Here is a 121896-nt window from a genome sequence, read left to right as displayed (position 1 = left end):
TTTTTTTTTTTTTTAAAGCCCATGTATTATGTACCTTACCATGGCAACCGCGGTGTCCATGTGCTACCCAAGAGAACAAAAAGCTTTGCCGTGTAGGAAGCACACACACACACACACACACACACACACACACACACACACACACACACAAATCGATTTTTGTTTTGGAACACCTTGTTTACTAAGTTTTTAAAATATACCTTCTCTTCTTACGAATCAACACCCCTTTATTGATCTCTCCTGGCTGGCTGTGGCAAACCTTTCATCCTCTTAAATCTCTTGTTCGTTTCTCCAACCCACTCACCCACTCCAAAAAATAAAAAATAAAAAAAGTAAAATGATCAGAAAAAGAATCTGGAACTGTTGCTTTGATGTTGCGATGAAGTGGCTTAAGAGCTGTAGGTGTGGGATGTTCTCTTTCGCTACACAATCTTCCCTGTTCCGACCTCTTTTTTTTTTTTTTCCCTCCACGTTTCTCTTTTTTTTCCGTGCACGAAACAGGGGCTGAGAGAGTTGAACGCTACCATCATCATCAGAGAACTAAACTTTTTTTTTTTCCTTATAAAAAGGTAAAGGCAAAGGTTCCCCTTTGCACGTATGTGCTAGTCGTTTCCGGCTCTAGTTGCAAAGCCGAAGAGCCGGCGCTGTCCAAAGACGTCTCCGTGGTCACTTGGCCGGCAGGACTAAATGCCTTCGAAGGTGCATGGATCGCTGTTCCCTTCCCACCAATGGTGGCCCCTATTTTTCTACTTGCATTTTTTTTTACATGCTTTCAAATTGCTAGGTTGGCAGACAAGTAAGGGGAGCTCACTCCGTGATGCAGTGCTAGGGATTCGAACCGCCGAATTGCTGACCTTTCTGATTGACCAGCTCAGCGTCTTAGCCGCTGAGCCACCACGTCCCTTTTCCCCTATAGCAATCCCTTACATCAGGGTTAAGATGAGGAGGAGGAGCAAACCCCTTGGGCTAGTCGACACTAAGACCATCTTCATTAGGGTGTCAGGCTATTCTCCAAGACACCCGAAGGCCAGACAAGGAAGAATGGGTGGAAACTGAACAAGGAGAGATTCAACTATGGAAATAAGGAGAATTTTTCAGACAATAAGAACAATCAACCAACGGAACAGAAGTTGCCTTTGAAAGTTGTGGGAGCGCCATCGCTTGAGGCTTTCAAGAAGAGATTGGGCTGCCCTTTGTCAGAAATGGTGTAGGGTCTCCCGCTTGGGCGGGGAGGGGGGTTTGGACTAGATGACCTACAAGGTCCCTTCCAGCTTTGATTATCTGTTATCTGTAGGGTGTGACATAGTCAAGAAGACCTGAATGAACTGTTTTAAGTCAAGGACTACCTGTATTCGTAAAACACTCGAGCAAAACCTGTCAGGTGAAACCTCCCTCATTTCAACAGCCTCTGCCATTGTACTACGCAACAACAGATTGTAGTGGGGCCGAGTTTAAATTTTAAATAAAAAAAACAAAAAATCGAACACGATTGAGCGATTAAGACTTGCTTTCCTGGGGGAGGGACGGAAATAACAACGTTTAGGAAATTACCTCCTGCATTTTTCACAAAAATGAACCGACACCGCAGCTGTCTCCTCTGATGTACTCAAGAAAAAGTTACAGACTCTAGGACATGGCCCAGATCTCTTTTTTTTGGGGGGGATAGTCTCCCCCCATGTTTTGTCACCATATTTCACCTAGTAGTCATGGGGGGTAAAGTTCCCTCCCTTTAAAAATAAAAAGATCCATTGTTTCCAACGAGTCATGCGTGACAACCGAAAAACCACCCCAACCTGGTTGCCAGGAGAATCCGAAAAACACGTACAACTAACTACCAAGGCAATATCGTAGGTGTTCCTTTCGCCCCAAACACCCTCGCAAATAACTCACGAGGGAGCGGGGTGGGGGGGGGTGTGGACCACAAAAGAATAGCCCACCTGTTAAGGCTCACAGCCTACAGGTTGCCACACGCCATTACGAGAGGTGGGATCAACTCCATCTCTTGCCAAATAATGTTTTGCCAAAGCTGTTTTATCGGCTCTTCTTTTGTGGCTCCGAAGGGCGTGAATGGATTTGGCTTCCCTTCGGCGTTCCTGAAATCCTGCAGAAGTCTTGTAAAACTGACAAATCTTGTCTTCTCGTTTGGGTTTTGAAGGCGGCCCCGGCACGAAAAGAAATATGAAGGGTTGGGGATTGCTAAAGGGGAGGGAGGGAAGGGAAGGGAGGAAGGGAGAGAGACATCAAGAGAGAGAGAGAGAGAGAGAGGGGAGGGAGGGAGGGAAAGAAAGAGACTTCAGGAGAGAGAAAAGGAAGGAAGGAAGGAAAGAGAAAAACTGGGAGGAAGGAAGGGAAAGAGACATCAAGAGAGAGAGGAGGCAGGGGAAGGAGGGAGGGAAGGAAAGAAGGAAGGAAACAGACTTCAAGAGAGAGAGAAGGAAGAAAGGAAAGAAAGAGTGAGAAAATCTGGGAGGGAGGGAGGGAGGGAGGAAGGGAGAGTGACATCGAGAGAAAAGGAAGGAAGGAAAGAGAAAAAACTGGGAGGAAGGAAAGAGAGACATCAAGAGAGAGAGGAGGGAAGGGAAGGAGGGAGGGAAGGAAGGAAAGAAGGAAGGAAACAGACTTCAAGAGAGAGAGAAGGAAGAAAGGAAAGAAAGGGTGAGAAAAACTGGGTATCTGACTCATGAAGGAGGCAGGGCTTCCAGGACAACGCTACCCTTCGAAGAGATTTCCCAGAATCCTCCTAGTCAGCGACGGCTGAAAGGCATTGTGGGGGAAAGTAAGCCCACCTCAGGGGGAATCTTTGCCACTGGGGCAGTTTAAGATGCTCAACCCACAGGGTGGATCAGGCTACAATCCCAGTTTGCCACCAGCCAGAATTGTCTTTCCTCCCCTTTCCTCCTCCTTTCCCCCTTCCAGCGTTGCTGGCCTGACGTGCCACTCAAGCTTTTATTTGCAAATAATCAAGGGAGATGCTTTTCAAAGGCGGCAGGCCGTTTTCCTGCTTGCGGTGGGTGAATGTTTTTAAATGCGTTCTCTTTGATTTCTTAATGTACTGGATGGAGAAGCGTTGGCTTTCGACGAAAGCCAAGCCAAGTGGCCCGATCGTAAACGGACCATCCGGCCAACGAGCTCTGCAGTTATAAATATAATTTTGCAATGTGCGTTTTCGGTCATTAGATGACCCCGGCTGATTCATCAGCTTTCTCGGCGAAACTATTGCACAAACTCCCTCGCTTCCATCGGTGGGGTTTTTATTTTATTTTTATTTTTTATTTTTTTAGCTGCTGTTGTTGTTGAAGGCGCAAAATCCATTTTGATTTAGAGAGAGAGAGAGAGAGAGAAAAGAGAGAGAGAGGGTGCCTCGATGCCAGCAGGATCGAAAGCTTGGCCTCCGTCAAGGGAATAATTACATTTTTATCTAGAGTTCATTGGGATTGAGGTGGGCTGGAAGAAATGACAAAAGCAGATGCTTGCCTTTCGTTTCTTTGCTGTTTGGTTCCCAGGCTGTGTAGATCCTCTTTGAGAGGATGAAGAGAGACGTTATGGGGAGGTGAAATTAGATGAATAATTCCCAGGTCAGCAAAGGGCATATATATCTATATCTCACCAGAGTTCTGGGAGGGGAGGGGGGGGGAAAGAGCTTGGTTGCGGCCCATCAATTTCCCCTCCCTTTAACTGCCAAGATCTTTCTGGATTTCTTTACTGGAACCCGTAACTATCTCTTTCCTTGGCAGGACTCTTAAAAGCTTGAAAACAGGTGGGAGAAGTTGGCCTAGAAACGGAGGTGATGTCACTTCACGAACCGTAATTACATATTCGCCTGAAAGATAGAAAGGAAAGCGGGGAATTAGCCGAGGGGGGTCTGGATTAACGGTTAACCCTAAAAGCAGGCTAGGGGATGGGGCCCAGGAGTGACGCCTCTCTGGCAAGCCACGGAGGTTTTAGACCGTGGACTGCAGGGGTAGGGTTCAACCGGTGTTACTACCGGTTCGTTAATTATGTTTTGCGCGTGCAATGCACACAATCAGCTGTGCACGGGTGCGCAGCATTTGAAAAGCCACCTTTCCCCCCTGCTTTTTCAACCTCAGCTGTGCTGCGCAAACCGGTTCTGGGTCTGCTGCTCTTCAGAGCTACCGGTTCTATAGAGCCAGGCAGAACCGGTGGCATCCCACCCCTGGTGGACTGACCACGCCGGTCCTGTGGTAAGCAAGCACGGATCACATCTCTCCATGACGCATTCTGGTGTCTGGAAGGCGCTGGGTTAAAATCTACACCCAACTCTGCCTGCTAATTGAGAATCCAGGTCGTTTAAGGGAGGCCCCTCTCGCTTAAGCTGCCCCATCGCTTTCAAATGCCACGGGGCCAAGGAGATGCGGTGTTTTGCGCCAACGGAGCATGGCCAACGCCCAGGTGCCTGGCATGTAGCTCTCCAAGCCGCCAACGGGCACCGAAGGAACCAGTCACTTCAGAGAGAGATCAATGGCCGCTGTTACGACGAAGGTGCACAACCTTTTTTGACAAGAGGTTTAAGCGCAGGGTGAAACGTCAGTGCAAGAAGCAACGTTACAGAAGGTTCTCAACCTTCTGTGAAGCCAAGGCAAGACAGCACGCCATCAATATGTCGGCGGGATTAACATGATGAACGGGTTGTTACGGAGCTGGACTGGGGCCAGGACACCTGGATTTAAAAGGGAATCATTCAAGGAGATGATTCTTCTTCTTCTTCTTCTTCTTCTTCTTCTTCTTCTTCTTCTTCTTCTTCTTCTTCTTCTTCTTCTTCTTCTTCTTCTTCTTCTTCTTCTTCTTCTTCTTCTTCTTCTTCTCCTCCTCCTCCTCCTCCTATTTCTTTTTCTTCATTGTCTTCTTCTTGTTCCTCTATTTCTTCTTTTTCTATTTCTCCTTCTTCTTCTCCTCCTCCTCCTTCTGTCTAGGGTGAAATTGCAAAGAGGGGTCGCTCTGTCAAGTTTGGGAAGATCCTGCCATTGTTCTGCGCATGAAGGCCCAGCCTGACACAAGGCCCCGATCGAACAGAGAGAAAAGCCTACATGAAGTTGCTCGATAGAGATTAGCCTTTCGTGGGGAGGAACTACATTTGGCCCTGGAAGCTCTGGTTTTCAGAGGAAGGTCTCTTGTTTCCAGGGAATGTGAGGTGTGGGCAGTTCCTTGTGTCTTGGGAAGGTAAACACCCGGGCCAGAAGACCCACTTGGGAACTGATGCCACAGTCCCACCTGGAGGTGGAGATGGATTCGCTGTGCGGTATAGTCAGTAGATGCACTTTTGAACTGGAAAACTGAGAAGACCGTGGAGAGATGAGATAGCAAACTCATGGATCATCAGATAAATCCACCCAGAGTTCTTATTTGAAGCGCAAGCGATCGTGCTCAAATGATCCTACACAGTGTTGTGAAGACTCTGGAGAAAGCCCCTGGAACAAGACCCGGAGTGGAGCTACGGTGCCTTCCAATCACACTATGTCTGTCTGTCTGTCTTTCTTATCAACTGTTTCACCTCCCATTCTGCAGTAAGCCTTCCTCTCCCTCATTTCCCCACCCATCTGTTCCCAAAAAACAGACTGACATTTAGAAAACAGGGAGAGGAAAACGTTAAGTCACAGCTATCTATACGCAGCCAGGAAGTGAGGGAGGGAGGAAGAAAGGAAGGAAGGAAGTTTTTTTATACACTTGCATGTACTGCATGTTGCCTTGAACATTTAGAAGTTGGGATTTCAGAACCAGCAGTCCGGCTTCACTCAGGAATTTGCATCGTCAGAGGAGCCACGTACATATTTCTTACCATTGCTTGTCACCCGCTTGCTCATCACATTCTCCCCACTCAAGGCTGCGGTGTTAAAATCCTTTTGCAGTCCCCAACTTTGTTGTCTCTGCAGATATTGGTGGTTAAATTTCCTTTTCCTTGTTACCTTCTGGGAAGAGGCTTCGTGGCATCCAGATTCAGTCACTGTTTTCGTCCATATAGTATCAAGCTTGTGAACTCTCGTGTTTCCCCTTTCCGCTATGCATTTCCACAACATTGTGCACTTTTTAACCAAATTTATACACTAACACATGAATAACACAGGATTCCTTAATGTGGCCCCCTCCCCTTTTCTTTTACATATTCCTGTCCTTAATATCTTCATTCCGGGAACTGCCCCGAAGATATACAGTGTTTAGTAACATAAACTACTTTAAACACGATTACCCCTCAAATGCACTCTTTTAATGCAAATGTCTGTGCATGGCTTTCTTTGACATGCTCCATTTTGTACAAGACTTGTTGAACCCAGAACACCAGGGGCTACAAAAAAAACCCCACCCCAAACCCTCAGGATTGGCAGATTCCCATGCAGAAAAACTCTTGATAAGGAGGACTTTAAAATGACCTACAGATTCTACATCCAGTGCCCATTTCTCTCTTCTTCTTCTTCTACCCTCCCCTATAAGGGACACCACTAGATAATTAATAGGCTATCGGCACCATCAACAGGAAAAATGGCTGTGATGAAAAGGGAGGCAGGGGGAGAAACATTTATGAAAATTGCTATACCGCTGAGAATCTGAAGGGCGGAGAATGAGTGTGGAATATGGGTCCTCTTTTCCTGATGACATTTTGAGGGATGCTGGAATCCTCAAAGGGCATTTCCAGAGAAGGGATGGGACAAGAGATTATCAGGTGTCCTGAGTAGATTCCGTTACAGCTACGAGATTGGCTTAATAATCATAGCAACCGTTGAAACGTCAGATCTGATCATGCAGTGCCTCAACTTATGACCACCGTGGCTTACAACTGGAATTCCAGTCCCAGTTGTGGTCTTAAGCCGAGGACTACCCTGTGACTTCCCGTTCTTATGAGCCCCCACAAACCCTTCATTCAGGCCTTTCCCACATGGCAGCCCCTCATGTGTGGACTTCGATTCCCAGAATTCCACCCGTCTTAAAGACAACCGAGTTGCAGAACACAGCCCTAGAGCTTCCTTGTATTGATAAAAAACAAAGTTTTTTTTAACCGAGGAAGATTCGGTCCTTTGTGACTTTGGGCCCAACACCTGCAGCTACCTAAGGTGAGGTAAAACCAATCTTACCTGGCGGAGGTGAGGTGACGTTCGGGGAGCTTTCATTCACCCTAGATTTCCATCCTTCAGTGGCCATTCCTGATCTAGAATAGAATAGAATAGAATTCTTTTTATTGACCAAATGTGATTGGACACACAAGGAATTTGTCTTGGTGCAAACGCTCTCAGTGTCCATAAAAGATACATTTGTCAAGAGTCAAGAATCATCAGGTACAACACTTAATAATAGTCATGGAGTACAATAAGCCATCAAATCATACTAGGAAACAGCCAATATAAATCGTAAGGATGTAAGCGACAAAATTAGTCATACAGTCACAGGTGGGAGCGGGTGGGCGATAAGGAGTGATGAGAAGGTTAATCGTAAGAGTAATGCAGACTTAGTAAATAGTTGGACAGTGTTGAGGGAATTATTTGTTTAGCAGAGGGATGGCGTTCGGGAAAAAAATTGTCCCTGTGTCTAGTTGTTCTGGTGTGCAGTGCTCTAGAGTGTCGTTTTGAGGGTGGGAGTTGAAACAGTTTATGTCCGGGATGTGTGAGGGGTCTGTAGATATTTTCCCAGCCCTCTTTTTGACTCGTGCAGGATACAGGTCCTCCATGGGAGGCAGGCTGGTAGCCATTGCTATTTTCCGCAGTCCTAATTCCTCTCTGGAGTCTGTGTCTGTCCTGTTGGGCTGCAGAACCAAACCGGACAGTTATAGAGGTGCAGGTGACAGACTCCATCATTCCTCTGTAGAACTGGATCGGCAGCTCCTTGGGCAGTTTAGAAGAGACAAAGGTAAGTGAGGGAATGAGATCAACCTGTTGCATCGGTTTTGTGGTGTTGCTGCTTTGGAAATCATTGTAGGAATACAGATAATCCTTGACTTACAACAGTTCAACTTAGTGACAGTTCAAAGTTGCGACGATGCTGAAAAAAAGTGACCGCTTATGGCCATTTTTCACACTTGCAACCTTTCCCGTGATCAAAATTCAGACGCTTGGCCCCTGACTCCGGGTTCACTTAGCAACTGTGGCAATATTGAACATTTATTTGGACTTTCTCAGCACAGGCCCTTAGCCTGTGACTAGAGAAACCAGGAGGTAAGGAATAGGCTTTCCTGGTCTCCTGGGGGGACAGATAAAAGAATCAGAAATCCTGCCTAGGAAAGGAACACAGATAAATAATTTAGCACTAAAGAATAACCCGGGCTTCATACTTTGCCAACCTTAGGAAAAATAAAAGTTATGCAAAAGTGCTTTTTTTTTTTTTTTTAACAAACAGAACCTCTGGGGATCAAAAAATAATAAATACAAAACAAGGAGGGTTCAAAAGCGACGTGAATTAGTGGACTATAAAGGATTGAAAATAAATAAGATCCTTAGGTTTCCCCTAAATTGCTTCTATTTATCTACCTCATAGCGATTCAAGGTTGTTGTTTTTTTAAATTATTATTATTATTATTTTTAAACTTCCATCCAACTTTAATCCTGGGAAGGAGCATCGCTGAAAGAAATTGGTTTCAAACACGTTCACTCGGGTAAGGGAAGAATCAGAAATGTTGGCTTCGTCGTTCCTTATCGGTTTACGAACGTGAGAAAACTGGATCTCAGATTGTAGTGGCTCTGGAATTATATCCCCCGCACCTCTTCAAACAGTGGCTGAGGTCTTCCACATTCTGCTCCGTACGTCAAATGAGAATGAGGCTTTCAAGGGTCCTTATTTATGAACAGCTATACAATTCGAACAATTAAGCAAAGCACCTACTTCTTTCCCTAAGAGCGTAAGCAGGAACCCACCTTTTACAATGCAGCATGGCTTGCGTGTTTCATCAAATGTTCTATGTCAACTTTTGAGAACATAAATGACTTCACAGGGGGGGGATTACTGGATGCGCTGGCGGACACGCTCCTAGAAACTAACCAAGCTGATTTTGGACAGCGTGTGGCACAAAGCCAGCCGTTCTACTCAGCAAGTATTCATCCTAAGGGATGGCTTGAGGGGAGTTCCTTTGATGGCTACCTTAATCGCGTCCAGCTTTGATCATCACATTATACAAGAGAGTTTGGAGAGGATGCAGAGAAGAGCAGTGAAGATGATTCGAGGCCTGGAGGCTAAAATGTACGAAGAGCGGTTGCGGGAATGGGATATGTCTAGTCTAGCGAAAAGGAGGATCGGGGCTGACCTGATTGATGTCTTCCATCATTTGAGGGGCTGCCCCAAAGAAGAGGGAGGGGTCAAGCTATTCTCCAAAGCACCTGAGAAGGCAGGACAAGAAGCAACGGATGGAAACTGATCAAGGAGGGAACCAACTTAGAACTAAGGAGGAATTTCCTAACAGGGAGAACAATTGATCAGTGGAACAGAAGTTGTGGGTGCTCCATCACTGGGGGGGACAGTCACCTGCCTGAAATGGTACAGGATCCCCTGCCTAAGCAGGGGGTTGGGCTAGATGACCTCCAAGGTCCCTTGCAACTCTGTTATCTGCTCTGTTCCTTTGGATAAAGGACTTTATCTCAGCCATGTTCCATGCTCTGATCATAGCACTCTACTGTTGCTTCCCATCCAGGGAAAACCCATCCATAATTAAAACGAGAAACCAGGGAAAACCTGCCATCTCTCGATTTCGTGACCAGGAGCCTTCCTCCCTCACTTCTTCAGCTTGTGCATCCCCGAGGATTTGGGAGACCGAAGCCAGAGGTACGACAGGGAAATGACCGTGTGGATGAGGGGAAGTGAGCAGCTGGTCAACTGAGACCGATTCCCCCCAACCACCCGCCCCTCACCAAATAATCCCTGCCCCTCGACCAGCTACCATTAAGGGAACCCCACTCCTTGAGAGTCGCTCCATTTATTATTTCTGCATTGCGTCAGGAGGGAAGTATTTGCACTAAGCCACAGGGATTAAAGACCGAAGCTGTGCAGGGGACACAGATCATATCCGTCATATCCATCTGTTTTCGATTCCAACCTTTCACACCTGCTTGTATTTATTATTCCTTGCTTAGACAAGACACGGCTCATTTTCCAACCTTTCCCCTCCCTCCCTTCCTGAAGAAAAGCATATAAAGGCAAGAGTTTCTTTGAGAGAGAGAGAGAGAGAGAGAGAGAGAGAGAGAGAGAGAGAGAGGATCATTATCATCTATTCTTCCAAGTTCTCTTCAGCCTCGCTCTGAAGACGAAACTCCCAAGAAGAGATTTTGAGAATGATTGACACGACGGGTGATCGGATCCAGCGAGCGGTGGAATAAATTGGAGTGGGTTGGGTCAGGGCAACTCCGCTGAAGTGAGGGGTCCTTGGTGCTACCTCAAAGCTTACTCGTTTCCTTGCAGATGTTTCACAACCCCAAAACATCCTTAGCAAACCAAAAGACCCAGCAGAAAAAAAAAACCCAGAAGAAAAAAAAAAACATGACTCGTCTATTCTACAACACACAATGTAAGAACTGCAGCAACCGCAGCGTAGGACGAACTAGACAGAAGATTGGCAGAAGGCATCCATGACCGCCAAGTGGCAGTCACAAGACGTGAAGAAAAAAGTCTTTCATTTCACAACTTATAGATAGATTTAACCAAAGTTTCAATTGGGAGTATGTGACCAGACCAGGCCAAGTCCAAGAACACTAGGGAATTTCTAGAAGCCTGATATGGCACAAGAAAAAGAAGAGGCAATACAAGAACGATAGTGACAAGAAGCAATGGATGGACCCTGATCAAGGAGAGAAGCAACCTAGAACTATGGAAAAATTTCCTAACAGGGAGAACAATTGATCAGCGGAATGACTTGTCTCCGCATATTGTGGATGCTCGATCACTGGAGGTTTTTAAGAGGGGATTTGCCTGAAACGCTGCTTGAGAAGGGTTAGAGTCACTAGAAAGCCTTTTCCAACTCTGTTATTCTGAGAAGGTAACTGGATATCCTCTTCATCATCATCCTCTGTTAACCACCCCATAATTCCTTGGGGGGGGTGGAATCTGGGCAATTGAATGGAGATGAATGTTTACTGGCCGGATGCCCTTCCCTGTCACCAGTGTGGAGTCTTTTCCCAGCAGATATATTCCCAGAGAGAGAAATATCTGCCTCTGCCTAGGATCGAACTCACTGCCTCCTGACTGTGAGGCGAGAGCTCCACCTCTAGGCCGCCACCCCTGCCCAAGTTGGATTTGTTCCTCCTAAAAAACGGAGAAAGGAAAAGGGATGCTGCATTTGAAGATCCCAAACAATTGGTTAAAAAAATAAATAAAAAAAAATCCAAATTTTTATTTTTAAAAAAAGTATTATTTTCTGTTCAGAAACAAGAACACAGCAGATGGGTATCCGCAAACAACATGCGTTGCTCATGGGTGAACAAATGGAGAGAAAGAATGACTGGCTACTTTCTTGTACACATCCGTTGAGGCAACTGGCAATGTCCACAGTCGTACCGATCACTTTTTTTTTTTTTCAGCGTTTCCCCATCCGCCTCCTGACATTTCCAGTTCTTTATCCCAATAAGGAAGATGAGAAGTACACTCACAGACCACGCTTTCCTTCTGGAAGGTTCCTTCGGCCCTGTTAAGACCAGGGTGGGTGTGTTTTACCTCAGTCCTACCACAAGAGGATTGCTCCAGGTGGTGGTCTCGGAAAAGGCCAAAAACGGAATTATCTTTATCGTGGTCGAAATGAAGATATAACGGTTATATCTATATAAGAGAGAAAAGTCTTTTGTCCCCATTGACTTTGCTGGCCAGAAGGTCGCAAAAGGGGGTCATGTGACCTCGGGGGACATTGAAACTATCGTAGATATGCTGCAATGGTTGTAAGTGTGAAAAACGTTCATAAATCACATTTTTTTCTCAGTGCCGATGTAAACCTTTTAACAGTCGTGAAGTGAACTGCGGTAAGTTGAGGACCAGCTGTAATCGATGGAACAGCTGGCCTCTAGAAGTTGTGGGCGCTCCGTCCCTGGAGGTTTTCAAAAATAGATTAGACCACCTTTGGACCAGGATGGTCTAGGGTCTCCCGCTTGAGTAGGGGGTTGGACTAGAAGACCTCCAAGGTCCCTTCCAACTCGTATTATTCTATTTCTGAAAGAAAGACCAGGCTAATAAGTACAGGGAATGTGGATCAAAGCTTGTTAGGGTGAGACTGTGAATACAAACACATCAACTCTTCCGGTCTCAGATGGAAGATTACAGATTGACAGGCTTGGAAGGGACCTTCTGGAGGTCAACTAGTCCAACCCCCCCGCTCAAACAGGAGACCCTACACCATTCCTGACAGAGGGCAGTCCAGCCTCTCCTTGAAAGCCTCCAGGGATGAAGCTCCCACGACTTCCGAGGGCAACTCCTGTTCCATGGGTTGATCGTTCTCCCTGTCATTAAATATCTCCTTATTTCCAGGTTGAATCTCTCCTGGATCAGTTTCCGCCCATTATAGAGAATGGAAGATGGCTCTACCACAAGACTTCGGTTGAGCAATTCGGAGCAGAAACAAGCCTTGTTCCGTTCCTTCCAGCCTAGGAGCTGAGAGTTAAGCAGAACGAACGAGGAGAAGAAAAGAAAAAATAACAGGGGTGGGGGGAAAATGGAGTGGGGGGAAAGAAATGCATCATTTCACGGTAGCATCGAGTATCTATTCAAATGTTCAAAAGAGGAAGGCGGAAAAAGAAAAACCCACCACCCAACTAATTGACTCCATCTGTATTGATTTAAGGACTGATTAAATGCCTAATCAAGAAAGTCTTAATTAATTTCTTCTTCTTCTTCTTCGTCCCCCTGAGCAAGAAAGAGCCTGAGGAAGGGGTGAAAGGGAGAAGGGAGAAGAAAAAAGCCCTTATTAATAACACCTTACGCCGCGGGGTCAGGTTTCTTTCGTGCGCAGCAGTCGTCCCGTGAGGTCGTTTTCCCTGGATTTTGTTTCGGGGCTGCGAAGGGACGTGGGTCAGCAGGCTGGATGAGACCCTGGGGATGCTGCAAAAGGCTCCCTCCCCCCCCCCCCACCTCCCCCCAAAGTAAAAGGAGGTAATCGGAGTCTGCCAAGGACGAGCAGATCTTCCGTGGCTGTCAAGAGCCAGCTGGCCCCGCAGCCTTGGGAAAGACAGCTGTCCTTGCCAAGAGGGTTTGACGTTGAAGCGAGCGGGAGAAAAGACAGGAGGTGCCCTTGGGTGAGCTCTCTTCAAAAGCCCCCCGCCCTCCCACTCCCACTCCCTGGCGGTGTTCACACAACACACAGGTCAGGATTAGGGAATTAAGCCCTTGGAAGGACCAGCGTAAGCTTTGTGAGGGTGGATCTTGGCTGGAGGGAGGACGAGAGGCCTGGGGCTTGGCAGGTCAAGGGAATCTGGTAAATGCCTCGGTAAAAACGGACAAATCCTTCGAGAAAGGGGCGGATGAGTCGGGCGGGTTAAAATGCGTCATCGGGATACGGGCAGTCGTTGTCTGACGGCCACCAGGGAGCCCAAGGGGTTCTGGGGCTGAGCGAGGCAGTTGTTAAAGGGAGTCTGGCCCCCAGTTTTTCTTGCCACGGCTGTTTAAGGGAATCGCTGCAGCTGTTGAGTTAGTTAGTTAGTTAGTTAGTTAGCCTCCAGAAGTTGCGAACGCGCCAACACTGAAAGTATCCAAGAAGAGATTGGGCAAGCTTTTGCCTGAAATGGTATAGGGTTTCCTGCCTAAACAGGGGGTTGAATTAGAAGACCTCTAAGGACTCCTCCAACTCGGCTATTCTATTCTATTCTATTCTATTCTGTTCTGTTCTGTTCTATCTTATTCTATTCTTTCCTTATTCTACTCTATTCATTCCTATTCTATTCTATTCTGCATTTTATTCTGCATTCTATTCTAATTCTATTCTGCATTCTATTCTATTTTATTTTATTCTATTATTTCCTTATTCTATTCTATTCTATTCTAATTCTATTCTATATTCTATTCTGCATTTTATTTTATTTTATTCTATTCTATTCCTTCCTTATTCTATTCTATTCTGCATTTTATTCTGCATTCTATTCTAATTCTTTTCTATTCTGCATTCTATTGTATTTTATTCTATTCTATTCTTTCCTCTTCTATTCTGCATTCTATTCTGCATTCTATTCTATTCTATTCAGCATTCTATTGTATTCATTCCTATTCTAGTCTATTCTGCATTTTATTCTGCATTCTTTTCTACAGAGAGGGAGGGAGGGAAGGAGAGAGGATGAGAGGCAGAAGGAGAGAGAGGGTGAAAGGGAGGCAAGGAGAGAGGGACGGGGAGAGGGAGGGAGGGAGGGAGGGAGAGAGAGAGAGAGATCGCATTTTCAGGCAAAACAAGATGTCAGGGTAAAGCCGAGAGCCACGGCTCGGTGGGGCGGAGGGGTTTATTGGCTCCACGTTTTGCAACGCCGATGCTTAGCGATCGTTGTGATGGAAAAAACAACAAATGCCCTCAGCTGCCACAGCTGCATCCAATTTTCTTAAAACAATATATGGAGGGGTGGGGATTGGCGGGGGGAGGGGGAATTCCCCAACCTTCTTCCCATCCAGAAATACATATATAAGGGGAAAAGCGGGGAGGGTGAAGAGACGTCTTGGGGGAAATCGTTCGGTGCCAAATGGCCCAGTCCGTCTGGGACCGACGTCAGAACCGTGCCTGCTTTCCCAAATGGGGACTGGAAAACAATGGGACGGTGAGGGCTGAGAGCGAGCCTGTTTTGGGAAGCGGGGCCGCTTTCAAAGGCTGTGTCTTCTTCCTCCTCCTCCTTTTCCTCCTCCTTCCTCTTCTTATTTTTCTCTTTCTTCTTCTTCCTCCTCTTCCTTTTCTTCTTTTCCTCCTCCTTCCTTCTTATTTTTCCCTTTCTTCTTCTTCCTCCTTTTCTTCTTTTCCTCCTCCTTCCTCCTCTTATTTTTCCCTTTCTTCTTCTTCCTCCTTTTCTTCTTTTCCTCCTCCTTCCTCTTTTTATTTTTCCCTTTCTTCTTCTTCCTCCTTTTCTTCTTTTCCTCCTCCTTCCTCCTCTTATTTTTCCCTTTCTTCTTCTTCTTCCTCCTCCTCCCTCTTATTTTTCCTCCTCCTCCTCTCCTTCCTCTTCCTCTGGCTGGAGTATTCTGGGAGTTGAAGTCCACAAGTCTTAAAGCTGCCACCTTTGGGGACCTCTGATCTAAAGGGATAAAATAAAAAAAATAAAAAAATCCATCTCTCTCTCTCTTGAGAGAGAAGAAGGTTGACTTAAGCCTGTCTAAAATTCCCAATGTTTGACATTCCTTTAAAAAAAAAAAGGTTTAAACAACATTCTTGCTCTGAGTGATGCTTCTGCTTTTTCTGAGTTATTTATGCTCTCCCTAGTCATCTTCTCCCCTGTGTTTGTGATGCATGTTTTATGCTTTTAAACCATTGTGGGATAATCTGCATGTGACTTTTTTTTTTTTAAAAAAAAAGCCCGGGGATCACTCTTCCAGTGATTTTTAATCTTCTTGGCCAGATTCCCTTCCAACTTGGTTTCTTCCTCTCTTTTATGGTCTGGAGAGCTCACGGATTTGGTCATTTCCTCTATTCTAGGCCTTCTCCATTTCTTCCCCAGCTGTTGAGCATTATCTCAACTTAAGCAGATTTAAAGGCTCAAATCAGGGCTTATTCCTCATAGTTTGTTTAATGTATTACGAAGCCGGATGGACATTTATTTCGGCAGCCCCTCCACCCTTCGAAACGCAACGCGGAGTGATGTTCTACGGATCCTCCCCTCCGTCAAGCTCTTGGGAGAAGCTTGCCCAAGGACTCCATGTGTCAAACACAAGCAACGAGGGGTAGTAAGCCACAAGTGGCTTGATCCACCCAAGGTCAGTGGAATAGAGCTGCGAGGGACCTTGGAGGTCTTCTAGTCCAGCCCACTGCTCAAGCAGGAGATCTGGCCGTCCCCAAGTCCTCCCGCCGTTCTTCGTATGGTTTAATCATCCAGGCCTTTAATCATCTCAGTTGCTCTTCTTTTGCACTGTCACGGACATCTAGACTGTATTGGGTTCTAGTCAACCTAGTTGAAAGGCTAATTGATATTGCTAGTCCAGGTATGATAGGTGGTACCACGGGTTCTATGGGAGTGGTTTGGGGAGGGCACGCTTCACGGGTGCACAGGGCCTTTGCGCACGCAGAGGGTTGGATACCGACTTTCTCCTGCAATCCTGAACTCTCCCTGGGTCTTCAACAGCGGACGCGCAGCAACCCGCTGTGCCATGCAAGGTGGCTGGGCTTCAAAACCAGGAAATAAAGGTTGTTATAGAGCCACTGGCGGGTGAGAGACCCCAGCAGCTGACTGTCGGAGCGAACCCGGTTAGCTAGATGATCCTCACCGGGCCAAACCGGTAGAATACCACCACCGCCGTATATGCTAAATGAATAAATACACAACCCGCTCTTCACTTATCTCAGCAGAGGGCTCTCTTCCACCACCCCCGACAGGCTGAGCCCAAACCACTGGGTTCGCTCATGCCTAAGCGAGGCCTCTCCAACAGCGTCTGTCGCTCAAAGGAGAAACCAATTAGATCTCCCTGGTGGGTTTCCTTCTCTTTCTTCCAGCAGGCACCTAATTGGAGCCACACTAGTCACTCATTCTCTTCCTCCCGAAGAGAGCAATAATGGGTAATCTTCCTGCTGTTCCCTTGGCCTGCTAAACCAATTGGTCTCAGTATCTGCTGGTGCGGCTGTAGGGCCGCGAGCTGGTATTCCTGTGGGGATCAGGATCAAAAATTGCTTCTCTCGTCCTAGTTCAGTTAGATGCTCCCGGCAACGTGCAATGGGGCTCAAGGAAAGATTGGTAGGAGCGGGGGGAAGGCCTCTCCAGCCCCAGGGTCTCTCTGGAGGGCTCAACTTGCTGCAAGGCGGCCCTGGAAGAAGGCGTCTCCATGGGATAAATTAAAGAATCGCCCTCCCTTTAGAAGATTGACTTGTTAGGAGGAAGAGGAGGACGCGAGACTCCTTTGTGGCGTCTCTGACTAGAAACAAAAAAAAGAAAAATATTCCACTGCGTTGCATCCACAATCCCAAAATGAGCATTGCTAGGACAAACAGGCGGAATTTTGGAAAAAAACTAGTTTGTAAGGATGGTGTAGGATGGTGGTTCTCAACTTGGGGCTCCTGGACACAAGCCTGGCGCAAAGGCTTGAAGAAATGTTATGATTTAAATCTTGAGTTAAGTCTTGTGGGGTCCGTGGCCAGGAAAGGTATTTAAAGGGAGTTCGTGGTAAAGGAAAGGTTGAGAACCACTGGCGAGCAGGCTGAGCTGGAAGGTGGGGTTAAACGTTCCATCAGTTTGGAATCATTGCACAGCTACAAGAGACCCAAATCCAACCTTCCCTGAATTCTGTTGACCTTTTATCTAGTGCCAATTTAGCTTTGACCATGAGTTGACCAGGTTCTTGATTATAGGTAGCAATAATAAACTCCTCTGTGGTTTGAACTCAGCGAGTGTTTCGAGTTCTTTTGAGCCTGACAGATGGGTGGTTTTACAGAGGCCTGTCCAAACAAAGCTTTGGTTTTGAGCCCATGGCCTACTATTGGGCTTTGAGTCAACATCACCATGCTACCAAATGCTTTCAAGTTCCATCCTGGACATCACAAGTTATAAAGATGGGGAAGCTCTTTCTCCGAAATGCTGGAAAACTGCAGCCAAACAAGTAATAATAATGCAGACTTTGTAAATAGTTGAGACAGTGTTGAGGGAATTAGTTATTTAGCAGAGTGATGGCGTTGGGGGGAAAAAACCATCCTTGTGTCTAGTTGTTCTGGTGTGCAGTGCTTTATAGTGTCATTTTGAGGGAAGGAGTTGAAACAATTTATGTCCGGGATGTGAGGGGTTTCTAGATATTTTCCCAGCTCTCTTTTTGACTCGTGCAGGATACAGATCCTCCATGGAAGGCAGGTTGGTAGCAATTGCTATTTTCTGCAGTCCTAATTACCCTCTGAAGTCTGTGTCTGACTTGCTGGGTTGCCGAGCCAAACCAGACAGTCACAGAGGTGCAGATGAGACTTAATAATTCCTCTGTAGAATTGGATTAAGCAGCTCCTTGTGTAGCTTGAGCTTTCTGAGTTGAGAAGATCCCAGGTGGGTCGAGGATCTGACTATGTAACTTCTACAAAGATGTCTCCACTCCAGAAATTAACTGTGCTGCTGCCATGCTGCCTTGTTTCACATGTCGGCTTGTTGAGAACCAGAGTTAAGTGAACCTGTCTTGCTTTCATCATGTTTTTCCACCCTTTCCCCAGATAGTTCAAGATTTCGGGCAAACTTTGCTGTACTGAGGATGGTGAGCACAAAAGGTTCCGCGGCGAAGAAAAGGTGAAGGTTGTGTTTTGTGTGCAAGAAGTGGAGATTTCAGCTGAAAATGTTAACAAAAGCATACCCAGTATTTAATCATCAATATTACGGAGTGACAACAAGCTTGTGGGCCAAAAAACAAAAAAAAATGTAGGAAGGAGAGAGGGAGAAAGAAAGAGAGATTATAAAGATGGAGAAATGCCACAATCACGCTTCATAAGAATCTTACTTGACCTTTGCAAAAAGTCACATGGATAAAAGACACACTTATTATAGAAATCAATAAACACAGTATGACTCACCGAACATAAAAAATAATAATAATAATAAAAAAAACCACCGGCAAGTTAACTAAGCTTTAGAAATAAATAAAAGTACGTTTTGATCCTTTCGTATTTCAGCCAAATTTGCACCTCCTTCCCACCCAAGCCTGTTTGCCTTAAAAGCAGGGCCGGCTCCAATTTTTAACAAAAGAGGTAAGACGAACGTACCTGCTACGCTTGGCTGTAAGTGGGGTGGGAACTTCTATTTGCTCCGAGGAGGCCCTGGCACTTCGCTTTTCCATTTCTCTCTGCAGGGATGGGAGTTGTGAGGAAGACAAACGGTGGGTCGGTATTAAAGAGGTGCCGCACTAAAATACAACGCAGATTTTATTTTATTTTTTTAAAGGGGAGCATCCGTTAACTGATTGATTAGGTCTGGAGATCTGTATAAGGGTGGAAGGGACCTTGAAGGTCTTCTAGTCCAACCCCTGGCCCAAGGCACCCCCTCTTCTCCATGACTGTTCCTCAAGTACTGAAAGACTGCTATCACGTCTCCCCTGAGCCTTCTCCTTCATTAGGCTAAAGAGATCTAGTTTCACCTTCACCTTAACCGTTTATCATTTTAGCTTCCCAGACCTCTTATTGTCTCGGTTGCTCTTCTCGGATATTCCGGAGAAACGATACCTTGGCCCATTCACATCACCTTGGAGCCAATCACTGGATTTTAGCTTCTTTCTTTCTTTTTTTTTTCTGTTTCATGGGGCAGGAGGACTGAGGGCAGGTGCCAGAAACTGGCCTGATTGAGAGTTTTGAGGATGTTGGGCTGGTGGGACTCCTTAAGGCCATCAGACCCTCCTCACACACCTGGGAGAGGAGACCCTGGCAGGGAGGGAATCAGGCTTCTCCCTCCTAAGTAGGAAAATCTCGAGGGGCATCCAGGGAGACGAGAAAAGGGGAAACAGGCTAGAGATCCTGCCCCCTTTGCATATTGAGCCTTTCTTACTTCAGGCAGTTGGACAGTCTGTGGGTCAGGGGGCGGATCGACCAGAAGAGAGGTGAAAGGGATGTTCCTGAAAATGACCAGGCCGTGCTTGCTCCTTTGAAGACGGGGGAGACCGAAGCAATGGCTTCCTTCTGTGGGGGAAAAAAAAAAAAAGAATTATCTGAGGTTAAAGGCGGCCTATCGTCTCACCTTGTTTTGTTTAGTGGCCGTTCCGCTATCCTAACCCTAACCTTACCTCTGAATAAAACATGTTACTATGGGATTCCCTTGCAGATACAGGCTGCTTCTGCGTGCTTCGTATTTTCTTCCTACTATTTCCTTCTCTCTGAATAGAAGAGCTCTGATCTCCTCGGGGCAAAGAGCCATCTTACATAGGTCATCTGACTGACATCCAGAGCTACGCTGCAAAAGGCCCCGGGTCTTGAAACCATCCACCTCAACGTTTACCTAGATCGCTTCCCCATTATAGGTAGGCCCCGACTTACGACCACAAGGGAAGCCGACGCTGAAGTTGCTAAGCGAAACGGATGATTCGGGGCCGGTTTTGAAGTGGGCTTTAATTCATTTGATGACCTTTCTCGCCAGAGTTCTCAAATGGTTCAGTTACTAATGCGGTCCTTAAGTGAATCCGGTTGCCCCGTTGACTCAGCTGGTCAGAAGTCATAAATACTGCCGAGGCTTCTGAATTGGATTCAGGTAACCGTTGGGGATTGCTGCAGCGGTCTGAAGTGTGAAAAACGGGTCGTTAGGTCGTGGTTTTTTTTTTTTTAGCGTCCTCCTAACTTTGATCGGCCGCTAAACGAGAGGCTGTTAAGCTCAAGGACTGCTCACAACGCGAAGACAATTGTGTTTGCCCAGAGCTGTGCTTCTTTTCTCCGGCACTTTCCGTCGGATGGTGAAAATGGCCTTTGGGTTAGCGAGTTGGCCTTGGGCCTTTGACAAAGGACGTCGGTTTCTTAACACTCTCTCTCTCTCTTCATTAGCTTTCGCTGCACTGGCGCATTGACGTTCAAAGGGGAAGAAGAATGCTGCTTACAGCATCATTTCCAATCTCTTAATGCACTAATAGATTTCAATAATGACACTGCAGCTGCCAAGGGCTGACCTGCCGGGTGAGCTGAGGGGCACGGAAAGTGCATGTCGACACAGGGGAATTTCCGGGGTGTTTCGTGACCTCGGATGGACAGCTCCGTCGACGTTCTCCCGGCCCAATCACTGCCTGCCGAGCCCGACCTCAAAAGCTACAGAATTCAAGATTTCTTCCCGAGTTCCTGCTGTAGCTTCCCCCCCACCTTTCCATATGGAGTCGAAGCAGGCGTTGTCAACTCTGAAGCTGGCCTGACTGAGGGCATCTTGGAGGCTTCGGCGTTGCCACCCTGGGAATGAGGGATAGGGAGGGAGGGAATAGAGATAGCTGGAGTTTTGTGGTCAAAGCAAAATAGTTTCCCCTGAGAACCAAGGACATTCGCACAGGGGACTGAAGAGAGGTGGAGCGACGTTACCCGGCAACCAGAATGGCTCCTTGATTGGGCCATGTGACTGAGAAATTGTGGGGGAAAAAACCGTTTACTTTTAATGAGGTAAAAACCGCCGGAACTTTCAGAGTCGGTTTTCACCAGTCTGTGCCAATATGATACGTCCAATAAAACTGTTCTTTAAAGAAATCTACTCGCCTCAGAGTTCTGCTTGCTATGGGTGTATCGCTTGGAACCTGACACGGGTTATAGCTCTCTCGTATGATGGCTAATTCAGGTGGTCCTCGAACTTACAACAGTTGGTTTGGCGACTGTGCAAAGTTATTACAGCACCGAGGAAACTGACTCGGGACCTTTTTTTTCACAGTTACGACCTTTGAAGAATCCTCGCGATCGGGGGATCGAAGTTCAGACGATGGGCCACTGCTTCATATTTGCTTCCTTCCGAGGTCGGTAAAACGAGGACCCAGATGGTTGGGGGCAAGAGGTGGACTCTGTAAACCTAAGGGCTACTGCTCTGACCATGATTAGGTCCCTGGGTCACAGCCATGGTTGACCTTCTAACAAGCGAAGTCAGATAACAGAGGATCAGAGTTGGAAGGGACCTTGGAGGTAATCTAGTCCAACACCCCCTGCCCAAGCAGGGAAGTCAACAGGGAAGCCAGATTTGCTTAACGATCCTGCGACTGACTTAACAACCTAAGAACAAGAAAGGACTTAAAATCTCTCGTCCTAACCACAGACATTTTGGGCTCAGATGTGATCTACCTGTAGTGTTTTTTTCTTTTTCTTTTTAAGATCAGCCCAGGCACGTGGATCTAATTAATCCTGCCACTCGGGTGTCGCCCCTGCGTGCCTCTTTTTTAATTAGGGCCAGTGATGTGTTCTTGATCAGCAAAGGGAAAGATCACCTCGTCACCTTGGGGAAGAACACAGCAGAGTCAGGAGCGGGATGACTAGTTGGGTAATGACCGAAGATGGGGAAGTTTGACCTCCTCCTCTGGAGGAGTGAAATGCCAATTAATTATCTTTTTTTAAAAAAAAAAACAACTAGCTCAATTACGAGGCGCTAATCGCCTGTGTAGGGCACCGCCAGAAAAAAGAAAAAAAGAAGGAGAGGAAGGAAAAGAAGGGGATATACAGGATCAGCCCTAAGCACCTATAACTGAGAACGACAAAAGGGGATTATTAGTAGCTCCAGGGCCAGCTTCAAATCACGGGCACCAAGAGTAATGGGCCCATCCTGGCTGATTTCGGTGCCAGAAGACAGTGTTCTCTCTTTGGAGGGGGCGGGGGGGAGAGAAGGAAAAAAATATTGCTTGGGGTGGTTTTAGCGCTGCCAACGGTATTCCCTGTAAAGGTGACCAGACACCGTTCATTAGCCTTTAATTCTCAGTTCAATTACCAATAAATGTCAGTAATTAATAAGGCAGGCGCGGGGAAGATGCTGAGACTTTACACAGCCAAGACATCCGCGGGATGTGAAATGTGAGGCCGTTTGGATGGTCTGAGCTTCCCTCCTGGGTCTCAGGGTCCCGGGGGAAACAATCAGGCGGCAGCAGACTTATAGAGGTAGTCCTCAACTTACAACCAAAACGGAGGGGGCCGGATTTCCGTGGCTAAGCGAGATGGTGGCGTTTCGCATCATTTCACGACCTTTCTTGCCGCGGTTGTAGTGGTTAAGTTAGTCATGCAGTGGGGTTAAGGGAAGCTGGCTTCTTGTATCCTTACGATTTATATTGACTGTTTCTTAGTACGATTTGATGACTTATTGCACCCTATGACTATTATTAAGCGTTGCACCTGACGATTCTTGATTCTTGACTCTTGACGAATGTCTCTTTTCTTTTATGGACACTGAGAGCATTTGCACCAAGACAAATTCCTTGTGTGTCCAATCACACGGCCAATAAAAAGAATTCTATTCTATTCTGTATATTCTCTGTTCTATTCTATTCTATTCTATTCTATTCTATTCTATTCTATTCTATTCTATTCTATTCCTACTCCTATTCCACTCCTATTCCTTTCAGTTCTATTTCTATTTCTATTTATTTCTATTTCTATTCTATTCTAGCTTCAAAGCAAACAAAACCCTTAAAAATTGCCCAAGAAAGCAACAGGAAGCACTAGATCTTTTTCCTGAGCAATTTTTAAAAACTTGCCGTCCACAAAGGAGATCAGATTTGCCCTCTGGCTCCAGGACCTACAAATAATGTTTCCCCAAGGGAGGGAAGGAGGGAGGGAGCTTAGCTGCAATGCTGGCTGCCTCCAGACCTCTTCCTCCCAAGGCCTTATTATGACATGATGCTACCGAGATTAAAAGGCAACCCTTGAAATAAGCATAACCTGGAGAAATTTGCCGGGGCTGGTGTTCTTTCTTTTCTAAGATAATTGAGTTGTAGAAAAAAAAAATGAATTTGAGCTGGGAAAAATCCTAAAAACAAAAAAAAAGGACTGTTTGCAAATGATTTTTATTCTATTTCATGTCAGCATCTTTAATTGGAAAGGGCAACTCTGAACAATGTCCACAGGGGTCCAAAAAAAAAGCCAGAAGGCCACGATTATCAAGTTACCAGCCATCAATAGTTCCCAGCAAAACTGAGCAAGGAAAAAATCAGACAGGCCAAGGTATCAGTCCAATGTCTTTCTACAAATGCTGTCTTCGGTCGCATCCATCCAACCGACAGCTATAAACTTAAAATGACACCTCGGGGGTATATTGGAGCGAAGGGGCAGCCCCATTTGTAGGAGAGAGAGTGCCAGAAAACAGGAATGCTTCTGTTCCACCCTCCAGCTTTCGGTCTGTGTGGATCTTAGTGCCAACATCTGGAAATCGGAAACCACGGGAGGAGAGGAAATCTATTACAGGTGAAGTATGTACAACTGGCAGACTTCAGTGAAGAAGTATACTTAACATGCAAGATTGCAAGCAAAGGCGGGAGATTAAATCAACACTTTCTGTATGGTCAAACACAAAAGAAAGAAAGAAAGAAAGAAAGAAAGAAAGAAAGAAAGAAAGAAAGAAAGAAAGAAAGAAAGAAAGAAAGAAAGAAGAAAGAAAGAAGAGAAGAAGAAAGAGAGAGAGAAAGAAAGAAAGAGAAAGAGAGAGAGAAAGAAGAAAGAGAAAGCAGGAAGAGAAGGAAGGAAGAAAGAAAAAAAAAGAAAGAAAGAAAGAGAGAGAAAGAAAGAAGAGAGAAAGAAAGAAGAGAGAGAGAGAGAAGGAGAAAGGAAGGAAGGAAGGGAAGGAAGGAAGGAAGGAAGGAAGGAAGGAAAGAAAGAAAGAAAGAAAGAAAGAAAGAAAGAAAGAAAGAAAGAAAGAAAGAAAGAAAGAAAGAAAAAAGAAAACCCCTCCTCTGTATTTTAAAACCTCCAATGCCCAGGAGAAAGTTTTTCGCTGAGTTGCTAGATTTTTTTTTCTTCTTTAAATGCAGAGATTTGGCTCTTCTGCAAGAATGCGTTCACCCTGCAATCTTCCCACATCTGGAGAAATATGTTTTTTTTTTTAAAAAAAAAGCAACTGTTTGAGTGAAAAGAGGCCAGGCTCTCTTTACACCTCCCCGCCTCTCTGAATAATGAGATCTCTGCCGACTCCAGGGATCTGGGAGATTGCTACACTTTTAAAAAGTCCACCCATGTTGGATCAAGTTATGTGTCTAATCTAAAATACAGGCCTGTCGTTCTGCAGGCAGAGCAAAGGGGCTTAAAATTTGTGGGTCAGACTGATCTTGGGTATTAGATGCCACAGCAAAGACCAGCTGTGCATCTGTTGTGAGTTATGGCTGTTTCTGCTTCTACTGATTTCACGTAGATTGACAGAAGAGGCGAAAGGAACGACGTGCACATGGAATGATTTGGTCGGAAATGTCCTTGCCATCATTAGGGCCCCGGGCGCTGGAGTACAACTAAATAAATTTATGCTTTTATTAAAAGTTTAATCTTTTTTTTTTTAATTTAAATGAATCATTTCTCCACTAGGACTCCCAGGATCCGTCTCACAGTTACTGCTATTGAACCAGGTACCACCCACACCTATACCAGGTACATACGATACCTGTGAATTTGGTTTTTCTGGCCCAAATGTAGAATCTTACTTTTCTCACCGTTGAATTTCAGTTGGTTCGATAGGGCCCAAGGTTCAAGTCTCTCCAGATTCTTCTGTATCTTAAGCCTATCTTCTAGACGGTTGGCCCTTCCTGTCAGTTTGATGCTGTCGGCAAATTTAATGAATTCCCCATTTATCCCCTCATCTAAATTGCCTTCCCCTCATTGAAATCATAGATAGATAGATAGATAGATAGATAGATAGATAGATAGATAGATAGATAGGAATACCTTTATTGTCATTGCATTCCACAAATACAATGAAATTTGAAAGCTATTCCAGCACGGTGCCCCAAACACCGTATCATAATCACCCTACAGAGTTTTAAAAATTAAAATAATTGTAACAATAATAATAGGACTAAATCACAAAGGCACTGTTTGATTCAAGACCATGACTGCCTTGGAAAAGAAACTGCTTCTCAATCTATTACTCCTCATTTTAAGACACCTATAACGCCTCCCTGATGGTAACAGATCAAAATATGAATGTCCAGGATGAGAAGGGTCTGTGGTGACTTTTAGTGTTCTAGAGAGGAGATGATAGATAGATAGATAGATAGATAGATAGATAGATAGATAATCTTTCATTTCTTTTTCTCTTATATATTCTTATTTTTCTTTCTTTTCTATTGTCTGTACTGATGTGTTCTTTTCAACACTTTATTGTTTTTCTCCTTTCATTTCTTTGTATTATGTTTTTTAAAGTCTGTAATGTTTATTAAAACTACTATGAAAACAACAGCCGCATTATCCCAAAAGCTGGTCCCCATTTATTAATATAAAAGAGATTTACTCCCAGAGCGCTGCTTGCTGTTCTCCAGTGCCTTATCCGATTGCCAAGACTTTTAGTTCCTCTGACGGGCAATTAGGATCACTTAAACTCCAGTTTCTATTTATTCTTTTCCCCTCCTTCCCGTTTTTTGTTTTTTTTTTTTCAATCCACCCTTTTCACTTTTGGCCGATCATCTCCATCACTGTGGAAGCCTTTACAGCAAATAGCAACCCCTGTCATTTCCAGAGTGCCTCTTTCCAGTTTGAATTTGGCAAGCTCACACTTCTGTTTCTCTTTTATTTTTTCGAGTTAGGATAGGTCCAGGAGCTCAGGAGAGAGATACACAGGAAGTCCTCGACTTACAATGGTTCCCTTAGTGGCCATTCGAAGTTACAAAAAAAGTGACAGATGAACATTTTTTTTCACGCTTATGATGGCTGCAAGCATCCCTTTCGCCGTGTGATTTTTCAGAGAGGAGTCCCCACTAAGAAAGCCTCCAGTTTAATTAAGGTGACTCAACGTGAAGAGGACTATGGACATTCCTGCTACTTCTCGCTCCTTGGCAAACAATTAGAAGTCCGCTAGCAGCTTTTCTGGCCGCATTTAACCAAAAGGCACGGGGTTTTGCCCTAAGGCGTGCCGTTCTGATGAAAGGAACTGCAAAAATAGAATTTTTTAAAAATCCTTTTGAGCCCTTCCCCAAACAGCGCTGAGGTACTTTGTGGAAACGCGGAGGTGTTAACTCCGACTGGATGTGCATTACACTACCGGTTCGGGTTTCCCACTACGCCCATTGAATCTACACAATTGGGCTAACCGTTGAGATACCAGCTCTATGCTAGTGAGAGCGTGCAAATTTGCATCTGTGCAAGGAGCGTCTTTGTGGCTTGAAAGACGCCACTGCAGGTTCAGCCTAAATGGGAGAGACAAAGCCCCTTGGCCTCCTTTCCAGGCTAAATTGGAAGCTAAAGTTATCTTTAAACTCTTCCCTCTCTCTTTCTTTAAAAAACAACAACAACCGGTCCTCAAATCCAATTTGCAAGGAATTGTTTGAAACATGCTCGCTATTGCCAGGAAAACAATAGCAGCCTTCCAATTAACGGCACCTGCATTACAATTCAATGCGTTTAAATTGCTAAGGGCTGATGGCTGATACCCTACTGACAACAATTAGCATTAAGAAAGAAAGAAAGAAAAAAGAAAAGAAAAGAAAGCCCCACCACATTCTGCAGCTTAAAAGCAGTGGGTGGGAATTACAAAAGGTTAACAGACTAAATATAAAAAATGTTTCTGAATATCAAATCAATGCGTTTTGTTAGGAGGGGGGTGGTGGTGGTGGAAACCGGGTACTGTAATTTAACCAAATACGGTTTTTTTAAACTATCTGGAGAGGATCCAGATGTGGAAGAACCAATCAGGAGAACCACTGCTGGAAAAGGGAGGGAGAGAGAGGAGAGATAAGCTAATTAATCATCATCATCGTCCTATCACATCCTGTTTATTTAGGATTTTTCGAGCAGAGGTCCTTCTTCCCTTAACGCTGGCAGCAAACACCCCGTCCTTTCCGATGTTATTTATAATAACCCTGATTGGGGGGGGGAGGAAGAATTGATTGGTGCGCCATTAACTTCTGGGGTGGGCTGGTGCGCTCTCTGACTGGCAGGAGAGAGAGAGAGAGAGAGAGAGAGACCTGGGTAAGGCTGAGGGTGGCACAAATATCCACAACCCGCCCACACGATCTGCGCCAGATGTGGGAGTCATTGGGGCATTAAATTCCAAAGGCTTGGTGAGTTGGTTTTTTTTTTTGCAGAGACGCCGGCAGATGTGTTTCGCGTTAATGCTCGTCTCAAAGGAGAGAGAAGCGCTGCCATTCACCATTCAGCCCCGCCCCCCTCCTAAAAACCTCCATTCTTTCTTAACTCAAGATTTAAGATTTAGATTCTGGATTTAAGGAGCGTGGAGAGGAATTACGTACTCTGTATCGTTTTTTTTTTTAAAAAAACTCTCTTTGAACTTCCCGTCAACTTTTGAACAAAACGAAGAGGTTACTCAATCCACCCGGATTATTTGACCTTCCCCAAGTCTCCCGACTTCCTAGAAATATTAGCACAGACCCATTGTTCTTCTGGTTAGTCTTGGGGCACCCAAAAAGGAAGAACTTTGGGCTGGAGATTTGAGGCTTCCGCTAAGGACAAACAGTGCAAGATCTTTTAAAATAATTCTGCAGGCGGTAGACCGTGTGAATGTACAGCGCATGAAAGCCCCGGGTTGTTTAACTATGGTTTAGTGCATAAATGACAACTAAGCCACAAACAAACTACATCTTGGCTCAGTGTACGGCGAACACTCAGTCTCTGTGCGGCAGAAGTTTCCAAGAAAAAAATGGGAGGAATCGACCATCGGCCCGATTCCCATCTCAACAAGCTGAGTGAGGGTTTAGAGTTGTAAGCTACCAGTAAAGATAATCCTTCGCTAAAGGGTGTTAAATAAGAACATGTCCCCCTGTGGAACCAAAACTGGATCTCCTGCCAGAAGCTTTAACTCCGCTAGCAGGTTAGTTTAGTAGTCTAAATACCTATTTTTCTGGTTCCTGGGTCACTAGACTTTAAGGATTAAGCAGGGTTTGGTAGCTTGTGGGTTTGTGTGGGATGGGAAACTCAGCCCTAAGCATGTTTTGAGGGCACTGTTGTGTGGTGGGCGTTGTTTTGGGTTTAGGATTTAGCTACTGGCGTTCCGTTTTTTGGAACACAAAACTAGCCAAAACCGACTGGATTCAACCCCCACGGTGCCAACCTCACCCGGGGTTCAAATGAAGCACGTTGCATGAATGTCCTACTTATATCTCAGGCCCTCATGTCCTGCCATCGCCGTATGTTTTCTCTGCCTCGGAGTCAAGCCAGCCTAAAACAGAAACCAGTCTGAGCAGCACAATCTTAATTATGAAAATTAGCAAATCCGATTCCTTCCCCCCCACCCGCCCCCTTTTCTCTCTGGCCTTGGGTTTTTTTTGGGGGGGGAAGAGGTCACTCCAAACAGATCAAAGGCTGCAGGCTGGGGAACTCTTGCAAGCTTGTTTAGACATCGCGTCAGACAAAGGGAAAGTACAAGCAAGCCCAACCAGAGTGTTGTGAGAACCACGCTGGGCCTCAACAGGTTTAATCCCTTCAGACAGATCAGCGAGAGGAGGACAAAGCCAGCGAGACCTCTGGCCTTTTCGAGACCGAAACTGGCACGCTGGGGTTCTCCCTTCCCGCTTTGGACAGATGGCTTGCCTGCTACAGGGAGAGATTTCCCGGCACGATGCTGTCCCGACTTAAATAAATGTCACCACCAAGTGAACCGCAGATGGGAGCTGAACTTCTTAACCCTTGAATAGGCTTAAGGAAGAGAAACAGAAGAAAGGCAGACGGACGGGCCGGGGAAGTAAAAAAAAAGAAAAAAAAAACGAAGCACTGGGGCTCTGACACCACAAGGCCACCTGTGACGAAGGCTTCAGACCTCCGACGGCAAAATATTCGTATTCAATTAAAGGCAGGGGATTGAGTCTGAGGCCGTGCCACCCGTTCAGTTGGACGCAAATGCAGGCCAGGGACTTGTCGAGGTTCGAGCGGCCCAATGGGGAGGAAAGTCATCTGTTCCAAGTCGTAGACATGTACGTGTGCGATCCAGATGTTCTCGCTCCACGACTGTACGGTTTTTCAGAAGCTGATCCTGTCGTGGTCCCCACGGAGGGCTCCGCGGAAGGATCTGGAAGGAGGCTGAACCCCCCCCCAAAAAAATCTCCCATCTGGTCTTCGAAGCCTTGGGTTTTCCGTAGGAGTCGCAGGAATGCAACACGTTCTCCAACACCCAATGATTATTACAAAGTCTTGGTGGTGTTGACCAGCAGATTGTCCCTGGCGTGTGTTCAGTTGACTTGACGTTGTCTTGTTCTTACGGCAGCCTTGACAGCTGCAGCCGGGATGCATGGGTTCTCCTGGGCTCCCCTCCAAAATCGTGACCCTACTCTTGTTCTACTCCCCATACAGATTGGGAGCCAGGTTCGATTCTGGATCGCCCGCCAAAGTCGCTGCGAGTTGGAAAGACTCGTGCCTGGCTGACTCCTAGGCAGGGTAGCTCCCACCTAGAAGAATTTCACCCTTCTGGTGGTCTGTGATGGACCATTTCCAGGCACTGTCTGCTCATGATCGACCTGATGGGGAGGACATCCTGTGGATTAGGACTGATGACGTCCGTTTCTCAAATTAAAAGGGCAGGGCTCAGCGAAGCAAGCCCGAGTTGACGAAAATCCATGTTGTGGCCTGTCCAGCAGACAAATCAGAGTAGAGAATGGAGCTGTCGGGGGAAGGAGGAGGGAGGAAGGGAGGGAGGGGAAGAGAGAGGAAGAGGGGGGGCAGAGTCTGGGCCGTCTGTCAACCCTCAGATGGAGAGTCAACAGACCTGGGTCTGGAGGTGGCTGATGAGGAAGAGGAGGTCCCGTGCCTGACTGCAGATGCACAGAAGGCAGAGGAGAGGAGAGGAGTGGAAATCTATGGGCTGGTCCTTGGGACAGAAAAGGCACCGCTGCTAGCGAAGTCCCACCCTAGCTCTGGGGATAAAAGGCAGGAGGCCGAGATGAATAGATGTGGTAGACAACTATTCATCTCCCTGCTGGATGGACTTGTTAGCCTGCGGCGAGAGAAAAACCATTTTTACCGGGGGCTGCCGGTGTTCCTAATAAAGGAATCATTGATTTAACTAGAGAGAGCTTGTCGCGTTCGTGGAGCTGGGTCAGAACAATCCACGGGCAACTCAGTCATTACAGTCCCATTTGTCTCCTGCGTTTTGCTGGGTTCCTGAACTAACCTACGTTCTGGATTCACTGCATGAACTGAATCACCCCACTAGTCCAACTGGCTAAGCTGCCAAAAAAGTCCCACCGAAAGTTAACGCTCGCTTAAGCTCAGGCTATTGTGAAAGACTTGCCAGTTCTTCTTCACTTGCCCTGGGAAAACCCAGCCTGGTTGTCAACGCGAGAACGTGACCATCATAGTCAGTCGCCAAGAGTTTATTTTAATCCCGTGACCGTGGGGATTTTGCAATGTTATTAAGTGCGAAAAAAATGGTCATCAATCACTTTTTTTCAGGGCTGTTGTAACTTTACGTCGCTAAATGAACTGTTGTTAAGTCGAGGACTACCTGTGTTCAAGGTCACCAAAACTCTCACAATTCCGGATGTCTTTCTCAAACTGTTTTTAGGGCCGATTACCCCATTTGAGACTGGAGGGGAAGAAATGCTCCTGTGACTTTTCAATCCCTGGCGGGAGTGAAGAAGCACGTTTTTCGCCTTTTAAGAAGGTAGAAGGACCAAATCACCGTGGCTGAGATCGCTCAGAGGCCATCTGGAGGGTTTTACGTTCCTAGGGAAACATTCCCCAAACTGCCTGCCTGCCTGCCTCTAAAATCATCTACAAAATCCAGCTCAAAAAGGGGGATTTTGAATCTACGCATGTTTCGAAGGCCCGCTGAGCTTTTATTTCCCCACCTCATAAATTCCACCCCGCTTTAAGACATGTAACGAAATAGCCAACTTCTTGTCCAAAAGAATGAGAAGCATTTGAGCTGAAGCGGCAGAAAAACACGGCCCCGATAGGAAGCAAACTTTTAAAACAGATGGGCGAGGAGGAACCCGGCAGCCAATAACGACAAGGTTGCTATTGTCAGTGCTTAGAAACGGGCTGAGTTGTTGTACTTTGCTGTACAAAAACACAAGGGCCGCATGGGGAAATCGGCCATCACGGAACAGGCGTCTCATTCCACAGGAGCGATGTCAGGCCTGGAGTCCAGACGTTAAGAAGCTTTGCTTCAAATTGGCTGGTGCTTAGAGTTGATCAGAAAGGATGCAGAAATTCTGGAAAAATGGGGAGTTTATACCCAGCACGGGCTGAAGTCTTGCAAGGCATCCGGATGCCCAATGCAGAAATCCAGTAGCTTAAGATATGAACTTTCCACACAGAAAAATCTTGGTTTCCTTATTAAATAGCAACAAGAATAGCACTTAGACTTATATACCGCTTCACAGTGCTTTACAGCCCCCTCCAAGTGGTTTACAGAGTCAGCCTCTTGCCCCCAACAATCTGGGTCCTCATTTGACGCACCTCAGAAGGACGGAAGGCAGAGTCAACCTCGAGCCTGGTGTGATTCGAACTGCCAAATTGCAGGCAGCTGGCAGTCGGCAGAAGGAGCCTGCAGTACTGCACTCTCATCACTGCACCACCACGGCTCAAGCTATTGTTAATAAAGCTACTGCTTTCTTATTTATTGCAAATCTTGTTCTCTCATTAAAGCTTTTTTTTTGTACTGTGAAGACCATGGCACATTTGGCTCTCCTATATTTGTTTCCAGTGCAGATTTCTGGGTATCTTCTTTTGTGCTGTTGGACAGAAGCGCCTTCTCTGCCTGTGACGGAGACAACCTGATTCAAGGCATTTGTTTTCACTTAGGGTGGGTAGGCAAGCAAGTATTTGGTTCTTAAAGAAGACAGACGGTACTTTGAGGATCATCTAGTCCAACCCAATCCCAAGCAGGACACCTTATATCAATTCAAGTGGCTGCTCACTCTTCTTAAAAACTTCCAGGGTTGGCGCACCCACAATTTCTGAAGGCAAGTTCTTCCACTGATTAACATGCTGGCTGGGGAACCCTGCGAGTTGGAGTCCACACATCTTCAGAGTTAAGAAATACTAGTTTATTGGAACAATTTAGAGGCTTCCCAATTCGGTAAAGACTCCGGGTAGTTTTACAAGGAACTTGATAAAACAGAACTATGCTACCCTTGATAACTTGAGAATGGATTGATGTACCTGGCCAGAAACATTCACAAGGGCAGCTGAGGAGATGTGATGGCTGGGTGACTGGGCCCTATAGCCATCACCATCCTTGGATGCTTGCCCAGAGTCTAGTCTGCAAGGAAGCCAGCATTAAAGTGGTTGTCACTGCCTTTTCAATCCCACAATGCCAAGCATGTATCCTGGTATATCCCAGCTGGGTGGGAATTTCAGTCCAATCTGGAGCCAACCGCAGGAACAATCCTTGTGGTTAGGTCTAAGCTAAATTAAACCAGGAGTGATCTTGGGCCTCTTCTATTCACTTGGGATTATGAAGACGCTAACGAAAAATACAGGGAGGACCAGATTACTGTAGCGTGCAGCGTTCCCTGGAAAAACATGTAATAAATTTCATTCTGTTGCACCTCGCCTTTATTTAAGAATCTCCCTCCACGGCACAGGATGAAAGAAACAAGCTTGGTCAAGGTAAGGAGTCAATTGCTGTAGGGGGTGGGGTGAAAGTGTCCCCTGAAATGACTTTTAATCCGGCTTCAGGTGTCATTACGGCTTCAAAACCAGAGAGGCGAGCACATCCATTTGTGAAAGGAAAAAAGGCCCCGCCTGCGCTCAGAACCTCTCAGAATTCCATTTTGCTGGCAGTTCATCAATAGTTCATTTCCATCCCTGGGTTATTACCGCCATGTTAAAAGAACAGAGCGAACAAAAGCCTCGAGGACCTCGTAATTTACCCATCAGCAGAACTTATTCCTGAGGTGTTTTGATCCTGGGCCAACCTTTCGCTCAAGCAGCCAGCCACAAAATCTTGCTGGGAAAAGAATGGATGGATGGAGAAAGAGGGAGGGAGGGAGGAAGGAGAGGGAGGGAGAGAGGGAAAGGAAGGGAAGGGAAGGGAGAAAGGAAGGAAGAAAGGAAGGGACAGAGGGAGGGATGGAGGGAGGGAGGCAGAGGGTCGAAGGAGCAATGGATGGCTGGATGGATGGATAGAGGAAGGAAGGAAGGAAGGAAGGAAGGAAGGAAGGAAGGAAGGAAGGAAGGAAGGAGGAGAGGGAGGGAGAGAGAGAGGGAAAGGAAGGGAAGGGAGAAAGGAAGGAAGAAAGGAAGGGACAGAGGGAGGGACGGAGGGAGGAAGGCAGAGGGTCGAAGGCGCAATGGATGGCTGGATGGATGGATAGAGGAAGGAAGGAAGGAAGGAAGGAAGGAAGGAAGGAAGGAAGGAAGGAAGGAAGGAAGGAGAGGGAGGGAGGGAGAGAGGGAAAGGAAGGGAAGGGAGAAAGGAAGGAAGAAAGGAAGGGACAGAGGGAGGGACGGAGGGAGGAAGGCAGAGGGTCGAAGGAGCAATGGATGGCTGGATGGATGGATAGAGGAAGGAAGGAAGGAAGGAAGGGACTGCGGAAAGATTTTACCAGATAATCAAAATCTCATTCTAACATCAAAACTGTCGCCAACCTGATATTCTCCAGATGTTATCAGGACTGCTACGGACCAATATTGGCTAAATTTTGGGGAGCTGTTAGAATTACTATTATCATTAGATTTATATACAACCTTACTAATGTACTTAATGCTCCCTCCTCCTGTTTTCCCCGGCAACAACAACAACCCTGCAAGGTGGATTGGACTGAGAGAGAGAATGACTTTCCCCAAAGGCACCTGGGTGACTTTCATGCCTCAAGAAGGACTATAACTAACTCAACCCTGTTTCTGATCCAAGTACTTCACTATTACAACAAGCAGGCACTCAAGGATTCGTTACAGGCCCTCTGCTCCACAAATGTCATTTTACTGTCGTACCAGCTGGATAAGGGAATCTGACCCATCTTGGCTGGCTTCAACCTATTTTTCTCCAATATCTTTCCATTCAAAACCAGGAATATTACAACAGAAACGCTCCCGAAGGGAATACTCCCAAGATGGCTTGTTTATTTACTATTTCTAAATCTTCTGGTGACTTAAAGCAAGGAGGGTCAGGTGTTACATAAGGGCCTTATAAACATTTATTTTGCTTGGAAGAATAGAAACAAAAGCCTAACTAAATTTAATATGACCAAAACAGAAATGGCAAAAAGGATAAAAGCAAAGGATTTTTGTGTACGTTGGGGCTATCAAAATAAACTCTCCCGGAGCCCGAATATAGAGGTTGTTTTTACAACTGCTCGGCTTCTCCCTAATTTGTCTAGTGAGCCGAGCAAATTAAGATTCAGATCATGTATTTACAATGTATCAAGTGATATGGGTGGATTGAATATTATGGCTCACAATAAACCAGGGTGATTAAACTCGGATTCAACTCCCAAGATCTCCATGTTCGGGTTTCCGTTGAATAATTTCAGAAATCGCTGGCCTGTAAATAATACCCGGGTATTTATGACAGAAAAATGTCACCTCGTCTGTCAACAAAGCCCTTCAGAGGAAACCAAAATAATAATATAGGTGGTGAATGTATATTTATACGAAAGATGAGTTGGCAGTTTTGACTCACTGGGATTATAGTAAACCTTGAGTCACAATTCTGAGTAGGTGGAGAGAAAGGCCCGTACGAGGTGGAGACGAGGAGGAAAAAAAGAGCTCTTTCCCCCCCAAAATTGCACGCTTTCTTGTCGCAGTGGTTGTAGAATCACTGCAGTTGTTAGGTTAGTAACACGGTTGTTAAGTGAATATGACTTCCCCCTGGACCCCGCGACACTCCAACTGTCATAAATATGAATTGGTTGCCAAGTGCCTGAATTTTGATCACTTGAACTGTGGGGATGCTGCAGCGGTTGTGTGAAAAACAGATTGTTACGGTATTGAGATTTAAGAGCTGACCAGTTGCTGTAAGGCTGATGCAATGAGGATGAATCAGCATTGATATTGCCTTTTTAAGACTATGTATGGGTGCCTCTTTAAAAGGTGTCGATATAAAGGCAGCCATTAGAGGGCGTGTTCTCTCTCCTTGTGTCCTGTATCCATTGCAGAGTTCTCAGTGTAGAGTTAAGAAGATTGATTGCTTGTAAGGCATTTGCCTACCAGGTATATTTCTGTATATGTCTTGTACGTAAACCACTGTTAAATGTCTAAGTATGTGTGTGCTGTGTTTTGCTTCTGGGTTGTCCCATAATAGTAGTCACGTTGCAAACGCTCTGACAGAAGTAACTTTTTCAGTGCCACTGTAACTTTGAACGGTCGCTAAATGAACTGTTGCATGTCGAGGACGAGCTGTGCAAAGCTCACTTGGCCCCTGATACAAGGCAGCCTTCGAACTCGGGGCCAAGTCTAAAAAGAGCTCTCATCAGCCCCTTTCGCACAGGTTGAAATCTTCTTCCATACTCTCCCCTCTGACCTGCCTTCAAGTAAACCTTCCTTTGGTCTGGATTCAAGTCCCGAAAGATGAAAAAGCCCCCTACGGTTGTTTCCTTCGCCCTAATCTTATAAAGCGGGGCCTTGAACAGAAACGGGTAAGGTTTTGAGCATCTAGCAGCAGAGCGGAGAGGAGATGGAAGGGGAGTGAAAGGAAGGTTTAGAGTCAGAGGAAATTATCCAATTGACGTCTTGCCTCCTTCGGTGACCAGGCCGCGGCAAAGTTTGAGTGAGACAAAGCTGAGGAGACTGCCAAAACAGGACAGGGTTGGGTCTAGAGGCTGTCATGCCTTAGCTTGCAACTCAAGTGTCAGCGACCAGCCACACTAAGTGGTTTTTATTCTCTCTCTCCTTTTTGGAAGACGGGGCATCATTGTTTGGCAAAAAGAGCAGATGAAATGACTGCTTTTCTCTGTTTCAAAAGCAGGCTTGGATTGATCCAAGAATTCCCTCCCCTCCCCTGCCCCGAAGCTGTTTAATACATGGGTTTTTTCTCCCGCCTCCGCCCCTCAGGAATTTGGAAATCAAACTCTCTAATTTCTTCTGAAGGATGCCAGTGCAAACTTTGAATGTTCTCACAGCCGTCCATTAGTGTACAAAAGGCACCCAGATTTTCTCTTCCTTTCTACCCCGACTCGTTTCTTAAACCTTGCGCTCAAACCAACTGGTGTGTTTGTCTTTTATTTTTGTCGTTACATAATGTGCACTGAAGATGGCGTTTCATTTTGTTGCACGAGGTGCAACGACAAAGTAAACTAAGCTAAGCTAAACTAAATTTCATCGTGGTTACTTACTGTTCTTTGTTTCATGCCCTGGCTTTCTTTCGTGGGAGGTGACCAATTCAGGGCTGGCGTGTCCTGATTTGCTGGCAACTGGTGGGATGGCTTGTGGGGGTTGGCTTGCAGATGCGACGGTCATCAAAGAGTAACTGGAATCGCCAGACTTCCTGCCCCAAAAGAAAACAGAACCAAGGCTGACTCGGGCGCAGATGACTTGGGGATTGCAAGCCACAAACGCAAGACAGCCGATAGGATCTGAAAGATTCCACGTTCCCTGAGCTAGAAGAGGGAGACTGGCCAGTTCTAGAGAGGTTTTCTTAGGAAACTCTTCTCCATAAAAGAAGTCTTGGGCAAAGTGGGAGGACGTAAAACATACCAAGGACAGCTAGGGCTTCCCCTATGAGGGAGGTGAAAACAAGGTAGGTGGCTCCAAGAAGGCGGTGGGGCTAAACTTTAGGTCTCTTGTGCGGAAGGATCCAACTATGTTGGCTAAAGCATCGTTGCTCCGAGCGATGGGCCATCCCTACATTGGACAGACAGACAGACAGACGAACAATTGTGAGAACCTGGTTAGGCCTAGCCCTTCTCCAGGTATTCCTCAGAAAAACACAATTCCATCATTCTGGCAGAGCCTTCTACCTCATGGAGTAGAGCTGGCTGGAGGATTCTGGGAGTTGAAGTCCAATAAGTCTTAAAAGTTGCCAAGTTTGGAGACCTTTGAGATAAGAGTGCTGCCATACAGAAGAACAAGAGTTGGAAGGAACGTTGGAGATCTTCTAGTCCAGGGGTTGCCAACCTTTTGGACCACAGGGACCGCCCAAATCATAATTTTAAATCCCGTGGACCACTAATAGGAATGTTGACTGACGGTGGCTTTGCTGACGTTGGTGCGAAAGTCAGTCCCATATTCCAGAGCTGCAGTGGTGACAAGACGGGTCATCCTGGAGCAGATGCTTCTCCACCCAGATGCACCGGCCTGCCATGGACTGGAGGAGCTGCTCCGGGATGGCTAAAAGGCCAGTCCTGGGTGACTCCTGCAGCTCTGGAATATGGGACCAATTTTCCCACCAACGTCAGCAAAAGCCACGCCGGGGCGGATTTCCCTCCCCCGCCATTAGTCTTACCTTCCAGTTCCAGTTGTGTGGCTCTACTCAAGACAAGGTTTGCGCTTGGCTGAAGGGTGGGGGCCTGCGGGTGGGCGGGCCATGTGGGCAGCGCAGCCTTGTGTTCCCATGCAGCCTGGATTAATTGCTTGGGGGAGTGCTTTGGGGGCATTTCTCTGGGGACCACCAACATTTTCTCACAGACCTCCAGTGGTCCCTGGTCCACCGGTTGGCAACCACTGTTCTAGTCCATCCTCGCAGGAGACCCTATACTATTCCAGACAAATGGCTGTCCAGCCTTTTCTTAAAAGCCTCCACTGATGGAGCAACCTCCAACTTCTGGTGGCAAGCCGTTCCACTGACTAACTGTTCTCACTGTCAAGAAATTTCTCCTTAATTCCATTTCTTCTCTCCTTGATGAGTTCCCACTTTGTTGCTTCTTGTCCTGCCTTTGGGGGCTTTGGAGAATAGACTTTCTACTCTGGGTTTTTACAGCCCAGTCTACTTGAGCCGGCAGTCCAGGTTTTTTTCTTGTCTTTTTTTTTCCGGGAAAGCATCAAAGTATGTCTCTCCGGTGTTCCAGCCTGCGCAGGTTTTCAGCTTCCCACCTCTGGGCATCAGGAAAGTGATTTCCAAATTCAGCGGTGGGAAAGAATGCCAGAGGCCCCAACCCAAAGTGGCTCTGATCGTAGGAGAGATTTGCAAGCTGGCTGTGGCAAAGGAAAGTCGGATAACACGGCAAATTGAGCCAAGGGAGTCAGTCCTCTGGACCGAGAGCACGTTCAGAATTTGGAAAGCATGGGGGTGAGCGCAGACCCAAAGTGCTGCCAAGGGAGAAGTTTCTATTCATAAAATATCCATCACATTGAGCACAGTTCCCAGCCACCCGCCAGGAAAACATTCTTGGAAATAAATATTGCGAGAGAATAGTGCACTGCTTGGCACGGTTCCAGTTGTTTAATTATTTTAATTTTCAAAACCTTTCGGAGAGGCAGGCTCGTGGGCGCCGGGTTGCCCACCCTGTGGAAATCAAATGGTGGGTTTTAAGAGTGGCCTGTTGGCAAAGTGACAGCAGCCTAGTTCATGCAGAAGGTAAGCCATCAAACACAGCTTACAGGCCATAAGGTTGAGGTATACCCCAAATGGAAGCTAAAACTTACAAAGAAAGGTTGCAGGAACTGGGTACGTCCAGTCTGATGAAAAGAAGGACTAGCGGGGTGACATGATAGTCCTGCCTTCAGGTGCTTTGGAGAATAGCTTGACTCCCCTCTTCTTTGGGGCAGCCCCTGAGATATGGGAAGACTGCTATCATGTCTCCCCTAGTCCTTCTTTTCATTAGACTAGACCAGAGGTCTTCAAACTTGATAGCTTTAAGACTTGTGGACGTCAACTCCCAGAATTCCTCCTCGTCATGTTAGTTCAGGAATTCTGGGGGAGTTGAAGTCCACAAGTCTTAAACTTGCCTAGTTTGAAGACTCTTGGACTAGACACACATAATCCCAGCAACCGTTTTTTAGTATGTTTTAGCCTCCAGTCCCCTAATCCTCTTCGTTGCTCTTCTCTGCACTCTTTCTAGAGTCTCAATGTCTTTTTTTACATCGGAGTAAAAACAGGAGTGTTTAAGGAGATCCCACCCTGAGCCTATCGCAGAGGTTCAGATGGGTTCCTTTCCCCATCCGATGGTTGACTCGAATTCCGTGATTGATGTTTGCCAATCAGGTGCAACGCTTCTCTGAATTAACCCTCCGTATCGCGTTCGCCTGACTCTGATTAAGCCAAACATGGCTTGGAAGTCCTGGGGATCCAGAAGAGGTGCACCAGAAATGAAACCTGCCACTTACAAAATTGGTTGCTTCTTGATGGCTTCCACCGATTCATGGGAGCTGGTTTGATAGCCTTCGGGACAGGTGATCTTTCTGTTCCTGGCCGTAATCTCCAGCAGTCGGCCCCTTTCACCTAAGAGATCAAAGAACAAGGCCAAGAGAAAACCATGGTTTCATCTGCTTAATGACCGCCGGATGATTCACTTAAGAACTTCCGTGACTCCCTTAACGATTGGCAAAACAGAGGGTAACTGATTTTAACAGCTGTCTTGCTTAGCAACAGAGATTTGGGTGGTTGTAAGTCAAGTACTAGCTATGTAAAGAGAGAGTAAACCCCACTCCTTCTAAGCACTGATGATGTTACCTCGTTTGGTAATGAAACGTCTTGCAAGAGAAACAGTGAAACTCGGAGAGCACCATGGGTCCCACAATTTCCGCCTTTTATTGGTTTTGAATTTCTTCTTACTGAGTTTCAACAGATGCTCTCAATGTTGTGAGGAAAGAAAAAAGGCCCCATTTGTCCGGAAGACACACGCAACCGAATCCAAGCAAAGGGCAGAATAAACCCCATTGGTTCCCAGGACGACCTTCTATCCTGCCACATCCTGTTTCCAATGCTCTTTTAGGGACAAACCATTATTCTCCCTACGCTTCTACCATGTCTCTATTTCTATGTCACGGTGGAAGAAGAATCGTTCTCCCACGGGACGAAATCAGAACGTGGTCCGATTTTTGTTCTTTTTAAAAAATTTTATTTAAAGGGGAGAGGAGAGGAGGAGGGAAAGCAACACGAACCGCGCATTCGGATGAGCCCACAAACACCCGGAAAAACGTAGGCAACTACAGGCGTTTAATTACCACCACCTGCTGCACGCAGCCTCGACTTCTCCGGCAGTAATTTGAAACAAAATGGGTTCGAGAATCAACAGAAACCTTCCCCTCTTTTCGAAAAACAGGGCTTCCCCTGAAGCTTTAAACAGGTTCTTTTTTTTTTTCTTTTAAATAGTAATCAATAATTAGCAAAGAGCTAAGATGGACTCTTCGGAACAAGCATGGCTGTGGTTATCTGGGATTAAGAGGATATTAGCAATATGGAGAAACATGATGAGGAAGTCTAAAGCATAAACCACCATGGGATCCTAACACAGGGTCTTTAAGAAAGGGGGTTTCTTAGGTGCTGAGTGAGAGCAGAACCGATTCTCTGGAGCCTCTCGCAAGAAAAATGAGAATCTTGTTTTTTTTTTTTAAAAAAAAGGATGATTTAAGTTGATTTTGGCTTCGAATTGCCCAGCGTCTAATCTGGTAGCTTGTACAGGGTCATTGTTGCTCCGATTTCAGGAAGTGCAAAGCTGTGGAATTATTTACCTGTGAAGAATGAAACTTGGGCGGGAAAACAAGGACACGGGGAAAGAAGAGATTTGTGATCTAGAAACCTGGATGCTCCTGAGATTGAAAGGTCTAAAAAGGTTTGAATTAAAATGGCAGCCCCTTAAAGTACCCTGATTACCCCCCCCCAACCCCCCCTCCGCTCTTGCCTAGGAATGGAGCTCCCACTGTTCAAAATGGAACAGGCACAGATACTCCCCCCCCAAAAAAATTTTTTATGGGCTTGAGAAGTTTGTCAACTTTGACAACTTTCATGAAGACAGATGAAGACCAGTTGCAGAAACTGGGTCTGTCTAGTCTAGTGAAAAGAAGGACTAGGGGCGATATGATAGCAGTCTTCCAGTATCTGAGGGACTGCCCCCAAAAAGAAGGGGGAAAACTATTCTCCAAAGCACCTGAGAAGGCAGGACAAGAAGCAACGGATGGAAACCAATCAAGGAGAGAAGCAACCTAGAATTAAGGAGAAATTTCCTGCCAGGGAAAGTTTCAATAAGAAGACTGGAAGTTTTCAATAAGAGACTAAACAAACCATCGGTCTGAAATGGCATAGAAATGGAAGGGGCTATTTTTTTTGTCACCCATAAATATTATTTTACGGAGTGACGCAAAGCTTCCAAAAAAATAAAAATAAAAAGTGGCATTCTTACTTTTAGAAAGCTCTCCATTATCGGTCTGCAGCTGGACGTGAAAAGTAAGAACTGATCCTTGACTTGCGTCAACCACCTCTGGTCCTACAATTGCCATGGTCTTCGCTTGCCCTGCAAAGGTTCAACGGACGTTTGGTGGTTACCACTCCTGAAAAGACAAGCTGGGACATTTAAACACCATTCTCTTTCCTAAAAAATAGGCACCCAGGGACAGGAGATTGGTGAAATGCTTCCCGCGAGAGGGAGCCTCGAAACGCAGGCAATGAATAAGAGCGTATTTTGAAGCAAAGACATGCATCGTTGTCTATTCTGGTCTACTTCAAAGAAAGTTTCATTTCTCTAAGTTTAGGGGAGGAAATTAAATTAGTTTTCACAGCGACTTCCGCCAGTTGTGGAAATCATTTTTTTTTTTTGGACAGAAGATAACTTGGCCAACCTGACTAGGTGTTCATGTGACCTTTCTTTTAAACAATTGTCCCACTAAGTGAAGACCTCATCCTATGCCTTTATGATAGCACTTAGCACAGGCTTATATACCGCTTTACAGCCTTCTCTAAGTGGTTTTACAGAGTCAGCATCTTGCCCCCAACAATTTTGGGTCCTCATTTTACCCACCTCGGAAGGATGGAAGGCTGAGTCAACCTTGAGCCTGGTGGGATTTGAACTGTCAAATTGCAGGCAGCCGGCAGGCAGCAGACGTAGCCTGCAGTACTGCATTCTAACCACTGCGCCACTGTGGTTCTAACACAGTGGTCTTCAAACTTGACAGCTTTAAGACTTGTGGACGTCAACTCCCAGAATTCCTCCTCCAGTCATGTTAGCTCAGGGATTCTGGGAGTTGGAAGTCCCACAAGTCTTAAAGCTGTCAAGTTCATCATCTATCTATCTATCTATCTATCTATCTATCTATCTATATCCATCCATCCATCCATCCACCCATATCTATGTATCTATGTATGTATCTATGTATGTATCTATGTATGTATCTATGTATCTGTCTATCTATCTATCTATCTATCTATCTATCTATCTATCTATCTATCTATCTATCTATCTATCTATCTATCTATCTTCTCTACCTATCTACTTACCTACCTATCTATCATCTATCTGTCTGTCTATCTATCTATCTATCATCTCTATCTGCCTGCCTGCCTGTGCTATAGTACTGTCCATCCAAGGGATCCCCAGCCAAGATCACCACAAACTTCTGGCAATTTTCCTAAAGTTTCCTTTTCTCTTCCTGAGGCCTGAATGGGGATCACGTGTGAAAAGAGGACTGCCTGCCTCCCCACCCCCAGCATTTCAAGCGGGGCTTCTGAGTTCTGCTGCAAACAGCTGCCTCTCCCTGGCCCAGAGAATTCTCCCGTACCCCCAACGTGGATTCGCTGCTGCTGCTGCTGCTTTTAAACTCTTTGGCTGGACAAGTTGAGAGAGCGGAGTTGAGGCCAGATCAAGTCAAGGGAAAGGCAGGGCATCCTTCCACGGGAGGGTGTCCCATTACGAGCCGAACTGCGTAAATCTGGAGCACGTACCCAGAGGGGAACCGTTATGCCAGAGCCCGTCGTAGATGACGCCCGAACAATGGATCATACAGCCTTGTCCATTGAACATATCGTTTCTCCATTGTCCCTTCAAACAGATGAAAAGGGGGGAGAGGAGGAATGAATGAATGAATGAATGAATGAATGAATGAATGGAACAGGACAAAAGAAAGAAAGCAAGCATCGGGTTTCAAACTTGGATGGAGACTCTAGGAAAACAAAAAATATATATATAAAGGATTAGGCCAAAGATATCCAACTGGGTGGCTATGGAAAGGCCTGGAGAGGGGCGGGGGTGGGTGGGTTTGGCCCTGTGAAAATCTTCAAGTGGGAAAAGCAGGTGAGGAAGGATGCGTGGGGGCGGGGGTGGGGAGAAGGCCACCCAAAGAAACTCCCAAATGATGCCATTGATGTGATAGGGCAGCGAAGAGGAACACATTTCTGGGCTCCAAAATGGAGCGTGGAAGAATGGAGGGGTGGTTTGCTTTTGGGGGGTGTGGGGGGCAGGACTCCCCTGATTTGATCTTGCCACTTGGTGTGTTTGTCCTTGGGAGATTAGGACTCTGGATACCTTCAGAGGACCTAAGACCGGGCTGCAAAACTGCAAAAGTCTAGCGGCGGAAGACGACCGCAGGCCCTTGTGAGATTGTGACGCGGCCCGAATGGCACGGTAGAAAAACCTGAGCACGGGAGGCGGCTCCCTCTTCGCCTCCCGTGGGCGAGTCCCTTCCCCGGTCAGCTGCGGGCTCTCCAGGCGGCACACGTGGCAATCCCAAGGCTGGCGGGGCGGGCTGGCGCACTGGGTGGGGTGCAGGAGGAGTGTGACAGCCGGGATCCAGGCGCTGACGGCTGACGGGAGGGTGGAACGAAGTGCTACTATGACTCTAAATTTATCCGAGCTGCCAGCAAATCCCAGATGGATCCCAAAAGACTCAACAATTCTGCCACCCGCTCTCTCTCTCCTTGACGCTCACAACAAGTTTGTCGCCCAAAATAGTGGGAGGCGAGGGGTGGGGAGGAGAGGAGCAGCTGCCCAAGCCATTGAAAAGCAAAGTGCCGGGCGGGGGAGAAGGTTCAGCAAGTGGGATCCTTCTGGGTTCCCCCCACCCCTCTGGTAAAGCATCCTCCTTTGCTGGCTAGCAGCTGTGAGAGTCAGGGGGACGCAAGCCATGTGGCTAATTTAAGAGATTCAACCCGCTGGGTGATCCCAGGATGTGGGTTAATTCAAGAACCAGGACCGAGGCCGCCTGTGGACACGCAGGGTCAACATCTGCTGCTTTCCCCCAGACCAGAAATGGACCCAGGGCAGGGATGAGATACATCCCTCCCACCCAGAAGTGGGGTCTTTACATCAGCATTGCAAGCCAGGCAACCTCCCAGCCTCTTAAGAGGCCAGACGGCCAGGGAGCTGCCACAGCCTCGTGGACTAGGATGGCTTGTGGTGTGGGGGGGATTTCCAGCTGGGGACGAGGGGAGGTGTAGTCCAAGACAGGCTGAAGGCCTCTGTTAAGATGAGGCAATCCTGGAATGAGAAGACCAGCAGGAGGAACGGGTGGGTGGGAACAGGCCTTGAAGGGAGGGGGCTTGTGTCCCAATCCATTCTGAGACCCTCCTTGCAGTTTGGCCCTTAGCCCGCTGAAAGGAGGGTGGCTGCCTCCTCACGAGCCAGCCAGTCGGACTGGAGGGACACATACCCATCAGCGACAGACTGTGGGAAAAGAGCCAGCCGGTGCATCACCGGTGTTCTGCTTGTCATAAGCCTTTGCATCATCCTTTGAGAAAAAAAGGAGAGAGAGAGAGAAAAAAACAACAACACACACACACACACACACACACATACACACACACACCGTGGTTTGGCTTTGCACTTCTTCACACGTTCATATGTTAGTTGAATCACGGGGCTGCTCCCCGACGTAGAACGTGGCTCCCCTTGCGGCTTAAATCCACACCCTCCCACCCGCCCGGTTGCCTGCCTTCTTTCCCCAGATGGCGGGTGGGTAGAGGGGAGGGGCGAATGTCTCCCAAAAGTTGCTTAGCGATGTAACGCAGGGAGAAGCCTGGAAAGGCTGACATTCCTAGAAGCGTCCTCTCGGGCACTCCCCGCGTGTGGAGAAGGCGGTGGGGGGCGCCGAATGTACAAGCAACCGCCGCTCACCCAAGGCCCCTTGGGACAGGGTGGGGGGTGGGGGTTTAGGCCCTCATTCTCTCCGGACAGGGAAAAAAAAAAAAGAGAGGGAGAGAGAGAGAGAGAGAAAGAAGAAGAAGAAGAAGCAGCCGCAACCTTTCGGTAGCTGGCAATCTCCCATTGCGGATTTCCAATTAAAGTCAATCAATCGTTGGTTTCCATCTGGTCTTTTCCAACACCAATTAAAGGTCAAGCGACGGCTCTAGGCACGCTGCTATCCGCTTGGGGCTGGGCTCCAAAGCACGTTTCTTTCCCCCCCCCCACCCTCCAAACAAACACACACACACACAAACACACACCGTCTAATCGAGGAGCACAAAACCAGATGGGGCAGGAGGGAATGTCAAAAAGGGGGTCTGACTGTCCAGAACCGAACCTGGGACAGAATCCCAGTTGGCAACGGGAATTATACAGGCTCAACCAGAACATACGACTCGTAGGGCTGGAAGGGAGCTTGGAGGTCTTCTAGTCTACCCCCTACCCAAGGCAGGAGTCCTTTACGCCATCCTGGACGAGTGGATGTCCGATTTTTTTCTAGAAAGCCTCCGGTGATGGAGTGCCCACAAACTGCAGGAGGCAAAAGCTATTCCATAGGTTACGGGGTTCTGAAGAGGAAGATGATGAAGATCTGCTTCCCAACGCACGTAATCGTTTATTCCCTGCACTGGATGTATCGGGATCTATTGGATCCCGATCTGTTGGACGTGTTAGGACTGCCTAATCTTACCAAGTGGGGCAGAAATTAATGGACACGGATGCCCTCTGTTCCCATTCTCTTCCCCGTTTTTTCTTAAAGCAGCCATTTTCCTTTGTTCCAAATATATGGAACCGTTTAGGGGGGGGGGGAAAAAGAAAGAAAAAAAAGAAAAGATGGCCAGCTGCCTTGGTTAGTTCGGCTTTCGAATCCTTAAATGGAGATATAAATACATATTTACAACTAACTGCATTAAGAGCCATGAATGGGAAACTACTACGCTGCCTTATCAAGAGGCAGCTGTTACGGTATTGTGTTTGGGGCAATTATACTTTTTTCTCTCCCCCTCCTGGTTTTGATGGGTAAGATGCGTGTGAAATATTTAATATATACAAACATATATACATATATGAATATATACATGTAAGTACCCGTGAAAACTTAAGAAAACATATATGAATATGTATGTATGTATGTGTATACACACACACACACATTGCTATCTTTTGGAAATGAGCACTGTGAATAGCAGCTTGGGAGTCTCTTCTTGCTTACAAATAAGAAAAAGGTGTTGTGAAATTAAAAAGGCAAGAAACGTGTATTTAACTTTTGAGGAAGCAATTTTCACTTAATTGACAGTGTTTCTGTTCCTAGCCGAGCAGCTATTATACCTCTTATTGCAATTAATTTCGGATCGCTTGTTGGAAGCCTCCGACGGCGGTATCCATTTCCATGAGGTGGGTCGGATTGATCCTGAGCGCAAACAAGGCACCGTTAGCCGGCTGAGACCTTGTCACACCTCCGCCTTTCCCCAACGGAAGGGTCTCAAACGTCTGCCCTCTCTCCGGCGGCCTTCCGGGCGCGTGGAAACTACAACCCTGTGATTTTCACCCTGGCTTTTCAACTGTCAGTTCCTCCCTGAGTTCTCCAGAGGCTTGGAGACAGAAGGGACCTCATTCAGAAGCAGGTGCCTGTCCCCTAAAAACTGTCCCCTGTCAACCTCTCTGTCCCCCGGCCTGAGACTATTGTGCTCCTTGCTGGTTTCAGCGTGCAATTCTCCATTAGCAGATGCTCCGGGGCATTTTGCTGTGTGCTGCTTCTTTGTGGTTATTTGTACACCGTTGTGTATTTTGGCTATGCCGCGTTTGTCTTTTTTTTTTTTTTCCCCTTACAAAGGAAGACCCGCTGCTCGAGACACCTGTTAGCAACACCAAAGCAGGTGGATCACCTTATGGGCTCCTTTCCCACCTGCGAGGAGAGAAATGTTGTCAGAAAATGGGGGGAGGGAGGGGGAACCTCCACTCATTTGTTCTGTCGAAGGAACAAATCCGCAGCAAGGAATGGAATTTGGAAAAGCTTTGAAAACGCTGTTTAAATTCTGCTGTAAGAAATTGCTGGTTCATGCATTATGCTGTAGGCCTGGTTGATGCGATTCTGCTTTGTTGAACCAGCCCCAGTAATTAAAGTTACATTTCAGGCAAAGTAGAATTTTAAATTTTTTTAAAAAAAACCCAGTTATTATTAAACAGTTGTTTAAGGAAACAAAACTGGTTTCTTCCAACTGGTTATGCGGAGCAAAATCCAGGGGCTAACTTCATACAATAAACTAGGCCAAAGGCAAACAAACTGTGTTATGGGTTTTATAGGTATTAATCCACCTCACTTTATGATCCCGAAACTGGTAGTCTCTGAAGTTGTTCAATCTTCCCCTGCCCAGCGTAGTCTACCTCATGGGTCTTTGGGAAGGTAAATGGGAGGGTTAAGCTAAGAGCATTATTCTTGGAGGAGAAAAAGGAGAAAACATAGATAGAATGCTAGATTCCATTTTTATCCTGGTTTTCAGCAGGGAAGGACCTTTCCTACCTGCTCCCAGCAAAAGATGCTTTAGAAAGAAAATATTATTTTAAAATATTAAGACTTGTGGATGTCAACTCCCAGAATCCCCCAGCCAGCAGGCTGGCTGGGGGATTCTGGGAGTTGACGTCCACAGCTCTTAAGTTGCCACAGCTGAGAAACCTGCTTTAGACTGAACCAGGCAAAGGGTTAGGTTCAAACCGATGTACTCAAAGCTGTCCTCTGTACCAGATTCCGAGCTGCTAAAGCCTACAGAGAAGCAAAACCTACAATCTGGAAGTTGGTCCAGCGACACGAACACTGATTTCCACAAGGGAAAGATTTTCGGTGGTAGCCTCCCTCGGTTATCCCAAACGGGCTAGCGTGTTTGGCAGCTGTTCAGAGTTGTAGCTCACGCTTGGAGGCAGGAGACTGAAGACACCGACGGCAAGACTAACGGCGCTACGAAATGCTCAACCCTCCGAACGTAAATAAAAGGCAAACAAGGCCGACATTTTAACGGAGCGACGCTCTGTGCCACTTCAAACACATCTGGAAAAACGGCGCTAATAGTAATCAAAGGCATTGGCGCTTTTATGTCGACTCGGAGCGCTGGAAGAAGACAGGCTGTATCTGCAGAACTGAACAGCTGGTGTGATGGAGGTGTGAGGTTATTTGCTAGTTGCAAAAAGGATCTGGGAACGACAGCCAAGAGGGAGAAACGGCAGTTTATAAAGCCAACGGCAATTGAAATAACATTTTCAAAATTGTTGGGAAAGTATACTCCCAGTGAATTGAGTCCAAACAGGCCTGTCCTATTCTGGGGTGGCTCATCCAGGAACAGATGATGATATGGATGTGATCCAGTCAGTCGTGTCCGACTCTTGCTAATTCGATGGGCCAGATCTCGCTACGTCTTCTGATCCTACAACATTTCTTCGAGTTTGTTCTATATCCTGGCTGGTGTCGGGTTTGATGGTGTCCAGCCACCGTCTTCTCTGACAGCTTGGTTTCCTTCTACCAGTAACTCTTCCCAACATAAATGTCTTTCTCCAGTGAATTCCCCTGCCTGGCATGGCCGAACGCTCCGTCTTGTCTTATTTAGGTCTCGTTTGCCGATGCTTTTGATCAAGTGGGATCCATTCTGTGACTGCCTTGGTCCACCTGCCCTTGGTTCTTCTTGCTACACGACCGGCCCAGTTCCATTTCAATCCCTTTACTCTTTGGATGGCATTGTATACTTGGTCTGTTCTCTAATCCGCACGCAGGGTCTTTCTATCTTGCCTTGTGATGCCGGGTATGTAGCTTACCGAGGCTCTTTGCGCCACTCAGAGCTTTTGTATGGATTGTGAGGTTAGCGTCCGTGTTTCGCCGGCGTAAGTTAGAGCAGGTAGCACACTGATCGAAAACTTTTATCTTCAGGCATAGGAGGAGGTTGTCTTTTTTAAAATTTTGCCTAGCTATAGGAATATGCTGTGTGTGTGCATGCATACACAGTATATATTTATATATTAAATACACACACTCTAACTGCAGAGAGAGAGAGAGAGAGAGAGAGAGATGTCCTATATATATAAGCAGGAGACTGGAAGCTAAGTCCTATAAAGAGGATTTGAAGGAACTGGGAAATTTTAGCTGAGAAGTGACGAGTTGCCTTCATTGGATGTATAGTAGTCGGTGAGCAATCCTCCAAGTATGTCTGTTGGCAGAGTTAGCTTACATACATAACGATGTGACAGAACTCATCAATGGGATAAAATAACAGTTTGGGAAGTTCTCCAGCAGTTTTTAAATTGACCGTCCTTTCTCTGATTGATCGTTGGATTTTATCCTATTATCCTACCAGCATCAACGCTCCCCACAACCCTTATCTGTTGAATGTGGAAGATGGGGCACTAGGTCACTTCAGGCTGTGGTTTATGGGAAGAGAGTCTCCAGATAGAGACTATTCTGTTCTATTCTATTCTATTCATTGTCCGATGTTCTCTTTTTCCTTGATGTAGGTTTCTTCCATTAATGGTCATTTTGATTTGGAATTTTACAAGCTATGAGGTAATTTAAGTTAGCTCTCTAAAAAGGATATTCTTCTTCTTCTTCTTCCTCCTCCCTGGCCTTACCTGCCTCCAGTCTCAGGTTCAAGTACAGAAAGATCCCAGGAATTTAGATATGGCATTTGTTTATTTGACTTCGTTCAAAAACTTTTCAAACGAATTGTGAGGGAGCCATCAAGTGGTAGAAAACAAGACAGCATCACTATGGGATAGTTTAAATCTGATGGCCCCATTGGCAGCTTAGCAATGCTTCAGCCTTCTTTATGAATTAAATTTATTTGCTGTCATCTCACCACAAGCTAACACAGTATTTCAGCAAGTAAGATGTCACCAGTGCCGTGTTACACACAAACACAACAGTGCATTCACGGGATCATTATCCCCTGGCTTATTAATTTTTTAAAATTATTTTTATTATGTCTTTCCAAGAGTTCAAGCTGGCAAATAACTCATCCTCACTAGATTATAAGGATTACAATCCTTGTTTGGTCACAAAATATTGCGTAACTCAGTAGTACAAGGCCAACAGGAGAGGAAAAAAAAAATTCAACTGTCAATATTGGGGCTGCCATGAAAACGAGAATGTAGAAAAATATTTTTTTAAAAAAAAATCAGAAACACAATGAGGCTTTCAAAAATCCCATCCCCACAATGTTATATTTGAAAGGCTAGGAACAGAAGAAGAAAAAAGGATTTATAGCGGCATTTCTCAACACGCTAGCTGGGAGACTCTAGAAACCGAAGTCCACACATCTCAAAAGCTTCCAAGGTTGAAAAACACTGATTTAGAAGTACGCAGAAGGGTAGGTGTAGTTGTTAAAGGTGCTGGGCTAAAAACTAGGAGACAGGGAGTTTTAGTTCCACCCGAGGCATAAAAGCTTGCTGGGTGACATTGGGCCACTCATTTTCTCTGAGCCAACTCCCTTCACAGAATTGTTGCCCTAGGGAAAACAGGCGACAGGAGGAATATTCGGTACATTTGTCACCTTGAGTTACTCGTACAGTAATAATGGTGGAATTAAAAATCTAATAAATAAACAAACAGGAAAATAAGAGGTCATCTTGACTCTTCCCCTGCTTGGTGCAAAATCGATCAGGACATTTCTCCCTACGGCCTCTCCCTAGAGACCTGTAGCAAAGGAGGCCTTCCTAGATCTCGTGGCATCCCATTCTGCTGGCTAACGGTCTATACAATCAGGAAATTCCTCCTGATGGCTAACGGTCATGATGGCTAACGGCCTCAGCCTCTTTTTTATTTATTTATTACCAAACTGCCAAAATCCAGAACGATGACACTGAAGCTTTCAGACACACTGAAAAGAAACAGCCAAGAAACAGCCAGAGCTATAAATAGAGCCAACCTACCTCCTTACACGGAGAGCGGCTGTGAAAAGACCAACCGACATCTGCAGTGTTTGATAACATTACGTTAAAATTAAAAGATCAAAGAAAAGCCAAAGGCAAGAACCTCCAGGATTCACAAGGGCAATAAGGAGAAAATGGAGTCTGAAACTGAATTCTTTCTCATGCATAGTTAACGGCTTATGGCGGGAATACTGGAAATGTTTGCAGCCTTTTAAGAAACGTCACTGGATTGATCTTGCAACAGCCGATCTATAATTACTGGCAGTGTTTGGTCTGAGAATTTACAAGAAGCGTGAGGAGCTCAGGAAGAAGGCAGGCATGATATAAAAGGTAAGTTTAGCAAAATATGAGTCAGCTTCAGTGCCCTAAACAGACCCAGAAGCAGTCTTGATAAGGAGCAGTATGCTCTTTTCTCATTGCCACAACTGAGGTCAAGGGTCTGATTTGCCCTTTCACGTGGAAACTTCCTTTAACCCTTTCGGACATCACGCTAAGCCGTAAATCATGACTTATCTATCCCAATGGACTGACGCAGGTACTGAGCTAAGCCAAACAGCGACAAAAAACCACAGTGTGAAATGAAACTTGTGAGATGGGGCACCGCTGTTGAACTTCTTGAAAACTCTTTCCTTGAATTATTTGGGGGGGCAAGGTAAAGATTCATGAAACGTTTCACCCAGGACGTTTTCCTCAGCGTTCTGACCGTCACAACCTACTGATTGTCTGAATTAAAATCTGAAGACTGTCAAGAACCAAACAGGCTCCATTTGGGAGGACAGAAAAAGTAAGTATTTACTTTTATGGAAGCCTTAGTTGCTGGTTGGATTCATTGAACACAAAATCAGTATTACCATAGTACTCCCTCCGTTTTTCCCCAAGAGCAACATCCCTGCGAGGTGGACCAGAGTAAGAGAAATTCCAGAGTCTAGTTAAACCAGTTAACTAGAATCTGGCACTCCCGCATCAGTACAGTGGCAGTGTAGGTATAGCCCAGTGCTGTCCTGCAAAATTGCCGTGGGCACATTTGCAGCGAGAAGGGCTCGATGTGCAAATTGTGTTTGTGGCGAAAAAATGTTTGTTTTTGCCAAACCAAGAACCGATGGGTGAAAGACGACTGAAATTAAAACCCTGGGCAAACCTGTCCTGTTATTGGAATTTCAGCCACAATGTTTATCTTAGTTTTGTGGCATCCTCGGCGGGGCCTGACTTGTGAGCTCAGCATCAGATGCCAAGGAAGAATACAATGGACGTTCCACCCGCTTTTATCTTTGAGAACAATGCAAAATGGGGCTTCGCTTCTTTGCGCAGACCAGTTTCTGGCTTGCTGAGGACCAGTGCTGGTCAACAGACCAGAGGTTGGGTACGTCTGCTCTAGGAAGACTCAACTGTCTTGTGATATATTTATTCACCTGGTCAGGGAGGAAAGCGGCCCCGTTTTCAATCCGGTAGGTTGAGGGCCATTTGGGGAAGGGCTGCCAATCAGTTTGAGTAAGCCCTTCCGTTTTGGCAAAGGGATGCTACGCCAAGCTGTGAAATTCTGTCGGCTTAGATCGATGGATACTCGGCTGGCCGAGGAAGCACCGGTCTGAACGCCTCTGACATCTTAGTGGACGGATCATCGATGGGAGCCTATTTTTTAATTTCCTGCATTATCGCGCCTGATTGCCATTTATGCACATTCCGAGTAATGAGACCAGACAGGCCATGTGTTGCACGGGGATGCCAAAGAAAAGGAATCTTATCCTCACCAATATTTTTTTTTTAAAAAAAATGGAATTTCTAGATCACTCGGCACTAAACAGGAAACTTTGGTCTCCAGCTCACAACAGACCCACCCAGCAGGATGAATGGCATAGGAAGATGGGGTGTTGTAGTCTAAAACCTAAGTTGCCTAGCTCAGCATAAACATGGAAATAGCCTCGGTTAGAATAGAATAGAATAGAATAGAATAGAATAGAATAGAATAGAATAGAATAGAATAGAATAGAATAGACAGAGTTATACCTGCCCTAGGCAGGAAGCCCTACACCACTTCAGACAAATGGTTATCCAACTTCTTTTTAAAAATTTCCAGTGCTGGAGTATTCAAAACTTTTAGAGGCCGGTTGTTTCACAGATTAATTGTTCTCACTGTCAGGAATTTCTCCTTAGTTCTAGGTTGCTTCTCTCCTCGATGAGTTTCCCTCCGTCGCAAAAGCTTAGATGGGCAGTATGAGGGTTCCCAAGGGATTTAAGAGTGTTTTCCATCTTGCTTTTTGGGGATAAAAAAGGGAGCCACACGAAGTTGAGTTTAAAAGTAAGCAATGGTTGGTTTCATGAATCAGGCTAACCCCTATCAAGCCGAATTGTGGTGAAGTGACTCAATTTTCTAGCTTTGTACTACATCACAGGATTGCAGATATCGTAGCCATATTCAGTTGGGTCTGGGAGCTTATGCTGTGTCGATGGAGGCACGGGAAAGGTGTTTAAATGGCTTAAACTTAAAAGAACTTAAAGGAAAACCAAGGGACACATTCTCATACCTCATACACGGTTCCATCAGGGCACTGAAGTATTCCATGGCCTTGTCTTTGATCCAGGATCCAGTCACCCTCAAATTTATCTCCATTTCTAAAAATAAAGAGCCAGGAGAATAATTTTAGGTGATTTGGTATATGAACCTTAAAGTGGGGGAAAAGGCAGGCAAGTTTTTTTGACAAAAAGTGTCCAGTACCCCTAATCTGGATGACAATACAAAAATGAATGCCAGGTTTATAATGGTGACAACTAGAAGTAGAAATACCTGGATTCAAATTTCTACCTTCACTGTTGCCGTCCTTTCCTTGGAGGAAAATAGGATAGAGATAAGGAAAGCCGTGTAAAAATCAATTAAAGGACAGTGCATTTCTTAAAACAGCAATGAGCTGTTTAAAAAACTAATTTTTAAAAACAATCAGTGATGTAGCCTGAAAAACAACTGATAATAAGCAAGGTACCACATCACGTAGCAATTCCCAGCCTTACCTGAGCTCAAAAGCTAAGCTGGCCTAATTAAGTCTTTGGATGGCCAGGAAATTACAGGGCTGTAAGCTTAATTAGGAAATTGAAAAGATATCGTGAAAGATGGCAAGGGGGAAAACTCCTCCCAGACTATCACGCCAAAAAAAAAAAAAAACAAAACCAAGGGTCACCCCCAGGAAGTCCACAAGAGTGAAGTTTAATTTGGAGAATTTACTGTTTTTAACACGTTGGCAGTATCTGAACACAAAAAGTCAAGCTCCGTTTAGCTATTTAAGTCATGCTGGTCCTGTTCACACGTGAAGCCCCTCTAGGCTGGTTCACACATGGCGGTAGGACAGACACAACGACGGGAACTGAGGGGAAAGAGTGCGCTTTAATAAGTCAAACTAAGCCATGTTAATTGGTTATACACCACATTCGGCTTCTCTTCTGCTCTGGCTCTTCTAGGGCTCTGTAACCAATTATGGATCTTGGGTGATTGCTCCTTCCTGAAAGTTCTGCTTTCAGGCTGAATCCAACTAAAGGGCCAACAAAATGATCAGAGAAACTCACGGGAATGTCATTTTTCCGCCTCCGTGTTTTTTGTTGTTATGAAAGCTTCCTTGGTAAGTCACTCCATCCTTTTCCGTCAGCGACCCATGGCCTATGAAGAAGACTTTGCGTTATAGAGAGAGAAACAATGCCAAAAGCTTTTTTAAAAATAATAATAATCACAAATTACTGCATAAACACTGTCATTTTCTTGGCTGATTTGAAAGCTAAAACTAAAAGTTGTTGGTGGGGGAAGGTGAATAAAGAAAACCCGCTGGGATCGTTTTATGTTTTGTTGCTGGAAGAAAACGACTTTTGCTCTTGTGAGTTACAAGCATTTGTGCAAAGGGGAAGTGCTGACACGAGAAAAACACTAGCTACGCAACTAAACTGATCCCAAACACAGATGGGAAGCAGCAACTGTACCCCTCTGGACAATGCAAAGATGGATCCAACAATCACACATGCACACCATAAGGCAAAGACAACAACTTGTGCGCTTGCCACAAAACATTGCCCTTGTGTCGCTGTTTTGGTGTCCTTCCACTTTGGGACAGATGCTGCTGCCTGTTTGTCCCTAACAGTTGTGGGACCCTGGCTGTAGTCTGGGATACGGCTGGTGGAAGGGATCGGCAAGCCTGGGAAGTAGACTTGAGCAGCGGGTTGGACTAGAAGACCTCCAAGGTCCCTTCCAACTCTGCGCTCTTCTGTGTTTCCTTGCACCCTGGTTACAAATCAGCATCTGGACTAGACTGGAACGTGAATGCAATGCTCCTAGGCCAAAACTATTTTTGAGAATTCAACAGTCTCATTTCTCGACTAATTAACTAACCCACCCATAAATGTGAGCAGAAGATTTCTCTCCCAGTCTCCCACTTCAGTGAATTTGGGTTCAGGCCACTGGAATTAGCTTCACCAGGTGTCAACATGGTGTCAATTCTTCCCCGTGTGTGTAAACCTGGGCATCACAGCATGTTCAAATAAAGACCAGCTTAGCGCGATAGATGAATCCCACCCTAGTTACACGGATTCTGCCCCTGTTTACCTTCTCGTACCCCGTAAGAGAATTCTCCTTCATATTTGCTCCCATTTCCATAATGGAAAACTCCGTGCCCGTGAAGCTCCCCGAAGAGGAATTGGCCGGAATAAGTATTCCCTTGAATCAAAAAAAAATACAATACAGTAAAACTCGGGGGAAGCTGTGGCAAATGCAGTTTAATAATCCTTGCTATTCCCATAAAGATTTTGATGGTGCCTTTCTCAGCGTGAGACATTCCAACTGAGTCATTAGCAGCTGCTTTTTTTTATTATTATTATTATCAGGACAGCTTCAAGAACAAAGGAAGCGTTCATTAGGTCTTTATTTTACAAACTAATGGAATCAGAGCCGCTATTCCTTCAGGTCTTTCATACTAAGGTATCTTAAAAAGACGTTAGTGTTACTGCGTAGGGGAAGAAAAAAAAAGAAGGAAAAGAACAAAAGAGATTTCAGATATTTTTTTTTTTTTTAATAGTTCAGGAGATGAAGAAGTACTTTTATTTCATAGACAACTTAACAGCTTTTTGATGGCGTACGTTCACTCAAATGCCTTACGGAGGAGGAGGTATGCTGAATATAATTAAAAGAGAATCCTAAGTCCTTTGGGACAAAGCAGGCGTGTCGATCAAGTTAATCCTAAGAAGGATGAGGTTGCTTTTTAGCCACTTCACATGCAGTAGTATACAGGCAGACCTCAGTTCTGATCACAATCGGGGCCAGAAAAGCTAAGCAAGGCCGTTTTAAGTGAGCCACGCACACATTTTTATGTCGTTTTCTGCTACGGTGCTTAAGTTGTTAAGTGAATCATGAGGTTGTTAAGCAAATCTGGCTCCCCCTCCCATTGGCTTGGCTTGTCACAAACTGGCTGGGAAGGTTAGCAGATGGCGAGCACGTGACCCCAGGATGCTTCAACTGTGATACTTACATGCCGGTGACCAAGCACCTGAATTTTGATCAACTGTGAGGACACCACAATGGTCGTATGTGTGAGGATCGTAAGGTCACTTTTTTCATTTGCCTCTAAATCATTGCTAAATGTCATGGACTAGCCGTACATTCACATTTCTAGCTAGAAGGCAAGAAAACTGGGTCTTTTGTGTGACTTTACTAGGTTCAGTTTTGGTTTACAATAACATGTACACTTGGGGAAGGGTGGTGTGCTTCAATACTTATCATTAGCTCACAGCAACACAAACTCTTACCCTGGAGCCCTTTTCTCTAAGTCAGTCTTCCCCAAATTGTGTCGCTCTGTATGTCCTACCATTTCTGCCTATCACACCTGGAGGGGAGCGTGATGACCCAGGGTGGGATACAAAATAAACACAGTCACAAAAAACAGGTGAAGCCCCTTTTATTCCTTCACTTTGCTTCAAAGATCCAAATACCCTTGACTGGAGACAGAAAAAACCTCCCCCACAAGCAGTTACGAAAAGGAGGAAATGCAGTTTAATCAAAAAATGCCTATAAATCATAATGAGTAAAAACAACACAAACCACACTGAAGCAACTAAGGGAACCAAGTAAGATGAGGGCTTGAAGACGTCCACAGATATCGGAACACACCCTGGGAAGGACACCAAACTCAGAGAGGAAGGACAGACTAGAGAAATTTCCATGCTTTGTTTCCAGCACTGGCCCATATGCACGTCCGTCCTTTCAACCAGTTCTCACAGCTGCAGCCCATGAAGGGGATCAGGGCCCTTTCCTCCCCCGTAGACCATGCCATTCACGTCTCTCCCTTATCCTCTCCTCCCTGTGTGTCCTAGGATGGAGAGAGGATGGGCCTGGGTCTTCCTCTGACTGCCCAGCCGGCCTCCTCCACAACCTCCGGAGCCACACTTCCACTCTACAGTTCCACCCTGTCGGCTGTTCCTTTTCTCCTTTCTCTCCCTCGGAGTCAGTCTCCAACAGAGGCATGACAGGGAGGTTCTTTATATCACATAATCCTATCCACTTGATGCAATAAGAGGCCATTCCCCGCCCCCCCATCACATCGTTCTTTCAAGAGGGGAATGTTGACTTTACTCAGCAGAATGCCAAAATTTAGGGCAACAATAATCACAGGTAAAAAGACTCCAAAATATTGGACGTGAGTTAAAAATTGCTTAAGTTGGCTGACCAAGAGGGCAAATCGATGAAAGGTGAGAATGGAACAAAACATACCAAGCTGTGGGTGAAGGCACTGAATGGAACACTAACAAACACAGACCGTGTGTCATTTTTGTTGTTGCTGTTTTGTAACAGGCACCGAACACAAATCTAACCTGTTGATGCCCAGTATCTGAGTCCATGGCCAACAATTTCTCCATCCGCAAATTCACCTTCGTAATAACTCCCATCTTTGAACAGTAATTTCCCATGTCCTGAAAAAGAAAGATCAGTTAAAAAAGAAGAGCCTTGGATGGGTTTGGAATTTTAAAAATTATTGGGCTCTCTTTGCAAAGGGGAAGCTTCGTAAAGGTTCTAGGGATGAAGTCACTAATAAAGCTGATAGCAGATAGTTAATAAAGATAATAAGTTGAAAGTGGTAGTATCCTTCTACACTGCACCGGTGAGACCACACTTGAAATACTGCGTCCAATTTTAGTCACCACGATCCAAAAAAAAGAGGTTGAGACTCTGGAAAGAGTACAAGAGAAGAGCAACAAAGATGCTTAGACAACTGGAGGCTGAAACATACAACGAACTGTTACTGGAATTGGGTATATCTAGTCTAACGTACAAAAAGACTAGGAATGACACGATAGCAGTCTTCCAATATTTGAGGGGCTGCCACAGAGAGGAGTGAGCTGATACTTCCTACTTTATACTGCAAGGACCTGCTTTCCAAATTTCCAGCGAGGGAGTCAAATTAGCCTCTTGGGCAAAAAGAAAAAAGTTTAGTAGCCTTTTAAAAACTATCCTATCAGCCCATTAGTGTAGATTATGAAATACTGTAGGAAACGTTATCACTCTGATGCCATCTAATGGTCAAAAGTATGTATAAATATATTCCATCAAATACATCTCGTTTTGGAAATACTGAATGATAAGACCGGACCATTCTTTGCTTCCTTTTGAGGACAAATCAGGCATCTGGAATTTGATCAACTGCAAAAAAATGATTATATGAAAGATGAAAGATTTATACAAAAAAACCACAATATGTCAGTGTTTTTCTTAACCTGCTGATCATTCTCCATATTTTTTTATTAAATAATTAAAATGTATTAATTACACGGCACTGAAAGAAGTGACTTACGGCCGTTTTTCAGTTATTATCTTTGCAGCCTCCCCATAATCAATTGTGGTCGTAAGTCGAGGACTACCTGTATTTAATAACAATAGTAAAAATGCAGAATGCATCCAATTAATATTCAAAGACCTGCCTGGGAGTCTAGAAATGTGTTTAACCAATCAGCGTATTGGTTGATCTTAGATAAGATCTTATTTCTTGGCCTAACAATTCATTTCATTGTTTGTATTGTGGGGAAAATAGGAAGAAGAATAGGTATGTCTGCTCCCTTGGGTTTTTTTTTATAAAAATAATAAAGGTGGGAAATAAACTTATTTATTTAAAAAATAAATAAAAATAAACTTATTTATTTAAAAAAGGTGGTCACAAAATCCCTGCTGAATAAAACACAAAGAAAGAAGACTTCTGGTTCCTTACCATGTTTTTTCCCTCGCTTCCATTGTCCTTCATACTTGAAAAAGGAATTGGGGTAAACGTAACGTCCATAACCTAAAGGCAAGAGAAGTCAAAAATATTAAAAATACAATAATGAAAAGACTATGATAGACACTTCAGTAAAACCAACCTAGGAAGTTTCCCAATACTTTTCTGATGGAAATGTTTTGGATCTCCAGTTTGTTTACAATATACGATGTTTTTGTAGGAGAAAAGTAACAAAACCTCACATTCCTTGATGTAACCTAAAGTGTTTTACTGTACGCAAGGAACCGCAATAGAGAAAAATTGTGGTTTTATGGTTAAATGTTGGATTAGAACCAGTCAATGATATTTGTGATACATTTTTAAATGTTCAGTTGACTGAGTTTAATAATAATAATAATAATACCAATAATAGTGTGCAATGAATACGACACAATAATAACAGTAATAATAATAGCAATAGTAATAATAGTAAGTGATGAATACTCAATAATAATAATTATTAATAAGAATTGTAATTATTATTCTGTATAATAAGTGGGGTCAGGGAATTCTTTGATGAATAATAATAACAACAACAACAACAACAACAATAATAATAATAATAATAATAATAATAAGTGGGTCAGGGAATTCTTAGAACATGCAATTCCTCCAGGGCGACACCTGCCAACCTTGGCGTTGGTTCTCCCGCTTTCGGACGTGCATTCTGGTAGACTGCTCCTGCCCCAGGAGGCTCCACTTAGGACCCGATCTAGCCCCTTTCCGCGGGGAATCGCCCCTCCTGGCGTCCTTTTTTTTTCGCCGTCTCCTCCCCAGCAAAGCCGTGACTTTCCCCCCTCACCCCGCTCACCATTCCTCCGCTGATCCTTCATCTCCCCACAGTAAGAAGCGGCTCCCTCAGCCGCCATTTTCCCGTCTCCCTCAAGGGACGCTGTTTTGCCGCCATCAAACCCCAGCCGCTGATTGGCTGCCGCGTTGCTAGGAGACGAGGCTTCTTGCTGTGTTTTTTTTTCCCCTTCCTCCTCCCCCAGAGGGGAGGGGGGGGGTAAGAAGTTCGGGCTTTCGCTCGGCTGGGCGCATGCGCGGAGTAAGTGGCGTTTCCCAGGGAATAGAAACAAGGAAGTACGTAGGGGCGGTTTTAAATGCTTTCCTTAACTTAGTTGTCGAGGAGGGACTGCAGATTCCATCATCCCCAGCCCCGCACGGTCCTGGGAGTTAGAGGAGAACCCGGGGAAAAAACGCCGCACGGGTTTTGCACATAATGCCTCGCTGAGCCAACCATTGGGACTGCTGGGGATGATGGAGTCTGCAGTCCCCACCTACCCACCCAGGCTGGGCCGTGGCTCTAGCTGGAGGCCCGAGTGTACTTAAAAAAAAACCGTTATGTCTCTATAGGTGGCTGGTGTTTTTCTTTTAGCCACTTTATGGACACAACAACCCTGCTAGGTAGGCCGGGAGGAGGGAGAGATCCCCCCCGCCAAAATGCATCCCTGCCGGAGAGGCTGGATCTCCTCGATCCTGGCTGCTGTGGCTGCGACCTGGATCGAGGAAAGCGGCCCTTGTCAATCAAAACCCCTTTGATCTGCCTGTCCAACTCCCCACCCCGGTAAGAGTGAACCGGCTGCTGGCAAACCACGGACTACATATCCCCTAAGCCGCAGCAGGAAGGGCGGGCGGGGGATCCACCCTGCTGCCGTCCCACCTTCGTGCCAGCTAGGCCAAAGGTCTGCAATCCACCGGGAGCGCCCATCCCTAGGGCTCAATACAGCGCTTATGCGGGGAGGAGGAAACTACTGCTCCCAGAAGGCCTCAAGCGGCTTGGCTGCCTGAGGCCTTCTGGGAGCGGTAGTTTCCCCCCCCGTCCCATCTCTTTGGCGGGCGCGCCTTCTGAGGCATTCTGGGAGCGGTAGTTTCTCCTTGGCGAGCGCACCTACGGCTGGAGGGGGTAGCTGAGGCATTCTGGGAGCTGTAGTTCCCCGAATGTGAGGGCCTCTAACTGAGGCGAGGCTTCCTCCAACCCAGCAGGCCTCTTTCCTCACAGAACAGAGGCCTAGTTTGTGTGGGGGCTTCCCGACCCCTTTGGCCTTCCACTCTCCCTCCTCCTCCTCCTCCTCCTCCTTCTTTTCGCCCCGGTAGCGGAAGCTCTCCTGCCGGCCGCGCGGTTCCGCCATCTCGGAAGGTGGAGAAGGAGGAGGAGTCGGCAACGGCGGCGGCGGCGGCGGCGGCTCCTCTGCCTGTTCAGGCGGGGCGGGAAGCGGAAGGAGGGGACACCCGGCGCGGCCTGGTGAGTTACCCCTCTTGGGCCCGACTAGGCCGCGGCCTGGCCGTTGCCTTGGCAACCAGGCCTTCCAGTTCGGGGGAGAGATGGAGGGGTGCTTGGGAGGACCCCAACTTTAATTACTCCCCTCAGGGCGGGTGTGTCTGTCCGCGGGGTTCGTCACTGGAACCTCTTCCGTCCCCTCCTCAGTTTCCCCCAATGGGGTCCCGCCATTTGGGGTGCGGGGTGATGGTTCCCGGTCCTCCTTTGGGGGATAAAGAAGCGTTGCTTCCATTGATTCTCTTGGACTCCGACCTCCATCATTCCCAGCTGGGACAATGGGAACTGTAGTCCAGAACTGGAGGGGTTGGGGGTGGTATTTTGAGTGCTGGGTTTGAATTAGGGAGCTGGCCCAGGTCGGGGTACAGGTAGTCCTCGACTTACAACAGTTCGCTTAGTGACCGTTCGAAGGGTACAGTGGCGCTGGTGGAAAAAAGTGGGGGGAGGATGGGATTTGGGACCCCTTTTTTCCCCCACATTGGACAAACATGTTTGGGCATCCCCTTGGTCACGTGATCAGAATTGGCGCCGCTCGGCAACGGACTCGGACTTATGACGGTGGCAGAGGTCGCAGGATTCCCCCTTTTTGCGATGGTTGGACCAAGCAAAATCAACGGGGGAAAGCCACGACCGACTTCTTAACAGCGGCGAGAGAGGTCGCAAAATGGGGCCAACACTCGCTTAACAAGCATCCCGCTTAGCAACGGAAACACTGGGCTCCGTTGAGGTCATAAAGCAAGGACTTCCTGTATTATGGCCACATACTCACCTTAGACCTCTAGGCAATCTATTTTGGGGGAAGAGGGTGCTGTCCCTCATTTTTCCCTACAATACCCCGGTGAGGTTGAGAGCGTGAAGATTCGCACCCAGATCCACCCTTGAGTTTCTAACAGGGAGATTGGAGGCTTATCATTATCCCGCCGAAACGCTAGCCGAAATGGGGGTGGATTTCTCTGTCTCTTCTTCTGGTCCTTTTAATTCAAGATAATCCCCATTCACGTCCAAATCTTCTAGCCCGTGAAAGCTGAAGCTTTAGCTCACCTGGTGGTGCCTTTTCCCTCCCCAATCGTGGCTTAGCCCAAAGAGGGTCCCATTCAGAGGTTGGCTGAACTTGGGGATAATTTTTTTTTTTAAATTCTCTCCTTTAATCAAGTCACTGAATGGTATGAATGACAGACATTAGCCAGGAGACATTTCTTTAGTTTACACACCCTGTGGAGGTTATTTTTCCCCTGAATTTTTCTTCGAGGCGTGCCTAGTAGATTGTCAGTCATGCTTTCTGCTTTTGCTCCCCTTAGGAAACCTGTGTTCATGTAACAGCCATGTTTAAGGGTTTTTTTTTAATCCACTTTAGGTGAAAATGCAGCCCCTGGCATTCATAAATTTTAAATAATTGCTTTGGATGTTGTATGAAGCAAACAAGCTGAAACGCTAGGCCAACCTGAATCTTTTTTTCCTGCGATGTTCATAAATTTATGATTCTTGTCGCTCCGCTTCATGCTTTGCTCGGCTTTTATTGAGAACTTCTTGAAGAGACTGGACAGCCATTTGTCCGCAATGGCATAGGGCTTCCTGCTTGAGCAGTGGGCTGGACTAGAAGACCTCCAAAGTCCTTTCCGTCTCTGCTGTTCTGTTAGGAACTTGTAATTCTAGCCTCGATTTTGTAGAATCGGCATGGTCAGCGAATTACAATTTCCGCAGCTTGCTTGACTGGTAGAGAAGAAAAATGCTGGTACGTTTATAATAAAGAGTTAAAGGAGAATGAAACTGAAACATAGTTAGTCACTGGCCGGAATGGCCTCCAAATTAATATGGAAAGCCAGACTTCCCTTGGACTGAAAAGACTAAGGAGTGGCCGATCTTGGCAACTTTAAGATAGACATCAACTCCCAAAATTCCCCAACCAGCCGTGAAATGAACGGAATGGAAGTCCATAGGTTTTAAAGTTGCCAAGATTGGGCATCCTTGCTACAAGTATTTAGTGAACCACATGTGAAGCCAAGTATTGGGTTTACTCGACAGCGTCCTTGAAAGCTAACACTGTGGTAGCCCTTCCACCTTTTAGTTCAGTTTGTTTTAAAAGTGGAACTTTGTGTACCGAAACACTGTTTCGTTTCCTTCCTGCATTTTTTCCCCCAACCCAAATTGGGATTTGCATGGTTGCGTTTTCCAATTTGGAATCAAAGGAACATCCAGAAAAATCCTTAGGATCGAAGTAAAACTTAACATTGTCCCGGGCTAACAAATAGCATCCGTGTTTTATTCTCATCCTTAGTGGTTTCCCGCTGTGCTAAAGCTTAACTTCAGTTTAACCCAGCGATTCTGGTTGGCGAACGCGGTTTGTTGGGGGGTATTGAGTGGTCGATGGACCAAGAGCCACGGTTAAATTGTAATCTGGAGTGGTGTGCAACTTTAGGCTTGGTTGTTGTCACTGGATATCAAGCCAAGATCTTTTATATTCGATTCTTGGTTATATTGGTGCGGTTTATCATTTTGGAATTCTCTCCTTTTTTGCCGCGTTGTGGTTCTTCATCGCTGTTATTATGAGAATATTCTCACCGATGGCTGGCGAGGGAATTTGTTTGAGGCGGTTTAATAATCATAAAACTTGCTCTCTTCCTTGGATGCAAATTCAGCTTCGCTGAAAATCTTACCATTTCTAAACGTGATTTCCTAGGCTAATATCACCCGTATTCTTGTTGACCTTCCAGCAAGTTCCAAATTACGGGTCAAAGATTGCTTTCCCTCTCTGATTTCCCAGTCGTTATTTTCCTTGAAGGCAGCAACTTCACACACTGTCCTGGCAAAATCTCTTTTGCTTTCCTGTTCCTGGAACGAAACTGAATTTCCATTTTCTCCGCCCTCCAAGCCTGATGTACCAGGAAGTTAGGTCACGCTTTCGCTGATGTGGCACCGCAGCTCCAGCGATTCCCTGTGTGGCTTAAAGAGAAATGCAGCTTTTCACCGAAACGAACCATGGTAGAAACCAGAAGGTCCTTTTTAAAGTCTTAATCTTTATTTGCGGTCCTAAGGCTGGTTATAAAAAGATTCTTTTTCTCTGTTAAAAGAGAAGATGAGAGCCCCGAAGAGGTTGCAGATTAAGTTTCATCTCCGTTTTGAACGAAAAGGGGATTTGGCTTTAAATCGTGTTCCAAAGAGGAAGTACTCTGTAAACCCACCTCTGAGTAAAATATAGCTAGCAATAGAATATTGAGTTGGGGTTTTATCGGGTCTGCGAAAGCCCAGTGTGAATTGTGCATGATTTATTGGGCTTTCGGCAATTTTCCTCCCCGTGCCGATTGTACAACCCAAAGCGGGGAAGCTTTGTATAGCTAATCCTTGACTTAACAAGCACAGTCAAGCCCAACATTTTCGCGGCTGAGTGAGACTATTGTGACGCGAGTTCTGTCCCATTTAACAACCGCTCTTGCCACTGGGGATGCTGCAATTGTTGCAAATGTTTTAAAGAAAGCAAAACCCGGTCATAACTCGCTGTTTTCAATGCTATTGTAACTTCCAATGGTTGTTCAATGAATGGTTGTAACGTCGCCTAGGAGATTTGCGAGGAGTTCGTATATGCAAGGATGATGTGCTGAATTCTTTGTGGGGTTTTTTTTTTCCCCACAGCCACAATGTCAGAAGGGGACAGTAGCGGTGAGTCTATCCATGGCAAACCGTCCGTGGTCTATAGATTTTTCACGAGGCTTGGACAGGTGAGTTTCACGCACGTACAGATCCATAAACCACTCCAGGATGGTGCATGCCTGAATGATTTAATTAGCATTTGGTCCAATTAAAGCTGAAAGAGAAAACAGTTGATATTGAAGGGATTTCTCCGGCCTCTGCTGGATTGTGGGAAGGAGTGCTTTGGATGAATCCCTCTAGCTATGGCTTATTTTATTTAAATATACAAATACAAAAAATTTCTTTCTTTCTTTCTTTCTTCCTTCCTTCCTTCCTTCCTTCCTTCCTTCCTTCCTTCCTTCCCTTTCTTTCTTCCGTTCCTTCCTTCCTTCTCTTTCTTTCTTTCTTTCATCTTATCTATCTAATCTTATTTATCTAATCTTTATCCATCCATCCAAACTATCTAATCTTTACCTAATATATCAATCTATCTATTCTCTGTTCTCTATTTTCCCTATATCTTTCTATCTAAATCTATCTAATCTTACTTATCTAATATTATCTACCTTATTTATCTAATCTTATCCATCCATTGTCTGTCTGTCTGTGTCTGTCTAATCTAATCTATTTATATAATTTTATATAGCTATCTAATCTGTCTCTGTCTATCTTGTCTGTCTATCTATCTATCTATCTATCTATCTAATCTGTAATATATCTTATCTATATACTTATATAGCTCTCTACCTAATCTTCTCTGTCTATTTTATCTATATAATCTTATATAGCTCTCTACCTAATGTCTGTCTATCTTATCTTATCTTATCTTATCTTATCTTATCTTATCTTATCTTAATCTATCTATCTATCTATCTATCTATCTATCTATCTATCTATCTATCTATCTAATCTATCTATCTATCTATTCTGTTTAATGTATTTTATCTATATATTCTTATATAGCTCTCTACCTAATTTATGACCTCTCTTGGGGCCAACCTCACAGCAAAAGAAGGCCCTCCTTCTTGGACCCCCTTAGCCGGAATAATCTGGCTGGATAATATGCCTCCATGGATGGGACAGGCTAATCCCTGTGGGGTGAGATGGTTCCTGTCAGGGCTCCGGTCATCATGAGCCTCTAGCCACATCTCTCAACCAACTTGCTTGTCGGAAGGCCACGCTCAGTGACCGCTTGACCCCGGGATAACGGCAACTGTCCTCAGTGCACCCTGGTTGTGTGCCCAGGGTCCGGATTTAAAATCCTGAGCATGTGGGAATCCAGTCGTTAAGGGCCAGTCATAAACCCCTGTTTTCAGTGCAGGTGTAGCTTTGAGCTTAAACCAATAGTTATAAGTTGAGGACTAGCAGTATTCCACAAGCTATGTTGCAGGCTTGTTATGTTCAACCCTCACTTAATATGCTGAAAATCTTGTGTTTCCTTTAGATTTACCAGTCCTGGCTAGACAAATCTACTCCATACACAACAATCCGATGGGTCGCAACATTGGGTTTAAGTTTTATCTACATGATTAGAGTTTATTTACTGCAGGTAAGGGAAGAAACTTTCCTCTGGAACCCCCGCCAGGAATCCACACGTTGCCAAGTATTGGCAGCCTCCCGTTAGCCCCATTAATGTTTATTATTTTATTTTGGCCAGTTAAAAGATGGATTTCTCTGCCCGTTAGCCCAAAAAACCTATTTAAAGCTGGGGGGAAAAAATTAGCCCAGAAATAATCCACAAAGAATTTTCTTGGTTTAATCTCGCTACGGAGAGTTTACTGCCTCTGTCAGCTGGCTTGGAGATGGATTTGTAAATCACACTCATTCTTCATCTGCCATTTATTTTCACCTTGCTTTGTTGGCTGGGGAATTCTGGGAGTTGAAGTCCACGCATTTTCGAGCTGCCAAGGCTGAAAACCACTGCTCTGTGGGTTGTCCCAAATGTCTTTTGTTGCTGTTGTTTTCCAAAAGGCAACTGGGCTTATCTTCTTTTTTTTTTCCCCCTTTAAAGATATCAAACACATTTCGTTTCTCACCCAGGAAGCTTGAATGAGAAGATAGAACCAAAGGAGCTTCTTGGATGAGAAGCGAAACGTCTTCAGAGAAAAGAAAAACACCGGTTGCTTTTTTTTGGGAAAAAGTCCCTTTGGGACAACCATGACCTGGATGTTGGAGAATTTCCGTAGACATTTTTCCCTGTTGGTTCTTCTGTTATCTCCTATTCGTTCTGACCCAGCTTCCCAAACCCGACAAACCCTCTGAAGTTAAATCAATGCTTCCTTTATTAGGAGCACCACAGGCTAACAAGTCCATCCAGCTGGGAGATGGTTGTCTGCCACATCTATTCATTGCCTTTTATCTAGCAGTGATGGCTCTTCCGTCCCAAGGACCGGCCCATAGATTTCCACTGCTCTCCTCTCCTCCTCTCCACTGGACCTGGCTGTTCCTTTTCTTTCTCATCAGCCACCTCATTAGCCAACAGACCTGGGGGCTGTTGACACTCCATCTGAAGGCTGATGGATGGCCCGGGCTCCCTCCTTCCTTCCTTCCCTCTCTCTCTTTCCCTCTCTCTCTTTTCTCTCTTTCTTTCTCTCTCTCTATGCCAGCTCCATTCCCTCTTCCCCCTCAGAGCCCCCAGGTTATCCTGAGGCTGACCCTGACTCTCATGCCTCCTCTTCCTCCTCCAGCGGGCCGACAGGCCACAACACTACTACCCGTTATCCCCCTGTCCTTTTTCACGGGCTCCCGATATTTGGGGAGTACGACTCCGGCAATCCCTTGTTATCAACCATACTGCTTATAGGACTCCTCCTGACTTCTGACTAACCCCCTGTGCGTTGCTAATTATGGTACCCCCAGGGTGTGTAACTTCTGGGTTGTTTCTTTTTAAACTTAAGTTCCCCTCTGACCTCCCAGTTCTTGAATCCATCTCTTCTCGTTCCCAGGGTTGGTATATCGTGACGTATGCCTTGGGTATCTACCACCTAAACCTGTTCATAGCTTTCTTGTCGCCAAAGGTCGATCCCTCGCTCATGGAAGATTCAGGTATAATCAAGTGGGGATTTGCTGCCGTTTGCTATAGGGGGGCCGTTGATCTTTAGGGATGGACTGGATTAAATTTAGTTTAGTCTACTTCATTGTCATTGCACATCGTACAAGGAAATTAAATACCATCTTCAGTGAACTGTACAGCAGAATTCAGCAGAGCTCCTGCCCTGGGATAGAAGCTGTTTTTCAGCCTATTTGTCCTTGTTTTTATTATTCTGCGCTGTCTGCCAGATGGTAATAGTTCAAAAAAAAAGGGGTGCCCAGGATGAGATGGATCTTTGAGGATGTTTTGAACTTTCTTAAGGCAGCGGGACTATAAAGCTCTTCCAAAGAGGGGAGAAGGCAACCCATCATCCTCTGGGTAGTGACGTTAACCCTCTGGAGCACTTTCCTATCTGCCCCTGTGCAATTAACAAACCATACAGAGGTGCAGTAAGTTAAGATACTCTCTATGGTGCAGCGGTAGAAGGTCACCAGCAGTTTTTCATTCAGTTGTTGTTTTCTGAGAAGTCTCAAGTAGTATAATCTCTGCTGGGCCCTTTTGACCAGGGCTGCAATGTGGGCACCCCAGGTCAGGTCCTCTTTTAGGGTAACACCCAGAAAAACTTAAAACTGGGTCTCCCTTGATAAGGAAGGGCTGTAGGTCTGATCTGTTCCTTCTATATAGTTCACTATTAGCTCCTTGGTCTTTTTGGTGTTGAGGACCAAGTTATTGTCTCCATTTTTAGAAATCTTGCTCGTTCCTTGACTGGGTGGATTGGGGTATACACCTCATCTAAGGTGATTTTTTTTCCTTTGGCACTGTGTTTAAATACCTTGTGCATACCCCTCTCCTTGGGTTTTAAACCATGGTTTAGTGTCCTGTACAATCATAGCCACTTGTGCTTGATTCTGTAAACCATAGATTACAGGACAATGTACAGGTGTAGTCCTTGACTTACAATCATTTAGTTACAGTGGCGTTGAAAAAAAAGCGACTCATGACCGTTTTTCATACTTAACGACCGTTGCACGGTCACGTGATCGAAGTGCACTTGGCAACTGTCTTGTATTTATGACGGTTGCAATGTCCCACGTTCACAACGACCAATTTTGGCAACCTTTATGACAAGCCAAGCCAACTTAGCAACCGTGTTACTAACCGCTAACCATCGCAGCGTTTTGGTGCTCCGTCGTGGTCGTTAAGTCAAGGACTACCCTTCACGCCCTTTTGAGCGTCGTTCTTTCGAAGCGACACGGACACCCTTTGGGGTCCTGGGAGCTGGGACTAGGCAACGTCGGTTGGGCAAAGCAAGAAAGCCAAAAATCCGAGTCCTGAAAACATCCCTTCGCCTGCCGGAATGGGCTGAGTCAGCAAGCTGCAATTTTTGTTTTTTGTTTTTTTTTAAACCGCTCCTAAATTAGCAAATAATTACTTTTTTTTTTTTTTTAGATGAAGGGCCTTCATTACCGACAAAACAGAATGAAGAATTCCGGCCTTTTATCCGGAGGCTGCCAGAATTCAAATTTTGGTGAGTTGGTTTTGAATAAATTGGGTTTTCCTTCCTTCCTTCTCGTCTTTCCTCGTCTGGCATTCCTGCAGAGCAGTTTTTCTCAACCCTGCCAGGGAGTGGAGTGCAATTGTCTCTAGCCGCTAATTTATCTAACAAAATGGAATTCAATGTAGGGAAAAGGAACATCCTACACTTAGGTAAGAAAAGCCAAAAGGACACATATAGATTGGGTGAAACCAGGCTCAATAGCAGGAACTGGGAGAGGGATCTTGGAGTCTTAGTGGACAACCAGCTAAATAGGAGCCAGCCGTGTGCAGCAGCAGCCCAAAAAGCCAATGCAATCCTAAATTGCATTAACAGAGGGATACAGTCAAGATCAATGGAGGGATTAAAACTACTCTATAAAGCCTTAGTAAGGCTACACCTAGAGTACTGTGTCCAGTTTTGGTCACCACACTATAAAAGAGATGTTGAGGCTCTAGAAAAAGTGCAGAGAAGAGCAACCAGGATGATTTTAGGGGACTGGAGACTAAAACATATGAAGAACGGTTGCAGGAACTGGGCTTGGCTAGTCTAGGGAAGAAGAGAAGGACCAGGGGAGACATGATAGAGGTCTTCCAATATTTGAGGGGCTGCCCCAGAGAGGAGGAAGGGGTCAGGCTGTTTTCTAAAGCCCCTGAAGGCCAGACAAGGAAGAATGGATGGAAACTGATCAGGAAGAGATACAACCTGGAAATAAAGGAGAAACTTTCTGACAGAACAATTAATCAATGGAACAGAAGTTTCCTTCGGAAGTTGTGGGAGCTTCATCACTTGAGACCTTCAAGAAGAGATTGGACTGCCATTGGTCAGAAATGGTGTAGGGTCTCTTGCTTGGGTATGGGGGTTGGACTAGATGACCTACAAGGTCCCTTCCAAACTCTGTTAATCTGTTAAATCTCTTAACCCCGATATTGTTTTCTTCCCCAAAGGCATTCTGCCACTAAAGGCATCCTGGTTGCCATGACCTGTACATTCTTTGAGGCTTTCAATGTTCCAGTTTTTTGGCCAATTCTGGTGATGTATTTCATTATGCTGTTCTGCATCACGATGAAGAGGCAAATCAAGGTGAGTGCAGAAGGCTCCAGAGACCAGAATGTCCAACCTTGGGCACTTTTTAAGACTGGTGGACTTCAACTCCCAGAATTCAATCACCAGTAATCATGTGCTGGCTGGGGAATTCTGGGAATTGAAGTCTACCGGTCTTAAAAAGTGGACAAGATTAGACAAGCCTGCTTTGTGACCGTGAAATGGTGGCGGGGTGAGACAGTTGAGATGCTCACCCATTTGGGAGAGGGGCGGGGGGGGAACGGACCGTACTAGCATAGCCCTGGGAAGCAAAATAAATACAACTAATCAGGTTTGGCGCGCTAAAGAAGCACAAATGCTCCTGCCCCGTTTTGAGGAACGGGTGAGATGGATTATATCAAAGTAATAAAATTTATGCTTTCACGCCGAGCAGATTGAGCCGGCTACACCCCCGTTGCCGAAAGGGTGACAGGGGAGACAGTACCCTTGATCCCGAAAAGGTGGCTTGTTTGGAGCTGCTCTTCAAACCGCAGATCGTGGTAACCCCGGTCTGTTAGGTGAGCCCGCGTCCCTAGAGCACGTAAAGCCCAACGATTTGTGGCTTAATTTAAGAGCCTCGTTCGGTGCTCGGAAAACCGTAGCTTAAACGCAGAGGCCTTCAAACTCGACAGCTTTTAAGACTTGTGCATTTCAACTCCCAGAATTCCTCCTCCAGTCCTGTTAGCTCAAGGAATTCTGGGAGTTTTGGAAGTCCCGCAGGTCTTCAACTTGCCAAGGTTGGAGACTCTGGGCTTCATCTTGTCTGATAGATCGGCCTTTGCAGGCGTTTTCTCGCGGTTTGGAAGACGGGGAGGAGGGGGGGGAAAAAATGGAGGCGGCGCCTTTTAAGACCTGTGTTTTTTTGTCGTTCCAGCATATGATAAAATACCGATATATACCGTTCACCCACGGCAAGAGGAGATATAAAGGAAAAGAAGACCCAGGGAAGACTTTTGCTAGCTAGAAACACCCCTCCCCACCCCCCCCAAAAAAACCCCTTGCTGACCAACTGCCCCCAACCCACCCCCAGCGTCATAATTAAAAAGACCGGTTTTGAACCATTGTAACGATGCCTCTGTTCTTGGTAATCAGTCATCCATAAGCGGTCCAGAGGATTCGTTTCCGTCTCTTCTGTGGATTGGAGAGGGGTGTGTGTGTGTGTGTGTGTGTGTGTGTGTGTGTGTGTGTGTGTGGCTGGCTCTTAATGCCTTTCCATGTCCACAGGATAAACATCTTTTGAATTTTGTGGCTCTGGGAACAAACTGCTTTATCCGTCCACGGCTTCTTTCCCCCTCTCTCTCTCTCTCTCTCTCTCTTCCCCTCCCCCCCTTTGGAAGTTATCACAGGTTTACACATAGGTACGTGTCTCTCTGGGATCTGAGGGCCCTGGGATTTGGGCTTTCCAAATTTGGCTGGCTGTGGCTTCACCAACTTCTGAAGGAGGCCTCCTGCGCGCATTCCAAGCAGAACAAAGTAGGTAGGCGATTCCCCGGTTTCCCCCAAAAATATGACCTACCCTGAAAGTAAGTCCTAGCTTGTTTTTTTTTTTTTACACGTGCGCCCAATGTAAGCCTTACTCCCAAAATAAGCCCTAATGAAGATCCCACCCACTCCAGAGTGGGCGGGTAAAAATTAAGCTAGGCTGGAGCTTCCCTGCTTTTTCCCTTTGGACCGTCGTAGCCAGGCCTCGCACACCCCAACACCTGCCTCGCCAGCCCATTTCTTCTAGGCTTCCCTGGAGGCCTCTGGAGCTGGTACTGATATCAGCTACGATACCGGCTGCAGAGGCTTTCAGGAAAGCCTTGCCGGCCACAGAAGAAGTTCCTCAATGCCTCTGATAGCAAAAAGGAGGCCGAGGGTCACGTGCACAAGTGAGGTTAACTCAGTGGATGAGTTCCCCTGAAAATAAGACCCGGCGCCTTTGGTGGAAAAAATAAAATAAAATAAGAGGGTCTTATATTCAGGGAAACACGGTAGAATCTGAATATTCTTTGGGAGGCCAACAGTTAGTATGGGAAGGAAGAATATTGATAATTTCCCCCCCTCCGCAACTCAATCTGCGCACTGTAGCTTGCTGAAACGAACGAATTGTAATAGAACGGGATGCAGAAAATGATTAATACCTCTGTGCTAGTTTTAACTTAACTTGGGCATTTCGAATAAAACCTGTCTAGATTGACTGACGGAATCAAGCTTGGCTTTTAGAACGAAGAGGCGTAGGACAGGCTGCGTGGTAATTTTATTTGTTAAGGTTTTTGTTTAGTCATCTGCTTATTTTGTAATTATGCCAATTCTTCCGTGATTTTTTTTTTCTAAATTTTGGAAAAAAATTACGTGTGTGTGTGTGTGTGTGTGTGAGAGAGAGAGAATGACATTAGGTAAAGGGTATTCTGACACATTTCTTTGATAAAGGGTTTTTTTTTAAAAAAAAAAAAAAGTTTGCTTCGTTGCCCTTTCCAAGATGCAACTAGATTGGACTGGCAGACTGAACTTTATGGAGCTTTTACCCAAACTTAAATTTTCTATGGAGAGAAATCTAAAACAACCTGCATGTCAAGCATTTTTGATGTGAAATAGCTACGGACAGTTTTATCAAGTGACTTTTTAAATTCCAAAAAAAGTTTATTAAAAGGAAGACCTCATGCCATTCTCGGGTCCAGCCATCTTTATAAAACAAATGTAAAGAGCTATGTATTATGCTTAAAAAGTTTTCTCTCTGCCCTGTTCTCTTAAAATATGTATATTTTAATCTTGTGGCATATATTGTATTTTAGCTGTCTCAATAAAAACAGCCCTTTGCATATTGTTACACACATTATCTTGAAAGACAAATAGCTATTGACTAGTACATTTGGCAGAGTGATAACATACTCAAATATTCTGTGCCAAATAACTCCATTTCTCCTTTGCACCATTTTTTTTTTAAAGGAAGGGGTCGTGTGGGCTCTTTGTGGGAATAGGAGATTCTGCTTCCTTTTAAAGTGGTCTTTTTTTTCCAGCTTGATGACAAGGGACTAAGTGCCATTGCCCCCTCCCCCCATTTAAAAGTAGGATCTTTTGGAAGAAAAAGGCTATTGAAACCAGACAAACACACAATGGATCTTAGGTTGATTCTATGGGTATATGCTCAGCACATTCCAGCATAATTCACCAAGGTGGTGCGGTTTTTCTATTGGGCTTGGCTGTGTTGCAACATCAGGTGTGGCCTTCCAACCACTTCTGAATGTTCAAGATAGCTCCTTAGAGTGCAGGGCAGCATATCACAAGTATCTAGAGAGCTGCACTTTCTTAATACTTGCATTTCCCTCTCAAGCTCCATCCAGCTTTAAAGTGCATTAAAAAAAGTTGGTAATACCAAAAAAAAGACGGACGGACGTGTAAACTTCGTTACCACTGGTTGAATCTGCTATTTTGAGGTTTGCCAAGAGACACTTTAAGAGGTGCTTCAGAGGTGCTGATGGAAGCTTGGCTGGATTTTGAAACCAGCCAAGTCTTGAATAGAATTGAATCCAAAGCACCGTCTAACCTGTTTTACAAGCCCGGCATCCCACAAGAACTAGATTAGGTCTAATCTAGTTATTGACTAAATAACAATAACTAAATCCTTCTGGAGCATTTTAAAAACCAGTCCCACCATAAGTGGGGTGATGCAGTTGTGCGTCAGGTAAGTTGGGAAGCGGGTGGGTAGAGATTGCTATTAATGCCAAAGGTATGCTTAAAAGAAAACCGCGGAATTCGAAATTCACTAGGATGGGTAAAAGTCTTTAGAACTCCAAACTGCTTTTGAGATGACCCTCCTTCCTCACCTCAGAAGCTCTCAGATACAGCTGGACAAGCAGCAGTTTGTTTTAAACTGATACAGATTTGTATCTTCTTGTCGAGGCAGTGAAAGTCAGAATGTTTTGACTTTCCATTCGATCAGGGCAATTTATTTATCAAAATAAAAATCTCATTACACGTTCAAAGCTTGCATTTTCGTTGTCTCTTCGCAGTTTGCATCCATTTACCGGAAGTGTCGAAGATAGATCAGCTTCTGGGACTGAAATTTATCTCTACACAGAGGACACTCAGCCTGGGGGGAAGGAAAAAAAAATATTAGGAAATGTAAACCCTTCAAATTGCTTTAAAAACTATCCTTGTCTTTAAGACAGCCTCCTTGCGTAAAATAATTCCCCCCATTTTTTTTACATGATTTAACGTATAAACCAAAGTAGCTCTCAAGTTTCAAGCATTATAAATTTATAAAACTGGTCTTGCAGCCAATTAGTCTGCTCAGAACTACAGATGAACTTTGCAACTTTGAGTTGTAGGTATGGGAGGATCAAAACTGCATGTAAAAAAAAATCACCTATTAATTTTTTTTCCCCTGTAGCAAAGACTTTTTGTTCCTAGAGAATTTCTAACCTCCAAGGAGAAAGCAGAATCTTAACGCCTGTGTATACATGGCTGTAGACATTTACAACAGGAAGAAAAAGCCGCACGCTTTGGGGCAAAGTTTCGGGGAGGCAACACACACCTTGGTGTTACACCACGCAGTAATGCACTCCCAGCAGAAGAGGTGCCCACACGGTGTGGCTGTAGCATGTCGGCGTTCTTCTAAGCACAGCGAGCAGCGCGAATTGCGGCTAAGGATCTTCTCTTCGGGTTGGCTTCTGAAGGAAATGACATTAGACACCATTATTCTACGGCGAGAAAGGCAATTCCAAATCTCTGCAAGAAGTAAGTTTTAGGAAACTACAAATCTCCCTCTGCACAGAATCTACAAACATGGTCATACATAAATATAGCCATTTCTTTGATCTACTTTTTTTTTCCTGGTCTTACAATATTATGTGCTTCGGTCATGTATTTTTACTACTTTAAAACTCAATATTCCATAGGCCGAAAGTCCAGGTTGTGCGCTACGATAAAAAGCCTTATTAGAATAATACATTTTAAAGTAGAATACCTACAAACCTATATTTCTGGGGTGTAGTTTTAAAGTCATTTTTAACTTGATACAGTAGAACCTCTGGTCGTGACCATAATTTGTTCCGTAACTTTGGTCGTACCCTGATTTGGTCATGACCCGAACCTAATTTTAAAAATTTGACGCTTCGAAAAAGAAAAAAAAAATGGCGCAGAAGGGAAAATTGGCTTTGGAAAAAACAAAATTGTGAATTTTTTGGTCGGAACCCGATTTGGTCGTAGTCAGAAGCGTTCATGACCAGAGGTTCTACTGTACCGCTTAACTCCCAGGTGGGAGTTAATTTTAATTTAGTTAAAAGCTAAATTTCAAATGCTGGTGAGGTGCTACGTGTTGATATCAATTCTCTACATTCCCTGGACATTAAAAAAAATAAAAATAATCCAGACTTTATACATCAGATGGGAGAGATTACGGTGTAGCTCCCATTCTTTCCGTGCCCTCTGCCGATGTTGGAGGTTGTACGCGTAGATGCCAAGGGTCAGCCCCAGGTGCAGGAACGAAACGATTCCAAGCAGCCTGTAACTTGATCGAATGCTTTGGTCGTCTTCGGTGGAACCCACAGAGCGTAACTGGAGAGCAGAAAAATCAAGTAAAACCATCGGCGGGAGGTTAATTAATACTTAAATGCTTGAAGAAGGATTTTGTTCCAGGAGCAGCTCTGTCCAAATGTTTTGCGTGTGAGAAAGGCTATCCTTTTTAAAATCACGAGCTGCCTGCAAATAGCGCTGCCTGCAATGCTTTGAGGCGTTGTGGAATATCTCCCGATCAAGGAAATTTTTATTTTTTATTAGAATTTTGTCCCTTTATTATTTTTTAAATAGGCAGCAAACAGACCTAATAGTAGAGAGTGTTGCGGTGGCCTTAGAGGGGGAGCTCTCGCCTCACGATCAGCAGGCTATGAGTTCAATCCTAGGTAGAGGCAGATATTTCTCTCTGGGAACAATGAGAATATTATCCGCTGAACAAAACTCCTCATTGGCGGCAGGGAAGGGCATCTGGCCATTTAGAACACTCTGCTGGCTCCATTCAGTTGCCCAGTCTCCACCCCGCAAGGAGTCATTAAATGAAAATGATGAAACATACCTAATACTCCTCCGTTCTCATTTCCATACAACCATCACCCTTGTGAGGTGGGTTGAGGCAAAAGAGACTTTCCCAAAGTTACCTAGCTAGCTCTCACCTGTAAAGCGCAACTAGAATTCACAAGTGTCCTGGTTTCTAGACCAGCAAGCACCTTAACCACTACACCAAACATTCCAGGAAAAAAAACAACGATGGCACCATTGACTAAGTTGATTCTCTACATCTGTGACGGTGCCCAAACTGAGAAACTGGAGCATGTGGGAAGCCACTCACATAGGTGATCCCTGTTGTCCTTTTAGAGAAATGGTAGAAGATGCCCTTCATGTAAAAGACAGCTAAATGCAACCTCTGCAGCAATGGGATGCTTTGCTTGACGATATGAACAGCCTGAGCGAGGAACGTTCTCTGCCCCTCGGTTAATCGCCTGGCTCGTTTCTGCAACCAGCTTCGGAGTAGCGCCCGACTTTGGAACACGCACACATTCCGGCTGTGCAGAATCTGTAACCCGCTGGAGGCCGCCTCGAGCTCCTGCTCCAACAGGGACAGTCCCTTGTCTAACAAGTAAGGCAAAACAGTGTGCAGAGCGATCAAAACGGCCCGGCGTCTCAACGAAGGGACTTTCCTCTTGGATGGGTCTACTTGGATGACATTGACGTATTCTTCACCGAGGGTTTGATATCCTGAAATGGGGGTGGAAAAAAAAGGCAACCAATGACAGAAACTCCGAAGAGGTGATTACAAATGCAGCAGAAATAAACAGATGGAATCATTTACCTGAAAGGGTAGTGAGGGTGAAATAGGCGACGTCGGCGAGGAGTTCGATCTCTTTCTGCCACCCCAGCCAAAATTTAGCACCTAAGGAGCCAGAATATATGGAATTACACCACAAGAAAAAGCAACACTGTTCCATTTTTACCCGACCGTCATTTGAAAAGGGAGTCAGGTGGCGTATTTCTATCATTAAAATGACTGCCACCATCCCTGCAGAAATATGTATGTATGACTGCATGTAAGAATGGAATGGGATTGGAATGGAATGGAATAGGGTCCCTTCCAGCTCTATTCTGATTGGACTAAATAGAGTAGAGTAGAGTAGGAATGGGAAAGAATAGAATAGAATAGAATAGAATAGAATAGAATAGAATAGAATAGAATAGAATAGAATAGAATAGAATAGAATAGAAAATATGGAATGGAATGGAATGGAATATGGAATGGAATTCTTTATTGGCCAAGTGTGATTGGACACACAAGGAATTTAGTTTAGTTTACTGTATTGTCATCGCACCTCGTACAACAAAATTAAATACCATCTTCAGTGTACAATTTATAACTATGAAAATAAACACAAACACACACACACACACCCCAATTTGTCTTCAGTGCAGAAGCCGTCAGTGTACATAAAGAATAAAGGCGCCTCACCCGCCAGGCCGGACAAGACGGCGCCGGCCCTGCTTTTCAGCGCTGCCCGGTAGAGCTCGTCCTTCTGGGCCGAGCGGATCAGGCGAGCCGGTCCGGCTTCCAGCGGCATCGCGAAATGAAAAAAGCGGCCCGACGCCTCTTGGCTTCTGTCATCGTCGCAGAATTCAAACGTCATCCGCTGTCGGCGCGGCCCTTGACGTCAGTAACGGTTTTCCTTTGTAGAGTGACGAAAGTAGAGAGGTGCTCAGAGACATGACTTCCGGGTGTAGGAAACAATTTCATTCTATGAACAAAAGAATGTCGGTTTTTGCGTTCTTCTAATGCAGATCAACTGCAGAGCTTTCTATTAGAAAATTAATTGATTGATTATGCCCCATCAAACCGGTGTCGGCTTATTACGACCCCATAGATAGATGCATTCCGAAAGATGCCCGCTAAATTCGAATAATTGGGCCTCGCATTCAAATGACTTCAACCACTGCCCTCCGAAAGCTTTAAGCTATATATAATCTTCAAATTATGCAGACCATTATACAAATCCCAGCGCGAAAACTCTGCGGTGGTAACAAAACAATATTCTCCGAGTGACCTCGGAACGTGATTATGTAAAGTCTCCTATCTATTAAATTTCGTACTTCTATGGTGCTGAGTGACGTAATCAGAACGCGCAGCCATCGCTTTTTTTAAAAAAGAGCGCCCTCTTCGGGGTAACTCACGAAATGATTCCCTTAATAGCTTGGCCGCCGTGACCACCGCGAGGCGCCTGCGCAGTCGCCTCGCGGTCGCCTCATTGCCATGGCAACCTGAAAATTTCCCGCCAATTGAGAGCCCATGCGAGGCGAAGGAGGTGTGACTTTGGTCAATGTGAATGAAATAAAATTAGAAAGGAAGGAAATTTAAGAGCAACAAGGTGGTGAAGTTTCACCAGCACTGCAAAAATATATGCTGTCCTTTCCCCGCCAAATTCTTACTTATTGAAGTGTTTTATTTTAAGTGTTTATTCATTTAAGGCCTGCAAAAAAATGGCTGCCGAGGGGGGCCCTTGCCATTTTCACCCCTGTTTTGGGTAACTAGGAAGAAGCAGGTGGAAGCAGAAGGGCTTTTATCTCCTTTCCCTGGAGCTTGGCTTGTGGAAGGCTTTAAATTGGGTTAACTAACCCTGGTTAGTTGGAATGCAGGCTTGTTGAACGGTGCTTATCTGGGCTTTACGGCCTCGGGAAACCTGCAAAATGAGGTTAGTTGGGTCAGTTGGAGAGCCAGTTTGGTGTAAGGGCTAGTTTAGGAATAGGGAGGCTTGGATTCGAGTTCAACCACATCTATGGAAGGTCATAAAAAAGAGAATTTCCGTGGAGGTGCATTATTGCTCTCTGGAAGTTATGCTGACTTCATGGGGTCCTTGTGGGGGCTAAAACCCCCATGGAAGCTACCTTGAGCTCAAATACTTATTTGCATTTCATGTTTTCCTTGCCTTTATTACTATTATTATTTAATTATTAATTAATTAATTAATGGCTGATTAGGTCATGCAGGTAATCCTCATTCGTTTAGTGACCGAAGGTTACAACGGCACTCGAAAAAGTGACTTGCGTATGAAAACTGGTCATGAGTCACTTTTTTCAGCGCCGCTATAACTTTGAAACGGTCTCTAAATGAACTTTTGTAAGTCGAGGACTTCCTGTACAAAACAGTTTACAGAAACCTATTTATATTCCCCCCCCGCCCCGAATTAATTGCACAACTGAGCGCCTCTCGCCTTTTCACAATAATAATTTTCTTTTTCTCATCTCAGCATAATTAAGCTTACACAGTGATGGAACAGGAACACAATCATCAGCAGGAGGAGGAAGAAACAAACCCCCCAAAATAACAAAAGCACATCTTTGATTGCCCTGAGATACGGAGCAAGGTGAATGCCCGAGGAGCAACCTGTTCTATGCCAAATTTGGGGTAAGATTTCTGCTTGGGGTATTTTACGAAAAGCCCATGCCGGCTTGGAGATTGAATTTGGACATTTCCGGAGGATTTGCCCTTACCAGGTCTGAGGGCAAGAAGCTGGCAGTCACTAGATGGCAGCAAAGATTTTTAGAACCACATTCTTTATTGCAGCCTATCCCCCTTCTAGCATTTATTGCAAATAGAACATAGAACAATAGGGTTGGAAGGGATATGGAGGTCTTCTAGTCCAACCCCTGCTCAAGCAGGAGACTCAATGACCATTCCAAAAAAATGGCTTTCCAATCTCTTCTTGAAAACATCCAGGAATGGAGCACCCACAATTTCTGGTAGCAAGCAGTTCCACGGATTATTCAGGAGATTTCTCTTTACTTACTAGACTAGATTTGGTTTTGGGTCTTTAATGATTTTCCACCCATTACTTCTTGTCCTGCCTTTAGGTGCTTTTTAAACGAGGTTGACCCCAGTCTACCCTGTGAGACAGTCCCTCAAATAGCAGAGGCAGCTGTTGTGCCTCCCCAAGCCTTCGCTTCCTTAGACTAGACATACCTGAATTGTTCATCATAAAGTTTAGCAGAAACATTGGATAGTTAGCTGACAACAATGCAGCATTTGAATGGGCTTCCAGATCCGCAAGTTGTATTCTTTCTACATTTATCCATAAGTGTATTAGATAACCAAGGGAATCTTAGGCATCCTTGTCTGACAAATAACCTCTGCCTTACAAATATTCTTTGAACAATCTTTCGTCGTTAAACCCTGAAAAAAGTGACAAAGTGTCCGTCCTCACACTTAACAACCATGGCAGCATCCCCACTGCCATGTAATCAGAATTAAGGGGCTTGTATTTTATGATGCCATCCTGGGGTCACGTGATTACCATTTGCGACCTTCCTAGCGTCAACTATAAAATATTTCTTTGGGCTTTTTAGTTGCCAGAAGAAAGGGAGTTGAGGGGAAAGTAGAGCATTCCTTAAATGCTTCAGATAATTGCTAGGCAGCCAAAGCTGGTGGCACGCGTGATTATTACTTGGAGAGCATGATGGATGACTCTTGGCTATGGATGTGTCCCATTGGAGAATATACATCCAGGGGGAGGGGGGAGGAAGACCAGGGGGGAAATGAATGGTGTGTCTTAAGAGTCGGCTTCACGCCGGTAGCACCAGCATGTCTACTCCTAATAAATCTTTTTTTCTTTTACTTTGAGAGACGCAGCTAGAGACTTAGGATTTGAATGGGGGGGTGTACTGTTGGAGTCTCGACACCTAGCTAGCTTTGGACAACCAAAGTCAGTGAGGGAAGCCCGATTCGGTTAACGGCAATGCGATTCAACTTAACAACTGCAGTGATTGGGGAAAATGAAGTAGTAAAATCAGGCCTGTCTCACTTAAGAATTGCTTATCGAATCCTGGTCTCAACGGTGCCCATAAATCAAGGGCTATCGATACTCCCTTGCCAGTGCTGAATTATTCCCCAAGCCTTCCATTTATTTTTCATGCATGATTATGCATTTTTTCTCCTCCTGATTTAGAGATTTGGAGCTTTTTTTTTGTTTTTAATGGAAGTCAGATTTCTTGAATGGACAGAAGTGACGGTCTGCAGAATTTCTGACTTCTGACTCCCTACCTGTCTCAGAAAGTTACTATTTTTCCTTTTGGGGGGGGTAGGTTAGTTAATGCTGCGGGTTCCTTCCCAAGTCTGGATTAATTATCCTTCCCAGCTGATTCACAGTTCGCCATCATGCTCTCCTCCTCCATTCTTCTACCTTTTTATTCAGCGAGAGCGAAAGGGGCGAAGGGAAAAAAAAAAGAAGAAGAAGCAAGCTGTTAAATCACTCTCACATACGAGATGAGTAATTTGACCCTAGGAGGTTTGTGAAGCAATCCGGGGAAAGTTGCAGAAATCGGAAGGGCCCCGCTGAAGCGTTTAAAAGCGGCCCGTCCTTAGCATTCCTGGCTGAAGGGCAAAATGGAATCGTGCCAAGCGAAAATCGTTTCAGGCCAGGTAGCCGAGGCTGGCTCGCTTCAGCTCCCTAAGACCTCCAAGTGCATGTCCATAGAATCAGAACGCAAGGAACACTTGACAAAGGAGAAAAACCCCTACCGGGCACAACTTGTTCCTTAAGCTGAGGAAAGAATAGGCCAAATTACAGGGCTGCTCTCGGCAAATAGACTTGCTAAGTGCTCTCAGGCTTCGGATAGGATTCCTTTATGTTTTAGGCTGCGGTCCTCAGCATGTTTATTAGATGGAAATTAAGTTTTTTGTTTTACCCCCTCTCCTCTCCTCTCCTCTCCTCTCATAAAATGCCAAAGGATTTTATTCAGCCTCACATAAAAGTGAGAAGTCCAACGGGGGATACAAGGCAAAGCGCTTGCATTGACAAAGCTCGTGTCACTGGGGGAAAGGGATTGCCAGATAATTAAGCATGGAACAAGGTTGCTGGGAGGGTTTTTCCATTAGGGCCACGATGTGGCGGTTAGAATTTGCACTCAGGGGGGCTTCTTTGCTACCTTCTCAGAAACTCAGCGCTTTATCCAGGGGGCAATTCAAGCCAGCGGCATCTCCTGCCAGCTCATCACCCTCGTTTCACGACCCCATCGTCCCTGGCGGGGTGCAGTCTGGGCAACTGTACTGGAGCTAGTACGGAGCTCCATTTTAATGGCCGGATGCCCTTCCTGTCGCCAGTACAGAGCTTGGTTCAGCAGATATATATTCTCATTGTGCCCAGAGAGAGGAATACCTGTCTCTACCTAGGATTGAACTCACAGCTTCCTGATTGTGAGGTGAGAGCTCCACCTCTAGGCCACTGCACCACTCTAATGTCATCTCCTGGTATCTAATTCTCCCAGTGTAGAAAAATACAAAAACTTGGATGGAATAAGGAATCTTCCTGCAGGAGAACTTATACCATCCCAGACAGAGAGTTGAATAGAATAGAATAGAATAGAATAGAATAGAATAGAATAGAATAGAATAGAATAGAATAGTTGGAAGGGACTTTGGAGGTCTTCTAGTCCAACCCCCTGCTTAGGCAGGAAACCTTACACCACTCCAGGCACATGGTTATCCAACATCTTTTTAACAACTTCCAAATGTTGGAGCATTCACACTTTCTGGAGTCCAGTTGTTCCACTGGTTAATTGTTCTCACTGTCAGGAATTTTCTCCTTAGTTCTAAATTGCTTCTCTCCTTGGTTAGTTTCCACCCGTGGCTTCTTGTCCTGCCTTCAGGGGCTTTGGAGAATAGCTTGACTCCCTCTTCTTTGGGGCAGCCCCTGAGATATGGGAACACGGCTATCCCGTCACCCCTAGTTTTACACATACAGTAATGCCGTCAGGCTTCATAAGGGCCTTTGCCAGCCTGTGGATGTACCGTTTTCCCCTCAGACAACCCTTGTCTGAAATTTGTTCTATGGATACGTTTTGGCATCTATCTGGAACTTGGGAAAAGAACAGTTTGTCACTGCCTGTGACTCACTGGCGAAAGTCACAAAGAGGAATAAGATGATCGTTATGTCAGCAGCCTAATCCGCAAATAGCCCCGTTCCTGACAAATTACCTTTCTCACACGTACCTTAAACCCTTCGGTTCTGTGTGCCATGTGGAGAGCCGAATCCCAGAGTCCCGCCAGAGCGAAGCCACTAAATCAAAACCGTTGGTGATTTAACTGGCTTTGGATAAGCTCCCTTTTGACCCGATAGGAAGGGACACACTTGCCTTCCGGGAAGGTGATTTAAAAACCCTTCTCCCCCCCCCCACCTCGATCCAATGCGGGGCCAGAAGGGCTCCATTCAAACAATTAAAGGCCAGCCTCTCTCCATTATGGTCCCAGACTGGTGAAACTGGATAGATCTGTGATATTGGAAGGGAAGCTAGAATTCACGCTGCCAGGTAGGAGGTACCAAGTCTCTGTTCTGCTGTCAAGTGATCAAGCAATCAGATTTAGCGCTTCATCATCGTCTTCTTTCAACGGTCCCATCGTCCCTTCCAGGGTAGAGTCTGGGCGACTGAATGGAGCGGAGGGTTTCCTGGCCGGATGCCCTTCCTGTCGCCAGTGTGGAGCTTTTGTTCAGCAAATACATTCTCATTGTGCACCCTGCCTCTGCTTAGGATTGAACTCACGGCCTCCTGATTTTGAGGTGAGAGCTCCACCTTCAGGCCACCGCACCGCTCTCGGATTTAACGCTTCCTCTTTGTAAAAATAGCTTCTTTTGAAACTCCAAAGCAGGGTTTCTTGACCTTGGCAACTTTTAAGGTGTGTGGACTTCAACTCCCAGAATTCCTCAGCCAGCACGTCATAGAATTAGAATAGAATAGAATAGTATAGGACAGAATAGAATAGAATAGAATAGAATAGAATAGAATAGAATAGAATAGAATAGAATAGAATAGAATAGAACAGGACAAATATAGAATATAGAATGGAATAGAATTCAGGAATAGAACAGAATATAGAATGGAATGGAATGGAACAGAACAGAACAGAATAGAATAGAACAGAAAATATGGAAAGGAATGGAATAGAAATAGAATAGAATAGAATAGAATAGAATAGAATAGAATAGAATAGAATAGAATAGGACAGAATAGAATAGAATAGAATAGAATAGAATAGAATAGAATAGAATAGAACAGAACAGGACAAATATAGAATATAGAATGGAATAGAATTCAGGAATAGAACAGAATATAGAATGGAATGGAATGGAACAGAACAGAATAGAATAGAACAGAAAAGGAATGGAATAGAATTAGAATAGAATAGAATAGAACAGGACAGAATAGAATAGAATAGAATAGAATAGAATAGGACAAATATAGAATATAGAATGGAATAGAATTCAGGAATAGAACAGAATATAGAATGGAATGGAATGGAACAGAACAGAACAGAATAGAATAGAACAGAAAATATGGAAAGGAATGGAATAGAAATAGAATAGAATAGAATAGGACAGAATAGAATAGAATAGAATAGAATAGAACAGAACAGAATAGAATAGAACAGGACAAATTTAGAATATAGAATGGAATAGAATTCAGGAATAGAACAGAATATAGAATGGAATGGAATGGAACAGAACAGAACAGAATAGAATAGAACAGAAAATATGGAAAGGAATGGAATAGAAATAGAATAGAATAGAATAGAATAGAATAGAATAGAATAGAATAGGACAAATATAGAATATAGAATGGAATAGAATTGAGGAATAGAACAGAATATAGAATGGAACGGAACAGAACGGAACAGAACAGAATAGAATAGAACAGAAAATATGGAAAGGAATGGAATAGAAATTAGAATAGAATAGAATAGAATAGAATAGAATAGTTGGAGGGGACCTTAGAGGTCTTGAGGCCCCTGCTCAAGCAGGAGAACTATACCATCTATGAGCCACAATGGCGCAGTGGTTAGAGTGCCGTACTGCGGACTCCTTCTGCTGACTGCCGGCTGCCTGCAATTTGGCAGTTCGAATCTCGCCAGCTCTCGCTTGACTCCGCCTTCCGTCCTTCCGAGGTGCATCAAATGAGGAACCAAAATTGTTGGGGGAAGGAGGCTGACTCTGTAAACCACTTAGAGAGGGCTGTAAAAGCACCGTGAAGTGGTATAAGTCTAAGTGCTGTTGCTATTTCAGAGAAGTGACTGTCTAGTCTCTTCTTAAAAACCTCCAGTGTTGGAGTGCCTGCAATTTCTGGAGGCATCTTAAAGTTATCAAGTTAAGAAACGCTCTCTGAAGGACTACCATAACAACAAGAAACAGGAGGCAAGTTCCACTTATTTTGTCCCAGTGAACATCCTGGAACTTGGAAGCCAAGTAGTTGGGTGTATTATAAGGGGGAAAAAAAAGGGTGAAGCCAGGTAAACAATTTAATTTAATTTAATTTGAACTGAGTTTCATACAATCAGTGGTGGCTCGGTGGTTAGAATCCAGTCTTGCAGGTTGACTCTGCCCACAGCCTGGAATTCGATCTTGATCGGCTCAAGGTGGACTCAGCCCTTTCCATCTTTTCCGAAGTCTGTAAAATGAGGACCCTGGTGGTTGGGGAGGAGCAATAGGCTGACTCTATAAACCGTTTAAGAGAGAACTGTAACTGTGAAGCGGTATATAAGTCTGCTACGGCTAGCAGCATTTTCTTTTCAATTGAAACCCCCCCCCAAACCCACCAATATATCGAAAGTTTGGTGGGGGGAAAAAAGCACCTTTGAGACCACCATGAATTGGAGAATCTCCACAGACCATTTGCTTCCTTCCTTCCCCCCAAAAATAAAATAAAATAAAAAGTATTTCACTAGGTGGCAGGCCTGCCTCAAATCCCAACTTCTGAACCGCTTCGTTTCCTGAGAACCAGGCGTGGAGTATTTCACTGCCAATCTGGATGGCTTTGGGGCTGGACAAGAGAGAAAAACAGCACAGATTTTTTTAATCACCAAGACAAGATATCGATGCAGTTCTCAAACCCTGACCCCAGGGCTTGTGCAGCCAAAAAACAGGAGCCTGTGTAGCCTGTAGCATGTTTTAACAGTGCTCTCACTTTAATTATCTGTGGCGCATACACACACACACAACACACACGTTTTTCAAGGCCCACTGCGAGAATCGTTGCTGTTAATTGCTGGCTTAGTCTAAAATTTGTGCTCCACAGCACACAGCCATCCTTGAGGCAGCAGCATTAAAATAAGAGGTGTTGTTTGTTGGATGTGTATTCTGCCTTTTGTACCTGAGGTCCAGGTGAAGCGCACAACATAGCTTCCTTCTATTTTTATTAGCAGGTTGGACCGAGAAGGAGCGAATGGCAGTCCCAAAGTCACCTGGGGAGCTTCCATGGCTGAGGGGCAAACTAGAATGTAAGTCTCTTAATCCAGCATTTAAAAAGGAGTGCAGAGAAGAACAGCAAATATTATTAGGAGACTGGAGGCTAAAATACAGTATTATAAAGAACGGTGGCTGGAATTGGGGATCCCTTCTAGCCCTAGGATTGTCTGTTCAGCAACCTTAAAGCCCGCTGGCTGGGGAATTCTAGGCGTTAAGTCAGAGAGGGCTCCATCCTGGAACTAAGGAGAAACTTCTTGAGGGTGAGAACGATTCCATCAGTGGAATGACTCACCTGCAGAAGCTGTGGCTTGCTCCATCACTGGTAAATCCAGATTAGGCCCAGGGATTGGAACAGGAAGCCTATTTGGGCACTGCAGATGTTGATCCCTGCACGGTTTCCAGCAAAGTGCGCGTGATTAAAAGTTACCTTTTTAAGGACCTGCTTCCAAGAGAACAGGTTTAGGGCTGAGCGGGTTCCTTAACCGCAGGCTCCACGTTGCCTACAAAAGCAAGTGAGTAATTTCTCACTGGCCCCATTTGGCAGAGTTTGAAACGGAGCCAGAGGGGCCAACCGCGTGGCTGTTTCAGAGCTTCAGAGTTAGCCAGGAGCAGGAAGAGACTTCCTGTCGTAGATGAGTCCCAATTCCTCCAAGCTGGATTTCATAAAAGAAGTGAGGGGGAAAAAAAAATATCGACAACGATAACTAACGTTGCTTGGCCCGGGCTGCCAATTTCCAGGTCATTTCTAAACGGCAGACAAGTTTAAATGTTTTGTCCACCCGTCTAATCATGGTCAGTTGCAGCCTGCAATTGTGGCTGCATCTGGCTTCATAACACGGGAGCAAGCCTTAAGGGTGCTTTGTTGTTGATTTGACTCAGGTTTTTTTTTTTTCCCCTGTGTGTGAATCAGCTGTTGTGTCTTAACAACCCACAGATGGTATCTTTGTGATGGCAGTAGGGTCGAAGACAGGGTGGGGGATGCCAGGTTGGACGGAGGGAGGTTTTGGGGTACATTGTTTGAACCTTCCCGCTGATTTTCTTCCTTCTCCTTGAACCAAGAAGCGAAGAAGAACGGGGCCTTTGACAAGTGGGCTTTGGAGGCTCCGCATTCCAGATGAAAAGGATGTGTAGAAAAGAGTTTCAGTTAGAGGAAAATGTAACACCACCGTAACATATTAATAGCACATCAAAACCCAGGAGGTGTAACATTAGAGAAAGTTGCTCGCAAAAACAAAAAAAAAACACCCCAGCGCATAAAAAAAAAACATGCTCCGAAGACAGACTCATTTTTGTGCGGCCTTAAAAATGTGCAACCAGATGTGAAAAGTGGGTGAAAGGGAATGCGATTCCAGACTGAAAAAATTAGAAAGAAACTGAAGCTGATAGGGTTTTTTACTTTTTTTTTCTTTCTCTCTCTCTCTCTCTCTCTCTCTCTCCCACAAGTGACAGAAGCACAGCGTAAGAACCAATTTATTAGGATTAGCCTTGCCAAATTCTTATGAGCTGTTAAGCTTTGTTGAGCTTGGAGTTGATTAAGATTAAAAAAAAAAAGAAAAATTGGCTGGATCCATCATTGTGTCTGGAACTCGATTTCCTATTTCCAAATAGTGAAATTAGCCCAGGAGGAAGACTTTTGACATGATCCATTCCACTAGCATGAGTTATTTCCTGAGAAAATAATATCTTTTTAACCAGTTTAGGGATGTGCTCTTGTCACAGAGGACACTCTGCGTAAACGTCTCCTCCTCTTTTAATTTTATCACCTCCAAGGAGTGTTATTATTATTTTCTCTCTCTTTCTCTCTCTCCATCTGCATATATATATATATATATATGTGTGTGTGTGTGTGTGTGTATGTGTATATGTATATGTACATATGTGTATATATGTATGTATATGTATATATATATATATATCCATCTGCACCTCTCTCTATATATATCTATATCTCTATCTATTTATATTTATCTATCTCCATCTCTATATCTTTATATCTATATCTATCTATATCTCTCTCTATATATCTCTATAACTCTCTATCTATATCTATTTCTATTTCTATCTATCTATATCTCTATATCTTTATATCTACCTATATCTATATCTCTCTATCTCTCTATCTATAACTCTCTATCTCTATCTATCTACCCCTATCTTCTACTCGTTTGTTTAGTAGTCGACGCGCAAGCCAGAACTTGTCTCTGTTGCCTGCCTCGCAATTCACTCTCATTATTCCTCGTGGGAAAAATTCGCTTTTGTAACTCGCCATTTTTGCTCCTCATCGCAGATCCCGCAACCAATTAACGAGGAGTACCGAGGTATCGCTGTATTTTGTATTCGGTTCTGAGAAAGCATACATACGGTGCCTTCTTCCACACGGTATTCCCGCTCAACTGCTCCGGGGTTTTACGTTGGAATTTGGAATGAAATTCTAAGAATTCGCAGCCGGCGTGAGGTAGACAAGACGCTGCCTGCCGAAGAAAGCGTGCGGGGGAAACCTTTTAGGGATAAAAGAGCATTGTTGTTGGTTTTTCCTGAGGAAATCTAGGGAGGAAAACGCACACGCTCCACTCACCATTCTGCCCCTCTTTGTATCTTGAATACGTGTTGCACAGGGAACTCGGGAGGAAAGACCTAAACTTGGGCGCGCTTCGTGTAATTTTCTTTTATCCAGGTGGTCCTTTTTCTTTAAATTGTTATTTATTTATTTTATTTATTTATTTTATTTAGTTTGTCAAGCACGTATGAGAAAACAAGTGTAAGTCGTATAAACATATAAGTGCAAACGGGTATAAGTATATACACCGAGTCTTGCACCCATTACGGTTGAGAAATTTGACCTTGGAGTGTTATAATTCCCATCACTGTGGAGGACGTAGGCTGGGTGCTGGCCAGAGGTTATCAAAAGTTGAGGTCCCCACCGCCTCTGTGCTCAGACCCACCCAAGATGCCCTTTGCAGGCATCGCGGACTAAACCTTGGCGTGGAATCCTAGACTCCTAGGGCTGGGAGGGAACTGGGAGGTCTTCTAGACCAACCCTGCTTCTCTTACTGCACCCTCTTCTCCCTCTGACAGATTTGGAGACCTTTGTCACTACCTGCCCCAGACAGGTTTCAGGATGAGGCGTCCCGGAAGCCAGAAGAGATCCACCCGGCTCGCTTGCTAATCATTAACCAGACTCACCTACGTTCCGCAGGTACGTTTCGTCCAGCCTACCTTCCCCTATCAGCGGTCCCTTCAAGAGAAACAGGGAGTGTACAAACACAGCCGTAAACCGATTTCTTTCCGTTTCCAACCTGAAGAACAAGTTCCCTTCCGTTTCTTTGGCGTGTGTGCGTGTGTCTGTGGTTTGAACAACAACAACCACCACCACCACCAGCAGCAGCAGGAAAGTCCTCCGTCTTGGGCCAGCGGGCTTCCCAGCACACACTTTGGGGCCTCCTCCCTTTGAACTTGTTACCTTGGAGCTGGGACAAGGAGGCTGAAACAGCCTCTCCCCCCACCCACCCCGCCTCCCTTCACCGCTCTGTAATCTCCGGGCCCCGTCATTATGTAAAGCGTGTACGTGGGAGGGGCCCCGTGCCTTTTGGAGAGTTCTGCACGGGAGACACTGGGCACGCCGACCGACGAGAAGGGTGCGGGGGGGGAACGCGAGACGTTGCAGCTGTCCAAAGGGAAGAGCGAAGAGAGTTGAGGTACGCTCCCTTCCTTCCTTTTCCCACTCCTCTTCCTCAGCCCCTTCAGTCTTGTAGGGCTCCTTCCTGGCTTTGAAGCCAAAGCGAGTTGGGCAACTTCCAACAAGCTCCTACAGGAACAGTTCTGCAGCTTTGAAGGTTGCAACAGCATTTACCTTGTGCCTCTCTGTCTCTCTCTCTGTGTCTGTCTGTCTGTGTGTGTCTCTGTCTCTCTCTCTCTCTGTCTCCTTCTCTCTCTCTCTTCCTCTGCTCCAGATCTGATAGCAAATTAGACTGTGAAGACAGCATCCCCGCTGAGATGCCTTGTCCATTCGGTGTTTCTCGCGTGCCGTTTCCTGCGTGGCTAACCCGTTCACTTTAGCTGGGAACACGAGGAAGTTTGAGAATCTTTTGTTTTTAAAACCCTGTATTATCTTCTTTCTCTCTGCAGGGAAGAGGGCAGGCTTACCACCACCACCTCCTCCTTCTCCTTCTCCTCCTCTTTTTCCTTCTCCGAAGCCAGCCCTTTTGAAGTCTTGTCTTCCTTGGGAGAGCCTTGAAACCCAAGAAGGAGAGAGAGAGAGAGAGCAAGGTTTTGAGATGAGGTAAGGCGATAACGTGTTTTTTTTTTCTTCTTCTTGGCCTGGCTTCCGATAAACTTTTCATTTTTTAAAAAGTTTTAAGGATCTTGTCTTCAGGGATCCAAAGAAGGAGGAGAATTAGGAAAGGACTGCAGACTCCTAGGGGGGGAAAAGGAAACTCTCTCGCATGAGGTTCACAATAACGGGGAAATTACAGGCATTCCTCGATCGACAAAGGTTCACTTAGTGGCCGCTCAGTGTTGCAACGGCATTGTAAAAAGGGACTTATGACCGTTTTCACGCTTACAACCTTTGCAGCATCCCGTGATCAGAATTGGGCCGTTTGGCAACTGGTTCATACTTACGATGGTCGCGGTGTCCTGGGCATATTCGCTTAACGACCGGGTTAGTAACTTGATCAACTGCGCCAATTGACTTAAAAACGCTTTTTTTAAAAGTTTTTTTTATATTTCAAAGACATCTCTTTTAGTGAACAGCCTGGTTCCAGGTTTTCACATTCCCATACAAACCTGACCTTGGTTACCTATCCATCTTTCACATTTGATTTCATATCCTATCATTACATCACACATTTTCTATAAACTTTCTCAGATATTCTTATATTCTTCAAACTTCTCTTATATACTTTCTATTCATTTCTTATTTCTTTTTTACTTTAAATCATTCTCGTATCTTCCTGTTCATTATACTTTATACTTTTATCTGTCGCATTTGCAATTTCATCGCATATTCTAATTTCCTTATTCCAAAAGTTTCGTCTTAATTCAAATAATTCAAAAAATTACCCCTATAATTACTAATTTGAGCGTTCCACCCTATCGACTTAAAAACTGAGGCCAGACAGGTCGTAAAATGGGGGCAGAACTCGCTCCCTAGAAAATATGGGGCTCAGTTGGGGTACTGGGTGTACCCCGGGCCTGCAGGTTGGGACTTCAGTCACAGCAATTGACCCAGGGAAGCTCCAGAAAGGATCCATTCAGGGAACATCCAATCTGGGGAGCCCTTTAAGCTCGCAAACCACCCTGGCTGGGCTTGCCCAGTTCCTCTCCTTCGGTGACCTACCTCGCACGACCTTTGTGAAGACCCAAAGGCGAAAAGTGCGGGAGGAGACCCTCTGACTCACTCCACGTCTCTTGAGGAACATTTGACATTTCCTCGTCCACCCTTTGACCCCTGCGGGATTTGGGTTTTGGACTTGGTGGATGATTTAGAGCCCTGCACACCAGAACAACTAGACACAAGGAGAGTTTTTTTCCCCAAAGGCCATCGCTCTGCTAAACAAATAATTCCCTCAACACTGTCCAACTATTTACTAAGTCTGCGCTACTATTATTATTATATCTAGTCATCTAGGTCATCTAGTCCAACCCCCCCCTCCGCCCTAGTAGGAGACCCTACGCCATTTCTGACAGGTGGCAGTCTAGTCTCTTCTTGAAAGCCTCCAGGGATGAAGCTCCCACAACTTCTGAAGGCAACCTAATGAACTTTCTCATAGATCCTAAGAGGCAGTTAGTGATTATGAGCCTTCCGCACCCCAAAATTTCTTTCTCGGGCGGCAGCGCAAAATCGAAAGGTAAGAGACAGAATGCAAAAGGCTTACGGTTCAAAATCTGGGAATTCGGCTACCGGAAAAGCTTCCAAAGGGGAAAGGGAATTCCTCTTAAGTATCTAGCCATTTTAGATTAGATTAACCGACTTGGAAGGGACCTTGTAGGTCATCTAGTCCAACCCACCCCTCTGCCCAAGCGGGAGACCCTACACCGTTTCTGACAGATTGCAGTCCATTCTCTTCTTGAAAGCCCCCAGGGATGAAGCTCCCACAACTTCTGAAGGGGTGTAAGTAGGTCTTGAGGAAAATACTCTGTTTTTTTTTTACCCCTCTCAACCTCGGAAACATCAACCCGTGCAAACTTCAAACCCCAGGATTCCCTCTTCCATGGAGCAGAATCCAGGACTCTACAAAGTGTCCCCTCCCCTCCTTCACCCCCCTCCTTACAACCTCTGGGCATCTCATCTGAGCATCGATCTCGGAGGAACACAGGAGCAGCTTCTTGTCAAATCAGTGAGGGGCAGGTGATGTTGAAAGACGCCGTGTCCATCCAGGGACGTGGCTCTTGGTCGCACCGTTGGCCCTGCAAACTGGAAAACGAATTTTGGTGGCCTTCAGGCCAAATTGCCACAGCGCCCGGTGCCCTCACAGCTGGGAAAGGCCACGATAAGATAATGCTGGAAGCTTGGAACCGAATTGGATGAGGAATTTACCAGAGGAATTTATTCCCCCCCTTTTTCATAACAAGAGTTCTGGGCGCTGCAAGGATGGCGAGTGTGAAGGAAAACAACACAAGGGAGCAAAGTACCGTGTTGGTGACACGGTGACCAAGATTGTGCGCTCACGGCTTGCGAATAAACTAGAAAGCAATCAATCTTCCACGTCCACAAATTTTACCCGGAAAGTTTCAAAAAGTTTGGCAAAAGTTGAAAGAGCCTTGGCTCTAAGCTCTTACAGTGAGTTTCAAAAGATAATAATATGGAACTGATATTGCGCTATGTCAACTCTTGAGTTGTTCTCTCTGATGGAGATTCTCCGTCATTCATAGTTGTCCTAAAAGGCAGCTGGACTTTCTTGGGGTTTTTTTTTTTTCCTTCTTCTTCCTTGAAGACGTTTTCCTTCTCATCCAGGAAGTTTCCTCACTTCTGACCGCAGGGTGGATCCTTAAATTTAAATTCAATTTCATCCATTGTAATCAGTTTCATTAAACATAATTTAAACCCTCGTGTTCCCTCATCATTCAGTCGGAACCGAAGAAGCTTCTTTGGATGAGAAGCGAAACGTCTTTAAGGGGGGGGCGGGGTGGAACCATAAGAAAATCCAGTTCCCTTTTGTTAAAGCACCACGCGTTGAGTTCAACAGGTTCGTTCTCCGAAGATGTTGAATTAAAAGTGGAAAAATGAACAGGAAAAAAAAGAAGACGGAGCTACCATGCATCACGGGGCAACTCCCTTGTTTTTTTCAACCTGGCTGTCTGGGAATTGTCCGAATTGGGAGTCAGAGAAGAGAAACAGGAGAAAAGTAATGTTTTGCTTGCCTTAAGCATGAAAGCCTGCTGGGTGACTTTGGGTCAGTGACTCTCTCTTGAACAACAAGCTTTTCGGTCAGTTCCTGACGCAACCAATGGAACAACACTTGATCTGAGAAAAAAAAAAAAAATTAGATCCTACATTTGTGGGGAAAAACATTAGGAAGAAAATATGTATTTCCCTGTCTGTTTATTGTGTTGTCTGACCCATATTTGGGGGGATCAGACCAACAGATATTTAACATGGCCTTTGCCATGGCCAGGAGGCTAGTAATCTAAGCAGGGAAATAAACCGAACATTATTTAAATGTGCACTTTAAAACCTTGCTTTGCTTCGTACACTTACCTTCAACTCCTGTTTTTGCCAGCCACTATCATTTCTCCCTGTTCCCCTGATGGATAACTAAAATTATACGGACAGATAAATATCACGGCGACTTTCCTGTAACTGTGGCTTTATAAAATATGTAATGGGGCTGTATTGCGAAATGCAGGAAGGAATAAAGATATTTTGCTGGCTGGCCAAAAAAAACAACAACCACCAAGCAATCAGAAGAAATGCTTGCACGGCTAAGCAAAGCAGTAAAGTTAAGAATCAGCCGGTAATTCAGCTGTTATGCCTAATATTATAGTATTATAGACCAATTTTGATCCAGGTGTGGGTTCCAGTGCAATGCAAGTATTATAATATTTCCTGCCCGCAGTCTCTTCCCTCTTCGCAGCTGTTCTTTGCCCTCAATGCTGCACCAGAGAAATTTCATTTGGGGAGAACAAACGGCAACCGAAAATGCTCATATGGCATTTTCAAAAAGAAATTGTGTCAGGTGTTCATTCAGAACACAATGGCTGGGGCAAAAAACACCCTACGAATAACACGAATAGTGAGTTATAATATATATAATGTCTTTATGATTTAATTACCTTTCCAGTCAACTCTGGATAGCAGGGGCAGAAACAGGAGTGATGCCAGCTTAGCATAACTTTTCTTTGAAAACATGTGTGGCACAGTAACTCCATTTCTCCCCCACACCTCTTTTTTTTTTTAAACCTTGTGTTTGTTGGGAAACACTGCAAGTTAGGGCGGGATCCTGTCGTTGGTTTGAGTTTTGACGACGTTGAGTGAAGACAGTCTTTCCCTGGGTTATCATCCAGCGTTATCGTTTTAAGCCCGGCAAGACGTCTTGTGTTAATTTCAAATGTCAGTTTCCTCGTTTGATTGTAGGTTCGTATAATTTATTTTAAAAAGACTGACAGAATTGACATGGGAGGGGCCATTCCCCATATCCCCCATATTCACAAAGGAGCGCTGATTGAAAGAACCATCACTATATCATAATTAAGGAGGAGGGCGTAATGAAAAGCAGCTGCCTTGAATGATTACAGATTACAGATCATCAGAGTTGGAAGGGGCCTTGTAGGTCGTCTAGTCCAACCCCCTGCCCAAGCAGGAGACCCTACACCATTTCTGACAGATGGGAGTCCTTGAAAGCCTCCAAGGATGGCGCTCCCACAACTTCCAAAGGCAAATTCTGTTCCATGGGTTGATTGTTCTCACTGTCAGAAAGTTTCTCCTTATTTCCAGGTTGAATCTCTTCTCCTTGTTCAGTTTCCATCCATTCTTCCTTGTCTGGCCTTCGGGTGCCTTGGAGAATAGCTTGACCCCTTCCTCCTCTCTGGGGCAGCTCCTCAAATATGGGAAGTCTGCTCTCCTGTCTCCCCTGGTCCTTCTTTTCTTCCCTGGACCAGCCAGGCCCAGTTCCTGTAACCGTTCTTCATATGTTTTAGCCTCCAGTCCCCTAATCATCCTGGTTGCTCTTCTCTGTACTTTTGGATGGATGGATGTTTTTGATGGATTGGCCTTTATTGAATGACCTGGCAAAGTGACGCCTTTGTAAAGCACAGATAGTCCTTGACTTACGAGGCACTGAAAAAAGGCACCTGGGACCGGTTTTCTTACTTCACGACCCGTCATTCACGATATAACAAAGATGTTGAGACTCTAGAAAGAGCGCGGAGACGAGACACAAAGGCGATCCAGGGGACTGGAGGCTCCAACATACGAAGGACGGGGTTTGCAGGAATTGGAGATGTCGAGTGAAAAGAAGCACTGGGGAGGGGGGGGATATACCTCCCAGTATTCGAAGGGCTTCCCTAAAGAAGATGGGGTCCGCCTAATTGCCCAAAGCCCCTGAAGGCAGGGGAAAAAGAAGCCGCGGATAGAAACTAATCCTGGAGAGAATCAGCCTGGAACGAAGGAGAGATTTTCTGACAGCGAGAACAGTTAGCCAGTGGAACTGCTTACCCCACCGGAAGTTGTGGGTGATCCGTCACTGGAGGCTTTTGAGAAGAGACTGGACAGCCATTTGTCTGGAATGATATACGTTCTCCTGTTTGAGCAGAGGGCTGGAGTAGGAGACCTCTAAGGTCCCTTCCAACTATTCTATTCTGAGAGATAGATAGATAGATAGATAGATAGATAGATAGATAGATAGATAGATAGATAGATAGACTGGTAGATAGATAGATAGATAGATAGATAGATAGATAGATGAGAGAGTTTGTAGATAGATGATAGATAGATAGATAGATAGATAGATAGATAGATAAAGATATATATTCAAGAAGAGACTGGACAGCCATTTTTCTGGAATGATATAGGCCTCCTGTTTGAAAAGGGGGTTGGGCTAGAAGACCTCTAAGGTCCCTTCCGGCTGATTGAATTGATTGCTTCAAACCAGAAGAAACAAAATAACAGCTCTGCTATTCTATTCTGTTCTCTATAAACATATAAGAATATATGTTTTCAAGAAGAGGCTGGATAGCCATGTGTCTGGGATAGCATAGGGTTTCCAAACTCCCTTCCAACCCTCTTATTCTACGTTCTATCAAGAATACTGGTGCAATTTTCATTCCCGTGTCCTTCTTTTTTATGGCACTTACAAGAGTTGCAGAAGGAGTGCCAGTTGTGCAACAGTCCATCGGTTCTTCATATCTTCCAACGGGATTGTTTTTTTTTTTTGTTTTTTTTTTTACACCAGCTCAAATGTCTTGGCAGTTGTTGGTTTTTTTTAAACAAAGAAATGCACCGCGAACAGGGAAATTGCAGCCTTTCTGAGAGAAGTCTGAGAACTGGTGTCACACACACACACACACACCCCATTTTTGAGGGTATCCCAGCTTCCCCACTGCCATAAACCGTTCCCTGGCTCGTAGAGATTCCAGTAAACAGAGAAAAGAAGAAAATTTATCGATGTGTCGATCAGTTATGCCATAAAGTTGGTGCCAAGCATGAGCCGCTGGATAGACTTTCTCCAGGAAGAAGGGCGTGCCAAAAATCAATCACTGCACATGTATTATGTAAATGACACTAAATGTTTAAATCGGTTGCCGTTTTCTTCCTTAGCTACTTCCTTATTGGCTTGACGCGTGACCTTTGAACGATCGTTCAGCAGAGCCACATTTTCTCGCGGAGAAAGGACATAAATCAATAAAACATATTGCGATTGATTAATAGGATCTGGTTTTTGGATACAATCTCTCTGCATATTGATATAAATATGCACCTGTATAATAGGACTGCAGAAAATAGCAATTGCTACCAACCTGCCTCCCATGGAGGACCTGTGTCCTGCCCGAGTCAAAAAGAGGGCCGGGAAAATATCTACAGACCCCTCACACATCCTGGACATAAACTATTTCAACTCCCACCCTCAAAACGAGGCTATAGAGCCCTGCACACCAGAAAAACTAAACACAAGGATGTTTTTTTCCCCCAACGTCATCACTCTACTAAACAAATAATTCCCTCAAAAGCCAGATGCTTGGCAACTGACCTACACTTACGACGGTTGCAGTGTACCAGGGTCATGTGATCATCTTTTGCAGCCATCAAAGTCACCGGGGAAGCCATTTTCACTTAACAACCGTGTGACTAGCTTAACAATTGCAGTGATTTGCTTAGCAGCCATGGCAAGAAAGGTGGCAAAATAGGGTGAAACTCACTTAGCAAATGAGCTCACTTAGCAACAAAAAATTGGGGGCTCCATTGCAGTTATAGGTCGAGGACTACCAGTAATGTCTGTCTCCCTGCCCCCCCCTTAAAAAAACATTATATGAAGGAATACTTAGGGCTTGGTGAGTAATCAAGAAAAGTATTTTGCTTAGATGTTAATAGCAACTTTATTTATGGTAAATTTGTGGGAGGTAGCAGAGGGAAGGGAAAATTTTGTCATTTGAAAAATAGAATATCCTTACACGGACGCATAAGGATAGTCAAATTCAGGACAGGAAATTATTTATCATGGTTTTCATTTCAAACTAACCCTGTTCCCATTCCAGGGACTTCAGAATGTCATCCATCAAAGGAACGCAGGACTCCTCAACTCAAGAGGTTCAGTTTTAAAAGGGAACCATTTTAAAAGGGAATTCATTGAGTCATGGAGTCATTCGGTCAAGGACCCAGACTGAATGGATGAGTGAGATTAGAGATGCATCAATTCTGATCAACTTCTTCCCTCTAAAACTAGTTTGGAAGTTCAAATAACCAGCCAAGTAATTACATAACTTCATCATAGAAGCAGGCTGAAAAAAAAGTTAGATCAAAATTTCTCAGGATGATACAGCAATCATGTGTTTCATGTCCAGACAGCAAATCACGCATTGAATCAGGAAGGGGTCAAGCTATTTTCTAAAGCTCCTGTAGGCCAGACAAGGAATAATGGATGGAAAGTGAACAAGAAGAGATTTAACCTGGAAATAAGGAGAAACTTTCTGACAGTGAGAACAATCAACCCATGGAACAGAAGTTGCCCTCGGAAGTTGTGGGAGCGCCATCAGTTGAGACTTTCAAGAAGAGATTGGACTGCCATCTGTCAGAAATGGTGTAGGGTCTCCCGCTTGGGCCGGGGGGTTGGACTAGATGACCTACAAGGTCCCTTCCAACTCTGATTATCTGTATCTGAATCTTAGTTGCTGTCAAAATAGATTTTTTTTTTATTCTAGAAAAAACATTTATTTGACATACATTTAAAATAGACAAATATACATACATACATACATACATACATACATACATTTTACAGCATATATTGAGCAATGGTTAAAAAAAATTTCTTTATCATTGACGGATCTGCCTTGTTAAAATAACTCCTTCGTTCTTTTAATGTTTTATTTTCTCTATATAGTTTGTGATTAAATCCACATGTTCTGCCATTTCCATAACTTATCCAAATATCACCTTTTCTTTAACCACTCATACCAAATGATCCATATTTCATAATAGTCACTATCTTGTTTATTTTTTAATAGTTTGGTTAGGCTATCCATCTCAGCTCATTCATGTATTTTTTTTAACTAATCAAAATAGATATTTTTCTGCTGAAGGTCACAGGATTGAAGAAGAAAGTAAACATGCTAATCTTACGCTGTTTTCCTCCTCAGCTATTTTACCAACTCCTAAAGAAAGAAATCCTGGAGGTTCTAAAGATCTGGGGACCGCCGATGCAACACCACGACCTAAAGTTTCCTGCTTTGAAAGATGGTATGGATATGAACTTGATTCTTCGCCGGGACTGGTACGGATTGTGACCAAGGCACCGATCGAATCTCTTGGGAATCCTGAGCAGTCTTTTGGCTAAAAAGGAGAGAGAAGTCTGAATCCAGAGGTTGAATGGGAACTACATAAAGGCAATTTAATTCAGTGATTGTAGAACATGTACTTTCTGGGCAGAAAAACCTTGAATCCCACCTCTTGAATTGTTATTAAAGACTTTTACAGACCAGATCTGAGAAAAGATTGGTCACTTGGTCAGCTGTTATCAAACTGAAGGAAAAGTACCGGACAAATATGGGTCAAAGAACAGACTTGGTGTCTTCCTTGTGACCGTGACATTAAAGACCGGCAGAATTTGAAGATCCTTCTATAAACACTTCCATTTTCCAAAACTCAAGAGGCACAAAATCGTAAGGCAGGACGTGGGATGGCTTTGGACAAGATGCTTCCTGATTCGGGACAACCCGGCTCCTTCCTTTCCACAAACGTCATTACAATAGGTAAATCGATTCGATCTTAACGCACGTATTAACTGTTTTTTTTTTAAATAAAAAGTCCGGGTGGGGAAAACAGGAGGAAGCATTTCTGGTGTAAATCAATTGGCTTCTTTTTACCTCTCATTATGAGACGCGGTGGCTCTGCGGCTAAGAGACGCTGAGCTTGTCGATCAGAAAGTTTCAGCGGTTCGAATCCCTAGCGCCGCGGAACGGAGCGAGCTCCCGTTACTTGTCCCAGCTTCTGCCAACCTAGCAGTTCAAAAGCATGTAAAAAAAATGCAAGTAGACCATTTATCATACCTAACAATTATTGGAGCCTCCCCACGGTCACACGATGGAAATTCGGACCACCGGCTCGTGTTTATGGTGGACGCAGTGTTCTGGGATCACTTGGTCCCCTTTTTTACGACCTGCTGGCCAGCAAATTCAGTGCTGCAGGAAGCCAGATTCACCAAATGGCTCTATTGCTAACTTAACAGCGGAGCAAAATTCACTTAAGAACCCCGCTTGGCCACAGAAATTCGGGGTTCCATCATGGTTGTAAGTCAAGGGCTACCCATATGTGTGAATTAATACCCCCTTTTCCTGCATTCCACGGCGGGCTATGAGATCCTGGGGTATAGGATTGCATTCCCCCTCCCCCTCCCCCCAAAATGGTGAGGGGAACAGAACGGCTTCCTCCTACTAGTTCTCAACAGCCCGTAATTTATCATGGTTTGTGTAATTCCTCAAGGGATTCTACAAGCTCAGAAGCAGGTTAAAGGAGCTTACTCTGTGCAGGATCTGAAAATATTTTTTCATGCACACTCAGGGTTATTCATCACTATAACGTAGCATCCAGGTATACTTACCTGGGACATTAAGCAGAGTCTTCCCAGCGGTGTCATTTAGCGCGGAGAAGATCCTCTCTTACAACGATTCTTTTAGCAGTTGTTCCTCAAACTTGACAGTTTGTAAGGTGAGTGGACTTCCAACACCCAGAATTCCCCAGCCAGCTGTGCAAATATCGTGGTATCTGTTGTTTCTTCTAGGTTTTGCTCTAATGTGTGACTAACGTTTTTTTCCCCTTTCGCCGTTTAATTTCCTGGAGATGAATTCCATCTCGCTTCTGGTTTTTAGGTGTGCCTGTGTGAGATACGTGTGTGTGTGTGTGTGTGTTACGGATTGTGTATTTACAATAGGTTTCATCATCAGCTACTTTTCAGGGCCAAAAACTGGTATATAAATCAACAAACATTATTCACTGTGCCCTTTGCAGAATACTCCATTCCGTTTCCTCATCTACTTTCTTTTAAGTTCTTTTTGCAGTCAGGATTCATTGAGTAAAATCTGAGTCGGTGAGTGGATTTATATTTATGGCAGCCTTAATTTCTTTTTAAAAGTAAGAATTACGTAGAAACATCCTTTTTTAAAAAATCCTTCGCATCCCTCCCTTCCGTTCTTCCTTCTCTTCAAAAATCACAGGATGGGTGGGCCTTTTCTCTCAGCCTCAAACACTTTGCAGGGCTCCCTCAACTTAAAGGGAACCTTGAAGGAGGAAAAAAAAATGAGATGAAAATGCAGTAAATAGGAAATAAATCTTCCTCTAAGGTCTATATGATGCCAGTTTGGTTATGTACAGGACATTTTTATCCCTTGAATTTGGGGAAGTGAAGGGATGTCTTAACCAATATCCCATTAATTTATACTGTGTAATTTTGGATGTTTTATTATGACATTAGAAATAATTAAGGTCTACATTTTGGCTGTGTTTCCTAGTTACATTCTCTCTCATCTCGCTTCAGTTAGCTCCTGAGCCAACTTTTGCTAAAGTAAATTCTAGAAAATAAATCTCTACTTTGGACAGCTTTCTTGCTCTATATATCATATCCTGCTCCGAGAAAGCCCTTAAGGCAATATTTTTCATGGTAGATAAAGCTATCAGAGTCCCTATAAACCAGTAACAAGCAAGATGCTGTTAGACTTGTACATCACCGGAGGCTAGTTGGGTGTAGATTTAGACATTATAATAGACTTTGGGCCTAACTCAGCAAGGGTATTTTACCAGAGTGTTATTTACTATACTTCCACAGCTTAGTCACGGCGAATGGTTCTTAACTTGCTTCTCCCAATTATTGCTTATTTATTGTCTTCTGCACATGTTTGTAATTTCTTGAACCTTGGTTTTACAATGTATAATTTTAATAATATAATCCTATGCCAGGTATATTTATTCAATTTATATTGGAGTTTACGCTCAGGTAAATCTGTATAATCCACATTATTATTATTATTATTATTATTATTATTATTATTATTATTATTATTATTATTATTATTTTAATCTCACACTTCTTAATAGCTGAGAATCTCTGGATGATAGTTCAAGGTTTTGTTTTCGTCTCCTGATAGACCCGGCTGGGCTTGGCAAAGAATTCTGGTTGGCAAATAACGCAGCGAGCAATAATGATAAGTCTACCTGTGCAGTTGAGGGATTTATTCAATAATTTTCTCATCCAGCGTGGCAGCTGATCCCAATATTGTTAAGTCTGGTTTTAGAGACATACCTAATTTAACTTCCCGGTGTTGCCCTCTGACTGTAACCTCAGAAACTGGCTTGTTCTGGTTAGACCTTTCCAGGCTCAAAGAGGGCACTGGCCACGTGGGAAGAGATGGACACTCTTGTTTATTATCCAGCAACTTTAATCCATTTTTACGGCGGCTAACCTTTCTTTATTGAGGTCTTGCACACTCCAAGAAAAAAGCATTGACACAACTTCTAGAAGCCGCTGGCTAAAGGCGTTTGAACTTACCTGCTGCTTCCTAATACGGTAGTCACAGCCTGAAGTTCCAGACAAAGCAGAACAATTTCACCTTCCACACACCTGAGTCTTAGTTTAAGTGAAGTTGCTTCTGAATTCTTTTTTATCTTGGTTAAATAAGGTAGTGTCCTAATTCGTTGCCTTTGATCTTGTTGTTGCAATAGGAGTTTGTACATTGAAACTAGGGCTCTCAAAGGAACCTTCCATGGGTTTCCAGTAGAACTGTCCGGCCCTTAGAACCATCCGTTTAGCAACCAAAGTTGAGCGGTATGGTGGCCTAGAGCTCTCACCTCATAACCAGGAGGCTGTGAGTTCGATCCTAGGTAGAGGCAAATTTTTCTCTCTCTGGACACAATGAGAGTTATATTCTGCCGAATATAACTCCACACTGGTGACAGGGAAGGTCATCCGGCCAGTAAACACTCTGCTAGCTCCATTCAGTTGTCCATACTCCACCCCACAAGGGATTATGGAGTCGTTAAATGCAGATGATGATGATGATGATTTAACAACCAAAGTTACAGTGGCCCTGAAAAAAGTGAGCTATGACAGTCCTCACGCTTACGACCGTCACAGCAATCGCCACAGCCACGTGATCAAAATTTGAACACTTGGCAATCAGCGTATATTTACAAGGGTTACAGCACTGCGCCCTTCCTAACTGGCTTCTAACCAGCAAGTCAATGGGGGAAGCTGGTTTTGCTTAACAACAGGGTGTTTCACCTAACAATTGTTGTGATTTGCTTAATAACCATGGCAAAAAAAAGGTCATAAAACCGGGCCCAATTCACTGAACGATCGCCTTGCTTAGGAGCGAAAATTTCACTCCCAATGACGATCGTAAGTCAGAGACTCCCTGTAATCAGATTTGGCCCAATTAAGTTTTACGGCGATTCAGGCAAAAGCTATATCGAGGTACATTTAGAGCCGCCCTCTTTTTCCAAGTCAGAAATCTGCCTTGAGAATCGCTTGGCGGGAGAAGCCTTCAAAAGAAAAATAAATAAACAACGCGCCCTTGGGAAAACCGAGAACCGTAGGATGCATCTATATTTTAAAAGTCGCGTTGGTAAACGAGCACAACGGAGGACAACCTCAGAGAAACGCGCCTTAAAACAGAGGGGTCTTTCCGTGAGAACTTAAATAGGAAGTTACTTCCATCGGAGGTGGCTGTGCGTGTACGTTAGGAAAAGCTGCGGTGTGAAGTTGAAACGTGGACGCAGTCCACGAAAAGTGGGCAGCTCCCACCATGAGGCCACTGGGGGAGGAAAGGCCACGTTCGCCTCTTCCCTCGTTTTTTTTTTTTTTTTTTTGTTTTGAAGTCCCCTCCTCTGTTCCTTCAAAACCTGACAATGCTCCATTGAAGTGGAGGTTGCCATGGAAACTGACTGCGGAAGGGATGCAGCTGAGCATCCTCTCTCCGGGTGAGAAATGAAGAGGCCCTCCAAAAATGCAGAGGTGGGCCATGGGTTTTTGGTTTGTTTGTTGTTTGTTTTGCCAAAAGGGACCCTTCCGTTTGGCTTTCCACGCACATGAATTTTAGGGGTCAGTTACTAGCTCCCAGTAGAAAAGTCCAGGAATATTTCACAAGAAGAGTTCTCCACTCCTCGACTCGTTGCAGAATACCTTATGCCACCAGACTCGAAATTCTAGACCTACAAAACCTAGAACTACGCCGCCTTCGGTCCGATCTAAGTATGGTACATAAAAAATCATACCTTGCAATGTCCTACCCGTCAACGAATACTTCAGCTTCAACTACAACAATACAAGAGCGCACAATAGATACAAACTCAAAGTAAACCACTCCAAACTCGACTTCAGCCACAGAGTGGTCAATGTCTGGAATACTCTACCTGACTCTGTGGTCTCATCCCCAAACCCCAAAAACTTTTAACCTCAGACTGTCTACTATTGACCTCACCCCTTTCCTAAGAGGTCTGTAAGGGGGCGTGCATAAGCGCACCAACGTGCCTACCGTCCCTGTCCTATTGTTTCCCTTATTTTTCTTATGTGTGTCCATGTATTCATAACTATGTTTTTACTTATACCTATTAGCTTGTAGGCGATCGACAAACCGAATAAAATAAATAAATAAATAAATAGTAACTGGGTTTTTATGTTCTGTGCGTACGGCATTGCCTTTGAGGTCTTCCCAAAGACGCTGGGTCTCTTCAGCTGTCTAATCCCAAGAAAATGCCCGCTGGAGCGACACGGAGATGTCAGGCCGAACTCCGTGAAGGGAAATAAACATCTCTAGCCCAAAAACCCAGCTTCTCCAAGGAGGCGCCCACAGGTTTGGTGAGCGTCGCCGCACCTGCTCCGAAGCACTTCCTTAACCCTGGGATCTGAAGATCTCTGCAGCTTCCAATTATCTCTCTTCTAAAAGAATGTTTTCCTCTCTTCCCATGACACAATTCGCCCCGTAGTTATAATCTCGCACGCTTCAACAGCCGTGGCATTAATGACAAGGCCAGGTCACGGGTGGCACCTGCTACAATCATAGCCCATCTTTGATCCAGGAGCTTCTGCCCTTGTTAATGCTTGACTGGTGCTTCCCAATGAGCCAAACCTGTTTTTTTTTAATATATTAAAAAACAACCAGCCCAGTTTAGCATCCTTTTGAAAGTCTACCAATAAGGTATGTTTATATATATATATATATAGCCTCTAAGTGCAGCCATCTGGCACTTTCTGTGTGATCTTCTTGACGTCGTTTACTCATCGACTTTCAGATATGTAACCCAAAGGAAAAAAAGAAAAAAGAATGTCAGTTATGAAAGCAAGGAAGCCATTGACCGTCTTCTCATTTGGCTAACAAATTTGAGCTCCAAAAACATACAGGGTTTTGCAAAGATAGTTTTAATATTTCTTGGTGGGGTTTTTTTTTGCAAGCCAGATCTGGTACCTCCTCTCCTGTCCACAATGTTCAATGACACTTTGGTAACCATGGGTGTGTTTTCTATTGATGTACCCTTCATTTTGGGGGGTGGAGGGGGGGGGTATCTTATTGGAACTAAATTCTTCCTGTCTTCCACCATGTCTTCCTTTTTGGCTCTTCCCAGGCAGTTGCATTTTCTGTGCCTTTCTGTTTCCATCTGTTCCCATGCTATTCCCTCCCCTTCTCCATCTACCCGGAAGTTAAACCGCCCTTTCTTTGAAGAAACTGAGCACCTGTGAGCAGGTGGGCCTATACTTTCCCCTCCGCGGCCCCAAGGTAAAGAATGCAGACTGCAAGAGGCTTTGTGCAGGGCAAAACCTTGGCTTTTTTTTTCACCCCTAAACTAGAAAGGGAGCATCTGTGTAGCACATATATCGCTTTGTTATGGCTGTCCACGCAATTACATCAGCCCACTCCATCACATCTCAGAGGGAAGGCATGCTACATTGGGTGGGTCCCAGCGATGTGCCTTCTCTGCCAGGGTGCCTGCCTTATGGAACAATCATCTTCTTTTAATGACCCCATGATCCCTTGCGGGGCGGAGTCTGGGCAGTTGAATGGAGCTGAGTGTTTACTGGCCGGATGCCCTTCCCTGTCGCCAGGGCGGGAGTTTTGTTCGGCAGATATATTCTCAGTGTGCCCAGAGAGAGAAATATATGCCTCTACCTAGGATCGAACTCACAGCCTGCTGATTGTGAGGCGAGAGCTCCACGTCTAGGCCACCGCATCACTCTGCCTTATGGAACATCCTTTCCTCCCAAAATCAGGTCCCACCCCCTTTAATATTCTGGAAGAAGTTGTGTGACCAGTCCTGGTGCTCCCACAAAACCGGAAACTCATCTAGATGGCTCCGTTGCTGAGCCATTTTTATTCTGTTTCAGTTTCTACATTGGGCTTTTAGGACACTTATTTCACATTTCGTATATCTGCCGTTCCGGCTTTTTATATTTGCTGTTTTATCCATCCTTATCGCGCTGCCTATCACCTTTGATGAGATGGGAAGCTCTAAAATCCGATAAATAAACAACATCAACGGGAGTAGCACCTTGGTAAGAACTTCCCATCTCAAAGGACCACAGTACCCAAATAAACGGGATCTCACCTAGGAAAGGTACCCCTGCTGCCTCATTTGGGCCTTTCCAGCATAGGTAGTTGAGGTATGCGGTAGCTCCGCGGCTAAGACGATCAGAAAAGTCGGCAGTTCGGCAGTTCGAATCCCTAGCACCGCGTCACGGAGTGAGCTCCCATTCCTTGTCTCAGCTTCTGCCAACCTAGCAGTTCGAAAGCACGTAAAAAAATGCAAGTAGAAAAATTGGGGCCAACTTTGGTGGGAAGGTAACGGCATTGAGTGCGCCTTCGGTGTTTAGTCCTGCCGGCCACATGACCACGGAGATGCGCGAGAGGAACTTTTACCTTTTACCTTTAGCACTGGTAACCGCCGGTTTTATTTTTCTTTCAAAATTGATCCTGTTCTTAAGTAGGCTAATAAAGGGGTCCCCAACCACCAGTCTCCGGACTGGTACCGGTCCGTGGATCATTTTTTACCGGTCCGCAAAGCTTGGGCACCGCCATCTTGTTTCGACGGCGCTTCCAGGTTTTCGGTTGCTTCCGGGTTTTCGATTGGAAAGTACTTCTGGTTGGAAAGCGGCGTTTGGGTGCTCACGCCTTAGTTTTGTCGAAGGGGGTGGGTGGGCTTTAAACAAAGAGCCGTCCCAATGGCGGTGGAGTCTCGCGTTACTCAGGTACCGGTCCGTGGAAGAATAAATAATCGTGAAACCGGTCCCTGGTTCAAGAAAGGTTGGGGGCCAGTGGGCTAATACATTCCATTTGGAAGGGGGGATTAGAAGAAAGGAGGATTGCAGTTGAGAGAAAAGACCGGAATTTCAGAGCATCCAGGAAGGATGAGGTGTGTCAAGAGATGAAAATCCCCCCCTCCGCCCCCCGGTCAATTCCTAGACTAGAAGTTTCAGACAACAAGTTAAATGAGGTAACTTGGGATTAAACAGAGACATGTGTTGGAGATGTGTCATCCCCTTTTGTGGCTGAGTTTTGGAATAATAGCACTGTCTGCTAGGCCGCCTTTTAACTATTCCGATCTAAAAGGGTTGTGTTTACGTGTGGCCGTATCCCCCGCGGGTGGGTGAAGGAGGCAGCACATACTTGGCTATGTTTGACCTGTTGCACCGCACATAAAGAACATCGGAGGCCTGTAGGCGGGACGTTACTTTGACTCTTCTGGCCGAGGTGTGTTTGCCACGGAAGTAGGCGACCTGTTTGGTTGCTCTTTGAGGGGCACTAAGAGCCCAACAGGCACAGTCCCCAAAATCAGTGCTGCAGACAATTTTCCAAAGAACCACACAAAACCTGCATTTTAAACCTGACGTTTACATTTTGAAGCCTTCCTTCCTTCCTCCCTTCCTAGGGCTTGAGTAACTTCTCTTCTGAAGATCAGCTCCAAGATCGATTCTTAGCGAGTCGAAGACAGGGAAAATCATCATTACTTGTCATTTCCAGCTATTTTTTTACTTTAAAGTGCTTTTTTTTTTTCTCAATTGGCAACTTTTCCAGCGTGGCAAAACTTGCCCTTGTCCCCCCCAAGTTGAGTTTCTTCTCCCTGTTGCAAAATTGAATGGGAAGGGATTTGAAAGAGATCATAAGATCATAAGATGTTTCAGGCAGAAGATACATAGGGAGTCCTCGACTTAAGAACAGTTCGTTTAGTGACCGCTCAAAGTGGCAGCGGCACTGAAAACTGTGGCTTACGACCATTTTTTTTCCCACAGTTAATGACTGTTGCAGCGTCCCACAGTGGCCGTGCGGTCTAAATTCAGCCGCTTGACAATTGGTTCATATTTATGACGGTTTGCGGCGTTCCCTTTTGCGACCTTCTGACAAGCAACGTCAGTGGGGAAAACCAGATCCCCTTAATGACTGTATTCTTCCTTTAACAATGGCCACGATCCACTGAGCGACAAGAGAGGTCGTAAAAGGGGTCAAAACCCACTTAACAAATGGTTCGCTCAGCAAATGGAAATCTCGGGGCTCCGTTGCAGTTGTAAGTTGAGGATTACCTGTGTGCATTTTATAGGGTTGACTCAGCCTTCCATCCTACCAAGGTGGGTAAAATGAGGAACCAAAATTGTTGGGGGCAAGAGGCTGACTCTGTAAACCGCTTAGAGAAGGCTGCAAAGCACTGTGAAGTGGTGTATAAGTCTAAGGGCTCTTCCTTCCTTCCTTCCTTTCTTCCTACCTTCCTTCCTTCCTTCCCTCCCTCCCTCTTTCCCTCCCATCAATCCATCCATCCCAGCTCAAGGTTGATTCAGCTTTCCGTCCTTCCGAGGTCATAAAACGAGGGCCCAGATGGTTGGGGGCAAGAGGCTGACTCTGTAAACTGCTTAGACAGAGCTGCAAAGCACTGTGAAGTGGTGTATAAGTCTAAGGGCTCTTCCTTCCTTCCTTCCTTCCTTTCTTCCTACCTTCCTTCCTTCCTTCCCTCCCTCCCTTTTTCCCTCCCATCAATCCATCCATCCATCCATCCATCCCAGCTCAAGGTTGATTCAGCTTTCCGTCCTTCCGAGGTCATAAAACGAGGGCCCAGATGGTTGGGGGCAAGAGGCTGACTCTGTAAACCGCTTAGAGGGGGCTGCAAAGCACCCTGAAGCGGTATATAAGTCTAAGGGCTGTCGCTATATCTGGAGAAAGAAACAATGGCCTTTTTTTTTCAAACATAGAGAGGTTTCTCGGCACTTTACTAACAAAAAAGGGTGATCCGTGTAGGCACAGGGCTACATCACAGGCCCCGCTGAAGCCGGGGCATTGAATCAAGTTCTTTGTTTGCCCTTCTCTGGCCTTTCCTTGGAGACAGCTACCAACAAACAGTTCCCTTCCCCGGGGACCCCAATGTCACATGGCTCCCATCATTTGGGACACCTACGACAACCCCTTGTGCATTGTTTTTTTCTGTCCCACGGCATGGGGCGAGAGCTCAGAACCCTTGCTCTGTGTTCCCTAGTTTCCTTTGTGTACGCATCCGAGGGCTCGGGACAAGGACTTTACGCCTTCCTGGAAGGATATTGCTGAGCTAAGGAGAAGCACCAAAGCTGACAAAACTCTCTTTATTCTCAGATATTAGCTTCCCTCCAGAAATTGTGGGCGACCTCATCACTGGAGGTTTTCTTTCTTTCTTTCTTTTAATTAAATTTTTTTATCAGTTACATTTCTTCGTACTTAATAAACATCATATTTGCTTCGCTATACCTGTTATGTTCTTAATCTCCACCCCCCTTTTTTTTCCAACCACTGATAAAACAGATCCCATGTTTGATAATATTCTGTGTCGTTGGAGGTTTTTAAGAAAAGACTTGGACAGTCACTTGTCTGAGATGGCATAGGTTCTCCTGCTTGAGCAGGGGGGCTGGACTAGATGACCTCCAAGCTCCCTTCCAGCTCTGTTCTGTTCTAAGACCTAAGGCATTCATAGCCATCCCCTTCTATAGTTATTTCTTGCATTTGTATACCTCCAGATTGTCAGGGACTCTTTAAGAGTTATCGCAATCGGTGTATTAAAAAGATCTAATTCCCACCGAAAATCGAACCCTTTCATCGCCTTCAGCCTTCAGCTGCAAGTTCTTTACACGTGCTGATCAAATAACTGGGTTTTCTTTTTTGGTGTATGTGTGTGTGTGTTTCACATTATTATTTGTCTCTGGCTTTGCATTTGTCAACTCTCACTTTGCAGCACCTTGACCCTCATTTAGACATTTCTAGACCCTACATCTCGATTCAAATAAATATACGTCGTGCCAATAAGGCAATAAAGAGGTCAGCCTGCGTGAGTTGCCCGTCAAATAGGACGTTCCCGCTGACCCACGTTTAACCCGTGTCACCGAAAGCCGATTTCAACCATGGTTTAGTAATCAAAGAACTCTTTCTGGAAACGGAGATGCGACTTAGACTGCATGGCCACGTATCCTAGGTAACAAGTTGCTATCATCTAGAGCTGTTGAATTGACGGGGTTTTTTTTTTTTTAAGTGGTGGTGGGGGGAGAGAAGCTGATCTAAGAATGTAAGGAACAATCTGTTGATTTTTGTCAAGGCTTCGGCATAATGTCCAGCCCTCCACCCTGAAAAAAAAAATAAAACCAGTCAAATAAGTTATACAAGCTCTCCATCCGTGACTATTTACAGGGGACGGGGGACCACCTAGGTAGACAGAAGGTTTTCTTCATCCATTCCCAAGAAAGGGGAGGGTGAGCAGCCTGTTCCCCCCCAAAAGCACCCGAAGGCAGGACGAGGATTGGACGGAAAGTAATTTTGGTCACCATGCTACTGAAAAGATGTTGAGGCTTTGGAAAAAGTTCAGAGAAGAAGCAACTGGAGATTAAAGCCCAGGAGGAAAATGGTTGCAGGAATTGGGTTTAGCGAGTCCAGAGAAAAGAAGAATTGGGGGTGACATGATAGCAATATTTCAGTATTTGAGGGGCTGCCACAAAGAAGAGGAGGACAAATTATTCTACAAAGCACCCGAGGGCAGGACAAGAAATAATGGTTGGAAACTAATTTGGAATTAAAGAGAAAGTTCAGTGAGGACAATTAACCAGCGGAACTACCTGGGACTCGATGGGAGTCAGAGAAGGAGAAGGGGTTGGCGGGGCCAGTCAGAGGTTGGATAGGCCGGTTCTCCGAACGACTCAAAACTTCTGCTACCGCTTCTCCAGAATACCCACCTCTGATCTGCCCCCACCCCACCCAGCGAGAAGACCTGCTGCAGTTCGGGTTGAAGGCCTGACCTCTCAACACTTCCTCCAGCTACGCGGAGGCGCGCCGCTTTCTCTTCTCCGCTTCTCCGGAGTCCCTGGTTCTCGTGAACTCTTGGGGTGGCCGTTCAGAGGACAGGCGAGGATTTTGGACGCCACTCGAGACACGTGAGCCCTCTAGGCCGTGGATCAGAGACGTGCTTGGTCGAAGGACTGTAGAGGGCAGTAGCATCCCTGGAATTGGCTGAAGGCGTTTTTTGTCGGAGGAGCCTCTGTCGCACATCTGCATCGGAGCGAGTCTGTGTTTAAGCACAGATTTTGGGGGGGAAAGTGGGGGGGGGCAGAGCAGGAGAGGGCACGGCGCCTTCCCGAGCACTTGTCTCCTAACAGATCTCAACCCCTTGCAGCTTCGACCTCAAACGGTCTACCGTGGACCTCACTCCATTCCTAAGAGGCTCTATAAGGAGGCGTGCATAAGCGCACCAGCATGGCCACCACCGTCCCTGTCTCACTGTCCCCATTTATCTCCCTTTGTTTATGTTCATTCCTAGACTTGTTATCTTGCAAGTGTTTTAACAAACGAGTCAATAAAATAAATAATAAGTAAAATAGACCTGGCACCAGACAGATAACAGATAATCGGAGTTGGAAAGGACCTTGTAGGTCATCTAGTCCAACCTTCCACCCAAGCAGGAGACCCTACGCCATTTCTGACAAGTGTCCGTCCAGTCTCTTCTTGTAAACCTCCAGGGATGAAGCTCCCATAACTTCTGTTCCATGGGTTGATGGTTCTCACTGTCAGAAAGTTTCTCCTTATTTCCAATTTGAATCTCTTCTCCTTGTTCAGTTTCCACCCATTCTTCCTTGTCTGGCCTTGGGGTGCTTTGGAGAATAGCTTGACCCCCCTTCCTCCTCTCTGGGGCAGCCCCTCAAATATCAGAAGGCTGCTCTCCTGCCTCCCCTGGTCCTTCTCTTCCCTAGACCAGCCAGGCCCAGTTCCTGCAACCGTTTGTCGTGTGTTGTAGCCTCCAGCCCCCTAGACGGAGAGGCGTGTCCGTTCTTGAGGCCACTTTGCACGTACAGGTGAGTCCAAGAATAAGGCACTTCATCCACTGGACCAACCAGGAAATACTGAAAGTCGCTGGCCCATGCTTATTGCTTTCAGTCCCCAGACCTCTCACAGGCAAGCGTGTTTGTCCATCCATGCTAGCCTGGAAACCAGGAACAACCAACAATGTCATTTATAATCCCTGCTCCAAGCTGAACATCCATGGAGATTATTCTCCGTCATTCAGGTCACGGTTGTTGTCCCCAAAAAGATGCTTGCTTTTTTTTTTTTTTTCCCCCAAAGAGGCAAATGGATTTTCTGGTCGTTGTTTCTTGTTTTGTTTTTTTTCGCCTTTGAAGATGTTATGCTTTTCATCCAAGAAACATCACGAAAGAGGAAAGAACAAGAGAGGAAAACAAATGGACTGCATTCTACGTCTTTTACTTTATCCTTCATTCGCTTGCAAATAAATAAATAAGTAAAAAAAAATCAGACTAGTTCTTATGAAACAGCTCTGTGAAGCCACCCGGGCTCTCTTTCCCCTTGAACGAACTGCTGATGGATCCAAAAAAAACAACAACAACAACTGGAAAATACAGTAATTTTTCTCCCTCCATCAATGGGAGAAATCGGTGAGCTCCGTAAAGTCACAGCAGTGCCAAGAAAACACCCGTGTTGTTCTGGGTTCAAGTAAACCGTATTTGGAGCTGATCCAAGAACCTTCCTTGTGTCCAGAATATGGCGTGAGTGTGTGTGTGTGTGTGAGAGAGAGAGAGACATACAGTGAGACAGAGAGAGAGGAGGAAGGAAGGAAGGAAGGATCTTCCTGACTGTGAAAAATCAGCGAAACAGAAAGAATGCAAAGCCTTTCTGGGAAAGAGGCTGCCTTCACAGAGTTGTGTACATTGCAAAAACAGAACACAGCACAAAACCTATGCATATATGTAGACTCTTTGCACCATTTTTCTCAGGCCTTGCATAAGCGTGCAATTTTCACAGCTTGATGTAACAAATTCCATTTCTGTTATCTGCGAGGAGAGCTAGCTCTGGAAATATTCGGTCCACTTTCACTCCCTGCGGGCTGTTCCTCCCCTCCCTCAAGAGTCAGTCTCCCACAGGGGTAGGACAAACCCCTTCCTCTTGGTGACAAATAACAAAGAGTTGGAAAGGGTCCCCGGAGGTCTTCTAGTCCATCTCTCTTCCCAAGCAGGAAGCCCTACTAGACCACTCCAGACAAATGGATGTCCAACCTCTTCTTAAAAACCTCCAGGGATGGAGCAACCCACAACTTCTGGTGGCAAGTTATTCCACTGGTTAATTATCCTCCCTCTCAGGAAATTTTGACTCAGTTCTAGGTTGCTTCTGTCCGTGGATTACTTTCCATCCATCACTTCTGGTCCTGCCCTCACAAGTCCTTTGGAGACTAGACAGCAACCCCTTAGATGTTAAAATACCAGATCTCACTTCATCTTATATCTTAAAATGCTATAATTAAATCAGCATAGCTGTTCATACTCGACAGAACTAATGCTTCTTTTCAAAAGGCTTTTTTTCTGACTTAAAATATTCAAATAGAATTCCTACCGGAGAAGCACTCAGGGGCTTTACTTTCCTAACTCCGGCTCTGTAGGGTGTGTGTGTGTGTGTGTGTGTGTGAAGGATTGATATACATTTTCATCCCTCCCACTTGTTTCCTTCATTCCTCCTTTGCTTCTCACGCCCCCCTTCCGGATTTGAAAGGGTAGGGCTACATTTAGGAATTGCAAATAACTTTAATGAACAGCACGTAGAATCCCAGAAGTATTTTATGGCTCTCTTGCCGTAGAAATATTCCGTAGCTACATAACTGGGGTCGGGGTTGATTGGGGAATGAAGAGGAGCTACATCTTCCCTTTCAACTTTCAGCTTTGAAATTCTTGCTGCGTTATGGAAATATTTGGGACTCTTGAAGTGCAACCGAGGTGTACCATGGTAACCAGAAATTCTTAGAAGGGACCGAGAAACAAACGTGTAAGATTTCCAGTGCTAAATTTCTGAAAATTAAATTGGGCATGGGTTGGGTAAGTAAAACAGAAGGTCTTTTCTCTTTCTCTTTTTTCTTTTTTCTTTTTACAAAAAATCCAAGTTGGATTTGCTAAAGCATCCAGAAGAGAAAAAAGTTAAAAGAATAAAATAAATCAGCGCAAAATGTTTGGATACAGGTAGCACCTTGTTAACCCTTAAGAAAATTCAGACTTCTTAACCAAAGAGTTTAATGGGCTTTTCCACCTTAGGAAATCCATAGTCAGATGCACTTTTCATGTTTTAGGCTAGATTCAAATCCAAATTTAAACCCGGGAAGTTACCTGCTGGGTTTGTTTGATCTGAGTAAGAGGAAGCGGAGTCCCCAAAATACAATTTCCCCTTTTCCCATCCAAAGTACGATAGTTTATTTTCTCTTTTCAACCTCCTCGGGCTTAACCCTTTCCACCACTACCCCTTTTGTGGGGGGCCTTGTGGAGGCTATGGCTAATAATTGTGTTCAGATTTATTTAAATAACTTACACCTTAAAATTTTCTTTTTCCAAGGGGGTTGACAGCTATCTGATCAATAAATCATCAAACCTGAAGTGCCAGATGGAACAAATTAAAGCAGTGGAGATAATCAGGTGCAAAAAAAAACCACTGGCATTGGATCAAAGTTATTGTCTCATCCTTTGGCAGACTCCCGGAATGAATGAATAGAATACGGAGAAGAGAAGGTGGAATTTTAAGGAAGATCTAACGTTTGATAAAATCGGGGGAAAGAAAAGGTTGCTGCTAATAAAAGATGCTTTTTCCTTTGGCAAAAGCAACAGCAGCAGGAAAAATCAGCAAGCTAGGCCAACCAGCCAGGATTTCATACACCACCTAAGAAGCCAACGCAGCTTCTACCTGCAACAATTTCTCAGGTCAACATAAAGCGGGAAGGAATTATTTAACCTCTTTTTTTTTTTTTGTTTGAAAGAAAGGAGAGCGAATTTTAAAGCGGGGGGAGAAACCTTAATAAGGTAACCGTAGCTCCATCATGTAACGAAGATGCCACGCTGGAGAACGCCGGCTAAATTTTAAAATTAAGGCACCGTTGGAACGCTAGCAAAACAGACGAGGGGTTGAACAGGTTTTCCTAAAGGATGAGAGAGAGAGAGAGAGAGAGAGAGTGGGGGAAGGCGGATAGGATGGCCTTCGAAAGAGGCGGGCATCTTTGTATTTTCTCTGGCTGTTAGTAAATCTGGAAAGGCCTGTAATGGAAGAGGCTGACCCTCAAAATAGTCCAGCTCCCTAAGGTCTGTAGAGCCTTCAAGGTCAACCCAAAGATATTAAATTGTGCCCAGCAAGCAGTTGGCCCCCGGTGAGTAATCTACCCAGTGCTCCAGTTGCAATTTCTGGATGTCATCCCAAGATGGGCTCACGCGTAGTTTATATGTGCTTCAGGCTCTGTGGATGGAGGGAAAGAGGAGGAAGAGGCTGGGGCAGTGAAAGGTGTCAGGAAAGAGCACCGTTGCATGCCCACCTCTGATTTTGGGAGCGAGAGAGACACCCACACCCCCGCTTTGCCTTCTTAAATTGGAGAAGTCCTGCCCTTAACTTCTGGCCTGGATCAAGATGCCTTCGACATACCAGAAGGCGGCAACTAAGAGTCACGGTATACGTGTCGCAAGTGAAGGGTCTGACTGGGGCTTGGAGGTGACCTGGGATGGAGCCGAGCGAGTCAACAGCCGGTCGCTGCCCCGTTTGTCTTCGGCTTGACCTCATTTGGGCTGAGAAAGACACACCGGTTTGATATTTTTTTTCTCAGCCGCTGGGCCTGGCCCCTCGCTCCTTCTCCCAAAGACCAACCCCCGGTCTGAAGGGTTACTTACCGTGGCTGTTGGAATGGAACACACATTCCATTTGGAATGTTTTGGGAGTGCGACAAAAATGTGTGCGTGTGTGAGAGAGAGAAAGAGGGAGAGTGAAAGAAAGAAAGAATGAGATGGTAGAACAGGGCATACATGAGATGTGATCCCAAGAGCTGTTAGTTAGCAAGGTCAGCGATTATCTATCTATCTATCTATCTATCTATCTATCTATCTATCTATCTATCTATCTATCTATCTATCATCCATCCATTTCTATCCACCTATCCATCCATCCTATTTATATCTATCTATCTATCTATCTATCATCCATCCATTTCTATCCACCTATCCATCCATCCTATTTATCTCTATCTATCTATCTATCTATCTATCTATCTATCTATCTATCTATCTATCTATTTATCTCTATCTATCTATCTATCTATCCATCTATCTATCCATCCATCCATCCATCCATCCAATTTTTCTTTCTTCTCTTCATATTTATCCATATCCATCCATTCATCTTTCCCGACCTGTGAGGACCCAGATTGCTGGGGGCGGTAGGCTGACTCTGTAAACTGCTTAGAGAGGGCTGTAAAGCACTGTGAAGCGGTACGTAAGTCCAACTCAGAGGTCTCCAAATATGGCAACTTTAAGACATGTGGACTTCAACGCCCAGAATTCCTCAGCCAGAATTCTGGGCGTTGAAGTCCCCAAATCTTAAAGTTGCCAAGTTCGGGGACCCCTAGTCTAAGTGCTGCTGCTTTTCTGTGTATCCATCCATCCATCCATCCATCCATCCATCCATCCATCTGACTATCCATCTAATATTTCTTTCTTCTCTCTCTACCCACTCTATTTAGCCATATCCATCCATCTTTCCCTACCTACCCTACGCTCATCTGTCTGTCTACCCACCCGTCCGTACATCCATCTCCCAGAGAGAACCATCATCCTCTGTAATTATCTCTCCTGCCACGGCTCCGTTTCTTCTTCTGTTTCAATCTTCAGCTGGGCTCCTTGTCTTGAAAGGCGAATCTTCCAACGAGGAATCGGATACTGTATGTTTAATCTGGAGAAGACCAAAGGAAATTTGACAGCCCGTTCAAAATATACCGTCATCTGGAAAAATATCACAGCTATACTGCTTTCGTTACTCCAGGCATGATGTAAACTTTCAGTGGGGGTAAACTTTTGATTGGCAACCTCCAAATGACGACAGCAATGGGACAACGACGTTGGTCTTCTTCAGTGTTTGTGCTAGAAGTCTTCAAATAAAATATAAGGCAGCCACCAGATAAGTTCCTCCTGTTCTGGATTGCCCAGATGTGATTCTAGATAGCGGCCTGCCATATTTTATTGCTCTGCCTCTTGCAAAGTAAGGAAGGTTTTTAGTGAACATCCTGTCTTCGGGTTTCTTATACGTTCATTTAATCAAGCAATGTATTAGCGTGTCTGCGCTTAAGCTATAATTTATCTGGTGCACTCTATTTAGGAATCCTCTGTATTATTCATCATTTCTCTCAAACAAACCAGGAGGCAGAGAGAGAGAGAGAGAGAGAGAGAGAGAGACCGAGCGTAGATTTTAACTCACAAAATGGGAAGAAAGTTTTAAAATGTGTACCACACTACGCTGCTTCAAAGTTAGAAAAAGCATATTAAAAAAAATAGGTGCAATTATAAAATGGCACTTATTTTATTTCCTTGATGCTGAAGTCACTCAGGAACACCAGTAAATGAAATAACCTGGTTGCTATAAAAAGTGCAACTGTTTTAGAGAACGAGAGAGACCTAGATTTTGGAGCTGACTGAATCTGTGCTTAAAATTATCTTGTTGGCTCATCTTAATCACTTTGCAATTATCTTTTGGGTTCCCATATAAAACACAATAGGCTAGCACTCGTCTAGCGTGCTTTGTATGAGAACGCATAACATAATTACAAAGTAATTAAGCGAAGATGAGCCAATAAACAAAAACTTAAAAGCCACAGAAGAAAAATGTTTAATAACAGTCCTCCTATCTGGCTTTTACCAGATAAATCGTGCCGATTAGAGAAAAAGAAAACTGTAAAAGAACTGGCGAACTGATTCGGTTGAACCAGAAAGAGTCTGTCATTACACAAGGAAGATTGATCTTTTTTGCTTCGGCTACCCGATGTTTAATGCTATTCATCAAACATGCTCCTTCCTCCTTCCCTCCGGATAAAATTTGGAAAGGTTTAAGCATGGGTGGAACTACTGAGTTTTGCTTTTGCGAAACTTTGACGGAAGCCAGGTAGACTGTATTGTCCCATCAAGGCTCTGGTGGAAATGTTTGCGATCGTTTTTTGGCAGGGTTGTGCATCTGTGTCGCTTTCTGTTCTCCACTCACAAATATTACGCCCTCTCGGCTGCATCCCTAGTGTTTCTGGCTGGGTGCAATATACTCTGAGCCATAAGTCAACCAGGGTTAAAACCCTCCCGGGTGTCTGTCTGTAGGCGCATCCTTCTTCTGTCCGCGCTGAATTACCACGTACGGCAAGGATCCTGCGATCTTGTGCGTGGAAAGGCTCGTGCGCTAGAACCGATGTGGTGGATGAAATAAGGTTAAAGGTTCCCCCCGCACATACGCGCTACTCGTTTCTGGCTCTAAGGGCCAGAAATTGCCCACATTTCTTGGGGAAAAAAAGCAACTCTGCCACTCCGTTCTTCAGCTCAGCCTCATGTATCCTACTTTCTGTGACTGGGAATTGAGCGTCTTGCTCCAACACCTCTGAAGGGTAACCAGTTGGGCGAAGCTCGGAGGCCCTCCCTGATACATCCAACCTGGTTTATTTTACCTCTCAATCCTCCAGAAGGAGAGAGCAAGGGCAGAGAGGAAAAGGGACGGCTCATATCTCTTTACTCCCAGAATGCTAAATATATATATATATATATATATATATATATATATATATATATATATATATATATATATATATATATATATATATATATATATATATATATATATATATGAGGCTTTGTGGGAGGGGCTTTGTTGGAATTTTTCTTTTGGGGGTGGGTGGGGCTTAAATCCCCAGCCCCATCCATTCCTGGAAGGACCTACACAGGACATGCTTCGGTGGAGAGAGTGAAGGTAGCAATTATGTAAGCCCTCCCTGGTCACGGCCAAAAACAGGTGTCCATCTCCAAAGGCGCTCTTGAGGAACCGCATTTAAAGTGAGGATGAAGCTCATCCTCACTTTAAATAAGCATATTAGACAATAGTAATTGCTGGAATGCAATCAGTCTGTTCAAAGCAAATCAACACATGGCATCCTAATTTTAGAAGAACCCTCTCTCTCTCTCTCTTTTTTGGTCTCCCGAGCATATGTGGCTTAAAATATCTTGTTCTTCCTGATAAAACAAAGAAGAGATGGAAGAGAAATTGCCCCTGCATTCAAACTGACCTGTTTATTATTATTATTATTATTATTATTATTATTATTATTATTATTATTATTATTATTATTATTATTATTATTATTTCTGGTATTATTATTATTAGAGGGAAAACTGGAAGGCGGATAATCTCGAGTTCGAGCCATTCTAAGGCGTTTGGGTGTCTAAAGATTAAGAAACAGGCGCACGCCTGTCTCCCAGGCACTAACTTCACTCTTTTAAAGCTGACGCTAAGCTAGCAACTCCCTCCAACCCAACAAACCTCGTATTCGAGGAGAGAAACAACCCAGGACTAAGGAGGAATTTCCTAACAGTGAGAACAAACCACCAGTGGAGCGGCTTCTCTTCAGAAGTTGCCGGTCCTCCAACGCTGGAGGTTTTTGAGAAGAGACCGGAGCGCCCCAAAATACGAAGGTTCTCTACGATTTCTAGATTGGACAGCCGTTGGTCTGAAATGGTCTAGGGTTTCCTGCTTGAGCAAGGGGTTGGACTAGAAGACCTCCAAGGTCCCTCCCAACTTGTGTTCTTCCTTCCACGAATTTAGTAAGCCCGTGGCTCTGGTGGATAGTAGAAGACCATTTCATGCCCAAGAGCAAGACGATGCAAAGTTATCTGGTGGGATCCGCAGCTTCAGTCTCTAGGAATTACACAGCTCCCTTCGTCCAAATCGTATGGCACATTATTTTTGGATCCTCCCCCCCCACAACACCCACTTGGAAATGGGCCCCCTTTCACTATCCAATCAGGCTTCCTCGGTTGAGTTTGGCTAAATTAAGCCGAGAAGTAAGAACGCGGCGCTTGCGACGGATTCTTAATGAATTTGATAAAACGAGCGGCATCAACGAAGGATTATATAATCAGCCCAAGCTTGATTTTCATTTTTTTTTTCTCCTCCACCAATGAGAGGCGATGCAAAGAAGCACCTGGGAAGTCACAGCAGACAGACAGCCATTATTTGATTCCGAATGTGTCGGTCTGTTTTAGAAGAAACCGATAGTTTCCTGTCTATAACCCAGGCACGGCATAGAAAGAAAACAGGACAGGGAGAAAAAAGGAGAACTAACAGCCCCCATGGGGTGATAATCAGAGGGA

At 45.0% G+C, this 121896-nt stretch overlaps 3 protein-coding genes and 1 long non-coding RNA gene across 6 annotated transcripts; 1 reads left to right on the top strand and 3 right to left on the bottom strand.

The window, feature by feature from the left end:
* Window positions 1-3279: 3279 nt before the first annotated feature.
* MORN1 (MORN repeat containing 1) lies at window positions 3280-61513 on the bottom strand. Its single transcript, XM_026715774.2, has 14 exons — window positions 60589-61513; window positions 59733-59804; window positions 58345-58443; window positions 56087-56197; window positions 55063-55153; window positions 54033-54120; window positions 43371-43467; window positions 41836-41946; window positions 39821-39935; window positions 36892-37043; window positions 19581-19711; window positions 18806-18885; window positions 7083-7156; window positions 3280-3820 (listed from the first exon to the last, which is right to left on the bottom strand). The coding sequence occupies exons 1-14, from the start codon at window positions 60644-60646 to the stop codon at window positions 3672-3674; spliced, it is 1428 nt and encodes a 475-aa protein (XP_026571559.2). The 5' UTR covers window positions 60647-61513; the 3' UTR covers window positions 3280-3671.
* Window positions 61514-61630: 117 nt separating this feature from the next.
* On the top strand, window positions 61631-72394 carry RER1 (retention in endoplasmic reticulum sorting receptor 1). Of its 3 annotated transcripts, none has more exons than XM_026715907.2 (7): window positions 61631-62022; window positions 65683-65768; window positions 67124-67228; window positions 68625-68724; window positions 70160-70238; window positions 71192-71327; window positions 72202-72394. In XM_026715907.2, the coding sequence occupies exons 2-7, from the start codon at window positions 65688-65690 to the stop codon at window positions 72289-72291; spliced, it is 591 nt and encodes a 196-aa protein (XP_026571692.1). In that variant the 5' UTR covers window positions 61631-62022; window positions 65683-65687; the 3' UTR covers window positions 72292-72394. The 3 variants fall into 3 exon arrangements, with proteins under 3 accessions (XP_026571692.1, XP_026571693.1, XP_026571691.2); XM_026715908.2 differs by lacking the exon at window positions 61631-62022 and adding an exon at window positions 64917-65048; XM_026715906.2 differs by lacking the exon at window positions 61631-62022 and adding an exon at window positions 64927-65034.
* Window positions 72395-75234: 2840 nt separating this feature from the next.
* PEX10 (peroxisomal biogenesis factor 10) lies at window positions 75235-79002 on the bottom strand. Its single transcript, XM_026715905.2, has 6 exons — window positions 78805-79002; window positions 78154-78234; window positions 77653-78059; window positions 76690-76865; window positions 75844-75979; window positions 75235-75399 (listed from the first exon to the last, which is right to left on the bottom strand). Exons 1-6 carry the CDS (start codon window positions 78977-78979, stop codon window positions 75331-75333), a joined length of 1044 nt encoding a protein of 347 aa, XP_026571690.2. The 5' UTR covers window positions 78980-79002; the 3' UTR covers window positions 75235-75330.
* Window positions 79003-86519: 7517 nt separating this feature from the next.
* On the bottom strand, window positions 86520-91859 carry LOC148124455 (uncharacterized). The gene is made up of 3 exons (XR_015739851.1): window positions 90758-91859; window positions 89941-90045; window positions 86520-87149 (listed from the first exon to the last, which is right to left on the bottom strand). It is a non-coding gene; the product is annotated as an uncharacterized LOC148124455 (long non-coding RNA).
* Between the last annotated feature and the right edge of the window lie 30037 nt (window positions 91860-121896).

This window comes from Pseudonaja textilis, chromosome 18 (assembly GCF_049901715.1).
Source record: "Pseudonaja textilis isolate UNSWEBS1 chromosome 18, rPseTex1.2, whole genome shotgun sequence".
Taxonomy (NCBI): Eukaryota; Metazoa; Chordata; class Lepidosauria; order Squamata; family Elapidae; genus Pseudonaja; species Pseudonaja textilis.
This window is presented reverse-complemented; position numbering and strand designations above follow the sequence as displayed.

Coding starts and splice junctions, on each gene's coding strand:
- MORN1 (XM_026715774.2), bottom strand. CDS start 60,646: ATGGCGGCTGAGGGAGCCGCTTCTTACTGTGGGGAGATGAAGGATCAG. Junction 58,444..59,732: donor GAAGCGAGGGAAAAAACATG/GTAAGGAACCAG, acceptor TTTCTTTTTCAG/GACATGGGAAATTACTGTTC. Junction 18,886..19,580: donor AGACTGTCCAACTGCCTGAA/GTAAGAAAGGCT, acceptor CCATCCCTGCAG/AGAGAAATGGAAAAGCGAAG.
- RER1 (XM_026715906.2), top strand. CDS start 65,007: ATGCAGCTTTTCACCGAAACGAACCATG. Junction 65,035..65,682: donor TTTCACCGAAACGAACCATG/GTAGAAACCAGA, acceptor TTTTCCCCACAG/CCACAATGTCAGAAGGGGAC. Junction 68,725..70,159: donor CTCGCTCATGGAAGATTCAG/GTATAATCAAGT, acceptor TTTTTTTTTTAG/ATGAAGGGCCTTCATTACCG.
- PEX10 (XM_026715905.2), bottom strand. CDS start 78,979: ATGACGTTTGAATTCTGCGACGATGACAGAAGCCAAGAGGCGTCGGGC. Junction 75,980..76,689: donor CGTAATCTCTCCCATCTGAT/GTATAAAGTCTG, acceptor CATTTCCTTCAG/AAGCCAACCCGAAGAGAAGA. Junction 75,400..75,843: donor CTGCGTGGTGTAACACCAAG/GTGTGTGTTGCC, acceptor CCTTCCCCCCAG/GCTGAGTGTCCTCTGTGTAG.